At 51.8% G+C, this 138,979-nt stretch overlaps 6 protein-coding genes across 22 annotated transcripts; 4 read left to right on the plus strand and 2 right to left on the minus strand.

The window, feature by feature from the left end:
- Positions 1–2,725: 2,725 nt before the first annotated feature.
- Positions 2,726–39,860, minus strand: LOC108924784 (huntingtin-interacting protein 1-like). 4 transcript variants are annotated; one of them, XM_018736341.2, is made up of 31 exons: positions 39,725–39,860; positions 22,780–22,843; positions 22,540–22,682; positions 21,624–21,680; positions 19,694–19,774; positions 19,395–19,471; positions 19,164–19,225; positions 18,531–18,671; positions 18,085–18,142; positions 17,698–17,773; positions 17,398–17,541; positions 17,176–17,273; positions 16,995–17,067; positions 16,225–16,408; positions 15,617–15,705; positions 14,505–14,621; positions 14,220–14,321; positions 12,833–13,027; positions 12,537–12,684; positions 12,257–12,343; positions 11,891–11,998; positions 11,525–11,661; positions 11,179–11,289; positions 10,935–10,993; positions 9,609–9,702; positions 9,318–9,418; positions 8,073–8,178; positions 6,139–6,262; positions 5,590–5,651; positions 5,226–5,340; positions 2,726–4,664 (listed from the first exon to the last, which is right to left on the minus strand). In XM_018736341.2, the coding sequence occupies exons 1-31, from the start codon at positions 39,839–39,841 to the stop codon at positions 4,654–4,656; spliced, it is 3,141 nt and encodes a 1,046-aa protein (XP_018591857.1). In that variant the 5' UTR covers positions 39,842–39,860; the 3' UTR covers positions 2,726–4,653. The 4 variants fall into 4 exon arrangements, with proteins under 4 accessions (XP_018591857.1, XP_018591860.1, XP_018591859.1 ...); XM_018736344.2 differs by lacking the exon at positions 39,725–39,860 and adding an exon at positions 36,310–36,755; XM_018736343.2 differs by lacking the exon at positions 39,725–39,860 and adding an exon at positions 35,220–35,540.
- On the plus strand, positions 39,051–59,886 carry LOC108924783 (nuclear envelope pore membrane protein POM 121-like). 8 transcript variants are annotated; one of them, XM_029250104.1, is made up of 16 exons: positions 40,185–40,215; positions 40,928–41,616; positions 43,741–43,938; positions 44,121–44,276; positions 47,240–47,452; positions 47,758–47,925; positions 48,538–48,618; positions 49,048–49,222; positions 51,245–51,330; positions 51,700–51,779; positions 51,953–52,077; positions 52,234–52,333; positions 52,748–53,053; positions 53,484–54,866; positions 56,711–56,818; positions 57,926–59,886. In XM_029250104.1, the coding sequence occupies exons 2-16, from the start codon at positions 41,108–41,110 to the stop codon at positions 58,024–58,026; spliced, it is 3,789 nt and encodes a 1,262-aa protein (XP_029105937.1). In that variant the 5' UTR covers positions 40,185–40,215; positions 40,928–41,107; the 3' UTR covers positions 58,027–59,886. The 8 variants fall into 8 exon arrangements, 7 of the variants coding, with proteins under 7 accessions (XP_018591854.2, XP_018591855.2, XP_018591853.2 ...); XR_003797543.1 differs by lacking the exon at positions 40,185–40,215 and adding an exon at positions 57,207–57,455 and having other exon boundaries at positions 40,293–41,616; positions 57,926–58,003; XM_018736338.2 differs by lacking the exons at positions 40,185–40,215; positions 40,928–41,616 and adding an exon at positions 39,051–39,274.
- Positions 59,887–62,124: 2,238 nt separating this feature from the next.
- On the plus strand, positions 62,125–65,740 carry tbl2 (transducin beta like 2). Its single transcript, XM_029250003.1, has 7 exons — positions 62,125–62,661; positions 63,080–63,201; positions 63,323–63,507; positions 63,633–63,784; positions 64,099–64,225; positions 64,658–64,810; positions 65,204–65,740. The coding sequence occupies exons 1-7, from the start codon at positions 62,538–62,540 to the stop codon at positions 65,661–65,663; spliced, it is 1,323 nt and encodes a 440-aa protein (XP_029105836.1). The 5' UTR covers positions 62,125–62,537; the 3' UTR covers positions 65,664–65,740.
- Positions 65,741–66,173: 433 nt separating this feature from the next.
- Positions 66,174–72,823, plus strand: bcl7ba (BAF chromatin remodeling complex subunit BCL7B a). 2 transcript variants are annotated; one of them, XM_018736345.2, is made up of 6 exons: positions 66,174–66,342; positions 68,827–68,902; positions 69,692–69,794; positions 70,987–71,202; positions 71,391–71,470; positions 71,730–72,823. In XM_018736345.2, exons 1-6 carry the CDS (start codon positions 66,251–66,253, stop codon positions 71,814–71,816), a joined length of 654 nt encoding a protein of 217 aa, XP_018591861.1. In that variant the 5' UTR covers positions 66,174–66,250; the 3' UTR covers positions 71,817–72,823. The 2 variants fall into 2 exon arrangements, with proteins under 2 accessions (XP_018591861.1, XP_018591862.1); XM_018736346.2 differs by having other exon boundaries at positions 70,987–71,151.
- A 1,359-nt stretch (positions 72,824–74,182) lies between these two features.
- mks1 (MKS transition zone complex subunit 1) lies at positions 74,183–85,820 on the plus strand. 6 transcript variants are annotated; one of them, XM_018736202.1, is made up of 18 exons: positions 74,183–74,431; positions 78,058–78,179; positions 78,260–78,315; positions 78,472–78,627; positions 79,107–79,207; positions 79,646–79,774; positions 79,859–79,963; positions 80,942–81,050; positions 81,266–81,322; positions 81,818–81,860; positions 81,956–82,018; positions 82,194–82,264; positions 82,357–82,426; positions 83,166–83,273; positions 83,452–83,585; positions 84,092–84,174; positions 84,844–84,941; positions 85,236–85,820. In XM_018736202.1, exons 1-18 carry the CDS (start codon positions 74,355–74,357, stop codon positions 85,337–85,339), a joined length of 1,686 nt encoding a protein of 561 aa, XP_018591718.1. In that variant the 5' UTR covers positions 74,183–74,354; the 3' UTR covers positions 85,340–85,820. The 6 variants fall into 6 exon arrangements, with proteins under 6 accessions (XP_018591718.1, XP_018591719.1, XP_018591716.1 ...); XM_018736203.1 differs by having other exon boundaries at positions 79,110–79,207; XM_018736204.1 differs by lacking the exon at positions 74,183–74,431 and adding exons at positions 77,250–77,284; positions 77,380–77,518 and having other exon boundaries at positions 84,844–85,316.
- A 25,864-nt stretch (positions 85,821–111,684) lies between these two features.
- Positions 111,685–114,259, minus strand: LOC108924746 (frizzled-9-like). The gene has a single exon (XM_029249997.1). It carries the CDS (start codon positions 113,501–113,503, stop codon positions 111,746–111,748), a length of 1,758 nt encoding a protein of 585 aa, XP_029105830.1. The 5' UTR covers positions 113,504–114,259; the 3' UTR covers positions 111,685–111,745.
- Between the last annotated feature and the right edge of the window lie 24,720 nt (positions 114,260–138,979).

Here is a 138,979-nt window from a genome sequence, read left to right on the forward strand (position 1 = left end):
GGGGGGGGCTCCTTCCTCCCGCTTCTCCTCATGAAACGATGGTGGACGTTCAGTGCTCAGTTCGTCTCTTGAGCTACTCGCTCCTTTGCTGCACATCGTCTTTCTTCCTGCGATTCACGAGCACGTTTTACACCGATTTCCCCAAGAACGGCCTGCGGGATCACGTAACGGTGTGTTCGGCTTGCGCCTCGGAAGGCGTCAAATGGGGCGGGGAAACGTTGCGCAGACGCTGGACGCACGGCGACGGATGATACGTCTTGTCCATTGTGACGTTCGCTGGAACAGCAACTGGACGCTTGGACTCGGTGTGGGGTGTGTAAAGGAGCAGGTGTAACAGATACAGTGGTGTGCGTGCGTGCGTGCGTGCGTGCGTGGGGGGGGGGGGCAGTCGCTGCTCTGCTGTCTGTGAAGGAAACGGTGAAGCTACAGCAGCACGCAATCAGTGGAGTGTCTGTCTGTCCATGCGCCTACCCGTCTGTCCAGCCGCGTGAAGGATTTGACCCTCCCGGGAGGGGCACCAGGGACGCTGCGGAGGCGCTCCGGTATGAGCGGAGCGGGGGATGGGCTCCGACCGCAGACGCTACGGCACTAGGAAGGGTGGGGGCGGGTTAGATAATTGCCCTCCCTCCCGGTGCCAGATGGCGCAGGGCTCAATGCAAACCCCAGGCGTACAGCTGGCGGGGCGCGTCCGTGTGCCACCGCGCCTTAACCGCACGTTTCCAGTGGCCGATCGGGGCCCCGGGCGTGACATCGGGGTCCACGTGCGGGATCGCGGCCTCTCGCCCCCAGCTCTGCTCCTCCTCCGGTGGCGCGAGCTGGACCGGCCGCGCGCCGCTTTCCAAAGGAGTGACGTTCCGCTCGACGGGAGGAGGCGCTCTCGGTGCCCCCGGGGCGTTCTAATCCCCGGTGGCGCAGCGCTAAAGGCATTAGGCCCGCGGCGGGGCCATCTGCGCACGACTCATTACGGCTAACGAGAGCGAGCCGGGCGACGGCCCGGCGGATGCGCAGATGGGAGATCCGCGTCGGTGCCGCCGCAGCGCTCGTTCGTGGAGGCTCAGCTGACTCGTCCTGTGACCTTCGACCTGCCGCTAAATGGAGCCGAGACTCGAGGCGGCGGTAGAGGAGCGCGTGGAAGGGCCGCGAGTGACGCGAGTCTCGCGTGCAGTTATTTGTGGCACTAATGCTGCTTTCGTCGTCATTCCCCGTTTTGTGCGGCAGGGTCCTTTTTCACGCTACCCCTTCGGAGAAACGCCTTCAGCAAGGGCACCGTAGCAGGAGGTGGGACTCGAACCCGGGTCCTTCGCTCCAAGCGCTGCGCCCCCCGCAGCCTGACCCACATGAAGAGCGCCGCTACCTAAAGGTTTGGGACGCAGTGCTACTTTTGGGTGATGCGCGGCCATCTTCCTCAGTATCGATGCTCAGCTCAGCGGTGTTCGCGCATCACTCGTCCGACACGACACGCTCGCGACGGACTGGGCCGACCGGGCACTTTGGCGGGAGGCCGGTATTGAGAAGCAAGAGCTGGCAGATATTATAAATGATGGCGGTACTTCACCGTGGGAAAATGCGCCATCCATCTCCAAAGGGTTCCCGTTTCGAAGGATGGTTTTGCCCGCAACGTGCTGCGGGGATTAAGGTTCAATATGCTATTAAATAATAATAAAGGTGCCGACTTGGGAATCGAACGTTCTAGCACTTTCTATGCCAAGATCGAAGGAAGCGATTCGGGATCTTGGCCGAAGGACGTGTACTTGGGGTAGTGAAAGGCGTCTTTGGGGCATAAACACTGTGGAATATTATTACATTTGTGGCCAGTTCAGAAAGGTATCTTGGGAGTCGGCGTGAAGGCAGAGCCACCCCACACCTGCAGGGTTGCAGGTTCCACTGGTGGTCTCCTCAGCGCTCTGCTGCCGAACGCACGTGGCGAAACGCGGAGGAGAGGGGGCGACTCCGAGGGGCAAAAGAAGCATGAGATGCGGTGACTCGACAGCCGCTTCAGATCCAGTGAATTGCGGGAATAAGTTGCAAACTGTCGCCAAGGAAGCAGAACAAGGGGCAGATCGCTGACCGACCGACTGACCGCCGGATGCGAGAACAACGGTCCGTCGTGGGTTAGTACCTCGGCTCTGATGTCCCAGGCCACGTGGCACCAACGCCGCAGCCCAGCAGCAGAGATCGCCCCCTGGTGGCACTTTGACCGCTTTGCTCGTCGGCATCTCTGAAAAGGCGGGAAAGGAAGGGTGTGTGTCGCCTAAACGCGGACGGCGTGTCCCTAAAGGGAGGGCTGCGTTTGCGCCTCCGAGGCCCACGGGCGCCTTTCGGAAGAGCCCTTTTCGCACACTGGGCTCAGCGAGGCCCAGGAGGGTCCAGCCGGCCCGTGACGGGACGCAAACGACGCTGCTTCCGGACCTACGCGCCAGCTGCTCGAACGGTCGTCTTTCGCGGCCGCCTGCGCGCGCACACCGCGAAGCAGCCCTGGAGCTTTCCGGAAGCGTGTCGGCGTCACGTGGATGTTACCTCGATTTTACCGGAGTTGCTGCGCCCAATAAGAGGGGGCGCCGACACGCCTCTACGAATTATACCAATTATCGTGCTTTGCAGGGAAGCGGGACGTCATGTTCCCGACGTCCCTGCACGCTTTGAGCGTAACAGATGTGTGTCCAGAAAACCAAACCACAACAAGGCCATTTTGTTCATAAGTTGATAACTTTAATTAAAAACAAAAGATCATTTTAGTATATGGTACAAAGACTTTTTTTCTTAATTTTGTCATGTTTTATTAATGAAACTTTATTAAAGTGTTCTTCCTTCTTGTCCAAAGTGAGGGATTCAGCAGAAAGGCTGTCTGGGCTGGTGAGACAATCGCACTAATGATGGAAGTTTAATACCTTGCACTATTGCAGAAATGCAGTAAAATACCCAGTGTTACAACTTCACCTATGAACTAAGGCAGTGCTACAGAATGAGGAGAACTAGGGAAGTCTAACTGTAGAATAATAAAAGCATGTTTTTCTCTCTCTCTCACACACACACACCCAAAAAAAATAGAAAAAAAGTTTAAAATAAACATCCAAAAACACCGGCCTACCAGAACACGCATTGCTTTCAGCATCTCAGCTTGGTTATGTCTGAATGACCAGGAGCAGCTCTAGGTTTTTGGACCATCAGACCGGACTGCTGACCACGTCACACCGGTCCGTCATTCCGATTGGACGAAAGACCTCCGAGTCTGGAATGGCCACGAGTGTAACCTGTGAAGGACTCTACCCGCGAAGGCCCCGCCCCTCAAGAGACGAGCGCACCTGGGACCGTTGGGGTCCCGCCTATTTATGCTCGCCTTTTGAACCAGTCACCGGCCCCCAGCCCGGCCAAAAAGCGGTTAAAATTCCTAGAGAAAGGCTGACTCTCTGTGCTACTGTTGCTCACATGGCGGAGGGCAAAGGAGGACATGCTCAGGATCGGCATCGGGATGCGATCCGCTCCTGCGAGCTGCACCCCAGGTGGGCCCTTACAGCGCCACCTCGTGTCTCGACTCGACCCCAGCAAACAGCCCGGCGATCGGCGCTCTGGTTCGCTCGCTTCCCCCTTGGCCACAGGTCCAGCACGTCGCTCCAAAGGCACTGGCTTCTCCCGTCCCTCGTCCGCGCTCCTGTTCCTAGTATGCGGTGGAAGCGGGAGGACAAAACGAAGCCGGAGCTCCTGAGGCTGCATGACCGCGGGGATCGAGCGGTCAGTCTGGACAGGGGAAGATAAACGCTCTACACACAACATGTGAGCTGAAGTCAAGGCTACTTGTGTGGGAGTGCCAGCCGTCGCTCTAACACACTGGCATCTACAAGAGTACGCAAGTAGTAAACAGCTTCGGAGTAGAAGGCTGGACAGGTTAAAGGTCACACACAACACAACACACGGCAGAAACAAACACGGGGGGGCAGTGTAGCTGTCCATCTGCTGTCTGTGATCCCAGCCCCTCCACGTCCATGTTGGACCCCCATCTTGGGAATTTACTTTTGTGAACAGCACACAACTCACTATTAGTGTGCGAAGTTAACAAGGGCACGAGACACAGAAACGAACACTAGGGGGCAGTGTTTGCAGGAAACGGGTGAGACCGCGCCCACAACAGCAGGGGCTGTTGGTCACCCGTGGAGCACCGTGACCAGGTATGCGGTACTACAATACGACTACCGAGTCCAGGGGCGGAGGAGTAGGGCGGGGCTGGCAGTGCGCGACGGGGATGGGGACCACAGTGTTACAGGAACCGTTACAAAGGAAGTGGTGCCCTGTAGTCTGAAGGAGTCCTTCCGGGTCACCAGGAGGAAGAGCTTGGATGGCGTCCGTCGTGGAAAACGGGATGCTCTACACAGCACAAGGGGGAATTAAAAAGCCATGAAGCGGGTGGACCGACAGCAAGGCCGCAGTTCCCCGGCAGTCCAGCGGAGGGGGCCAGAGGGAAACCAGGCCCCGGGACGCTGACGTTGCCCGTTTCCTTGTTGCTTTTAAGCTGCTGGAGGAGGACTTTACAAAAGGAGCACCGTTTTGTTTGGCGTAAGAAAAGCAGAAGTGTGAGAAAGCGTAGATGGAGGAGTGTGTGGAAACGGGGGACTGCGGGTGATGTGGACAGGGACCCGGGGGGCGGGGCTCCTCTGGCCCTCAGCCTGTACCTGGGGAGAGGGGACAGCAGAAAGGTCACACGGTAGTCCAGTATGACACACAGCGCTGCAGCACACACTGCACCTGAGCCCCTAATCTATATAACTGCTTGACTGGAACTCAGACCCGCTGCAGGCCTCCGGGGGCCACCAGTGAACGTGTGTGTGTGTGTGTGTGCGTGTGCGTGCGCAGATTTCACTGTGATTCTGTCCAAGCTGTATGCTGGGAAAGTGATACTGCTACAGACCAAAGACACTACATACACAGACACAGCTACTGCACAAGTGGTTACTGATAATTCTATGAGAAAGGAAAAGTAATACTTTTTCATACAAAATTTCTAAAATATGTTTGTGTGATCACTGTTATTAACAAAAAATATTTTAGGTGGCATATTTTTTCTGGCAACCTTTTTTTGTATGATATAATGGTAAGTCGACCCCCTCAAAATGAGACTTCACCCAACAGGGTAATTTCACAGAACAAATTAACCCTGTTCCCTGATCTGGGGGATGGATATGAAAATGCTATTCGCTGTGAAGTTCTCACTGTTGGACACATATTTCACTCACCCTCCTCCTCATCCCAGCCCTCAGCCACACCGGCCAGCTCATAGTGTTTCTTCCTGAGTTCGCCCAGCCTCTCCCTCTCCTTCTGCAGCCACGTCTCCAGCTCCAGCACGCGAACCTAAGCACGCGCACACACACTTTGAACTACTTTTACTGGCTGAAGCTTTGCAAGGATCCCCTTCTGTACAGGGGTCTCATTTTGGAACTGCTGCAAAGTTGTGCTGGTTTAACAACATTTACTTTCAGGGTAACAGCAGTATGTTCCCAGGGCACCTACATCAGAGGGAACAATTTCCCTTCCCGGGGGAAACGAACCATGTCGCTCTTTCCAACAGGAGGTTCCCCCCGACCGCAGCGAGAGCCTCACCTGTGAGTCCATCTCCTGCCTCTTTATCTGAGTCAGGGTCATGCTGGAGAAGTCCATCGTGTCTGAAAGAGCACGCAACCGTGAGTCAACCTACATGCGGGCAGGAACGCTCGTCAGTTGTCTCTCTCGCTCACAGACACACACGCGCCCGTGGTGCTGTGACTACGTGCCGGAGCCGTAAAGACTGTGTTCAACAGATAAACAGGCACAATCTGTAGAAGGAAATGCCACAGCAAGGGTGGCTCCGCTGTGCCACACACCCCCCCACTCCCCTCGGGAGGGTCTCTTCCTGTGCACACATTCTATTGCCTGCTGGACAGGAAGCTCAATCGTGAACAGGGCCAACCAGCAGCCAGGTTTCCTGTGGCCCACATCCTCATGTGGCCCCGGCCACGGGCAAGGAGACGCGGTGGCTGAGGTCTCCTGCCAGCCCACCCCCGACAGCACAGCACCCACTTTGCCTACGAGGCAGGCAGCACGAGGCCGTTTTCATGGCTGACCCTGGGGAGTATAGAGGCTCCAAGGAGCAGCCACAAGCAAGGTGCTCACCTTTCTCCTCAATCTGGGACTTGCCGGACTTGGTGGAGGCGACGACGCCGGCGGTGGCCTGGGTGACCCCACGGGAAGCCTGCTGCAGGCGGGCCAGGTTGGGGCTGTCCTTGTCGGCCTTCACCTGAGGGAGGGGCGGGAAAGGGTCAGTGCTTGCGCGTTCACGCATGTGTGCAAGATCGCATCTGTCGGGTTGACCCATCTTCGGTATTTCAGTTCCATTTTCACACAAAGACCCAGGAGGTTTACCACAAAGAACACCGAACATGGTCCGTATTTAAACCAGTTGGCTGTGGCAATCAGCTGGAGTGTGCACAGAGAGCATACACTAAGCGACAATCAACTTACGAACACAGCAGTGTCTGTTCATAACTCAAGTTTGTTCATAAATCCAAACTACATCACAATCAAAAAAGCGTGGCACCGAGGGACACCGAAGAAGAGGTACAAGGAGTCTCTGAAGAAATCCCTCGGTGTCTGTTACATTGATCACCCACCGCCAGTGGTCTGCTGTAGCCTCCAACTGCGAGGCCTGGAGACACACCACTCACCAGGCTGTCTCCTCCTTCGAGAACGTAAGCAAGATGGGTCTTGAGGACAAAAGGAGATGGAGGAAGAAACGTGACACTGCAGCACCAAACCCAGAACAGACTTTCCCTTGCAGCCGCTGCGGCCGGACCTGCCTATCCCGCATCGGCCTCGTCAGCCACCAGCGAGCCTGCAGCGGACGTGGGCAGCCCCTTCCTAAATCTGCGTTCATGAAGTCAAGCCATGACATCACAATCACAGCCGAATAATACAGATGTGCCTCAATTTATTCATGGCCAGCCTTCGGTGGTAATGATGCCACATATGAAGCTATAATGGATTAAAATAATGTCTGTAAGAGGAGGAAAACAGAATGAAGAGAAGCTGATGAGCACAGTGGCATCTTAACAGCTGAAAGTAATATGGTCTCTCCAGGCCCTTGAGCTGAAGAGGAAAAGACAGGGAAAATGTGGACGAATGAGGTCCAGAGAGGACATCAGCGACCAGAAGGTACCAAGAAGTTACTCATTCTTTGCCGAAATGCTGAGACCAGGCGATGGGGAGAAGCGCTCCCGCCACAGCACCACGAGGAGCCACGTGGCCCATGAAGCGTGACGCACTCACTTGCATGGACGTTAGAAATAAAAGTGTCCTCGAGTATGAGGAGTGAACTGCTCACACACTGTTCCTCACAGTCGCAGAGTAAACGTTCTCCTTATCTGACATCAACACACACACACACACGGTGCTTCAGCATCTAGAGCTGCTGTGTAGAGTTTGAATCCCACTCGTACTGTAGTAGTCTTCACCACACTACTTTCCTGGAATTGGTGCTGTAAAAATTACCCTGCTGTATCCATGGCTACATCACTGTAAAGTTGATTATCCAACAATGTAGCTCTCCTTTGACGTCACAGTCAGATAAGAGGGAGAATAATAAACAGGTAATTGTATCATGTGGGAATGCGAACCCCTGGCAATGGCCATCGGCGGTCAGAGGCACAGCTAATGCACCGATTCAGCGCCGAGACTGTCTCAGCGCGTGGAGCCTCGATTCCTCCCTCTTTACCTTCCAGGACAGGCTAACTTCAGAGGATGCGCTTTACTGCAGTAAAAATGACGCTGCTGTTTCAAGGGATATGTCATGCTTCATAGCTTAACGCTGTAAATCACAGGAATTACTACGAGTAAACCTCAGCAACCCTTGAAACACAGTATTGCCTCCATTGCCACGAGGTTCATGTCAGCGCGCCCTTCCCAAAGGCGTCCGTTTCCCGCTCCCAGCTCCGTGCAGAAGGGACTTTTGCAGTATTCTTCGCCTCCGTGTTTCCACAAGTCCAGCATGTACTGTGCAGTGGCGCCGCCACAGGGTTCGCGGCACGCGGGCGAGAGGAGGGGTGGCTTACCTTGGACGCGGCCACGAGCTGCGCGGTGCTGGCGGCGATCTCGTGCGAACACACCATGAGCTCCTCGAACTTGCCCTGTCCCTGCACCACCAGGTCGGCAGCGTCCCTGCGGGAAGCCGAAGGGACAGTGAGCGTCTAGACGGGCGCTTCCTCTTCCCCGTTCAGCTGTGCTCCAGTGCTGAGGATGAGCGTCTCTGGAGCTCCTTTCGCTTTGCTTTTTTTACATCTTAGCCTCCAGCATAAAAAGGCAAATGGAGCAAAGAGTGGGGACGGCCAGGAGCCCTTGCTCAGAGAACACGGTAACTTCCGTCGCGAGGGGATCCAGTTACCACAATTATCACAGTCCTTCCTGATCACAAGTGGTGGTGTCACACCGCATTTAAACTTCACTCGTACACCGGTACAGCTGACAACAGCAGCAGCTTCTTGATATTTTCTGCTGCACGCATTCTTCAAGACCCATTCCCTCTCTCAACTGTGCTCTGTGCCGGTGTACGAGAGAGCCTGAAAACCACACTGAACCAGGCCTGAACTGAGCAAAGGCCACTGGGGTCCCATATCAACTTTTTGCACCCTCGGAGAAAGTAAAATGAGCACACAACAGGTGAAACCGGACTGTAGGGGGTGGGTGCGTACGTATGCCACTCTCGACACCTTGTGCCGTGCAGGACGCCGCTAAATGAGGGCTGAGCAAACATTAATAACGTCTTTGCTTTATGGATTAGAAAAAAAATCTGCTGACAAGAAATCTCAAAAATGCACCAATAAAGCTTCTCAGCAAAAATGGCAATACCACTTGGCCTGCGAGAGAATTATTATATATGCACTATATACATATACAAATAGCATTTAAGGCGGAGGAGTGCTGGAGCCCTTCTTCAGTAAGGACTTCAAATGTTGGCACAGGATATGACGGTGTGGTGAGAGAGAGAACAGGATTTTCTTGAACTCAAACTCGAACCTGACTGGAGAGCACCGTCAATGGGAATCCGTAGCGGACAGGAAACCCATTTCCACATCACACGAGAACCATGGAGGGACTGGGACACAAAGCAACGAAATAAGCAGACATTACACTGGCTCTCGCTCCAGGTCCATCTTCCCTGACGAAAGCACAGTCAAGATATCAGGGTGCCAGTGGCCCAACACACAAGTCCAGATAGGTGCACGCGTGCACACACTCACACACAGCCTGCAGGCTGACCTGTTTAAAAAAAACAAAAAAAAAAAAAAAAAACCACTTACACCATCACAGTGGCACCCCAGCCCACTGCCTTAGAGGCCGAGATGAGCCCCTCTGTCCAGCGGGAATTCTTGGCATAGAACTCCTTCATGGATGCAGCCCCCTGCAGGTGAGAATGGGAAATGGACGAGGTCAAAGCCCCACGCGACGCAGCAGCAACTACTGAACAGGTTTGATTCAGCCAGTCATAAGGTCCTTTGCATAAGGCAAACACTCAACAAGCAGCTCAGCTTGAACAAATTGCCCACGAGACAAACACCAAGAGGTCTTCTCATTGGCTCATATCCACCCACCCTCCCGCTCTCCACGATGTCCCGCTGCAGGTCTTTGGAGGACAGCACCAGCTCTTTGATGGCCTCCATGAGCTCTGTACAAGAGGCCAGGATCCTGCAGTGGCACCCCATGGAGGGGTGAGTGAGTGAGTGAGCGAGACAGGGAGGGAGAGAGCGGGAGAGGGAGAAAGAGAGAGCGACATTAGAGTGGACTCTTTTTGGAAAATGGTCCACAGTAATGTGCCATCATGGACAACGAGTCTCACCTTCTGCACGGTCTCTAGTCCCAGCGCTACTGAGCTGTGGACTTTACTTTTTACTCATTAATGTCAACTGTCAACTGTACTGTTATTCCAGGACCTTCTCTCACTACTGTGTTGTATGTGTGCTGCTGTAGCCTCATACCACTTTCTTCAGGATCTATACTTTTTATTTTCTATCCATCCATGTCTTACAAACAAAGCAAGGAAAGGGAAAGAAATATAGAGCACCAGTAAAAAGCTTGAGTACACTGGCTTGAAACTTGCTTTCTTTCACATCTAGCTCATTAGTCTGAGTCCTCTTTCACTTCCCATCTTCTCCAGATAGTTCTGGCACAACTCAGAGGGGTGTTTAGATGAGTATGTTAGTGAAAGATGAAGCACTGCCCAACTAACCATAACCTGGACAGAAGGGTGTGCCTCTAAAATGTGCTTTGATAACTATGCTGGGTGAGATTTCCAAATGCTCACCAACTGTGTGAAAGCAGCCCCCCGGACCATGACACTCCCACCCCGATGCTGGACAGTGTAAACCACACATGCATAAGTGACACGCTTGTCCTGCCGCGCCTTACAAATGCTCCAATATTTGACCCAAACGTTTCACATTTTCCCTCGTCACTCTATAAGATCCTCAGAGTCCTCAAACATCCAGTTTCTGGCCCATCTGAAAATGTGTCAATCTGACTTGAAGCAGGTGTAGTTGTGGTGACTCGTACCGGAGGTCAATGGGTTCATTTTATATGTTCACACTTCACATGAGAAAAGATTCCCTTTACCTGTTACACAGAGCACTTTTTACACAGTGACACAAACCCCAGTTTCAAATGACGACCACATAGTAAAAGCACAACTGTGGGAAAGAAAAATATTGAAAACCATACGGTCCTTGTTTTTTCACTTATACCTCAGCCCGAGAGCAAAATGAAGCCAAAGATGGACTAGTGTGCTGTTTCCCAAAGCACAAACTGCACAGGATGAGACAGCTGCAGTGCTTTTCTTGTGCTCTGTGGTAGACACTCAAAGTGAGCAAGAGGCTGCAGTCACGCAGTGGTTGTCCACCTCTGGTGGGGAGGTACAAACTGACCTTTCGTTCACCTCCATCTTCACGCCCGTGTCCACGGCTCGGGACTTGTTCAGCATTTCCTGTTGAAAGAGGAAGAGGGGGGCACTTCGTATACGTGTACGAGTTCCTGTCGGGGCACTGGAGCGCTCTCACAGCGTGGTGTGAGCCTCCAGGCATCCAGTCAGGTGCCACATTCCACCGGTGTGATCTCTGCTTCCACATACAGACCTCCTGCCACGCTTGGAGCTCACACCGCGTTCCTCACCTCGATTCTGGCAGCGGCCGACTCCACGGCGGCCGAGGTGGCGGCCATCTCCTGCTCGACCAGGTCTCCCAGCTCACCCTGCTGCAGCTCCAAGCCTCGGGGCCTCAGCTCCTGGGCAATGAGAGGGGAAAAGGCGATCAAACCACGCAGCATCAGGTTGAGAGAGACGCTCTCACAAGCGTGACCAAGGGTTTAGCTGGCAGCTCACTCCATTCTTGTAAGTCGCCTTGGACAACGTTCGTTGACATGTACAACAGATTCTCTTCCTTCTTTTCTTTCCAGCGGTACTGCAGCGCACAATTGCAGGGAAGGAGCAGAGAGGACAGCGAGCTGATGAGGCACTCACCTCTGCGGTGCCCCTGACACGGCTCAGCGCGGCCTTCAGTGAGCTGCCGTCAGCTGTACCCATGGTGCTTTGCTCCTTAAGCCGGGTCAGCAGCGCCAAGGCTTCTGAGCCACAGGACTTGACATCCTCTGCCAGAGCTGTCGAGACACATGGCACTACCATCACACACACACACGGCAAAAAAGCACCCACGCACCTAAAATACAACCAAGGCTGTACCCCCGACGAGGGCAGTGTGGGGGCTGCGTGGTGGTGGGATGCTCAGAGGAAGCCCAGGGTTACCGAACCAGTCGCTCATCGGCATGAATCAGAGCTACCGCGCACCAGACAGGGAGGGATGGTTTCCACGGCGCAGGAGCTACTCACTGTCGGCCAGCTCTGCAGCCACCATGTGCGACGTGGCACTTCCCTGGACCACCGTGTCCCCAAGCAGGTGGGCAAACTGGGCCACCGCCCGCAGCATCTCCGACACGTCTGCGGGAGAGAAGGGAAGAGCTCTTAGAGCACAGCTCTTTAACTGCGAACCTACACACTATACACTACGCCAGCAGCAGCAAAGTATGCATCATGAACACAGGGCCTTGGAAACGCTACAGAGTGACGCATCCAACGTCAGAACTTCTCCTCTGTGAACAAAGAGAGCATTTCATACCCCTAGTTAAACGTGGGCCAAGTGTCAGAGTGTGAGTTAACACATGAGCCGAGAGCGCTGCGTGTGGCGACCCTGCACACCTGTGCTGTCGGTCAGGTAACGGTCCCTGGCAGACTGCAGTCTGTCCACGCAGTTGAGGGCCGTGTCAGCTCTGGACACCAGGTAGTCTGCAGAGGATTGGGGGGACAATGTGAGCGTGAGCATTAGCACTCAGCTCTCAGTAAGAAACGCACCTGGACAGAAGAGTGGAGTGTCCTACATGTGCTGCCGAACCCAGGACCAGGACCGAGTTCACCTGCTTTGGCCACGGAGAGGCTGGAAGGACAGGATGTTAGAGGATCGGCACCAGTGAGGACCAACCTGCAGAGCTGGTGCAGCTGATGTGCGCCGGGTCATCCAGCCGTGTCAGCGAGTCCTGTATTATCTGCTCTGCCTCCCCTAGCGCCCCTTGGAGGGCAGCCCAGCGTGCAGCGACCAGTTGACTTTCCAATTCCTGCTCCCGGCTCTCCTACACACACACACACACACACACACACACACACACACACACACACGCGCACACAGGGCCCCCTCGTGACTACGTGCACCGCACCTTGATTTACCACACCGCTGATACCGTTGAACGGATTTAGGTGCGAAGCATGAGCGGGACCGACCTTCTCGTTGAGCTGGTTCTGCAGCGTCTCGGCCACCTTCACCCCACTCGCCCGCTCGCTTGCCAGGCTGCCCTGCACGCGCTCCAGCTCTGCTCCCAGTCCTGTGAGCTCGGCCTCCTTCTGCGCCAGCGTCTCGGCCAGGCTCGACTTCTCCATCTCCAGAGTGGAGACCTGGGAGCTGAGGGCCTTGCTCGACTGGCCCCCAGCGTTGGGAAACACAGGGAGATGCAGAACCCTTCACTCGGAGGAAGCATTGTGAATCGGGGCTACGGGGTGCTCTAGGCTTCCGGAAGGCACCCAAAAAGAAGTCTCGACAGTACATACTTTCTGTTCCTCGGTTGCACAGCACTTCACGATGCACAGACATGTGAGATACAAATTTTCAAACATACCAGTTTTTCCAGATTATTTATCGTCCAGTGTATTTTCTCTTAGTGACCCGTGTTTCCACATCCAGCCACTAGTTGGCAGTAACGCGCCCCCAAACGGAGTAATAACGCGGTCCGATTGACCGAGTCACGTCCACAGCATCTACATCTCGGGTGCCGTGTTTTTGACTGTCTGCGATCAATCACGAGAGAAAAAAACTACTTTCTATGCGACCAGGAGTCTGCAGAGAGGACATGTTTTCATTTGTCATTTTAATTTAGTTTTAATTTTAATGTAGCTCAACGTTAATAATTAGCCTCAACTGCTTCACCGGAAGAGGGGGCGTGGTGGCACGGTGGCGAGTTCTGCTGCTGCCAGCTGTGTGGCAGGTCTGGGGTTTGAGTCCTACTTGGGGTGCCTTGCGATGGCCTAGCATCCCGTCCTGGGTGTGTCCCCTCCTCCCTCGGCCCTGTGCCCTGTGCTCCCGGATGAGGCTCCTGTTCGCCATGTCCCCGCTCGGGACAAGCGGTTGTAGACGTCGTGTGTGTGTGTGTGTGTGTGTGTGTGTGTGTATATAACATCTGTAATGTGGACCATCTGAGTGTGTTGATATTAAGGTAAAATTGGCCAGAAACTGACAAACACAGCAAATGTTTACATGGATTAATAGGAGGTTGTGGAAATTAATGTTTGTGTTATTTAAAGTAAAAGAAATAATAAGGCATACAGAGAGTTTAAAAAAAGCAATATAGCCTCATCTGAGGTTTTTACATCATCCAGGGATGTCTGTATTAATCAGATTTCATTTTATTTTATTTTACTGATCTGCAAACAAAGCATCATGTAAGAAAGAGACTTGCAGTCCCAGTTGTGTTCATGAGTAGAGGAAGCAGTCGAATGAATTCAGTCACTTGCTGACACCATTTCCCGTGAACAACATGCCGAGTGTGTTTGCACCTCAATGTGCCACCAGGTAGCGCTGTAACAGGCGCTCAAGCTGAGTATCGCCGGGCCCCACCTGCTGCGAGGAGGCCACACTCTCCTTTAGCCTCTCCAGCTCCTCCCTGCTTGCTTGCAGCTCCTCCTGCAGGGTCTGAACCTGCTCCTCCTGCTCCTTCTCCTGGGGACGAGGAGCAGAGACGTCCACAACAGGGTCCCCAGAACACACGGGGATAGCGAGAGACAAAGTCGAATTCGGGGTTTCGGTGGCGCCCGCCTGTCACGTGAGCATCGGCGGCAACGACCTGCTGCGGCACAGGCGTGACGAAGGCTCTGAGGAGAGGTCTGCCGGACGTATGCTCACCCGGCGCAGCGCCTCCCCCTGGGCAGCCTTCACCTGCTCCTCCATCTCTTTCCTCACGCACTCCACCTCGTCCTGGGCAGCCCGTGCCACCGTCATCTGCCGGGTCACTTCTGCGTTCTGGAGACACGAGTGCGTGGAGCGCACGCACACACACGCACGCACACACACACACACACACACACACACACACACACACACACATTACCAAAGACTGCGAGCACACGGTACGATTCTGTCATCTCATCTCCCTCAAAGACGGGGACACCAGCTGGGTTCTGCGTCAAATCACAGTAAGATCACAGTTACAGGCAGGAATAAATGAAGGCACAAGGAGGACAATTTCTCTCCCCATCAGAAATAACTCCAGCGGAAGACAAATGTTCATCACCATCTTTCGGGACATAACTGGAAACTGCGAAAGCTACTTGTGTGATGAACGTTGGTTCAGATGGTGGAAAGAAACAAAGTAACAGTACTTAATCACATGTCTGCATCTAAGTGTCTCTTTCTCCTAATGTCATGAACACATTGTATTTTCTATGAGAAAAGCATCTGCTAAATGAATCAATGAATAAATGTATCAATGGAATAAATGTAAGTCTGTTAAAAGTGTAAATATTTATTGACATTTTTTTCCACATCATTCTCACTAAGGAGGGGGTGGATATAGCAGAGCTCCATGCTACAGGACACCGTCCCCGTTACAGACAGGGACACAAAGTGGAGTGTGTCCTTCACCGTGGTACTTAAGCTGAACTGCTCCAGTAAAAGTGGGTACAAGTGTAAATGTGAAAAATTGGAGAGTCAGTGGTGATGGTGTGTCTCACTTCTGCTTTTACACCCTTTTACACTAGTCAGCCTTTGTGGTCTCATTCCCACCCATGTAACAGCAGCACCGACACACAGTGCTGTCTGTGAGCAAGATGAGGATTTGGGACAGTGGTTATTCCTGACCGATGACCCCTAACCAACAATGCACTTGTGGCAAAAGAGAAAAGATGAAAAGGAACAAAGAGTGCAGTGAAACAAAGGGCAGGAAACAGTGCGGCACAGTCCGTCCTGCTGCGTTACTCACGCACACGCACACACACATGCACAAGCAGCCGACGCACCTTCCTCAGAAGGTCCGCGTGGCTCTGCACCAGCGCTGTGTACTTCTCCTTGAGCTTGGTGTAGCGCTGCTCGTTGGCCTGCGCCCTCCCTGCAACACAGCACAGCAGAGCACAGGGAACACAGCGCCATCAGGAGGGCACTCCAGCGGTGCGGGCGGTACGTTCATGTTTACCACGTTCACCACATTTACCCCCCAGTAACCCCTGGACTCTGACAGGTGTGCCCGAGCGACCCTCACCACACAGCACCGCTGTTATTTCACCGCTCTTACTTATCTCACTCTTCTCGCTGTCATATTCATTTACTCGCTGTTACTCAGTCTCGCCCCCATCCCGCTTCCTTTGGAATCAATAAGTGATCAATCAATATGTCAATCATATTGGCTCCACAGATCTGCGAGTGCACTGCTCTCTCTCTCACTCACACACACACACACACACACACACACACACACACACACACACACACACACACACACACACACACACACAACGTAGCCCCGGACGAGTCGTCACAGTGCTTTTAGCTATAGAGGTTAGAGGTGCTCGTGTAAGCGGGCGGGTGGGCAGGTGCATGGGCCGGGGTTCGAGGCCGGGCCGTTTCTCACTCTCGATCTCCGTGAGGCTCCGCTGCTCCTTCTCCGTATCCTCCCTGACCCTGCGCAGGTCCTCCAGCTCGGCGCGGAGGAACTCGCTCTCGCCCAGCGCCTGCTGTTTCAGGTGGCTCTGCTCCTCCAGCTCGGCCTCCAACTCGCTCACACGGCTCCGCAGCGACTGGCACAGCCGGGAACTCTGGGAAGGCGAACGGCAGAGGAGGGGCGCAAGCGTTACTGAGACGAGGCAAAGTCCTCGAGAAGGTCAGCTGCTCGTCGGCAGGGAAACGCAGCCAAGCTGGACCACATCATTCACCAACTGCCACGATACTGCACTCGTGCTGACCGTAAACACGGTAACACAAAGTGAAAGTGTCCAGATGCTCATCGGTGCTGCACATGGTGTTTCGAGATGGACTGGCCTCCCCTCCCATCCCCTCCCGTCCCCCCCTCCCTCCCTCCCTGTGTTTCCAGGACAGGCTGTGGACACAGCGACCTGCACAGGACAGCCAGTTCACAGCAGTGGGAAAGTAAGTGACGGTATTACAGTGAACGTTCAGCTCTAAATACCTTTTGTCACATACCTTTTACACCGTGTAACCCGTGGAACACAGAGCTGTGATGGGCTGGGGCCTCACGGTTTGATTTATGAACAAGAGGAGTTACGAAGAGGCTTACAGTCCCGGCTATGTCGGTACATCAAGGACCCAGCACTCTCTTATCGCTCTAACGCTCTGGCACAGCCCCGCCCCCCTGAGCTCCTTCTCTCCCCCCTTGTGGCTCACCTCCATCTTGAAGGACTCCAGCTCCTCCTTCAGGGCCCGAACCTCCCGCGTGAGCTGCTCAATCTGGGAGTCTCTGGGAACACACAATGCGGCGTCACCCCCGGTGTGCGTGCGTGTGCGACCCCAAAGTAACGTGGCACCGCGACGCATGAAGAAGGCCCAGAAACTGACGGCCACTTACCGCTCATCCTTGTACATGCCATTCTGATTGTTGAAGTTGAACGGGTCTGAGGCAGAGGAGGTGCCGAAGACATCATCGAAGCGGTTCTCAGGGGCGCTCTGCGAACACAACGCAGTCTCAGTGCGTCGAGCAGCGCGAGCGCCACACTCCCTCCACGTGCCCAAGGTCACCACGGCAACGCTGGCGTCTGGTCAGGCGCCTAGTCCAGCGCCTGAGGCTCACCGGCTGCGCGGGGACGTCTGTGTCCACCAGCTCCTCGGTCTCCACAACGTTCTCGCTCTCGGGCGACGAGGCCTCCAGGGGGATCACCACCACTGGGCTGATGTGCTCCGAGAGCGCCGAAGCCCGCAAGAAGTTCGGGGGATTCTGCAGAGCGGGAGCCAAAGTGAATGCCTGACCGGAGCCCAGGGTGCGGAGGGCCACAGACACCACATTCGGAAGGGAGTGCCAGTTTCTTTTTTTTGGGGGAGGGTGGTTAGAGGTGGGACCAAACCAACCAGGGGGTGGAGTATTGGCGCTCACCTCAGGCAGCTGTGGGATCTGAATGAGTCTTTTGAAGTACTGCAAGTTACTAGAGCGGTAGAAGAGATTCTTGAGCCTGGAACAAGAGCACAGAGAGACGGAAAGCTGTGGTTTAACGTCCCCAATTTACGATAAATGAAAATAATGCAACAAAGAAAGAATCGCTTGGAGGGCGCAAGGGCAGCGTCTCCAACCCAACCCACATGCATGCTGGGAGCACCGGGACAGCGCAGCACTGCAAGGCGACGAAGGGCCACAGTGACAGAGCACACAGTCAGCACAGGTATGAAGGGCACAGTAACAGGGAGACCGAGGGACTGAGGGCTGCGAACGTGCAGTTACCACCCGACTCGGATGCCTGTTTCAAGGGTCCCCTGGGACACTCACTTCTTGAACTGCTCCTGGAAGCGGTCCCTGTGGCCCTGGAGGGTGTCTGCTGGAAGGCCTGGGGACACAGAGACAGGAAGTGGGAGCGGCGCACAGGTTTACGACACGACGAGCAGCACAACGGGTCAGCGGAAGTCCGCCGAGAACCCATCTGTCCGCCGCCCTGCCCTCTGTGCTTTGTTAGCCTCTGAATGAAACTGTGTCTTCGTTCATTGTGAAGTAATCATAAATCACACGATGAGCACAACCCGACCATGAGCTCCCAAAAAGCAGGTGTTAAAAAAGTTGAAGTGGTCGAAAATAAATAAAGATCTGTGCAGCTTAATGACCGACTGAAATGAGAGTAACACTGTATGCACTGTCATGTTTATGCACTGCTGTGTAAAACTATGGTAACATCAGTGAGTGCAATGCAGGAATGTGCTCCAGCAGGGGGCGCCACTCACAGGAGTGCAGCTTGAAGAGCAGCTTCACGGTGTAGTCATACAGGTGGCTGCAGTCCAGGATCACCTGGATGAGGGGGGCCAGGCGGCACTGGCCGGCTGCCGTCACCGACACGGAACGTGACATGTCCAGCGAGCTGAACACTGCGGAGGGTGAGCGAGAGCGAGAACACATTGGGGCACAAAGTGAGTGAACCCCAGGTCAGGTGTCACATCCAGCGACCATGGAAAAGTGATGGGGGGTCTGTTCAGGCATAAAGTGTTTAGGATCCACCTGGTTCCAGTAAAGATCCTAGCGACCACAATGTTTGGGCAAAAGGAAAAGCACTTCTCAAAAGCAAAGTAGTACATCTGGGGTATTTAGTGCGTACGGATAGTGCTGTGACCGTGCTCACAGACTTCGTTCTGGAAACATCGACCGACCACCCGACCGACCCAACGGAGACACAACCCAATGCAGCTTTATCTCGCCCTCCTGGCTGCCACTTCCGCTCTTTGTTTCACAGTGATGCTCAGCCGCCTGCCGTACGTCACTCAGGAAGCCCAGGGGGAGAAGGACACACTGCCTCCCAACAGAGCTGTGGCTTGCTGAGCCCCACTGCGACACCCCTCGAGGTAGCGAGAACAGGCCTTCACCTGCCAGGAAGAGGTTGAGCTCACACTCCAGGTAGTCGAACATCTCGACGGTGAGCTGGAAGCTGGTGGACGAGAGAGGAGAGGAGGAGTCATGGTGAGGAGCAGCACAGCGCTCACGCCGTGTATGTTAGCACGCTTCTGCGTAGCACCGTCACCCAGCAGGCAAGGACATGAGGGCAGTCGGACGTCCCCCCCCGAAGTGCCCATCCGCTGGGAGAAAAGGACACTCACAAGTTGTTGACATCATTCTCTCCTGCTTCCTCCAGCTGTCTGTCCGTCATCTGCAGGTTGCCGGGGAAACGAGGATTCTGAGACAAAGTGCAGGGGAGACGTGTTATTTCAGGGCCGGCGCTACTTGTCTGTTCCCACCCAGAAGGTGCAAGATACCACACGATGTGTTGCGGCGGGTGTGGCCTCTACAAAAAGTCAATACGGTAAATGCGGTATCCGGTGAGGATGGGCTCCGAAGCCCACGGGCATGGCGGGTGTGCTCGCAGTGTCAGTGCGAGGGCGCAAACGCGAAGAGACACCTTGATGTGGAACTCCATCTTGGTGATGAGCAGTTTGAGGTAGACGCTGCAGAGCTTGCCGTAACCTTCGCTCAGGTGACCCTGGTGGATATGGAGAGAGGAACATGGCAACGGCATCAGGCACGGCGTCGTGCTCCTCCTGAGGCGATTCGCCAACGGTGCAGCGTGTCTTCCACGCACACACACACACACAACTGGGGCGCAGCTGAGCTCAACAAGCTTTGTGTCCATGTTCCAAAACACGTGTTTCACACTGCACCTCTGTACCGCATTGTACTGCAGTGTACTACTGTGTACCACTACACTTTTTGGATTGAGACGTTCCATGCCAAGTCGGGGATCCAAGATGCCATTCACCAACTTTATAATTACTTGTTAAACACTGGCTTACAAATTGTTATTTTCTAGAATGCCCAGGAGGGGTGGATTACCACTGGCCCGTGGACCCCCAGAGGTTTTCTCTCCCTCAACCTTCAGTTGGGAGTTTTTGTTCCTTTCCCTGGTGGCCAGTAGGTATACTTATAGCTCTATAATAAATTCTTCATTATGGTAGCCATTAGCTGACCGTCTTCTTTGTTTGTATCTATTTTTCTTGCCTTATGTCTGTGTTAAAGCGCTCTGTGTCACTGCGTGAGAAGAGCGCTCTATAAAAAATCAAATAACTTTACCTCCTGTCATAAATGCCCAGTAAGACACAACGCAGGACCTGTCATTCTGCACATAGCATATATGTATGTGCCTGCATATATCAGAGTGTGTGTGCACGTGTACATATGTATTCTTATATACATACATGATCACATGCACATTGCTCACCTAACGGGGTTAATTTGTTCCATGAAATGACCTCATTAGACAAACTCATTTCGAGGGCATCGAAACAACGGAGAAAAACGAAAGACCTTGAGGACGACACACACATCACCTAAAGGTAACAAGAACAATGCCAGCGCAGGAGGTATTTCACTACACCAATGCATTCCCTAACATTCTACACAAAACGATCACTTCTGCTGCGTACTTTTGTGTCTGATCCCACAATCTGATGGAGTGCCCTTCATCGCGGTACTTACCCTGGACTGATGTGGTAAGAACCACGCAGCAGTGTAAACTTGTACATCACTGTAAGTAGTTTAATGCTGTAAGGTGCTTTGGAGAAAAACTTCAGTGAAATGAATAACCTGACTACTGTACTGACTTCCATTCTTCATTTACTCTCTTCACCATAATCAAAGGGTACAACTGGTTCGCACTGGCAGTGTGACAGGAAATAGACTGTCGGTTTTCTTCTAGGAATCGTGTGACCTTGTGTCTCTCCAGTGTGTGTCCAAGCAGCACCATTCGAACCCCACCTGAAGTCGAGGAATCTCCGTTTCCACAGTAACGAACAGGTTAACGGACTGGATTAGGTCAGAAAACGGCTCAGCTGACAGTAAAGAACAGGGATGAAGACATTCAGGGATTGAGACACCAGATCTGTGTGTGTGTGTGTACAGTATACATGTGTTGCGGAAGGTAAGTGACAAACGATGGTGTATCGAGCAAAATGTTGTGAGAGAACAGAGTTAATGGAATGCCCTGACAATGTCCTCAATAATAATCCTCTCCTATACATAAAGGTCTCATTTTTCATCAGTCATTTTTTGTTGTATGATAAGGCAAACTAGTCACACTAAAAAAAAACGCACACGCACACGCTCACGCGCACACACACACACACACACACACACACACACACACACAGTCACCAAGCCAACTTTTCATCCTGGTACAGTCAGCCTCAAACCCACAGCTCCAGTCTCTGCCATCCAGAAACACCGCTGCAATGTGACACACGAGTGCGGTTCCAGCGTGACAGCAGTCGAGTGGAAGAACGCGTCGTCATGCATCTCATAACGCCGGTGCGTGGCGCCCTTGCTATGGAACTCACCCACATCCTGCTCATGTCACTCAGGTCCGCCTTGTTCCTCATTGAGTCCTTAATGACCTGGACACAAAGAGAGACACCCTGAGGTGAGACATGAGCCACGAGGAGCAGCGCTCCACTCCAGCAAAGAGCAGTTTCCAGCCAATCGGCGCATTCCAGCTCCTCCTGAGCAGTAAAACGGCGTCCGCGCTGCCACGCCAACACGCTGCCCTACACACACCTGTTGGCAGGTCAACATGTCACGGGGAGCTTTGGACGAGCGCGTCTCTGCACTACGCTGAGGCCTCGTGCTACGAATGTTGGGGTTGCGAATTGTCAAAGATAAACACTTCTCCTCCCTCTCATCTACGTTTAACTGCGTTTTCCGCATCTACCTTTTCACAAGCCTCCTCCTTTTGCGGAGCGAACGCCACCTGCATTTCCACGTACAGCCACTAGTTGGCAGTAAAACGCACCTAAACAAGGCAGGAGGGCAGGAACGCAGTCGTTTACCGCACTTCAGCGGTGTTTACAGCTCCTGTCTGCTCTTCCTTTGCCCTTAAGAGCAAATGGAGAAATGCTAAGAAATGCTGCACACGATGAAGGGATAAATCCGTGAACAAGTGGCATCAAACGTCGATTTTAAACGTTACTTTTAAGAGAGCGTGGCGTTACTACACACACGAATACAGCACATAGCCCTTTACTGCAGTCCTGTATGAGGTTCGTAGAGAAGCACCCCACTGCTTCACTTGTTCATTCCATTCTCCTCCGTTCTGTTCCCCTTCCACACACACACACACACAGCGAGTTACACCCGTGATGTTGTGCGCTGTGTATGTGGCAGTCCTGTTCAGCAAAAGCAGAGGTGCGCACAGCGGCACGCCTTTGGCGGTGTGTAGTATGTGTCGGCATCTCCGTTGCCAGCTGCTACACTCACGTTGGGGTGTCCGTCGCGCAGCAGCTTGTGGAAAACGTGGCAGAACTTCCAGCAGAGCACGGCGTTGCTGGACAGGGGCAGCCGGTTGGCCGCCGCCCAGAAGGTGTGAGCGCCTCTCTCATGGTGCGTGCCCAGAATGCAGGGTGGGGCCGATCGTCAAGGACAAGATGGGGTGCGAGCGGCGTACACACACACGCACTGATATGCACATGCGCACACACACCGGACACAAAAGGATATTCCTGGCATGCTTCTCCTTCACAGCCACCTCCTGGGTGTTGATGGCCTTGTTGATGCTCACAGTCTGCGCAGAAGGACAAGAAGAGGAGGAGAGCAGTGAAAAACAGAATCCCACTTCACACGCCAAACGTGTGTTTGTCTGTCCACAGGGGAGCTCCGGTGGTGTGTGTGAGCGGTGCCACGAGACGCCGGTGACCGGGAGCTGTGCTGCGCTCTCAAGCATTACCTGGGCGCCGCTCTTCAGTTCAGAGTCGCATGACACCGAGACATCGGAAAGAGGCGCTTCTGCAGAGCAACGTCCAGCTCAAAGCGAACAGAAGGGCATCTCACAGCAGACACAGGGCACTCTCTCTCTCTCTCTCTCCACACACACACACACACACACACACACCAAGGCTGAAGTACAGCTCGTCTATTCCATTTCATACGCCATAGCCGCTCTCATATTCCACTTGGTTCCAAAGTGCTCCACAGCAGTGACACGTGAGCAGGAAGGAAAACGGGGACATGAGAAGCGGCAGGTGATGACGCATGAGCCTACGAAGGTGTCAGGAGCTCAGGAGCGAAACGGGTCTGAAAGAGATGAGCCTTGAGACTCTTTCTGAGTGCTGGAAGGGATTCAGCAGCTCTGAGGGATAGTGGGAGTTCATTTGAGCACATTGGAGCCAAAAGTGAGATGACTTTGGACCCCTTGTCAGTGGGACCACCAGGCAGCTGGAGGTAGAGGAGTGTAGCACAGCGCTGTTACCGCAGTGCAGGGAGGGAGCCGCTTCAGAAGGAAAGTCAGGGACACACACACACGCACACAAAGCTCCTACTGTCGGCCACACAGCTGGACAAATGGGACGTGAAGACACAGGAGACACAAGGCCTGAGTGAGTTGAGGGTGCAGCGCCTGCGCGCACACACACCCACACACACAGAGAGAGACACACAACTGCCAACTCAAGAGGCAGGGCTCAGCCAACGGGCTGTGATCATACACCCAGCAGCTTCATGCCGCCACGCCTGTGTAAAGGCGGAGAGCGCAAAGTGACACACTCGCACGGGACTGCTGCACTCCAGTGTTACTCTGGATCGAGAAGGAGACTCAAGGAAGACGCGGCTACACCCCTTACACGGCCGACCCCGGCGACGCCGCGGGCACAGGGTGCGGGACGCGTTGCAGCTCTCAGCTTTGTGGCCCTATGAAACGCGGCTCTATGTGATCAGGAAGGGATGCAGGGCTCTTTCGCTGCATGGGACGCTGTTGTGTGAGTGCGGTGTGTGCAGGACAGAGCGACGTACAGCGTTCAGGTGTTATTTACTGTTACTTACTCATTGATACAGCTGGGTAATTTTACCGGAGCCCTTTAGAGTAAGTACCTTACTCAAGGCTACTACAGCTGGGGGCAAAAGTCGACCACCCTGTTGAGCACCCACTACACACGAGGCCTGGACTCGAAGCATGCGCTACAATACGCGTGTGCATGTTTCGGTGTGTGACGTCAGGTCGAGGCATCGGGGGGGGAAGCGCGATCGGGAGGCGGGAGCCGAAATAGCCGCTGGATTTGGAACACGGCTATTTTGGAGCGTCCCGCTCAAGCGGCCCACACACAGACAGGGAGAGGGCAGCAGCGCCAGTCGGTCGGGAGCATGGCTCCTCAGACACAGGAGGGCGAGGTACGACACTACAGTACAAACCAAAGTAAACCAAGGGAACCAAGCAGTACAACATAATAAATGGACATCCTGTGTTTTCACGGCAGGCGCAGGAACACCGGGACAGGAGAACAAGAGAACAAGGGAACAGGGTAACACAGCAACAGGGAACAGGAGAAACAGACCCAATTCCTTATTGCTTACTGGAGGTTTTTTTTTTTTTACAGATCCTGATGTGTTTGTCAATCAAAGATCGTCTTTTTTATAAAACATACATTTTACTGACTTTTCACACACTAAACAAGAGCTTTGCTGCTGCATTTACAAATGTATATTCAAGATGAAAATCAAAGAAGTAAGCGAAGGAACACAGGAGTCTGTTCAACACGGATAAAGGAAAAAAAATTAAGCCTTTAACCAAAGGGAGGAAAGGAGCAGTGACACACTGAGCCTGGTAACCACACAAGCTCTTACATTATTAACATGGTATCCATGTCGCCTACGGCACACCCTGCACACGCGGCACACACTCGGAGCCAGAACTGCTGAGCATGACCACGCCGCACACCTGATGCTGCTAGACAGGTCATGCTGGGACCTTGTGGCTACGGTCGCCCGGCCTGCCTCCAGGGAGGGGGGCCTATGGACATGAAGCCATTGCGGTCCAATAAAAGTGACTGTCAGAAGCAGCCCAGACAGCTCAGCAGATGGCCGACCGCTCCTGATGCCTCTCGCAGCCTGCAGAGAGAACCACGAGAATCAGTCCGCGATCTCCTCACACCCGCTGCCGCCTGACAGACTTCAGAAGCACAGAGGCAGTTGCCATGAATCTTGAGCTGCTGAATCCACTTTTTGGACCAGGAGCCCTGCGGTCCTGCACATTTGGCTCTTTGGCAACGACAGTCTGCAGGAGCCCAATGTGGTGGAATGAGGCCCCTCTGTCCCTCAGAACTGCTGAATCCTCAAGACACATCTCTTTCAGTGCCACTTCTCCCGATTTCTTAACAGCTCCACAAACTTGCATAACACCATCTGTCACAATGACCTTTTCTGCAACATCCATCAACAGCGTGTGCGGCGACCAACATACTCTATGCGATATTGGAGCAACCAAACGGGCTCCAACGGCCACACGCCTCTATTTCAAGTGTTTCCTTACTGTGTTGTACAGCGCTTTACGGGAAAGTGCCCACCAGGTTAAATAACTGTTTGCGTCAATGCAGAACACCTCATGCGTATTAAGATGCGCCGACATTTGCGACACACGCAAACAACGAGTAACGTGTCCTCGTGTTGTATGTTCATATGAGCAGCGACAACGTGTTTATCTTCCTGCCAGATGACGGGGGGGCGTCGCCTCTGTGTCATTTCCTCAGAGTGGACACACTGTAACACGTGTGCGCGCAGACCTGTGTTACACAAGACCTGTGGACACACTTTCTGCAAAAACCACTTCCTCATTCTTCAATGCTTGTCAATGCAGACTTTGGTACACTACTGAGAGAAATGTTCTGGAGAGGACAGTCAGCGGAGCCACAGTGGACAGGACCACAAGTGGCCGATGGACACTGGGGGACAGCAAGCCAAAGGCAGCAAATGTGACTGCACTTCTGGACTCCTGCCTGGACCCGCTAATGCTGACAACGTGCAGCGAATGTAGTGACAGAGGCAGCTGTTGACCGCTGGAGTGTGTGGTCAGCAGGCACAGCTTTCGCTCAGGCGTGGACACACTTCCTGTGAGGGGACACCAGCACAAGCTCCCCTGTTATGGCACAGGAAGTGTCCAGTTTGTCAAGACGAGCGCAGCCCTTCCTACAGCACACACTCCCTCACAGAAGATCTTTCGCTGACCTCAAGAATGCAGGGTTCACTTGCTCACGCTGTACGTAGTGACCCCCCCCCCCCCCCCCCCCGCCGTCCCCCCAGAAGGTCGACCTGTGGGCGACAACGAGAACAGTTAACGATTACTCTTCTGAAAATATGAAATAAAATTGCAGTCAGAAAAAGCGAAGGCCTGAAAGCAGCAGCTTCATACTGCGTTCAGCTCCCACAAAGTGAAGTCCATGTCGGGTTTGGCTGGGAGGGGGGGCGGGGGGTTGGGGAGGTGTAACACACCCCTTCTGAGCATCGCTGTGTAAATGGTGACCTCACTCATCTGTAGGGTGGGTGCAAGACGCAAAATAAAGAACCAAAAATATCTGTCCACTTCCTTTAACGAAAACACACACCCTTAAAGCGAAACAAATCCAGCATTGTGTGAACACAGGAATACGAACCCGCCCCCGCCCTCGCCCTCGCCCTCGCCCCCTGCCCCCCCAATCCCCCGAAAGGTCCCCGTGCCCAGAAGGGGCGCTGCACCACAAGGCCTTTTAGGGAACATTTACTCACAGTGGACTTGAGTGGCACTTTCCACCTCAAACCATGTGGTAGCAGACGGGGACAAGGAGCCAATCGGCTTTGTCCCACTGGGTCCACACACACGCGCGCGCATACATGCACACGCATACATACACACACACACACACACACACACACACACACACAAATCAAGGCACTGCATATCTTCAAAAACTGCACACTTGCAGGGCAACAGGTGACGCAGTAGTTAGAGCTGCAGCACTCCACTGAAAGACTTGGGTTCGAATCCCACTTTTGCCATTGTACCCTTGAGCAAAACACCCTGAGCTGATGCTGGCGATAAAAGACAAACAAACAGTCTGCGGTAGGTTAGCGCTGCGAGTCCCTTTGGAGGAGTGATTCCACCAAATGGACCGGAGCACATGTCCACTCGGCCTGCAGAGGAACCTCAGCGACTGAGAAGTAGCTGCTGCAGAAGGTGGAACCAAGTGTAGAGTAAATCCCAAAACACTTTCCCTTTGGGGTCACCAAACCTACTGCGGCCACGTAAAGGCCTCCCGTAGCGCACTGTTCAGTGCCTAGTGTGTGAAAGAATCCAAAACCCGCTGAACGCTGTAAATTTCCCTTCTTAGAAGCCCGACACAAATGGCTAAAGGCACAAACCCGGCGATGACCATAAAAGGGTAAGAGAGCGGCTGTCGGCCCCGGCCATCTCGCTCTACTAGGCCCGCGGCGGTGGCGGCGGCGCGCAAGGGGACCTAATTAAGATGCTTTCGGCGCATTCCGGTGAATAAGCTCCCTCCGGGTCCGAAACACTCGCAGCACTGTTTTTGCGGCGCTTCCTGAACACGGACTCGGCTCAGGAAGCTGGAACGGGAAGCCGGGTGCCCGGCAAAGTCTGTCCGTGTGCACAAATGGCGAGATTTCAGGGCTGTAACCAGGGAAGGACATCACATTCCACTCCTCTGTCCCCACACACACACACACACACACCAGAGAGGGTGGGGCTGATCGCACCCACAGGACTCACAGCAGAACACAAGCATCATAAATAAATAAAAAGACGTGCGATTTGGTCACACAAGCCAGCACCTGCTTTCAGAGCCGCACGATGGGCCGTTGTGCGTGTGCGCGCGCACATGCACGGGGCCCGAGGCGCAGCTGAGACGTGACAGGTGTGACAAAAGAAGATTCAAGAAAGACTCTCGAGACAAGCGCTCCACTGAGGCTCCGAGGCATGCGCCGCTGCGGCCTTCGGAGTGAAACTGTGCACTTGAGCAGCACGCGCCACATGGGCCTTGGGGGGGACTGAGCCGCATCTACTACATTTTACTTTTTACTCGTGTGTTTTTACACTAGATCACACTTGTTGTTCTGCTGTCACCCCTGCGTTCGTACGGTGCCGTCGCATCCTGCGACTTCCTCCAAGGTCCAGCAGGCTCTCCGCGTATCCAGCAATCCGCACATCGTCTGTGCAACCAACAGTACTGCGGGCAGGAAGCAGGAGGTTCACGCAGGGACTTCTATCTATGTATCAATGTATCAAAGACGGGACTTTGCTCAAATGCAGAGCTGCACAAAGTGTACAGCTGACTCAGCGCTAACCGGTCCAGCTGAACCAGAAGAAGACTGGGGTGCAAAGACCCGTCACACAGAACCTCGGTTCATAGGAAAACATGGTACATACTGTACTTTGCGGTACGGCACACACCCTGCGTCCAGGGCAGCGAGGTCGCTCGGCTCGAGGGCGGCAGAGCACAGGTCCTTGTTCCAGCACAACTCGGACGAGCGTGAGGAGCGTCCGCAGCAGGTCACCTCACCTCAGCTCATCCTTCCAGCACATCCACTTCTCATTATTTATCACGCACTTCCTGCAGAGCGTTTGCAAGCGAGGGAAAACAAAAGTGCACGGGCAGCGGAGAGCGTAACTCCGACAAACACACACGCACCCTGGAGACATGGTGTTCCGGAGCCCCTCTCTGACTCTGAGACACCACGTAACCCCTCACCATCGGTAGGAATAAACATTACACTGTTTTTACCTGACACTAACAGCACTGTCAACCGAACCGTTTTCCTTTCTTTCTCATGCATTCTACAAAAAACAACAAGCGAGAAAACGTCTCTGCTCCTCGACACGATCGGAAGCGGTCGGAGAGGAGGAATAGCTCGGACGGAGAGCTGGAGAACCAGCCGAGGTGAAAATGAAACCGCGCTCGATGCAAAACTCGTCACGTAGAAAGGGTGCAAATTTCGAACGACAAAGCAAAGCAGCTGCGTATGTCGCTCTTTGGGCCACTTCCCTTTACACCGTGAGCAGCGTGTTTTAGTGATTCTTTCACATTTATTCTCGCTGCAATTTGTTTTTCTCATCTAAAGTGTCAACAGTGAACGTGTTGAGTTCAGGCCCATAGAAGGCCAGTATAGAAATACGTGTATTTTTTAGAAGTACGTATATACGTATACATACATGTACACATGCGCGTGCACGCGCACACACAGACACACAGACACACACACTCCTTTTTTTGCTCCTCGCATGTTCCCCAACCGGACAGGTGAAAAGATGATGGGGCAGGGAAACGTACCTGTCGTGTGGACAACCAGACGTCCAAAATGAGTGCACCTGAAAAATTAAGAGTTGCGTGTTCCTGCGAGGTGTGTCCTCATTGATCAGCTATTTGCTGTTCTAGTTCACGGGCGGATTGTAACAGGCAGCCTGTTTGTGAGCCTCAGGAACACTTCCGCTAACTCACGTCCACAAGACGTTTCTGCACGCAGGAGGGACACGGGATGTCTGGCCTGGAGCATCCGGCCTGGAGGAGCCGTACTGGGGAGGCTGCGAGTGCCCTCGGTGCACGTGCCCGTCCTCTCCGTCCCCCTCCATCCTTTCCATTCCCCACCGCCATCTTCGTCCCCTCCGTCCTCGCTGTTCCCCACCGCCATCACCGTCCTCTCCGTTCCCCACTGCCGTCTCCGTCCCCCACCGCCCTCTCCATTGTCCTCTCTGTTCCCCACCATTCCCCTCCATCCTCTCCGTCCCCCATCGCCGTCTGCATTGTCCTCTCCATTCCCCTCAGTCCTTTCTGTTCCCCACCGCTGTCTCTGTCCCCACCGTCATCTTCGTCCCCTCCGTCCTCACTGTTCCCCACCGCCATCACCGTCCTCTGTTCCCCACTGCTGTCTCCGTTGTCCTCTCCGTTCCTCACCATTCCCCATTGCCGTCTCCATTGTCCTCTCCATTCCCCACCGTCCTCTCCGTCCCCCATCGCTGTCTGCATTGTTCTCTCCATTCCCCACCATTCCTCTCCGTCCTCTCCATTCCTCACCGCCATCTTTGTCCCCTCCGTCCTCACTGTTCCCCACCGCCATCACCGTCCTCTCCATTCCCCATTGCCGTCTCCGTTGTCCTCTCCGTTCCTCACCATTCCCCTCCATCCTTTCCGTTCCCCACCGCTGTCTCTGTCCCCACCGTCCTCTCCATCCTCCATTGTCATCCCCACTGTCCTCTCTGTTCCCCACCATTCCCCACCGTCCTCTCTGTCGCTCCGTTCCCCTCCGTTGCCCTATCCGTTCCCCGCCATCCCCACTGTTCCCCTTCGTCCCCTCCGTCCCTTCCATTCCCCACTATTCTTCCAGGCGTTCTGTCCTGAGGCCCCGTTTTACTGCAGCTTCAGCCCTTTTACCTTTACTTTTACCACATGATCACGCTCTTCGTACGTTTTTTTTTTCATTATCTTCTAAATACTCCGTCCACAAATTTTCAGCACTCGGTTTTACTGTGTGTTTTACTGTGTCTCTGCAGGCTACCGTCGTAGCGAGCGTCCGTTTTGGCGCGTTTTTCTAACGGTTTCTCGGGGGCAGGACGCTCGCGCTCCGCTCTCGCGGGCAGCCCTACAAACGGCCGGAACCCGTCCGTCTGGTCGCGAGGCGGCAGGAAGTAAGAGGGAGGAAGGAAGGAAGGAAGGAAAAAGGAAAAGAAGGAGGGAGGGAAAGACAGACACACACACACACGCGCGCGCGCGCAAAGCGCAGGACTCCAAAGGAACCGTGTTACACGGCAATTATATACATACACACAGACGAACAGACAGAGCGCGGTCCGAGCCGGATAGATACTATTACTTATAGCTGCTGACAGATACGACGGCGGCCGTAACGTACAGTAAGACTCTAAGAGAGAAGAGCACAAGCAGAGCAGCGTACACACGTCACAGCGCGGACACGGCGCTCACTCACTCACACACACACAGGTACACTGACTGACTGCACAGACTGTGAGCTAGCGAGCGAGCGAGCGCGCGCACGTACATAAACACAGGCACACTGCGCTCCAGAGCTACACACACTACTCTCTCTCTCACTCGCTCGCTCGCTCGCTCACTCACTCACACACACACACACACACACACACAGCGTACCATTTTGGCGAGATCCATGTCTCCCGAGCGCGTGCACGGGTGGGGGGGGGTCGGCGGTGAGACTGAGGCGGCGCAGTGCGGGCAGCTCAGCTCCACATGGGTCCGGACTCGGGGGGGTGGGGGCAGCCTGGATCGGCCACACACACCTCCCCCTGTAGAGGACGGTGGTGTTGCTTGCAGGGGGTTGGGGGGGAGTGTCCCCAACAGCGATCGGCTAATCGATCGATCGATCGATGGATCGGACCGTTCGATGGTTTCCCACCGCTGAGGAGCCGGAGCCCGAGCAGCAGACGAGCCCGTACTCTGCTGCTCCGCACCACGGACTGGGAGAGGGGAGGGGGGAGGGGGGCGGGGAGAGGGAGAGGGAGAGGGAGGGGGGCGGTGGCGGCGACGGCATCGCGCGCCGGAAATCCCGACGCGAGACCCTTCATCGCCATGGCGACCCGCGGCACTCGGACGTGCGAGTAGGACTCCGGCGTCACCCGAAAAGCCGTTCGCGGCGCCTTTCCATCAAATTTACTTTTCCCTCATAGTAAAATGCACAGTATTTACATGATGAAGAGGGTGAACCTCCTCAAGACCAACTGATACTGTTCTGGTGCGTGTGTGTACTATACAAACACGCAAACAACGAACGTACGGAGACAAGAGGCAAATGCAACAGCAGCTAAAAAGAAACAATGTTGCTGTCGGTACGATGACTTCACCGCGCCTTTGACGTAGCTGTGTGTGCGGGTGTCGCCCCCTCTCGGTGCACAGCGCACGTAACACGGGAGGGCCCAGATTTTTTTAAATTTCGCTTTATTTTTGCCTCCGTAAACGCGCAAAGCTGAGGTCTGCTTGTGAATGACCCCTCCCCGAGTGCACGTGTCCTCCGTGGGGCCAGACACACACACACACACACACACACACACACAACCGCTGCTCTCGTCTACTACTGTGTTCCTGCGAGTAACTGCGCTGGATTTTTCGTTATCACCTTCATTGTTATTAGGGGTACTGCCGTTTCGTGCAAGCATGGTACCATATTCCATATGATAATGTTTCTAGTAACGAATGTCAAAACACCATTTAAATCTTTCTACTACACACACACACACACACACACAGAGGCGAATTTACGTTGTCAGGGGTCCTTTTTACCACTATTTCCTACGGGAAAAAACAGTGGGATCCCCGATGGAAATGATGTCACCGAAATTAGTTGAAACACCAAGAGCAGCTGTTCGTATGCATGGTAACAACACCATCATACTGTATCTTATAATACACACACACACACACTTTCTGAACCGCTTGTTCCATACAGGGTCGCGGGGGAACCGGAGCCTACCCGGCAACACAGGGCGTGTGCAAAGCGATTGTGTGTAGTGTGTCTTTTCATGCTCATACTTTGACTCATTATCTGTACTGTACTTGTCCAGTCAGGGACATGAAGCTGTGCACCGACACATCCTGGACACACACTTTGTCACACTTTGGCCTGCGGATGTTTACAGTATGAAGAAAAAGAGCACAAGATCCCTGCTTGTGTCTTTCAATCTGCAAATAAATGAATATGACCTCCTCAGAATACTTACTGTAAAAATTACCACTTTTTAAATGGGGAAATCAGTATCCCCACATAGGATAGGACAGGGTTTGCGTTGGACTCAAGTTAGTAAGGAGGTTATTTACCATGGCACAAAGTACACCGAGGCACAAGGGCCTGTAGCAACAGGCAGGAGAGTATGGAAGAAAGGAAAGAGCAAAATCAAAAGAGGCAGGTTATCTAGATCACACTGAACAAGACTGGGCTTGGAACACACACACACACGGTGTCCTTTTGCACTATTTGTTGATGACTGACTTGAGCCTGGCGTGGTGGAAGCAGTCAGTCCACAGTGGACTTGCAGCTCAACACTGTAAATCACTTTGGGGCAAAGCACCTGGTAACTATGTAACATTCAATGTGCTATTTTGAGCTCTGATACTATATTTACCTTAATCGAGGGGTCTGATTGGCTGAGACTGTCCATGTGACAGGCAGTAGGCAGTGTTTTCACTAGGTGGATGGTCACATTCTCTGATGAATACAAAAACTACAGAGAAATTCAATAGTGTTCAGTGTTAATATGGAACTTCATCGGGTCGAATCAGCATAATCCATGAATTACTTACCAGATGAAAGTCCAGCAACAACTGAAAACATCGTTGTAAGGAAAGTGTTTCGCTGAAATAAACCTTTGCTCGTATTCATTACGTGCACTATGAACGATGTGAAATCGTAACATAAAAGGGGTTTAAAGCTTCAAAACAACAGTGAGTCACATTGTTATTTCGATCATGTGGATTGATCGTTTCATCAACAACTCAGTCAATCATAATTAATGAAAAACCACCCAATGAGGTCAAGCGAAGAGCAGCAACCTGCACGTTCCCGTCAATATTTCAACAAGCGTAATGACTTTTGTGTTAAGGGGTTAAGATGTGTTACAACAAATTTGCTGTAAGCCTGGCCAAATATTTAACATTTATTTTTGATTTACACTGGCGATAACACACCAGGAAGCCTAGATGACTTTGCAGAGCTGTGTGCTCATACTGATACGAATTAGAAATCTGGTGCAGAGATTCTTATTATTGGTTTATTATTATTATTATTATTATTATTATTTTATTATTATTATTATTATTACTACTACTTTACACCTCCCCCCTGCCTGTTTTTTAATCTTTTTGTCTGTTTACGAATTAAAATATTGTATATTACTGGAGCAATTTGGTTTAATTAGGGCCAGCAGGTGGTGTTTTGGTTAGAGCTGCTGCCTCTGGACTCAGATGACCCAGGTTCAAATCCTGCTGTAATACTCTAAATCAAGGTATTTACCCTAAACTGATACAACAAAAATTACCCTGCTATATAAATGTGTAAATCAGTGTAAGAAAGCTGTAATTTGCTTTGGAAAGAAGTCTGAGATAAATTAATATAACATAAACGTACCACAGCAGGGCCCTACTTGTGACTGAAACCAACAGCGTTGAGGATACGACCCTACACTTCCTGCTGCCCTACCTGTGCAGGAAATCTGTCTGTGTTCCAGCTGCTGACTGGAAGTACAGGAAAGTACCAGAAGGCGCCCTCCTCAGCCAACAGAGACATCAGAGCGCCGCTGCACCACGAGCGAGTTTATTTTGGCCAGCGAGCGCTTCACAGCACATCTTCTCATCATCATTAGCAGGAGAGTCCAAAGGCAGGACGCCTGGCATTCAGAGCCGATCGACCCAACACGAGAGGTCCCAGCGTTCCTGCCGCTCTTTCTACTGGACCGCCATAGCAGTGACTCCTTACCTCAAATTTAATGCATTTTACACCGGGTGCTCTGACAAACATGGTAAGGAAGAGTATTTTACTATTACAGTCGATATGTGATGTTCCCTGTACGAACGCAGAATCTGGATCACTGAAGTATTCCACTTTTTTCCCCACCCGGAAGATCAACAGTTGATCCACATTCCATGTCTCCAATGTCTGTGTAATGCTTTGTAAAAATGTTTGAATTATACTGTATCTGGATTAACAAAAGTCCATAAGTGAATGAATAAACACAAAAAAGAAGCTGGGGGGGGGGGGTTCCCCTGACGCCCTCAAACAGCAGCACCGAAGCTCTGAGCGTGTTCAGCTTCGCAAGCCGAGATCCCGGCGGAGACACGGCGCTTCCGGAAATTCTTACGGTACATCATCTGGGCCCCGGGTTGTGGGACGGCAGCGATTAGAACACGCCTGTCTCGGCCTGCCCCATCGCTCTCCTCCTGTCCCTCGGGGGATGCCGGGGCCGCGCCCCCACCCCCGCCGCATTCCACGGCCTCTTGGGTACCGATTAGCGTGCCAGTCGGCGGCCGCGATGGCAGCGAGGGCCCTGCCGCGGACTGGACCCCGCCTCTTTACCCCGGGGCCCCACAGCAGAGACAGTGGCCATGGGGGCTCTTCATGAGAAAGGAAAATACAAACACTTCCTGTCACGGGAGGGGGTCGCTCACGTCAGCCATGAGAGGATGTGCACTCGAGAGCCCCTTCCATCGCAGACCTGCTGATCCGCGTCCTTCTGGCACATTCCGCAGCACACAGCAGCCACTAAATAAAGCAAGAGGGAGGGCGGCAGCTGGGGGCGGGGCCTTTCTCCCGCCTGCAAAACAAACACACGGCGGATATAATAACAGCGCGGCCTGGATGGGGCTCCTGGGAACGGGACGTCGCTCCGCATCCGCCACCCGCGCAGCCTCAGATCCAGAAAGCTCCCGGAAGGTCTGAGCACGCTATCGTCCCCGTTAGAAATTCGGCACGGCACCGTAGCACAGGGGAATTGTGGGATGCGCTCCTGCACTCACAGGCAAAAGGAATCGCTCGAGTACTGTGAATGTCGAGACAAAAACCAAAGAAACGCACTTGTGTTTGCGCCGATCCTGCGCACAAGCGAGTGGGAGCGTGCGCAGGGAGAGCGACTGGACACGGAACACGACTGCGGGCCCTCGGTGGAGCCCGTCCTGGGGGGGTGGGGGTCCAGAACGGAGCGCAGAACCACACTGCGGATACACGGCACCGCACCCGACCGAGCCTCCGGAACATGCTACACGAAAGGACTGCTGCTCTGGCCTGCCCGCGGTACGAACACGTGATTTAGCGTGGCAGACGGGAGCAGCGCCCAACGGTACGCAGCTTGCTTCGGTTACAAACATTGTGAGTTCCAAATTTCAGAGATTCAAACACACACACACACACACACACACACACACACTTTCAGAACCGCTTGTCCCATACGGGGTCGCGGGGAACCGGAGCCAACCCGGTAACACAGGGCGTAAGGCTGGAGGGGGAGGGGACACACCCAGGACGGGACGCCGGTCCGTCGCAAGGCACCGCAAGCGGGACTCGAACCCCAGACCCACCGGAGAACAGGACCTGGTCCAACCCACTGCGCCACCGCACCCCCTAGATTCAAACATTTACCCTTTATTTTAAAAAGCATTTCCTTCATTTTATTTTCAAAAATTCGTGCCTGTTGCTGAACAAAAGCTACCTTTTACAGAAGTGTTTTTATCTTCTATAGTGAAAAGCAAGGTTTTTACAGACCTGTACTCATAAATGACTCGAGGCACATCCCTGCATTACTACGCTTTTCCTGGCTGTGTACATTATAGAGAAAGTAGAAAGCGACGGGATGCCGACAAACACCGGACTCTGCTATCGAACGGGACGTACTGGAGGAGACGTGCTTTTTGTTTTCGCTCACTTTAAACACACTGTAATTGTATCGCTATGGAAACAATTCATTACAAGCGTAGCGTCACCCGGGGCGTACCCTGCCTTGGGCGGTAAACTTGCAGCGAAGGGCAGCACAAGCACTGACTCGGGTGCGGATGTGTTGCAGCACATTTCTTATTCATCGCTGATTTAGCTGAGCTTTTCATTGAAACTAACCTGTAACTAAGTGTATTATTACACCTGTATTATTCACATTTTACTGACTGCAACTTAATGGTGAACATGACTTTGGAGTTATGAACAAATCCAGATACAGGCTTTGGCTCCCAGTTCTGTTTCTAAATTGTAGTTCAACTCAGGTGAAGCAGCTCAGGTGAACCTGCAGCCCCCCGATCCGACGGTTAACTCCGGGACACGGAGACTCCCACACGGCGGAGAAAACGAGAGAAACCCTAAGCAGGGGCACGGAGTTTATAAAGGAATTCATTTGCCCCCCCCCCCATATCTGCAAGGCTGCCTGTACACAGCGCAATGGGCCAAGTTCAACTGGCAAACAAATAAAAGGGGGGACGGAGCGGGGGTGTAGCGTCACGACTCCTGGTAAACAGAGACAGGGCGACGGCGCAGCAGCACCTATTTCTGCGATGCGCTTGTTTTCATCGGCCCACATTCTGCAAAGGGATCGTGACCCAGTGACCGAGCGGCGCAGACATGGGCGATGCATCTGTCTGTGCAGGGTGCTAATCCCAGTAGCCCACATGGGGGGGGGTGGAAAACAGCAGAGATCCTCCCCACGGGAGCTGCGTGGGAGGGGCTGCCGGGACCCGTATTCCCGAGGCGCGGGAGTGGATGCAGCACATACCGCGGTGCCTGCGACCGGCTCACGGTGCGTCATCTATAATTCGGCCCCTCTTTGGAACGCAAACGCAGAGCCGAACCCACCGGGCGTTTCCGGGTGTGACCCCCGGCCCCAGCCACCCGAAAAAGCCACAGTCAGCAAGGCTGTCATTATTGAGCCTCACCCCGCCGTCCCCCTCCCTTTCCTCTTTGACTCGGACGCCCCGCGGGGAGACAGAACTTTCTGGAATGCCTGGCTGTCTCCTCCCTGCCGCCGACACTAAAAGCTGTTGCAGGGAGCATTGTGAGAGAGCGCACAAAGAGCCAGGGGCCACGAGAACAATTAGCCCCCCGGAGAAAGTTCTTCAGCGTCACCTGTTCAATTATTGATGCCACTGCTCTCAGTACCGAGCCAAGTGCCGGACCGCGGAGAGAATCCGCGTGTCTCAACAGGCGTTCCGTTGGCCTCCTCCGGCTGAACGACTGGCTCACGCTCCCAGGGGCCTGGAGGAAGGCGGCGCGTCCCCCCCCGCGTCTCTCCTTCTTACAGATGCCTGGAACAGTGACCGTGATGAATTCCAGTGTTTACTGAAGCCTTGAACAATTTCCTTTCCTGTGTCTCCAAGCTCTGTGAGAAAGTGTGGAGGAGGACAAGAGCCCCACACACACACACACACACACACACACACACACACACACAGACAGACAAGCGCAGAGCAGCGGCGACACTGCATTGATGACTGAGGAAATCCATGTGGATGCAGACACACACGGTGAGGGGTGTTGTATCAAACACTCCCTTCAGTTATCGCTGCTCAACGCTCCACCTGTTTACACACCTGTTTACGCACTCGATGACGGCAACTGCTCACCGAGAAGAGAGCGACCGCTGACTCGCACGCACGTCCGAGCCAAGTACTGCGACGCAGGTCGTTGGGAAACGCAATCACGCTAGATGAATTACTTTGAAAGCTCCACGACATGACTTGCGCAGAGATTTGTGGAATCCAGCTGCCTCAATTTAGGCTCTGCAAAGCGAAGAGTGTACTGTCATTGCCAAGAGGTCAAACACGCAGAAGAGCAGGACCTCGCAATAATGGACACCAGGACACCCGGTCAGACACGATCCACAAAGTAACAACAAGTTGGGACAGAAAGGAAGGAAGAGATGTGGAGAAAGTGGGGCACAAAGTGGGGCCGGACATGATGATGTGAGTGGAAGAGGAGCGGGACCAAACATTATCTGTGTAGCTGCTGGTCACCTTAGTTAGGATATTATTATATACAGTATATTATAATAAATGGGGTGCGGTGGCGCAGTGGGTTGGACCACAGTCCTGCTCTCCGGTGGGTCTGGGGGTTCGAGTCCCGCTTGGGGTGCCTTGCGACGGACTGGCGTCCCGTCCTGGGTGTGTCCCCTCCCCATCCGGCCTTACGCCCTGTGTTACCGGGTTGGCTCCGGTTCCCCGTGACCCCGTATGGGACAAGCGGTTCTGAAAATGTGTGTGTGTATTATAATAAATATATATATATATATATATCTATATACACACTAGTCTCTAGCAGTGCAAAGTCTCAACTGCACTCTCTTAGCTTACAGCTGGATGCCAGCACCGCAGTCCTACAAACGAACTTATTTATTATAAACAAAGTGTACGACACGGACGGACAACGTCACGTGGGGCGGCCGCTGGGCGCTCGAGCCAGCGAAGCCTCGCCGAACGAGGGAGCGCCGCTTGGCCACGCCCACCGGAAGGGCGCTCCGACTCGGGTGGGATGCTGCTCTTCTTCTGCCTTGTGCGCGTCACACACGTCACTTGCACTGCGGGCTCCGGCCACGCAGCTGACCGCCGAGGGACACGAGAAAGCGCCGTCATCTCCACTTGTGCAGCCCCTCTTCTCTTCCCCCCGTCTCTAATGGTCCAGTCCGAACGGAACGGGAACGGCGCCCGGGGAAACGCCGCGCTGCGCGGGACGGGCTCCGGCTCCGGCACTGGTTCGGGCTCGAACGCACGCGCGTCGCACCATGGCATGTTTATGTAACGCGAACGGCACAGATCGAAGGAGAATAATATTGTCAGTGTCAACAGTGCGGGACGGTGTAAGTTACGGAGACTGCGGCGGCGGCGCCGCTCTCTCTCTCTCGCTCGCTGGCAAAAAGCGGTAGGTTAGGGGCTCGAGACTCGCATGGTCTGACTGATCTCCGTCGCGAAACGGAGTTTAAACGAGGAGCGCCGCGCACGGCACGCGCGTGAAGATGCGTGCTCGTGGGATCACTCGGCAAGGCGAAAAATATCCTGTCCTCACATCACACAAAGTAACATAAGTCCCGAGTACTGTAGAGTGTGGGGGGTGTTGTCCAGAAGCACGGGTCCCCGAGCCAGTCCAGTCAGTGTCCACCGCCCTCCGCTCCGCTCCGCACCGCTCCGCACCGCTCCGCACTCACCTGGCTGCGCTCGAAGTTCTCCTTCTCCAGCTCCAGGCTGCTGGCCCCGGGCCGCCGGATGAGCCCCTTGGGGATGGGGTTCGAGACCTGCTGTATAGAGCTCTTCACTCGGTCCATGGTCCACGGCGCAGCGGGCAAAGTGCGCTCCTCCTGTGTCCGGGATCGCCGACCGGCCTCTTCCACGGCGCCGCGCGATATTCAGCTGAATATGAACAGCATGTGCCGCGCGTAATGTGGTGGTGGTGCCGCCTCTCCAGCTCGGGGTCCGATCTGAGCTCCGGACAGCGCAGAAAAGAGTGTCCCGCAAACTCCTCCTACAGCCGCTGCTCGTGCCCGTGCCCGTGCGCGCGCGCCTCGTGTCGCCCTTTGTTCGGCCAGCGGGGCTCGGTCCGAACTGCGCCACATGGAGACGGGCAGCCGACCTGCGGCTTGTACGGCTCCTTCTCTGGCCCCCGCCACAACTGAAACACCAATTTTACAATAATAATACAGTATGTTACTTTATTATTTCATCCACTTTCTTTAAGAATGCATTTTCTTCTTTTCTTACTTCTTTTACTTTATTTTCATTCATCCGGCGATTAGCACATTTATTTTAAGTGTGTGTGTCAAGTGGATTATTCTGTACAATTGACTGCCTTTCGATTTTGCCATATTTTTAAAAGAAAAACTGTAGTTATTAAATATCGCGTTAGAAGGAACCGCACTGTTGGCAGTTGGTGCAAGGAACTGGTAACACTTTATAAATGTATGTAGGTTAGATGTGAGGACTTTGACCGTTAGCACGATGTCCTCCTATGTCATGGTGTCTTGTAAAGATCGCGCCTTTACCGGACTTCCCCAATAATAAAACTGCTCTTCAGAAGTGTGCTTTTTACTTGGTTTTTGGAGTCTATGGAGAACATCATGAATTATATATCGCATTTATGAAAGTTTATGATTTGTTGTACCTTTTTCGGATATGTTTCATGTATGAGGATGTGTGAAGACAATAATAAGAAATTATAGTAGCACTCAATGCTTGATTATAATTCTGCTAAAAAGTTTTCATTGATTTGCATTTTTTCTGTAACAGCTGAGTTTCGGATTACCTTATATATAGTAGAGGACCATTGGGTAACATCTGCAAAAGCTCCAAGTATATTTTTAAGAATAGTTACTGTATTTACATGATTTTATTATAATTTAATTTTAATTTTGCAGTGGACGGAACCTACGAACAGTGTTCTCTTCGTGAGCTACGTACAGACAGATGCCCGCGCTTCTTCTCGTCCTGAGCTACGAACACGCGTAGGCTTCGTGACCCTCGAGAGCCGGAAGTGCGCCGGCGCGGCGCGCACTGCATTATGGGATATTACAGTGAAGTGGCGGCGCGGTGCCGCAATGTCTCCCAGAGAGAAGTGGTGGCTCGCCTTTCTCTCTCTGGTCGCGTTTAGTTTGACGCTCTGCTTCGGTCCGCTCTTTCTCTCCGCGCTGCTTCTTCTCGGTCTCTCCTGCGTCGCCTGCTTTCATTACAAGAGCGAGTGGCACGTTCACCCCGTGCTAGGCCCACATCCTCGGGTTCACTTGAAGGTCCCGCCGGGCCCGAGGGGCTGGCTGCCGGGGAGAGACGCCAACGGATTGCCGAGCCGGGACCGTCTCGGCAGAGTTGCTTCCCGAGACGCGGCGGCGGCGGTGGCGGTGTCGACCGCCAGCGAGAGGCACTTGGGCGTTTGCCACAAAGACGCTGAAAGCAGCGACTCGCCGGCGTTGCTCAGTCCCCGGGACTTTCTGATGGGGAGCTACCTGGCCAAGGCGGACGGTCCGGCGTTGGGCGGGACCCGGGAGCTCCGCGAGCGGCTGAGCCGACCGAACGAGGCGGCGGACACGCCGAGGAGGCGCCTTTCCTTCGGGTCGGTAGCGGCTCCAGTCCCTCCCGACCCGTTCCGTACGCGTTTCGTGTGTGTGTGTGTGTGTGTGTGTGTAACCGCGTGGGCCGGAGCGGAGGGGCTCCGATGATTCCCGCTGGGCTGGAAGATAATTAATTTCCCTCCAAAAACTCAAATGTGGGACGTGCTTTTCTCGTCGTCGTCGTCGTCGTCGTCATCATCGGCAGCAGTTTCATTCTCTCTGTCATCATCATGATCATGTCGTCAGTAATTTTACATACTTCTGACACTTTCTCCAAAGTGACTTACTGTTATTTACCCATTTATACAATTGGGTAATTTTACTGGAGCAGTTCAGGATAAGTACTTTGCTCAAGCCAGGCCCCAGGTACTCCAGCTACAGCGGGAGGTGGAACCTTCAACCTTCGGCCCGGGTACGAAGGCAGGGGCTCTAACCGCTGCGCCACCGACCGGCTGCTAACAGTCACCTCTTAGCGCTTAAGTTAAAATTGATGCCGGCCGTTTAGGGGAGAGCGGGTGGACCCTTTCCCTCGGTGTTGCCATCCACATTTGATTCCCACCTCTTGCTGCAGTACTTAACCTGTTCTGATATGGTAAAAGGGTAAACCGCTATAAGTAGTTTTGCAGAATGCCACAGAAGCACAGCAGGTAGCGCTGCTGTCTGAGAGGGCGTTGGTTCAATCCCCACTCGGTCTGTGTGGAGTTTGCATCTTCTCTGTGTGGCTTTCCTCTGGCCACTCTGGTTTCCTCCCACAGCCCAAAGACATGCTGTTCAGGTTCCCTATAGTGTGTGAGTGACAGGGAGAGAGAGTGTGTGTGTTTTCCACTGATCTATGGATGAGTGCTCCATTGTAAGTAGTGTACCCATAGATCATCTAAGGCGTAACCGTTCACGCATCGTAACTCCAGGAGCATCCCCAGATACAACCTTTATTCAGCTACTACTCTGGCATTGTACTTGCTTATTTGTGTATCTTATAATATTTAAAAAAAAAAAAAAAAAATTGTGGGAGGGTATCAGGATTTGTCTATCCTGTGTTTTATGCACCTGCTGGAACGATGAACCTCGGTGCAACAAGTGGTAGGGAACAAACTAGGTTTGCTTGAGACTTTAATGTCCGCAGCTATGTCTCCTCTTCTTAATGTAATGCATAAATTGTACTTTTGCTGAGATGTACGTCGCTTTGGACAAAAGCGTCTGCTAAATGAATAAATGTAAATGTATCTCGCACTGTAAGTCACCGCAGTGAATAAGGTGTGTGGGCTGATGACACTACATAGAGTTCATTGGAAGTTCCTTTGCGGAAGAGCGTCTGATAATAAATGTAAATGCAAAAAAAGTTAATGTAAACTATTTGCATTTTCACATCATTTTTGTGGTCTTGCTGGATTTTGTGGGAAGTGTTTGTTTTTTTCTTTTTTTTTGTTGGGCAGCTGGTAGCGCAGCGGTTAGAGCTGTTCCTTTTGGACCCAATGGTTGCCAGTTCAACTCATCTACAACTGCAGTACCCTTGAGCAAGGTACTTAACCTGAATTGCTCCAGTAAAATTACGCAGCTGTATAAATGGGTAAATAACTGTTTTTAACGTTGGAAGTTGCTTTGGAGAAACGCATCAGATAAATGGAAATGGACGCTGTAGTTCTGGGCATTTTCAGGGTGTGTTGTGATCTCAGCACCAAGTTTAGAAATATTTTGTCACTTAAAGTCCTGTTTTGTAGTTTTCATCTGACTCAAGCGCAATGATATAATTTGATTTAATAAATGGAATTGGAATGATATTTTCAGACTGAAAATAAATTGGGGGATAGATGTTCACGTGAGGTTACACTGAGACCTGTAGGAAACGGATTTTGCATTTCAGCCTTTATGAAAACACACACACACATTTTCAGAACCGCTCATCCCATACAGGGTCACGGGGAACCGGAGCCTACCCGGGAACACAGGGGCGTAAGGCCAGAGGGGGAGGGGACACACCCAGGACGGGACGCCAGTCCGTCGCAAGGCACCCCAAGCGGGACTTGAACCCCAGACCCACCAGAGAGCAGGACTGTGGTCCAACCCACTGCACCACCGCACCCCCCTTTATGAAAACTTCACAAGGAAATTAACTCTTATTCTTTAAGCAGGGAGACCCTCGGCACGGTGGGGAAGCTCATGGTCAGCCCGCAGCAGACGGGTTCCTCCGTGGTTGGAATTCTGCCCCCCCCGCCTCAGCAGGATGGCTTTCGGAAGAAGAACTTCCTGACTCAGCGCAACTCCCCTGTGCTCCACAGCCCAGTCACCGTGAAGACACCGGCCCTGGATAAAACTCGGCCCCAGGTGTAAGTTCATCAGCCTGCTCTAGAACATCTTGTAATGTCCCATGTGACACTTCCAGCAGTCATTCCTTTGGTTACCTCCTTTAATACCTGTCTGTACGAGGCTTTGCTCCATTTTCCCCAGTTAACTCTGTTTAAAAACTTGTTGCAAGTTTGTGTCGAGCTCCTTTTGTTGTTTTCCACAGTTTCGACCACTTGATCTCTCAGTCTTCAGGACTGGGTCCGCTTGCGGATCACTCCTCCCCAGAGGCAGTGCCGAGTTCACTCAGGATGAGCCGGAAGAGAGAAGTGGACAAAGTTGAGGACAGGAGCTCTGCTGCTGGGCACTTGAGCAAGAGAAGGTAGGAAAAGAGACGAGAGGAGATGGAAAGAGTTAGTGCGTTCTCCCTCTGTGTCGTCACTTAGTGGAGAGGTGCTGTTAATGTTGAGCAGCACTAAAGTAATCCTTCATCTCGTACTCCCTTTACCAGTCCAGCTCGATGGCTCTCTAGGTCTTCTTCTTCACCTCATATCCATGATCCTGGTTAACTGCTTTGGAAGTAGTTGTGCTTATGCTACTTTTACCTCCTCATTGTAAGTGTAGTGAAGTATAAACTAGTTTCTTGTCTTACAAACATTTGAGTTACAAATTTTCAGCTCTTTCCCCCCCCCCCACTTTATTTTTCCATTGTTTTTTCTTTGTTGTCTAAAGTTTCAGCCTGTTGCACAGCAAACGTGACGGGTGTTTCTGTGGCCAGCAGTGAAACGGGCTCAGAATGCGGCTCTAGGGTCACCTTGATTCAGCTCTCTTCCACAGTGTTTATAGATTACCTGGGGTTCATGTAGATGATTAACAAGATGGAAATCGTTGCGCATGGCTATGTGATGAATTGGTCTCCGATCAGCATTAAGTAGGAGTTTGTTTACTAAAAGTATTTTATGTTCTGTCATTTAATGTAGTCCTTAATATTTTAATTAAAATTGACCTCTTAGAATTTTTACAGTGACAATATTCAACACGTTTACAGGGCTTATCTCCCTAAGAAACTAAGGGATGCCTCTATTATTTATTATTAAGCTTTTGTTGATTGTACAGATTAGAGGTTCTTAGCCTCTTCTGGGCCATGTGTCTCTTTAAGGATGTAATGAAAATCCAGGGCTTCCTCCTAGGAGAAAATAAAATTGACAAAGTACTGCACTGATGTTATTTCACTGACATTTGATAGCCTTCACATAAGTAGACAGATAAACTTTATTGATCCTGAAGGAAATTGCACAAGGCTACAGCAGCACTCATACAATAGCGCAGTGGCAGAATTCACAAGTAGCAGACAGTGTGCATAAAAAATAAAAGGGGGCGGCACAGTGAGTAGTGCTGCTGTCTCACAGCACCTGGCTGATGCGAGAGAACGTGGGTTCGATACCCACTCAGTCTGTGTGGAGTTTGCATGTTCTCCTCATGTCTGCATGGGTTTCCTCAGGGTGCTCTGGTTTCCTCCCACAGTCCAAAGACATGCTGTTCATGTTCCCCATAGTGTGTGAGTGACAGAGAGTGTGTGTGTGTGTTCCACTGATGTATGGGTGAGTGACCCAGTGTAAGTAGTGTTTCTAGCAGTGTAAGTCACCGTGGTGAATAAGGTGTGTGGGCTGATAATGCTACATAGAGTTCATTGGAAGTCACTTCGGAGAAAAGCATCTGCTAAGTGAATAAATGTAAAAGCAGCAGCGCTTGGCTGGACCAGTCGCTTGCTGACCAAGTGTGTGCACTTTCGAGACCAAAGTGTGGGGGACAGCTTTAAACTGTTCACGAGTGTAGTAACGTCACCACCAGATGTGATTTGTTCCACTCCTGTGCTGTGCTAGCATCCTTGCTCGAGCCCGTAGTTTGTTCAGCGGTTGGCGGCTGAGCCCTGTTCACAGAAAAACCCCAGTGCTGCTGCAGCTGCACCCCTGGGGTAGAGCATCCAGAGTAGCACCAGTAAAACCATAAACAAGTGCCACAGCTGTTCCACATTTATTGTGAACAGAATACACAGAACATCAGAGCGAAGACTGCTGGTATAGCTGTTGGCAAAACAAAAGACACAAAATACAAAACATCACTGAAGGAAAGCGTGTGACAACATTAACCCTAAATAGCATGTAGGACTGAACACTAAAGGGATCACAAAGTATTGCTGTACCCCACGGCAGCGATGTGGTGCCACACTTGAGGGGGTTTCTTAGACAGTATTAACATTGTTTAATTTTCCTAAGCAGGCCTATGATTCTCAGAAACCCTGAAGGTCATCCGCAGATCCTGGGTTAAGACCCCATGGTGTAGATAAGAACTGAAGGTGGCCAGATGCTGACAAGTGTTGGTCGCTCTCATGTGATGTCCTAGTCAGCGATCGACATCAAATAGGAGGTCAAGGAAATGCCAGATTTCCTATTTACAGCAATTGGAAATGAGTTTCTTTTATTTTTTTTCTATGTATTTGAAGTGTTACACTACCCTTTATTTCTGGGATAGGCTCCAGACCACTTTGACCCTGCGCTGCACAAGCAGTTTTTGATGATTGGAAGTGTCGAGAGTATTTATCATAGCTAATCGGAGGTTATTATTGCACGTTAAACCTTAAATGTAATGACATCTGTATTATGCAATTAACTTTCAGTGGGCGGCAGCACAGTGGCACAGTCTCACAGCGCCTGGGTGGTGCAAGAGGATGTGGGTTTGATCCCTGTTCAGTCTCTGTGGAGTTTGCATGTTCTCCCCATGTCTGCGTGGGTTTCTTCTAGGTGCTCTGGTTTCCTCCCACAGTACAATTAAATGCTGTTCAGTTTCACTCACAGTGTGTGAGTGATGGTCTGTTTCACTGGTGTATGGATGGGTACAGTAAGTAGTGTATCTGGCAGTGTAAGTCGCCCTGGTAAATAAGCTGTGGGCTGATAACACTGGGAGTTGGTTTGGAGAAGAGCATCTGCTAAATAAAGTAATGTAAATGCATTGATTGTGACAAAGTGACTTTGTAGTTTGGTACAACCTTCTGGTCCCAGTTGGGTTTATAAGGTGAGGAGCCAGTGTTTTTTTGGGTCAGTTGTGTGTTGGAAGTCTTGATTGCGTTTATTTCAAATGTTAAGTTTAGACAGACATGGTGTGTTGGACCCGAAACAATCTGTTTTCCAGCCCATATCTGGAGCATATGTGTGTTGATTGAGCTGCGTTGATTTTATCTGATTAAGAAAATGTTCCCTTAAAAGCAGAACAATAGTTGCGTTAATCTTGTACTTTTCAGTTGTTACAAAAATGTTGTGTCCAAAGAAAGTGTTTGTGTGCTTTTAGCAGAGACACCTTTGGCACAGAGGCTCGGTTCACTATCACCCCGCAGCGACGCTACCCCCTTCAGCAGACCGGCTCCTACACGGTTGGAGTTCTGCCCCTGACTCAGCAGGGTGGCTCTCGGAAGAAGAATTTCCTGCCCCAGCGCAACTCCCCTGTGCTCCACAACCCAGTCACTGTGAAGATACCGCGGTTGGATAAAAGTCGGCCCCAGGTGTAAGTTCAACGGCAGTTTGAACTCTGTCTGCTCTGAAACATTTCGTGATGTCTGAGATGACAGTTCCAGGAGTCCTTTCTAGTTGTCAGCTTTTTTAAACCCCTTTTTAGAAGTCGAAATCATTGCTTGTAAGTGACTTTGCTTCCCTTTCCCCGGCAAATTGGATTTATGGTGCCTTAAAGGGTTTCCTGCAGCAGTGCTTTTGTGTTTGTTGCTGAAATGCATCTTCAGCCACCTCCTCAGTTTGCCATAACTTTAAGGAACGGCCATCCGTGTCTTGAGCTGCTTCTGCTGTTCTGCGCAGTTTCGACCGGCACATCTCCCCTTCATCCTCTCAGTCTCCGCGACTGGGCCCCCCCGCCGATCCCTGCTCATTGGAGGCTGTGCTGAGCGTGCTCAAAGAGAGCCGCAAGAGGGAAGTGGACAGGGTCGAGGACAGAGCTTGTGCTACTAGCCAAAAGAGCAAAAGAAGGTAGGAGATGGGGAGAGCTGAACGCGAGTTCTCCCACCGTGCTGTGTCGTAACGCTGAGCAGTAAGTCTGACACTGAATGTGTGTTTTAATACCTTAATGCCTTTCTTTCTTCAACACGTTGCTTTGGTTTGGATTCCAAACTTTGTGTAAAATCTCTTAAAGGGGCACTTAAAGCACCTGTCTTTTGTTGTTGGTTCTTATATTGTTCTTTAAACCATAACTAATGAACACACTTCTTGGAATGAGCTGTCTCCTGGGAAGACCTGATTAACTTTCTAATGAATCACTGTCTTTTACCAATATGCATAGAGGGGGAACTATTAGTATACCATATTTGGTACAATGTAGTGTAGTTTATGTGTGATCGAGGTTGTGCTTGACATTTTTAAAGTATTTTTTTTTGCATACGGCTTATAATGCATATAGGGAAAGCAGGTGAGAGAATAATAGTAGCCTCCTGTTCACTGAGATGTTGTGGGCTAAGTGTGAAGGAGCTTCATCAGTGAGGAAATGCACCTTTTTTTGTGCCATGATTTAACGCGTGTGGACGCATGCGGTGTGGAAGTAGTCTTCCGGCCTTCGCTGTGCAGTGAATGTTCTCTGTCTCCCAGCCGCCACGAAAGCACTGGAAGCTCCAGTTCGGCCGTGGAACTGCTCCTCGCCAACGGGGCCCCCTCCCAGCTGCTGCCCAAGTGAGTGACCGCGGTGCTGCTCGGTACCAGGCATTGTGAGGCCGCACTGTGCCAGCAGCTGCTTGCTCAATGCAGGACTGTAATGTGTTCAGCCGAGTGTGGTCGAGTTTCCTGTTCACGGTCGCAGTTAATTCTCAGCAGAAGTTGTGCTGTTAGGTGCAACTGGCAAAGGAAACTGGCAACTTTATGACTTTGCTCCCTATGTTTGCTTCACAGCGGTAACTAGAGCTTACATTTACATTTATTCATTTAGCAGACGCTTTTGTCCAAAGCGACATACATCTCAGCAAAAGTACAATTTATGCATTACATTAAGAGAAAGAGACATGGCTGCAGACATGAAAGTCTCAAGCAAACCTAGTTTACCTACCATTTGCTGCACCGAGCTGGCAGATAAATGTTGCCCTTTGTCCATATCCTTTTCCTCAGGGCTGGGAACCTGAAACGAGGGCTGAACATGTCTATGGTGGAGGAGTGCTCGTTGAAACGGTCTCGCACCTCTTCCACAAGCTCTGGGGGGTCCAGCCTGACTCCCTGCGGAGTTCTCAGCTCGGCCCGGAACCCAATCCGCAGCTCCTACAGCTCATCGCTGGGTTCTACTCAGGTACGCGGCCTTCCCTTTCCTAAAAGGCGTATCAAGTTGCCTATAGTTAGTCAATAGCTCGATCTGCAGAATTCTATCAGGCGTTTTCCCATCATCACTGAAAACTGCCATTAAGTCCCTCCTGAAAAAGAGAAACCAGGATGCCACCGTGCTTAACTACAGGCCTATTTCAAATCTCCAATTCATGAGTAAAATTGAGGAAGGTAGTCTTTAATCAAATTAGTTACTTCCTCATAGTGAATAAATAAGTCTGAACTGTTTTCAGTCTGGCTTCCATCCACACCACAGCACTGACACTGCTCAAATAAAGGTAATAAATGACATTCACCTAAATGTGGATTTGGGTAAATTAACTAGTGCTCAGCGTGTCTGACACTGTTGACCATAAAATACTGTTAGATAGGTTGGAAAACTGGGATGGCCTGTCAGGAACGGTCCTTAAATGGTTCAAATCACATGTAGATGGCAGGGATTGTTTTGTCACTATAGGCAATTATGAGTCCAAATGTACCACCATGACATATGGAGTCCCTCAAGGGTCAGTTCTGGGGCCTCTCTTATTTAATCTGTATATGCTGCCACTGGGCCAAATTCTTGAAGACAGCAAAGTAGCTTATCATAACTATGCAGATGATCCATTTACATGTATTCATTTAGCAGTTTTCAAAGCGATATACATCTGATAGAAAATACAATGTGTCCATTACATTAGGAGAAAGAGACACTTGGCTGCAGATGTGTGAAAGTACAGTTTGGTTCATATGGTGAAAGAAACTATGTACCTCACGCTAGTAGCTGCATAAAACTCAGAATATCAACGATTCCTGATCACTTTCCTACTGTGTTTTTTTTGGTACCCAAATCTACCAGATCTATTTAGGTCTGTTGGGAAACGATTATAGTCCAATAGATTCACTGTCTCTGTGCCTCCAGAAAATAAATAATTGGATGCAACAGAATTTCCTCCAATTAAACACAGATAAGACTGAAATAATCCGTTTTGGTAACGAAAGAGACTCAAACTAAAAGTTTTCCTGCACTCTAGGGCCCTAAAGACTACAGGACAGGTCAAAAATCTCGGTACAATACTAGATGAGGACCTTAATTTCACTATCTATATGAAAGCCATAACTAAATGTCTTTATCATCTTAAACACATCCAAAATCAGGGGTTGTCTCCCTAAACAGGACCTAGACAAACTCACACATGCATGTGTCTCCAGTAGATTGGACTACTGTAATGCTCTCCTGACTGCTTTTCCCCAAAAGACCATCAGACAACTTGAACTCATTCAAAACGCTGCAGCCAGAACCTTAAGAAATACCAAGAAGGGTAAGAGAGGACATGACTCCAGTTCTTAGATCCCTGCACTGGCTCTCTGTCTCCTACAGAATGGACTTCAAAATCTTACTTATTGTTTATAAATCACTAAATGGTTTAGTCCCAAACTACATCACCGATATGTGTGAAGAGTATAAGCCCGGTACTGTACATCACTTAGATCAGTAGGGACTGGTCAGCTACAGGTGTCCAGACTTCAAACAAAGCTAAGTGAAGTGGCATTTAGTCATTATGCTGCCAGATGCTGAAATCTCTTTCCAGTGAATATTAAAAATGCCCCAAATGTTACTACTTTTAAGTCTTTACTGAAAAGTTTTGTCTACTGCTTGTACATAATTGATTTTTTTTTTTTTACTTTCCTTATATGACTGGTACTTTTAATGTTTCTTCTTAAATGTCTTAATATTTTATACTATATTTTAATTTTGGTATTCGTTCCTAATTTATAATTTTACTTATGTGTACTTTTATTATTATGCACTTCATTTACTGTAAAGCTCTCTGAATGACCATTGATTGAAATGTGATATAGAAATAAAATGACTTGACTTCCTAGCTGTGCTTCCATAATCCTGTGTTTGCCTCTAAATTGATGGACCTGTTTTCTCTGGCAAACACATGAAAACAAAAGTCCCTCGGCACTTTAAACTGTAAAATAATTCCTTTACGTTTGTTCACAGCGCAAGAAGGCCTCCGGTTGCTCTCCGCTTTCGAGCACCGGCTCTTCTCACTCGCAGACCCCAGAAAGAACCTCCAAGAAGCCCAGGTACCAACATGCCCCGTACCCTTCTCCCATGGAAATGGTGTAAAGGACAGTTTTCATTTATTATATGGCCTTATAAAGCCACAGCTGAAATGGGATGACATTCTTCATTTTGGAGTTTAAGGTGCAGCTGATAACTGACATGCCTCCACACGGCTCATCGGATATTTAGATGTCTGTAGACGGAAAAAGGACACACAAAGATTATTTTACCCACATTACCTGTTAAGTCTTCATATGATACCTCATCTGTCTGTGGATGTGTGTTTATGCAGATGTTACTTTTTTTTGATGTTAATCACATCAGTCTTTGGTAGTAAAGCAGCTTACATGGAGTCCTAACTGGTCTTTTTGCTTGTTGTTTGGGCGCAGGGAAGACGAGGTACATTCACCCAGCTCTCTGTCTACACTGAGACCTGACAGCACAAAGATGGATGATACTCCAGCTCCAGGTTTGTGACGAAACTCTTATTGGAATGAGAAGCGGTTGCTCTGCCGGAAGTGAACATGCATTAGAATGTGCACATACTGCCAATAGAAGTACTGTTGACTTTTTCATACGCTGCTGTTATGTCATCCTTAAAGGCTCTAACTCGTGCTCGTATTTTGGGTGCTCTATTTGTAGGGAATGCCGCGCCAGCCCCCAAGGCTCCTGCTCCGGCAACCTCCTCAGAGTCTGGTGGGAGTGAGGGGACGCGCAAGCGTAAGATCCAGCTGGTGTCGAGTCAAAGGGGAGACAGAATCTCTCTGGTAAGTGACCTATGCTCAACAGAGTTTCTCCCTGAAAGTGGCAGGAACAGAGCCACCAGCCTGGAGTGGTTTGCTTTTGGGGTTTCCAAGACCGAAGTAGAACCGGAGCAATTTTGGATGTACGTTAAGGACCTCTTTTTTTGTTTGCGTGTCTAGCCTCCGCCCCCTGAACTGGGCTACACTGTCACAGTGAAGGACTTGGACTTGGAGAAGAAAGCGGCACTCAGTAGGATTCAGAAAGTTCTGCAGGAGCCAGGTCAGTATCCTGGGCAGCTCTGCCTATGGCCTGCCTTTTACCTCATGAGGACTGCTGAGAGTGCCAGACTCCAAGTGGTAAATGTGACATGGCGTCGGGAGAGTAGAGACCACCGAGACGCCATGGCTGCAGGATCGAGTCCCAGAGTCGATAGCGACACATCATGCCTCTGCTTTTCTGAAACGTGACTTAACAATGTTAAGCTACTTATGCTGATTTACCGATTTATACAGCGTGGTGGTTTTTACTGTATAAATACAGAATAAATACACTGCTCAAGGTACTCCAGTAAGAGGTTGGCTGCAAACCTGCTAGAAATTAACTATAAAGATGAAATCAGTAGGAATTTTGCACTAAGCACTGATGCCTTGAGCGAAATGCTTCCAAGGTTCCTCATGAACTTCATCATTGCAGAACCTGTGAAACCCACCCCCACCCCCATGGTCCCCTCATTTGCTGAGCCAGCATCCAGCACGGCGCCGTCTGCTCCCACTGACCCGCTGCTGAGAGCCCCCGTTCCCATCGTGTCCACAGCCGCCCCAGTCTGCAGTGCTGCTCTGCCCCCCGCAGCCAATGTGGGGCCCGCACTAGCTGGCACTGGCAGCCAAGGGCCAACCTCTGTTCAGGCTGGTGTGGCCCCTGGCTCTGGCAGCCCTCTCCTGGAGTGCCTAAAGATGATGAACAGCCCAGGGGCCAGTCCTGCCACCTCCAGCCCTGCAGGTATATACATGTGTGGCTCCAGCCATCCTCCTGCAGGATACGTGTACATTTGTTCATATAGTTGCATACAAACACCAGTTATTATCCATTGTAAGTAGGACTCGGAGACCTGCCTGGTGTAACAGGAGTCTTACTGCAGGGTTTCCCCCAAGTTCCACCGGTGTGGACCTTTTTTCAGATAACACAGATGTTACTCTAAGAAGTGAAACCAATGCAATACCACTATGACCCTGTAAAAGGTACAGATATTACATGAGCATATTAGCTTGTTACAGGTTAGGATAATACCCCAGTGTCCAGGTGCGTTCACTCATATGGCGGAGCTCCTTCAGATACATTTAAAGTAATAAAGTAATGGAGTTTTCTGGAGCAGGTGGTTATGCTTCCGAGTGGTGATTGTTCATTAATAGCAGCGCTCTCATGTGGACAGCCCCCCCACTATCCGCAGTGACGACAAGCTCCACGGCCCCAAGTGCCGCGTCCTCAAGCAGCGGAGCCGTGAAGTTGGAGCCCATCGTAACGACAGCGCAGCCAGCGGTGCAGCCCTCCAGCTCGGTGGCACCCCCCAGCTCTGCGCAGCCCCCCAGCTCACTAGCCAGCTCTGCCTTTGCCCAGGTGCTGGCCCAACCCCTTCAGCCATCAAGCAGCAGCCTTACTGCGGTGGGGAACCTGAAGCTTGGCCTCAGAATCTCCGCACAATCGCCTGCCCCCACGGTAGCCCCTAGCAGCGGCAGCAGCAGTCCTCTTCTCACATCTGCTTTTAAGCCCATTTTTGGGACCGCTGTCAGTGGGACACCATCCTCCTCCACGAGCACCCTGGCCGTCCCTGCCTTCAAGCCCATTTTTGGGGGTGGCACAGATAGCCCCACCTTCGGGCAGCCGGTGTCGTCGGCCCCGGCACCAGCCCCATCGTCTGCTGCGGACTCCTCTGTGAATGGCCCTTCCCTGTTTCGCGGCCTGTCTGGCGCCCCTGCAGCTCCTGCCCCCACTGACCCGGCGCCGGTCAAATCTCTCTTTGGAAACTGGAGCTCGACACCACTCGCCAGCTCAACTCAGCCCACCTCAGCCACCAGCACTGGAGGCATCTTCCAGTTTGGTGGTACGCCAGCTGCTACTGCTACTGCAGCGCTGTCTCTCAGCAGCACCAGCACGACGACGGCCACGACGTTTCAGTTTGGGTCAGTGGCCACCACTGCTGCGGCCACGCAGTCGTCCCTCCCTGGGACCTTCACGTTCGGCCAGTCTGTTGGCTCCTTTAGTGGGTTCAGCACAGCTGCCCCGACCACCGCGGCGACTGTTCCGGCTACAGCTACAGCTGGGCAGACTGCCTTCAGCTTTGGAAAGTCCTCGTTCAACGGCTCAGCCCAGGTGGCCAGTTCTGCTCTGCCGGGTGCAACCAAGCCATTCGATTTTGGCGGGGCCAACAGTGGCTCGACCACCTTCCCATTCGGCACAGCAGCCTCCACAGCGGCACCCACTTTCGGGACTCCCAGCAAGCTGGCGTTTGGTGGCGGCCTACCGGTCTTTGGGTTCGGCAGCCCGACGGTCCCGTCGGCAACGCCAACCTTCGGTTCCATCACTCAGACTCCGACCCCTGCGCCCCACTTTGCTTTCGGAGGGGCGACATCCACCCAGCCCGGTAGCTCTGCGCCCCTTCAGAGCACTGCTGCTCAGCCAGCCACTGGAGGCTTCAACTTTGGAGCATCCCTGTCAGGAGGCCAGTTTGGGGCGCCGTCCTCTGCCAACCCGACAGCGCAGGCATCAGTCTTCACCTTCGGGGCTTCGAACACCCAGGACAACAAACCGGCCTTTGGTGAGTAACGGCAGTAACGACTGATCAGCAGCCCTGGAAAGACACTGCAGCTGATCATCAGTTTACAACGTTGATTATTTCTTGGAAATCTTTTTTTTTTTTGTGATCATTTGGGAAAGGAAACAACAAATGCCTTCATTTGTATTGGGGAAAATTCTGGCTCATTCTTTTCAGGACCCAAGTTCACCCAAACATCAGTCAGATACACCAAGAAATATTATTGCAGTAACGCTGGAGAACAATTATTAAAATTCCAACCTCTGTTGTTTAATAATTAATAACTAATGCATGTAACCGTCTCTCTGCGTACTGTATGTATTTATGTATGTAGCGTATCTATGGGGAAGAAAAGGGATGGAGTATTGGACAAAGTATCACATATAAAAGTTTATTCTTGTTTTATCATTTATTGTGGATGTACTAAACAGCTAGTTGGCTAAATAAATCTGAGAAGAAAGGAGGCAAAGAGTTTAGCTATAGTTTAGTTAACATTTCAAATTAGTCACTTTTTCTTTTTGTCCCTACCCCACAATGCTCAGCACAAGCCAACACCCAAAGAAACGTACAAACTAAAACAGTGTTAATTTCCACAGTGTTCAGCACCAGACAGGTAAACATCGGGCTGCTACATGTCATTTGGAAACGGTTCTGACCGCAAGTCCTGAAATTTTAATGACTCCTGTGCGAACTGAAGTGTTCGTATGTGTGGAAAATACTGGTTGAAAATCAGATTTAAAGGTATAAATGACTAATGTAATGAGTGAAAATTCATCCTTGTAAAGTCTGCAAGTTCAGGAATGGGTGTATTTTATAGATACTTTATTTTATTTATCATGAGGATTACAGCAGTGGCATCAACATGTTTCACTTACTGTCGTGAATCATATGGGTTTATGTCCTTCACCACTGAGCTCTTCTCCAGTTACAGGACTGTCACCCCCACTCCATGGTTATGTCTGAAATAACACTGAGTCATTCTTCCAGCGTGCAGCTTTGGAAATGCAAGTGTAAACATTATCGGCAGTAAGTCTGCAGTGACACCTGCCATGTACCTGGCTGTGTCGCTCTGGGTTCTGCGTTTATCCTCCTTCCACAGCAGCCCCACGCTTTTGCTTTTAAACAAGCCTCTGTTGAATGTGGGGAATGTAGAGTCGTCTCTGGCCTCATCACACATCTGGAGCTGTTCCTCATGTCACCGTCACTCAGGGTGCTCCTGTGTCGCGTCTTGTTGGCAGCGGTGCACCGGGTGGAGTTTACCAGAGTGGATCCACACCCTGCCATTCTTGGCCTGTCCTGGCAATTCTGTCCTGTTGCTGGTTCAATCTTTAGGGTCAAGGAAAGGCTGGAGAGCAATCTTAAGACACTCCTGAGCATAGCAGGCCCAGCTTGTGGTGGGCCGGTGGGCCTTTCTGCACGCTCGCTGAATGGTGCTCCGCTGAAACACGGCCTTCCTGAAATGTCCTGCATTTGTAATGCAAAGTAAACTCTGCACAAGTTGAGGTGGTCAAGTTAAATGCCTGGTAAAGTATTTTGAACGCGGAGCCGCCCACGTTGTCACTGGTAGCGCGTGCCTAGTATGTGAGCGTGGAGAAGCACAGGATCTGCTGCCTTTCTCTGTGCCCTTTTTTCTTTACTGTTTTAGCGATTAACCTTGTAGGTATGTGTCACTTGGCGATGGATTATTCAGACTTCCCAGAGACTGGAGAGCCGTGTGGCAATTTAAGTGCTCGTCTACAGAAAGGAGATATGTCCCCAACTGTGGTGTTCAGGCTTTTTGGTTCTTCAGTCCAGGCCCAGTTGCAGGAAAGCTGAATGACACCTGTCTTCTCCTGTGTCTTCTCCAGGAACGTCGAGCCCTGCTTTCGGCCAGAGTACTCCAGGTGCTCCTGTTTCGTTTGGTATTCCAAGTACACCAACGCCAAACTTCAGTGGCCTCGCACCATCACCCTTCGGTATGCGTAGACATTTCTCAGCAATTTACCCGGTGTCTCTTTTGGCTGACCTTGTGTTTTATGAGGATAAAATGGAAGTTCTTGAAGTGCTCGCTTCTTCTATTCTGTCTTGTTTCCCTCTGTGCTTGTTGACAGGCTGCAGCTGAAAAAGCACAACAAGCTTAAGAATCGGTCTTATTTGTATATTCAAGTCACACATTCAGTCCTCCCTTTCACTTCTCTCTTTTATTTAGCTTCCCTCCTCTTAGTGCTTCTGTGGAGTATGAGTGTCACTTACAGCTGTAGGGGATGAGATGTGCCACGGGCTGGCTCCAGATGTTCGGTGTAGTGCTCGGAGAGCTTCCGAATATTGGTTAATGACCAATGAAAGTGTCACTTGCGTCCACAGCTCGCAGCAGCCGCCACCGCGCATGAAGTAAAGAAAGGAGGAGCAGGAACAAGTGAGCAATAGTCTGCAGTTGTGGATGGCGTTTTGCCACCTCAGAAGTAGGAATCGTCTGGCAAATAGTTGCACTAACTGAGCGAATGCAGTGGTGCTCAGAGGCTTCCATCGAAAGGCTGAGTGATGAAGTCGGTAGCCCTTCTTCCGGACATCTCTCTCCATCTCAGACGCCAAGAGTATAGGGCGAGTCACCCGGTGAGTGACCCTTGACCCCCATCAACAAGTACAGAGTAGACATTAACTAACCTGCTAGCCTGGCCGTAGGGTGCAGACATCCCTGCGTGCTGTGCACGTCCACTTTCTCCACAGTTTTCTGGCTTCACAAAACTGGCACCGCATGAGTTCAGGGTGAAGGTGGGACCATGAATCTCTCTGCACACAAAGTTAGTGAACGTGGAGAATGGTGGGAATGGAACCTGGTGGAGAAGCCTGTGCTGGGAGCCATAAGCCTCCCGTTTTTCCTGTCTCCTCTGTGGCAGTTTCTCCATGATGGGATTACCGCCTCATTCGTTCGCAGGGGAGCGTTGCTGCCGATCTCCAAGAACTTGAGGAGCGCTCTGCCATTGAAGTCCTGCGGTCAGCCTGCGTATGTGGACGGTCGTTCCGACACCGTCAGCACACTGCTCTCACCTTTTTTTCTTCTCTCTCCCATCTCTGTGCTCAAGGGGCCTCAGCCGCTGCCTCCTTCTCCATCGGCTCGGGCTCCAAGCCCTCCGGCGCCCGGCAGAGACTTCAGGCACGGCGACAACACCCCAGGAAGAAGTGACCTGCAGCTGATTTTGGAGCCATCGCCCGATGGGCCGAACCGAGCAGCCGCCACTCCGCTGCCCGTGGCTTGTGGTTAACGGCTCTTAAGCTCACATATGGCGGCAGAATGCGTCTGGCTTTGTCATCTCCTGTCTTCACCATTGTCACTCTGCAGCAGTGCATCACGTTTCCACTTACTCGATCGTGTCTGCAACATTCATGTGCGTGCGAGGGTCAGCAGCGATCGTTTGTGTTTCTCCCCAGCGTCCAAAGCAGGATTCGCCCACCACTTGAGTGAAATGTTGTTGTTCTGCAGCACCACAAGCACACATTGTGGTCACAGCGTGTATCAGTGAGATCTTAATGAGGAGACTGAGTGCTTTATGTGTATTTCTAGAACCTAGTACCTGGTCCAGGGCCTGAAACTTTCAAGGATAACGGAATGCAAAATATATTTTCCACAAATAGTGTTTGCGTTTGTGTGAAGCATTTTTAACGTTGCAGCAGAGGCCCAAGGTATCTCCTTTTACACCTGAAGCCGCTCAGATCGCGTTCGTGTCTACAAGCTCTCCTGGGCCACCATCGCCACGAGCGGCTTTCTTCTAGACTACCTCCAGCTCCATCTGGCTCTGCACCAGGGCTCTCGCACAACGGAACAGCAGCCTGCTGCCTGGTGCTGCTCATTCCCAGCATGCACCTCTCCTCCACCACTGCTTCACTGGGATGCTGTCCTTGGACAACATGGAATAGATAGAGCAGTTTCCTTGTAGTTAAACTACTTTTTCTTCCTTTTTTCGGGTGTGCAGTATGTCTAGTGTGCTGCTGCTGCCGCCGCCCCCTCCCCCCCCCCCGCTCAAGTCCCACCCAGAGAAATATTTCTTATTTTCCATATTTGTCTGTCTCAGAGAGTCTAGTTTGAAGGAAACATGCAGTGAATGGCGGCATATTGGTAGTGCCGGACATGGTCTTAACTGCAGCGGGAAGGGGGGGGGTCCATTTCAGGAAGTGCGAGCTTGGATATAAAAGTGTATTTTATACCTTTACTTTCTTAACACGGTTTTAAATGTGAATGTTGGGTTTCTACAAACTGTACTCAGCAGCTTGTTTGTTCACAAGATTGAGATGATTGTTTATGTTCAGTTTTCCGAGTGGGCAGGGGCGCTCTATAACAGCACATTGTATTAAAGGTGATTAATGTGATTTTACGTGCTAGCTTCCCATAGCTATTGGCAGTGTTTATTCAAGGAAAGTTACATTTACTACTCTGTATAACTTGAAATATTTCAATTACTTTGCACATACTACTTTAAGAGGAATACTTGTATATTTGCCTTAGTTCTGTGACACGAGAAGAGCCTTCAGTTGCTCTTTTTTCCCTTTTTTTGTACTTTTCATATAGACAGATTTTCCAGTGGACTAGTCAGTTGCTGACTGTACAAACAGTATGAATGTAGTATGTGGGAATGATTGGCTAAATACGGGCAACAAATGTTCCAATCAAAACATTATTTTTGTACTAGAGCAGGTTGCCCTTTAAGATTTCCTTCAAGCTTGGCTCACTGGGGCAATGTTTACAAAAGAGGATTTTTGTAATTCGGATTCTCTTTAGTTCTGTTTGGAAGAGTCCGCGAGCGTTGGTCTTGTTTTCTAATGTGAATAAGCACCTGCTCAGCCTGCTGCCTGCGCCATGTGTGTGTTTGCAGTGCATTCATCCTTGAACTCCTCTCCCTTCTGCATATCAGTGCTTCTTTCATGTTTATGTCCTATAGTGTGCTGCGCTCTGTGCCGCCCCGGCTTCCAAGGCTGCTGAAGTGCAGTGCAGATCTCGTGTAGCACACGTCACTGCGGCAGGTGTGTGTGTGTGTGTGTGTGTGTGTGTGTGTGTGTGTGTGTGTGTGTGTGTGTGTTTCTCCACACCACCTTCCGTGGTTACGTTGGCTTATGTTCACATCACACTTGAGAGGTGTCACCTGGCTGTTTTATAGCAGCAGCAGGAAAAAACCCTTTTATGATGCAGTGATGCCCTTGAGAGACCAGTCGAGAGAAGATGCTGGAAATAGACATGAAGCAGACAGCTGTTAATACCAGAAGCTGGATCTTGAAGCATCTCTTGGATTAAATTGAGTTAGATTTGCTGCTATATACGTAAAATACTGTTTCCAGGTTTCACTTTCTAAATGCTGGTATCGAGGGATGGGGAAGTTCCAAGATGTAAACATTTTAAAGTTTGTTGGCTAAATGAGCACTGATGTCCCGTGTCTTGCCCGCTACTGTTTTGTCCTGTTTTTGATAAATTCAGAATGTCACCTGATATATAAAAAGTCCGGAATTTGCCACACAGCACATGAATCTGCTCAAACACATTTCCATTTAATTCACATAACCCTTGGCTGTTTAATTTATTCACAAATTTTTTTTTTTTTTTAAAACACTTCAGCAGTTGTAGACCCAAAGGATCTCTTTGTATTCTTGTCTTTCTGATGCCTTGTGTGTGTTTAGTTGTAAATAAGCAGAAATATGCTTGAAGTGTTCTCGAAGGGACTCCATTTAATCAGTTTTATTACTTAAGCCTTGCATATTTAGAAGTAATTAGGGTACACTTGACTCTTGCTGGAGGGTGTAAATGCTGGCTGGTGTCTTTGGATTTTGAATGTGTCTCATGTAGGGTATGTGTATTTGTGGATGTGGCTGTGTGGGTGTGTGTGCATTTCTATGTAATCTGCTGGTTGTATATTTTCCCTGCAGTGAGTGTTCCTACTAGGCGACAAGAAAGGAGGATGAATGTGCAGACCTGTGCAGTGTAATGTTTCCCCTTCACTGCTAATTAAGAAATGTGGTTTTCAATAAAAATGTGATGACAATGTTTTTCTATTAAGTCTGTGCTCTTTTCATGTATTTTTTTTTTTTGGGTAACACAACGCAACCAGAACTAAAAACCTTCATGCTTTTGATTTTGTACATCCTGTATGTGGAACCACCAAGCTGGCAGATGGAGAGGAGCATAGCAGTCTGGCTGGGGTGTAGCGCGTGATCAGCTCTTGTACATACCTGGGCGCGGTTCCATTGATGCTTTTGTAGGCCGTAACCAGTGTTGAATTTTTCGCGGGCAGCTACAGTAAGTCATTGGGGAAAGATGGGGGGTGGTGGTATATGGGAATACACGTTATTGTACTGTATTGTAAATTGCTTTAAAGTTGTAGCCCATACCTTTACTGGAAAGCACCTTGAAGAAGCTACTTTCAATGGACAGTGTAAAAATGAATATGCCATGTGCGTTTTACTAGCGGGTTGTCAAACGCAGGGTTTGATTATTAGAATGCAAAGAAAGCAATTCCCGTAATTGCTAGACTCCCTCAATGGGCATAACCCCTCTGCTGAGCCATTTGTCACAATTGAATAGTAAATCACACAAGGCTAGCTATAATGGTACTGCCCTGCAACAGATTTTTACCACTTCAAGTTTTAAATCAAGGCTTTGACTTCAGTTTTCAGAACTTAAACATTTTTACTTAACATCTCTTTATTAGAAATCGATTGTCACGATTTCTGAGATACTGATGTGGCACTCGGTGTTATGAAAGCTGCTATTTTCAATTGAAATTTCTGTTCTTATCCCACATTTGAGTCTAGAGCTCAATATGGAAATAATATTGTAAAAGTGAAGTTTACTGGCAAGTCCAAATTGTTACAAGGGCAGAACTCTTCACCGAAGGCCCAGCAGCAGTAGAGCGACGTGTGCGGGTGGGGTGACCAACTGGATGATGAACTTTTACCAAGTGTTACAGCATGAATATTGTTAACATACCAGGTACTGCAGCTGTGACAAAAATTGCTATTTTTGTAGCAATTCAAATAATTTCAGTCAGTCATACTCATTCATTGTGACAGTACACGTCACGTGACTTTGGATACAGGTGTGTGAGAACCATAGCAATATCTCTGTCCCGTCGGAAACTCTGCAGTATCTGTATTTATTACACTAATAATGATTATTAAAAACTAAATTGTTCTTGTTAAATTTCTGACGTTTACGGGACATAAAGGTACGAGCGCCTCGGCGCAGCGCTGAACCACCGGAAGTGTGAAAGTCGGCGGGGGGGTCACGTGACGCGTCTTTCTTCCGGTCCCCACACACACACATACATACACACACTCACTGGGCAGGACGCTTTTCGGCTTGTCGCAAAACATTTTACAGCGGTTCATCATGGACGTACAGTGAGTAAAAGTTCGTACCAGAGCGTTTGTTTCTCCTGCGTCAAGTTTGAGAGCGACGAGTTAAACAAGTGAGGGAAGTTTCGCTCTTCTGACGACTTTTAGCGCTTTGAGCCGCGGAGCTGCTGTGTGTCAGTGAGCAGCCGGGCGCGCGGCTAAGCTAACGTGGCACAGAGCGGAGCGGAGCGGCAGGCCCAGACACCGTCCCTCCCCCGCCACGTTAGCGTACTAGTAGTGTAGTACTGTACCGTACTGTACCGTACCGTACTGTCCCCTCCTCTCCTTCCCCCCCCCGACCCGTTCGCGCTGCACACGATGATGGTGGAGCCGCTGTCCCTCGTCGCCGTTTCCCTGCTCGTCGGGGCGCTCGTCATCCTCGTGGCCGTGGCGCTGTCCGGCGGGCGGAGCGGGGAGCGAGCGGAGGCACCCGGGGGACACGGTGAGTCCGCAACGATCGAACCCCTCAAAGGACAAGCGAAAGTGGCCTGGGCCACCGGTCGGAAGGCCGGGCACGAGTCGAGACGCGCGCCCAGCACGTGGCTGCGGACCCGGGCCGGTGTGGTCGTGGTCGTTGAGCGTCACGTGACATTCCGGGAAAGCGCGTGCACACGTGGCCTCCCTTCCTCCGTGCGTCCGTCCGTGTCTTTGTATCTCGCCGCCCTGCTCCGTCCCCGCCGTGTCCCCACCGTCACTGCTGTTACATCATGTGATGTGTTCGCTCAGGTGTCAGTCGTTCCCCTACCTGTCCTTGTGTGGGGTGTGGGGCTCTTTTCTGTGAGCTGCTGGGGCCCGGGGACTGAGCAAGGGGTCCTGTTCGAAGGGGATCCGCGTCACCTCTCTTTCCGTCGCCCTCCCAGCCGAGGAGAACGGAGCGAAGGCGCCTCCCTCCAAGAAACAGAAGCCGCAGCAGCGCCTTCGCAAGGAAAGGCCACAGCATCAGTGCTCCTTCGCGCACCCGCTCCTCGCATCCTCCTTAAAGGCAAGTCCGAGCGCGTGGCGCGGGGACGACGGACTGCCGGCGCCTCTGCTCGGCGTCGGTGTCATGGGCTTACTTGACATGCACTTTCAGTCCTCTGCTGCCAACTCCTCCCGTGCTCCAGGGCCACACTGGCAACGTGACCTGCCTGGACTTCAGCAGCAACGGGAAGTATCTCGCGTCCTGTGCCGACGACCGGACCGTCAGGATTTGGAGCACCAAGGACTTCCCGGAGCGCGAGCACCGCTGCCTGCGGGCCAACGTGGAGCTGGACCATGCCACTGTCGTCCGCTTCAGCCCTGACTCGCGGTATGTGTGGGAAGACCAGCATCCGTCAACCTTTCGCTGATCTTTCGGACATGCGATGTAGTACGATGCTCTTCGGTGCCGCCGCCCCCCCTCCAAACTAATCTCCTTCTCAACTGTTAATGCAGAGCCTTCATAACCTGGCTGGCCAACGGAGAGACCATTCGCGTGTTCAAGATGAGCAAGAAGGAGGATGGCTCTATGAACTTCAAAGTTGCCGCTGAAGACTTCCGCCAGAGACATAAGGGCAACGTTATCAATATTGGAATCGCAGAGACCGGTGTGTGGATTGGAAAGGGGCGTGGCGTGCGCGTCACTGCCAAGTGGCTCCGTAGTGTGTCGTCATAGGTTTAATGGCAACGTCTTGTAAATAATACACCGCGATCAGCTTCTGGTTCGTCGGGGCGGTCGTTTCAGAGCTGAATAACTGAGACTGCGCACCTTCGGCAGAGTAATTACATAAAGTATTAAAATAAGAATGTAACAATAAATGTTTTACTGCAGGAAGCTGACCCGATACTTTGGAAACGGTACAGTGTTTAGGAGCTGTGTCCTTCATCAGACGGAAACCCTAATGCATCACATTTGCTCTAGGAAAGTTCATCATGACTGCATCCACTGACACCACCATTCTGATCTGGGACCTCAAAGGGGAGGTTCTCGCCTCCATTAATACCAACCAGATGACCAACTCGTATGCTGCCATCTCTCCCTGCGGCAGGTCAGCGAGTGGCCCCCGCCAGCCAGACACACGGAGGCCAGCGACTGTAATGACTGTGCATGAAGCTGGAACTTTTAAACGTTGCAAAAATCCTAATGCTGTCATATTTTGCAATGCGCTCTTTCTTGTAATCGAAATAATGGCTTAACCCCCTACAGGCCAAATACAACTTTCTGTGTTTCATTTCTAACGTAAGAATGTGTTGGCAGAACGTAGAAAAGGCCACCTGGTATTGTAGTGGCTAAGGACCCACGCCTATTACTTGAATTATAACTATAACTTTGGCTGCGTTCAGAGAAAGGTGGCTGCCGATGTGCTGTCGAAGAAGGTCCTCAATAGTTGCTCCAATAACATATTTAGGAGTACAAATGGTAAACAATGAAATGACCAGAGTGTGGTATTCAACGTGTCGCTCCGTGTCCATCTGAGCAGGTTTGTGGCCTCCTGTGGGTTCACCCCTGACGTGAAGGTGTGGGAAGTGTGCTTCGGAAAGAGTGGCGAGTTCAAGGAAGTGGTGCGCGCGTTCGAGCTGAAGGGCCACTCGGCAGGCGTCTGCTCCTTCGCCTTCTCCAACGACTCCCGCAGGTTCGAAGCATATCGCGTTGCTCGGTGTCGGTGTCACCGATGCTGTCTTTGTTGGTCCTACCCAGCTTTTTGCATGCGGCCTATTTAGGATGCACCGAAAGAGTTAGGGTTAACGGAAAACTTCTTCCGGTGATATTTACACTGTAAACTTTAACGTAAACTTCCACATAAAAACTTGTTATATGCAACTTATATTTTATGCACGTGTCACCTCCTTTCTGAAAGAGTGCAGTCATTCATTCTAAACTTTGGCATACAGTTTAAATGTAGTGTTACAAGTTCTCATTAACAGTTTGTACCATCCAGCTGTTACTGTATTATACCGTGATTTACACTTCTGAGAAGCGAATGCCTCACGAACTGTGCTAAATTTGTGCGAATCCACCAATGCAGAATGGTGACGGTGTCCAAAGACAGGACGTGGAAACTGTGGGACACGGATGTGGAGTACAAGAAGCAACAGGACCCCTACTTGCTGCGGACTGTTCCGTGCCACGTGTCCGAAGGCAGCCGAGTCGCCCTGTCCCCAGACGCACGCGCGGTCGCCGTTTCCAGCGGCTGCGGCGTGGCCGTGTTCGGCGCTGCCAGCGGTGAGCTGGAGGAGGAGTTCCGTGACGTGCACGGCGAGGCGGTGACGGACCTGAGGTTCGACGTCGGCAGCCGCTACCTGGTGTGCAGCGGGGACCGCGTCATACGCGTGCTCCATAATGCGCCGGGCTACCGGGCCACCGTCAGGGACATGCAGGCCTTGCTGAAGAAGGCCTCCAACGAGGCCATGCGCCAGAGGTTGCAGCAGCAGATCCAGGAAGCCCAGAGCTCTTTGGAGAACATCTTAGCCAGGCCGAAGGACTGAGCGCCCGGGTCTGTCGCTCTTCCTGCTGATTTTAAGACAATAAATAATGGTGCATTTCTAGTAAAATCGCCTACGTGTTTCATTTTTTTCTCAAGATTCCTCGGAACTGCAAGTGACAGCGGCCAGCTTTTAATTCGGCACCTTCTAGGAGTTCGTGCTGTTTCATTCTTCCTTTCATTCCTCTTTTACAAATGATTTGTGTTTTGCAAGATTTTAAAGGGGAACAGTGGGCTGCCTTGGGAGAGAACGGAAACCCACACAGAGATTATAAGTTATTAAGAGAAAGAAAGTAGCCCGCAAGACACGGCTAAGAATACTGTACATATTTCGCGCTCTTTCCACCTGTCACTACGTTCGTCGCTTCTAATATTTTACATAATGTGGCTGCTGGGCTGCCGCGCGCTGTCAAACGCGAAGCGATCATTTGAGGAAGGAGCCACGTGGGAATGGGGGGCGGGCGTTCCGGCGCGGGGCCACGTGAGGCAGTGGGTGGTGTAGTCTCGCGAGATCCCGAGACCGGACAGCGAGACCGAGTGTCGGTCGGAGTGGCGAGAGGGGAGAAAATAGAAGTAATATCGAGCTTCAAAATGTCTGGACGCTCAGTTCGTGCCGAGACCCGGAGTCGTGCGAAAGATGATATTAAGAAAGTGATGGCGGCCATTGAAAGAGTGCGGAGATGGTAAGTGAGAACAAAAGGCGGAACTGCTTTCCATTGTGCGAGAGAAATATCTCTAAACATTCCCGAAAGAGAAACTTCGGCGACACCAGCGGGGCGTGGCTTGCGCGCTTAGCGACAGGTGAGTGGCATGAAAGGCAGCCAATGGCGTGCGGCGTCGAGCCGCGTCCCAGGAGACGAGTGGCTGGTCAACGGAGGGCCGGACCGAACGGCGCGTTGTGAGAGGCTGGTTGGCGGCCGTGACGCAAAGCACGGGTGTCTGCGGTTCGAGACACACACACACACACACACACAGACAGACAGGCATATGGGTGTGTGTGTGTATACATATACATATATATACATAGATCGATATATACATACTACGTACGAGTTGCGGCGCGATTGGCTGCAGCGCCGTCTAACTACTAGTCTCCGCACGCGACATTCAGCCAGTGTCTGTGTCTCTCGGCGGGCCACAGCACAGGCTACCCGACCGACCGACCCCGGTGTGTGTGTGTGTGTGTGTGTGTGTGTGTGTGTGTGTGTGTGTGTGTGTGTGTGTGAGAGTGTGAGTGAGTGAGCGAGTTCAAGTTGTGCCTCAGCCTTCGAGTGACGGGGGGGGGGTTCGTGCAGCGTCCGGCTACAGGACCGGCGCGTGGCGACACGTGTTGGCGACCGGAAACCGGGCGGGAAACACACACACACACACACACACACACACGCACACACCCTTGGCCCGCTGTGCGCCTCTGCAGTAGAATAAACGTCTGCCATGTCTTTGTCCGCCAAACACTGCAGCGGTGCCGCAGACGGACATTTACTCCTTTCGTGTGTTTGTGTGTGTGTGTGTGTGTGTGTCCGCTGGGAGCCCTTGCTCCTTTTTGGTCCCTTAACCCCGATGAGAAATGTAAATTGCCACGATTTCTCCTGGAAAAAATAAAGGGAGATGTGGAACAAAAATTGTCTCCTAAGTGTGTGAAAATTCCTCTCTCATAGGTGTGTGTGTGTGTGTGTGTGTGTGTAATGTCGGTCGTCCAAATGGACATTTCTACTTGTGTTTCCCCTCAGTCCTCAGCAGCAGTGCGAGCGCAGTGCCCCGTCGGAGGTCCGGAGTGCGAGACGCGGTCCCCAATTGGCCTCGCCCGCCACGTTTTATCATGCGAAGAAATGGCGGGAAGGAGATCGCTGCCTGTGTCTTTCACCGTGAAAAGCACGTGGACTCCGTGCCCTGGAGATTCTGCACGCGGTCGCTCGCCTTCGCTCTTTGATCCCACCTCCTGCCGCGGTGCCCTTGGGTCCCAACGCTGCGTCGATAAAGTACACTGACGGTTGTTATTTATGTGACGCTTTTCTCCAAAGCGACTGACCGTGTTGAGCTACTTCCAGTTATTTGTGCATTTATACAGCTGCGTAATTCAGGGTAAACGAAAGGCACCATGCTGGAGAAAAGTGCCAGCTCAGTGAATTAATACGAGTAATAGTGTGGAACGGGCTGTTTTAGATGTGCTTATACTGTGTTTACCGCAATGGAGGGCAGCGATTGGCTGAAACTGTCAGAATCACCCAGGGAATCAAGTACCTGCCGTGTAAAATGAGCCCGTAATTAGAGAAACGCACTTTTATGCCGCGAGCCGTACTCGTTTCTCGTCGCACGCGTCCTCATCGAAAGGGTCTTTTGCACTTGCGGGTTAGTGTGTAGCGGCAATCGGGTTGGTCGTCGCTCGCGAAACGTCGTTTTCCACAAACTTGAGCTCTGGCCCTCGAACTGAGTGCGTCCCGCTCAGCGAGGGGTTCGCGTTTCCTGGTACCTTTTACTGAAAGTCTCTCCACCAAGTGCTCGTCCCAGTAAAGTGTGTGCTAGGACAGAGTACCCCCCTCCACGCACACGCACGCTGCCAGTTAAACTCCTGCCATCACCGGCTGCACGCTGACACTTAAAACTCATATATATTGTGTAGTTCAGTTACTGTAGATTGTTTCCAAGCGTTAGAAAAGCACTGTAATGGAAAACTGTGCACTTGACTTGTCACCCAGCTGTTATTAACCCTTGTTTAGCTCATCGTTCCTCAACTTGACGGTCGTGTGGCTCTTCTCTCTGGCCGAAAGGAGCTCCGGTTTACTTCGTTGTACACCGTGGACACGTGTCACTCCGAGCCCGTTGTCGCTTCCGGCTGCTCTCGTCGGTCGCTCGTCCAACTGCTTCTAAGGACGGACTTGTCTCTCGGGGGACGTCCAGTCAGCGCGCAGACACGTGGTCGCCGAGTTATGGTTCAGAACAGAAAACGTAAGACGGAACATTCTGTGTGATGAACTTTACGGCATTGAAGGCGTTGAAGGGAAGCGGGACTGAAGCGGCTCTTCGGCCTCACCGCCGTTTGCCCTTTACGTACTACGGTACGCACACTGCAGGCTGCTGGTATTTTCAGAGTGACGTGTATTTAAAGTGAGTCGGTGAAACCGCGTCCCAGCGAGGTTCCGTGCAGAAACTTGTGTTTCTTCCAACAGGGAGAAGAAGTGGGTGACTGTCGGAGACACATCGTTGCGGATATTTAAATGGGTGCCCGTGGTGGACACGAAGGAGGTAGGAAACGTCACCTGTACTACGAGCGTTGTTCTTGCCAACTGCTTCACTGTGATGTCGGAAGAACACGAGCGCGACGACGAAACAAGGTGCCGCGTCGTCTTCCCAGCTCTCGTGACGCTTGTTGGACATTGTTTTCAGCCTCCTGTCCGGTTACCGTTCCTCAGAGGTGTTGCCCATGTTGTTGGCCGCCCGGACTTACACGCTCCATCGCTCCTGTGCATCTTGTCCTATGTGTCAGTGTGTGGGCGGGGTGGAGGCAGGTGGGGCACGTGGCTGCTGTCACAGGACGCCTCCGCAAACCACCATTAACGAAAATTTCCAGTCCCTTGGAGCAGAATTTGCGCTTTGCTGAAACTTTTCCCATTAGTGGTCTTCAGTGTTCACCTGTTCAGCTGTCCTCTTGCCAGCACCAAACGTGACCTTGCAGTTTTGTTACGGTACAAAATAAGGTAAACGTACATTTTGGACGACGCATATACTTCAGAGCGGCGCGATAGCGGAGCAGGACGTGGGTCGTGGGTGGACGTCACCTTCCCGACGTTAGTGACGGTCACTTCTGCCGGCTTCTTGTGCCCCGTGCAGCAAACCCTAACCCCGTTTCTTATTCCCAGGTACCATGAAGCGTTACTGCATTGCCCACCTTGACATGTTACTCTTGTGCTGCTATCACATCATTACAGTGAACTGTACCGTGTTTGTCGACAGTAAAACGGCTTTCCTTTGCTTCACGTGCAAATGTGCAAATGTTCCGTGAACAAGCTCTTGTCCCCCTGCGTGCGCTTGCAGAAAGACAAGAGCAAGATGTCCGGCGGGGCTGTGCGGGAGCTCAAGAGCTTCCCTGCGGACACGGCCTCGGAAGCGGCTCGCTCCGTCCTGCTCGACTTCCAGGGTAAGGAGCTCGTGGCTGTGTCCCGTCGTACCCTGTTGTACCCGTCATACCCGTTACCATTATATCCGTCACTCGTTGTACCTGTCACTTTTCATACTCGTGTGTGTCGTACCCGTCAGGCACTTATCTGTCCTCTTCAGAATCGAGACGAGCCTGACAACTTAAAGGCTCATTTTTGAAGCCCCCCAAGAAAAGGTTTGTCCGCTCACAGGTGTTCCTCACTAAGGTGCCTCGAGGGCTGGAGGTGTACCACGTGAGCTCATTAATATTCATACTGCTCATTATTTAAGCGACAGGGCAGACAGTGAGTGCTGACTAAAGTCATGGCAATTGTTCACTTCCCACTGGTGCACACTAGGTGGTCTAGCCATTAAACACTGTGATTTGTCACCTGGAGGTTACCGGTTCGAGCCCCGCTTCCTCCTCCTGCTGCAGTACCTTTGAAAATAATACTGTAAAATACTGAGCTGTATGAAAGGCTTCGGTGTTTCTAACTCTCCCTTTCGTTCAACGGCTAAGGATCGATGTGTAACGGTTTGAACCGGTGACACTTGCGATGTCGCAGGTGGGACTAGAAATAAGCCGGTCGCGCTCAGGACGTCTGTGTGACGAATCCCTTCGGCGCAAATATTGACGGTAAATGGAGGCGGAGCTAAAAACAAAGCGAAACGCTGAACTCATAGAAACAAAAGGAAGGATAAAGATGCTGTGGGATTCTGTTGGTACAGAACACAAGGCACAGCTGGTGGCGTCCAGCTCAGAGCCGCTGCCTTTGCTCCCAAGGCCACAGGGTTGATTCCCAGCTCCAGCCGTAGTACCCTTGAGCAAAGTACTTTACCCTGAATTGCTCCAGCAAAAGTGAGTATGCTGTACACGTGTGTGAATGAATAACTGTTAGTAGCTGAACGGCGAACGTCGCCGTGGAGAACAGTGTCGCGTACACGAATATGTGTGAGCGTACAGGTGCAGCAGGGAAGAGGAGTGTGTGGGGGTCTCTCCGAATGAGCCGTTTCACCCAAGCCGACAACCTTCGAGTTGCAGTAATGTGTCCGTGAACGCTATGCGACCTGCGCTCCGCACCATCCTGCTCTGTGTCCACATGCGTGTGTTCGCGTGTGATATTCAGCTTTACCGCAGACGCACGCCCTGTTTCCACCGCGTGAGAGTTGCCGTTGCGTGTTTGTCGCTGCAGACGAGAACAGCAACCAGAGCTCGCTGTCGGACACGTACCAGCCCAAGGTGGACAGCAGCAGCAACTCGAGCCCGCAGCCCAGCGAGCCGGTGAGCCCGGCCCACACCTGCGACTTCCGCACTGACGACTCGCAGCCTCCCACCCTGGGCCAGGAGAGCATGGAGGGTGAGGGCAGAAGGTCCCGTCGTCGTCGTCGTCTCGCAACGCTCTGCTTCGGTAGCCTCCCTTCGGCCTCCCTCCCCCTCTGCCCTCGAGTTTCTTCTGAGCTGCTTGCACACACGTGCCCAGCTGTGCGGCCGGCTCGTTTTTACTCGTGCGCCTGCCTTGATCGAAGGGTGCTTGGGGGGAGCAGGGATTCGAACGCCGACACATGAAAATGTGAAGGAAATGTGTTTTTCGCACAGAGCCATCTCTGCAGACGTGCGAAGTTGCGGACGAGCCTCCTACCCTGATAAAAGAGGACCTGCTGCCCCTAAGCGCTCAGGTAAAGGAACCATTTTTCTCGAAGGCTATAAGAAACGGGTGTGTGTGTGTGTGTGTGTGTGTGTGTGGATTTAGGGCTCCTGCCTAGGTCGCTACCTGAAATAAAGCAGCAGAGAGCAGCGATCCAGCGAATGGAGAGGAGCCTGCGGCTCTGAGCCACCCGACACATCTTTACTGGGTGGATGCGCACAAAGTGAAGCGAACCTGTTTTGCGCCGTCACTAAGCGTACACACCGCACTTGTCGTTTGGTTTGTTTCAGGAGGAAGAGGAAAGTTCTGGAGCGCCGCCACTTAAAAGAGTGTGTACCGAGCAGAACTCGGTGCTGCAGGCCACCTCCCTGAGCTAGCGGGGGGGGGGGCTCAGCCGCTCCGCTCGTGGGAGTGCTGTGTGTCCACCCAGGAATGGCTGCGAAGACGACACGTCGAGGACCAGACACGTTTGGCCGGACAGACGTTGTTATTGACCCGACCTGACCCGACCCGACCCGACCTGACTAGCTTGTACTATCTATCTCCTGCAGATGTTGCATTTCTGTGCGTAATTCGCAGACGCTGACATGATCTTCTGGTGGCTGTTCAGTTGGATTCTATACCAAAAAGTGTGTGAGAGAGCGCGAGAGTTGTAGATTGAAAAAAAGAAAAAAGAAAAAACACGTTGCTGACAGGTGCTGTCAGATGGGTAAATGAGTTTGATTATGTGAGCTTGACTTTTCATGTCCTTTAATTGGAGTTACTATGACGTACTACACTGAAGGTAGCGCTTCATGTTGTCGATCCTTTGTGTCCGCAGTATATGCATCAGGGTCTTGATGTTATTGGCAGTTTATATGAACCTAGTACAAAAAAGCCATGCTCGGTGTTGTATTGTCCAACTTTTCTTGGTTAAGCCTTGAACTGAACTTCAGTGTGGAGACATTGTATATGCATGTAAATGATTGACATTACGTTGTTGCAAATGAGGTAAATTATATTTTAATTATTACTGGTACAATGAAAGATACTCATTTCCACACGTTGACTTATCCAGGCAGTACATGGAGGTGCAGCACAAGCAAACAAATTTCGCACGAGAGATGCTTCACAGGCCGCCTTTCTAGGTGCCCTTCATTTGCATATTTGTGCTAAACAAGTTACAGTTTGGTGTTTGATATGCTTTAATTGCGCTTCGTTCTTTGTGTAGCTTGGGCCGCCTAATTCGTCCCACTAATATAAGGACCGTCGAGAGTTGGTTTGCATTCAATATGAGTTGTCCAAAGTGGGTGGGTGCGTGCGTGTGTATCGCCATTCAAAACAACCATTTCATTAGTGGGGTAGTTATTTAATTCTTTGGTGTTTCCCCTCTATGCCAAATTAGCACGCTCTTATTTTTTTTGGGGGGGTGGGGGGGTTGGGTAAATCGCTTGTTAATAGTAAAGTGCTGTGATTTCAGACCCAGAGCAGAGACGCTGAGTGCCGTCGAGAGTCACTGTGCTGCTCCTCATGCCAAACGGTGATGTTTTGAGCTCTGAATGCAGAAGGATTCTGTGAATTCCTGGGCTCTTTCACAGCACTTACTATCCAGATGAGTATTTTTAAAGATCTTTCTTGTACTGACAATCATATTTGCACCCTGGAATGTTGGAGAGAACAGCTTTTGTTGTGTGAATGGATGTGTAACATTTAATCTGTATAATGTGTGCTTAAGCGTTTTGAAGGATGAACAAGCAAACGGGTTATTTCCTGGTTATTGTGATGTTGGTGCCACTCAGTCCCTCCCTTTTGTGCCCTCAGTCTGAATGTGATGGAACATGTTGACTTCTAGAGACCGGGACACATTGTACTTTCCTCTCACGCGTGGCTGCCATGACGTGTGTGTGTGTGTGTGTGTGTGTGTGTGTGTGTGTGTGTGTGTGTGGGTTCTGTACTTGTAGCGCCACAAGATGTTTGAAATCCACAGCTGGGAGTTGCAAAGTGTCTTTAGCGGAGCATGGGCAGCATCCCTCCTGGGCCCTGCTGGTGTCCGTTTAGAGCCTCCTCCTCCTCCCTGTCCCGCTGGTCACAATTCAGCCGACGCATCGCCAGTCGTCGGCTTACAGGGACCTACGTCTCTCAGCTCATTGTTACTGAAAGGAAAGGGGTATGACGGAGGTGCTGTACGCCGGCCCGCCTCGGCCTGGTTGCCGGTGAAGTACTGAAGCCGGACGAGACGACTGGCGTCCAGTGAACTGGAAGCGAGTCGCGCTCGTCGAAGGAATCGACGCAAGAGCCGCGAATGTATTGTACTTTGAAATGTGTGGGAGCGTCATCCTCTTTCCAATCACGTGTTCCTGCTTTGAAACGTGTGAGCGGCGCTGCTCGCGATGCGTACCGTCACGATGCGCAGCTTCTGCGTTCGTTCGGCTCCATCCCTGCAGCGCCGAGTGTCACGCTTCGGTCACTAAATGTTTCACGCGCTTCCTCACGGCCGTATTTCTCACCACGCTGTTGCAACATGTTCTGTTTGGTCTCTGGAATCAAGTGTGTCTGTCCTGTACCCACAACAGGAGGGCCTTCGGGCAACTATTTGTACAAACTATTTTGTCGGATGCTGAAAAGTATTTTACTGTAACTGAGCACAACAAAGACTTTTATAAAGTAATATGCATTTCGAGTGACTTTGTGACCGTGCCTTTGTCACGACGCGCAGCACTGCACCGTGCGGGTCGGGTGGGGGGGGGACTGCGGAGCTTTTGTTGCCAAGCAGCGGGACGCTCGGTTTGGGGAAGGAAGTGCTTTACGGCACAGTCGCAAAGAAGGTGCCGTAAAGTGGGCGGAGCGGCCGCACTACGCCTGCGGTGAGTCGGTGAAGCGCAGTTACCTTAACCGCGCAGCGGCGCCGCCTCGTGCCGCCCGATGACACGGACAAGATGGCGGAGCGCTGGCGCGCGGACTGCCCCGAGGCCGTGTACCGCTCGCGAGACGCGCTCGCGAACCTGCGCCTCAGGTAAACGTGCAAAAAAGTGAAAAAGAAAAGAAAATGTAAGAAATTAGGTGGAGAAGCCGCTCAAAGGTCAAGTTATTTTGTTTGAAAATCACCTGTTAAGTTGTGAACCGCCAGTGAGTAGTGCACAGCACAGCGCGAGACAGAGACTGCAGCTTCAGTTTTTTCAAATACTATCAGATGTGCCTGTGTGTGTCGTGTTTACAGGACTCAGATCAGGAGAAGGAAAATACTAGTAAATTTAGTAAAATGAGATGAGCGAGAGCTTAAATTTATTGAATTCTTGTGTTTCATTGATTCCGGCTTTAGTTATCATAAACTTTATCAGACACTTTACTTTTTCTCCGAAGCGACTACAGCTCACAGAAATACAACGAGTCACTCAGTACATCACTCACTCTCACTCACTCACTCACTCACTCACTCACACGATGAGGCGAAACTTCACAGGATGATTTGTGAACCGTTACGTAGCGCAGGCTGTGGGTTCGGGTTCGGGTTCGGGTATCGGACCGCGGAGAGATGACCACACGCCGGGTGTCAAGTCTGTCACCTTAGACTAAGTTTCTGTGTGTCCGCTCTAGTACTTGTACATTGTTCATTCACATACTGCTTTTCTCCAAAAAGTAGCGTTAATGCAGAGTTACTAACCCCTTACAGCTGCCGGGTCATTTGTACTGGAGTAATTAAGGTAAGTACCTTGTTCAGGGTACTACACAGGCTGCAGGGGGATTCGAACCTGCGCCCGTTGGGTCCAAAAGCAGCACGTGTGACACTCCACTGCCTGCTGACTCACTGTCGCTGTTCTGCTCTGCCTCCGGTGTACATTTACTAAGAGTTATTAATTTATCAGACACTTTTTGTCCACAGCGACGAACATCTCATCGAAAACACAATGTGTTCATTACATTAGGCTAGCAGGAAGACGCATTTAGATACAGACGTGCAGTTTGTTCCTACCGTATGAACCGATAACCGATGTTCATCACACGAGTAGCTGTGTAAAACTCAACATGAACGCTTCCTGATCACCTTCTTACTGGTTTTTTTTTTTTTTTTTTTTTTTTTTTTTTTTTTTTTTTTTTTTGGGAGATACACAAACATTTCAAGTTCAGGTTGTTTGTATTGTCATTCTTCTATATACCTCGTATACAGTGGAACAAAATGTAATTTCTCCGGAGACCATGGGGTGCAACACAAACCAGGAGTACAGGACAGTAAATAAATACACAGGACAGGACAGGACAGACAGGACATGGGCACCGACATGGGCTGTGAAGTGTAGGCAGTGTGTGTAGCGTATGGAGTGATGCTGGGTTCGCGGTTTGGCTGTGCCAGGTGATGTTGGAAGACAGCAGGGTGTTGAGTAATCTGACTGCGTCAGGGAAGAAACTGTTACGGAGTCTGCTGGTGGTGGCACGGATGCTCCTGTTCCTTCTGCCAAATGGCAAAGAGTCTGTCAGGGGGTCGTCCACGATGCTGGTGGTTTTGCGGATGCAGCGGTTTTTGTGTGAGGTCGATGGTGGGTAGAGGGGCTCCGATGATCTTTTTATATCCTCGATCATTTACATATCTTACGGGAGTAGCTACATAAAGGATTGATCCAGGCGTGATCTTAAAATTATAGCGCATGAACATTTACACCTTACATGAACTTAAGAGATGATGGGCGGAGTGAGTCTGGGAGAGGTGAGTTTTCAGACCCTTTTTCAATGTGGACAGAAACTCAACAATTATCAGTGATAAGGGGAGCCAGAACCAAGAATCTCCATGCTTTACCTTTTGTGCATGGGACCACCAAGTGGGCAGATGTGGAAGAGCATAGCAGTCTGCTTGGGGTGTAGCGAATGATCAAATTTTGTAGATGTCTGAGAGCAGTTCTGTCGATGCATTTGTAGGCTATAACCAGTGTCTTAAATTTGATCGAGGCAGCTATAGGAAGCCAGTGCAGAGAAATGAGTAGAGGAGATGCGCGAAAACACTTTGGCAAGTCAAATTTATTTAGCAGACACTTTTCTCCAAAGCGACTTCCAATGAACTCTATGTAGTGTTACCAGCCCACACACTTTATTCACCACGGTGACTTACACTGCTAGATACACTACTTACAATGGGTCACTCATCCATACATCAGTGGAACATACTCTCTCTGTCACTCACACGCTATGGTGGAACCTGAATAGCATGTCTTAGGGAGGAAACCAGAGCACCCGGAGGAAACCCACACAAACGCAAGGAGAACATCCAGACTCCACACAGACTTGAGTGGGGATCGAACCCACGTCCTCTCGCACCACCCAGGTGCTGTGGCACCGTGCCAAACACACTTTATAAAGTGGTATTCTGTATCAGCCGTAGAGGTTTGACGGATGTTGTGCAGGATGTATCCACAGGTCTGAGTTGTGGCTTCTATGTGCTGAGAAAAAGATAGACTTGAGTCAGTTGTCACTCCCAGACTCTTAGCTGAGAAGGGGGGCAAAATGAGTGAGTTGTCCAGTTTGATCGATAGATCGTGACAGGAGGACAGGCCAGCTGGGAGGTGAAGGATCTCTGTTTTAGAGAGGTTGAGTTGTAGGTGATGATCAGATATCCATGCAGAGATGTCCGACAGGTAGGCTGGCAGCAATGCATGTGGAAATATTTGATGCTTCAGGTGGAAAGGAGGGGAAGAGCTGACTATCATCAGCGTAGCAGTGGTATTTGAATCCATGGGAGGTGATGACCGGACCTACGGAGGAGGTGTAGATGGAAAAGAGAAGAGGACCCAGTACCGAGCCCTGCGGGACACCGGTTGAGAGAGGCAGAGAAGAACGAGAGCTCCGCCAGACCACTTGATAGGATCTGTCAGATATGTAGGTAGGACTCAAACCATCTTAGTGCTGTTCCTTTGATCCTAAGCTGGCTAATAGAGAAGAGTAGAATTTGGTGATCGACAATGTCGAATTCTGCAGACAGATTGAGGGTATGAGTACTGAGGAGAGGGACGCCGTTATAGCCGACCGAAGAGCATCAGACGCCGCTAGAAGCGCCATCTCCGTGAAGCGACCAACTTTGCAACCAGACTGATATCCATCGAGGAGATGGTTCCGGGTGAGGAATTCAGATGGTTGATCACAGGCTGCCCGCTCTAGGGTTTTAGACAGGAAGGAGAGGAGGGAGACTGGCCTGTAGTTTTGGACTGAGTTAGGATCCAGAGAGGGTTTCTTTACCAGATGTGAAATGAGAGCAGTGTACTTGTTACACTGCCTCCGGCGTACTTGTTAGGGCCCCACGCTGATGCAGTGCTTCATCATCAGTAGGAACAGGACAGAACAGCACTACAGTGGACAGAAAGGTGTCCAGCTTTTACCAAGAATCTGGGGAAATGTCCTCACACTTTTGACAAGCTAGGTGCATCGTGAAAATTAGTTCCTGTTTCCTTCACAGAAGTAGTCCCCCAGCATTGTTGTTCTTTTTGGAAGTGCTTATATTCAACCTTTGAATTGACTGACCGTTTCATAGTCCTGCATTCCAAACTCCCACAAATGCAGAAAGCTGGTGGAAAATTGGCTCGGAAGGGTACAGTATGGTTTGTCAGAGTACATCACCGAAGGCCTATGTGACACATGCGTCTCCTGCCGGGGTCGCAGGGTGCGGATCCAGCGGGTCACATCCAGCATGCTGTTCCCAGACCAGCTGGAGGAGCGAGTGGCAGGAGAGCCGGACAAGGGACTCATTGAGCTGGACACCTTGCGCAGACACACTCCGTCAGGTAGATCTTTGTCACACTCGGGTCACACCAGGCTCGTCTCGGCCTCACAGCAGCACTTTCACTGTAAAACTGCATTCCAGCTGTGGATGACCAGGAGGAGCAGGTGGTGGCGTGGCAGGAGAAGCTCTTCAGTCAGGTACGGCACATACGTGACGGCACACACATGCGTGCACAGAGTGAACAACAATTGTTCCTTCTCATGGACTCTGGCGCCTGATAGAAGAACCACACAGAGCAGCTCATGGTGACACGGACCAGTCTCCCCTGAATCCCACTTTTCACCTTTGTTCAGTTTGAGGTGGATCTGTTCCGGACAGAATCGACATGTCAGAGCCCACTGGACCGGCAGTACCACCGGGACATTGTGGCTTTGGAACGGGCTGGAGGAAGACGCAACCAGCGCATCTTCACCTACACAGACTACGACCGCTGCACCAGTCTGGAGGAGGTTGTCTCTTTATCACTTTATTGTTAAATGACTCATTGCTCTTTATGGATTTTCACCAGATCACTTAAGTTTTTATCCACCTGTCTATCTATCCATCCATCCTTCTGTCTGTCTGTCTGTTAGTGCATGTTCAGACATCAGTGCAGCTCACATGTCTGCTGCCCGGTGCCCAACAAACACTTCCGGTAGAATAATAATAATTCAACCTGACGTCGTATATTACCCATTTAAACAGCAGGGTAATTTTTTACTGGAGCAATTTAGGGAAAGTACTTTGTTCAAGGGTACTACAACTGGAGGTGCGATTTGAACCTATGACCTTTGAGTCCAAAGGTAGCAACTCTAACCACTGCGATACCAGCTGTCCCGCATTCTGCCAAGTACTGTTTCCATAGCAGGATAGTGTCATTCACCTTAGTCCTTTCATTGTGTTTGTCTTTGCAGCACTGTGCTCTATTGTGTGTGTGTTTGTGTGACAGCAGCACACTCAGGTCTTGACGACCTCGAACAAGTCGAGTCCCACCTTTCTGGCAGAGAGGATGGCCAATGTCAGACAGCGAAGACATGAGAGGCGTCACATGTGAGTTACGCCTGTACATTGCGGAGTGTATTAATCAGTACAAAACTGTTTTTTCCAAAGAATGTGCCTTTCCTTTGCTGGCGAAATAATGTAAAAAATGAGACACAAGTGTGACTTGCACAGGACGCTCACACACTCCTTTCTGTGCAGTGCAATGGATTTACTGCCAGCACAGGTTCCGCTCTACAGCGGACAGCAATTTTGTCAGAAAATAGATGCATGCAGGAAATGCAATTAGATAATGTAATAATGTGGAAATCATGTTTGTATGTTGGACAAGTGTGTAACTGGAATTGTCGCAGTAACTCGAGGAGCCAGAGAAGAGCGTTGCTCTTGCTCGCCGTGTTTCTAAAGTTACCCAGAAAGCTGGGCTGCTAAACTGGGTGAAACGGCCACTTGCTCCTGATGCTTGGTGTCCCTCTCCCTGGTGCTGCAAAGAGAAGGCCATGCATCCAAGTCTCGGCTGGTCACCTGGGAGCCCACGGAGGACTTTGTGAAGAACAGCCATGTGGTCAACACGCCTGTGCAGACCATGTACATCATGGCTGACCTGGGACCTCATGGGAAGTGAGTAGCAGTGCCAGCACACTGAGCCTGTGTGGAGGTTCCCCGCAAAAGTGGGACCATGTGACCCGTGGCTTTGTTTTCCAGACTGGGCCAGAAAGAGAACGAGTATGTCCTCTGCACCGTGAGGGCAGACAGCAACGGAGTGATCACCATCAAGCCAGACTTCAACTACAGCAAAGAGCCGTACAGGTGAGCGAGCTGTCGGCACGCTGTCATGTGCCAATAATAACGTGGGACCGTAAGTCAGTGTTTCTGTAGGGCTCTTCTCGCACAGTGACACAGGGTGCTGAACAAAAGTGTAAGACAAAGAAACAAATAAGACAGTTGACTATTTACTAGAGTAATATAGTACCCATGCAGTTATTAAAGCTGTAAGTATGCCTACTAACCCCCAAAGGGTTTTTCCTCCCTCGACTCTCAGTTGAGAGTTTTTTGCTCCTTTTTTGCTAAAGCTATAAGTATGTTTACTGGCCATGGAGGAAAGGAGCAAAAAACTCTCAACTGAGAGTCGAGGGAGGAAAAACCCTTTGGGGGTTAGTAGGCATACTTATAGCTTTAATAACTGTTGGTGCCAGTGGCTTCCCCACTAGTCAGCATGTGGTCACTTTGGGTTTCCGCTATTATCTATAGAGTCAGTTAAAGAGTATCAATAATACATTGACATTTACCTGGTGCTTTTCTCCAAAGCGACTTACAGTGTTCAAGTTACAGCTATTGCAAACTTACATTTATTTACTCAGTTATACAGCTGGGTGATTCTACTGGAGCAATTTAGGGTAAGTACCTTGCTCAAAGGTACTACAGCCAGAAGTGGAGATCGAACCGGGGACTTTTGGGTCCCAAGGTAGCAGCTCTATCCACTACACTACCAGCTGCCCACATAATATGTGCATTTATTCACTGGCTGTCTTCACTAAACGTGATGGTTATAATTACAATACATATTGAAAAAAGGCTGTAAGATGTTTATTTTACCGTTTATGCTAGAAAATGTGTAACATGAGGACCCAGTGTATGTGTACAACACAGTGGCGTCCACAAGTCAGACACAGGGCCCAAAAGTATCATATAAGGGTGCTATAAATGACAATAAGCCTTCGACAATGAGGGCACAGGGGTGGGGTGTGTGTGTCGGAGTTTGGACGGTGACCAGGCGGCGCTTTCCAGGGTGCTCACGAATGGAGAGAAGCGGGAGGTGTGGCTCCTCAGCCTGGAGAACGCATCGGCCGCCATCAGCCAGGAGGAGCGCGAGCGGGAGCAGCGCGTGTACCGAGACGTGAGTGCCCACACGCTGCCTAAATGCTCCCCACGAGTTAAAGCCACGGGCCACATTTGGTACATTGGCGAAGGGGAGCACCATTTCCCCTGCAACATGTCAGCACCGGGGTTTTGTAGCATGACTCTGACCAGCGCAGCCTGAGAGTGGCAGCACACCTGTGAAGGTGTTCCCGCAGAATTTACTGAACCTGTCCTACGCGTTCTTGTCCGCAGCTCTACGTCCGGCACAGAGACTACCTGAGCAGTCTGGTTGGCCAAGACTTTGAAATGGTGCGTATCGTGTGCCGTTCGCCTTCTCTCCACGTCTGCGTTAGCAAGCGCAGTCACCGTGAGCCCTGTCACTTTCCTGGAAAGTGGTCTCCGTACGGGGCCTCGACCGTCCCGCTCACCGTTTACCGTATTCACCCCAGTTGGTGCGGCATAACGGTACTCTGCAGTGTTCTTGTTCTCCGCAGTCAGTGTGTGATCATTACATGTCACAGCTTTATTGTTTTTTTTAATTAATACAATTTTTTTAAATGTGGAATGTAAAGGCATTCTGTGCTTCTGGTGTTCACCTTCCTCAATGGACAGCGTGCCAACGTTCCCTGCAGCCGCAGCAGGGTTTAAAGCTCACCAGCAGTGTCTCCCTCTCAGGCTGCTCCATTCCTCCGGTCGCGTGCTGTTGACTAACACACATCATCTCTTCTGATTCGTCTTCATTGGCTGGATCGCAATGGAACTGGATTTCCGCTCATTCGCACCGTCTCTTTGCGGACCTCGTAGCCACCGCCGGGAATCCTTCGCTTGCTGGTGAACGGGGAGGTTGGTGAGTACAGCTGCTCAGTGCCATGTTCTCACTGCACTCGATGCGTGGAGATGATCAGATCCTTGGTGATGAGCGCCCTCTCTCCATGTCCGCAGTGTCGGCCAAGGGCTACGAGTACGACGACCTCTACGTGCACTTCTTCGTGGAGCTGCCTGACGGTAAGGGGCCGCAGCGCGGTGTCGCTCACGCACTGTTTTCACAAGTCCACCTCAAGTTGCTCGTTCCTTATCGCGTTTGATTTTTCAGTCGGTTACTGAGAGAAGGAGCCCAAGTTCACCACGCTGCCTCTGTTCTCACGCTTTTCCCGGTGTCCCGGCTGCCTGTCCTCTGCAGACTGGTCTGCTTCTCCCCCACAGTCTCTCTCAGGAGTGACGCAGACGTGCCGCACGCGCACTTTGGGCAAGGTACGAGTCTGGTCTGATTGATGCTTCCGCCGGACTCCCCTCTGTTCCAGGACATGTCTGAATCCTGTTTCTCCCTCCCGGTGTGTTTGCAGGACAGCGTGGCCTTCTTCTGCCACCCGTTCAGCTTCGAGGCCTTCTTCAGGAAAGAGGATGAGACAGAAGGTGAGGAGATGACACTCGTTCTTCTCGCGAAACTCGATCGGCTTTGCTGTCATCACGATGGAAAATTCCAGCAGCATCTGCGTTCGCACCGTTTCTCGTTGTGGTGGGTCACAATTTTCCCTGAGCCGAAGGAGACTGGGGAGGTGTAGCATCAGAGCGTATGGGCCAACATGCTGCATCGTACCGTACGCCACACTGATGCCCCACACACCACTGCGTAAACTGCATTATTAGCCGGATCTAAGTGAGTTTGCAGTTTCGTGTCTTCGAAAATTGATTGCTCACATGTCAGTAACACAAGGTACCGGTGTACGTCAGGGCATACATGTTAGTGGCGTGTAGTTGTAACCTGGGTGACACACTACCACCAAGAGCTCTGGGAAACAGAAAAACACTGCAGTGTCTGAGCAAAATAGCAGCTGCATCACTCTTCTTCTCATTCAGGCTGCAGGAACATTGTATTTTACTCTCATTGTTTCCTGTATTAATTAGTGATCACGTGCATTCATTCATTTAGCAGACACTTTTCTCCAATGTGACATACACCTGAGAGAAAAATACAAAGAGTTCACAACGAGTTTTGTGTGTTCAAATGGTCACATGCAGGTACTGTATGTCTTCTCCAGCAGTGATGAGAACAGGAGATGTTTCACTGGGAAGTGCAGTTTGGGTGTGTGAGCCCTCCTCACCATAGTGTGAAGTGCGTGTAGCGATGAGCTGTGCTCTCGCTGTTTCGCAGAGTCGCTGCCCCGCTGGCCGGTGCTCTACTTTGAGGTTCTCTCTCTGGACCTGTGGCAGCGTTACAGGACCGAGGGCTACGGTTGCCTGGTGATTCCAGCCAGTCCCGGTGAGCGACCTGTGGGCTCCGACCCTCTGCGGGGGAGCAGCCCCTTTGCGCCACATCGTGAGGCCGAATGAAATTAGTACCCGAGCCGAGGAAGTAGTCTGCTTGTTTGGCAGAGCGTCTTTGTTTGAAATCAGGGTCTGTCAGCGTGGGTCTGATTGCTGCCCCGTTGTCCACTCAGGGTCACACACGCTGACCTGCTCCACGTGGAGGCCCCTGCAGGGTGGCACGGTGGCAGAGCTGCGGCGCTTCTTCATCGGCGGGTCCCCTGAGCTTGAGGACATGAGCTACGTCAGGGTGCCGAGCACCTTCAAGGTTTGCGCTCTTACTGTTATGATTATTATTAATGACCAGTATTTAGCAGACTCCTTTGGCCAAGGCTATATTTGCACACTAAGCTACATACAGTGATTTACCCATTTATACAGCAGGTTAATTTTACTATATCAGTTCAGGGTAAGTACCTTGATTAAGGGTGCTACAGTGGGAGCTGGGATTCAGGCCCTTTGCAGATAGCAGTGATAGCCCTGACCGCTATGCCACCTGCTGGCCCTCAGTGTCTCTGCCATTCCTCACTTACTGCTCACAGGGTTTACAGAAAGTGTTGATAGCCAATCACTGGCAAATTTCCATGAAAAAAAAGGAACACGGGAAGTTAATACTGAGTTGCACCTTTCTCCAAATTAAAGTGTAATTTAGTGTAGTATGATTAAAGGGATTTGCCAATAGCATTGTTATCACACGTCTGCAATTCCGATGTTGAGTAAATACTGCTAAACACAACAGTGCTAAGCACACCCTCCTCTGTGCTGCTCACACAGGGTGACCGTCTCAGTCGCTTCGGCTTCCGAACAGTGACCACAGGAAGTGTGACTTTCACCCTCCACTGTATGCAACATGCCAGGTGGGTGGATCCTGCAACATGACTTTTAATAACAAATAAATCGCTTTATCTTGAACATGGAGGAGCTTCTAACCAGCAGCAGGAGAGGGAAGTGAGACCATTTCCTTAAATGAGTATTACTTATTTGTCAAACTTATTATCATCATTATGACTGCTGCCAAAAGGGGAATTTTACACAGCTAGATATAATTTTGTAGCAGCTGAGGTGGAATAATTGTGTTCTAGGGGCACTCTTTAGGGCACAGGTGGTTTATAACCATTATGCATCTTGTTTTGAACAAACTCAAGTTATGAACACAGTGGGAATTGGAAGTATGTTCATAACTCAATTTGTCTGTAACTCAAAATTGATTTTTTTTTTCTTTTCTTTTTTTTTTAACCATGTCACAATCAGTAAAATCTAAAGAACACATACGTCCGTCCAGTTCCTAACAGATTAGGTTTCTTTATAAAAAAAAAAAAAAAAACTGACATTTATAACAAATGATAAAATCAGTTTTTATCCCACCTCCTGCTGCAGTGCCCTGATTGGCATATTATTCTTGAACTGATACTGAGAGAATTACCCTGCTGTATAAATGGGTAAATCAGTGCGAGTAGTTTTGGGAAAAAGTGCCCGCATAATCGGTAAGTGTAGATGAAGGCGGACATGTTCCCGTTTTGTTGAAGGGCCTTTGTGGACGCGGGAGTGTTGAATAAGAGGAGACAGAGTGTCCTGGACCAGCTGGGCGGCTTCAGCCAGCAGAGCTCTGTCCACGGTGTGCTAGGTGATGTCCCGCTGTCCGTCTTGCTCTGCACACACAGCGCTCCCATACGTGCTTTCCAGTGCCCGACACGCTCTGTGCTTCCTACTTTTGCCTTTTTGTGTAAAGCTTGTATTTCGTAACCGGCCTCGTGTTTCGCTGAATGCAAAAGGGACATTACAGCGGTGAAGGTCATGGCTGCGATGCATTCTCTCACCCCTAGTGCCGCCTCTGCCCGTTCACCAGGATGTTTTACCACACCCAGCGCTGCTGTGCACCTAGTTCCTTCATTGCTGTTGTCCTTCTGCTTCTGTGCAGAGGCTTTCGAGAGGGCACGCCGCCGCATGCGGGAGGCCAGAGAGAGTCTTCCCGAGGAGCTCATGGACACGAGCGCACGGCTCCACACCGAGCCCATGGTATGAACTCGCACGGCTGCCTCCTGCACCATACGTCTCGTAGGATCTCTGGCTCATCCCAAAGGACAGGAGGGTGTGTTCAAACGCAGCGGATAATTTCATAGCCTTATGTGTGTCCGTGTTCATTTCGTGAAATGCTCGCACGCTTTCTTGAACCAGATCTTCGGTGCTTCAGGTAGGCCGCTTGGATGCGTTCAGTGTGTTTAGTGTTTGTTTATAATAGCAATTTTTAAATAAGGATCTTTGTGTTATTACTTGAACTGATTTTGCAATAAATTTCTAGTGAAATTATGACTTTCCATTGGTTCCTCTATTTTCTGTTTTTAGTGATTTCTGTCATCTTGACATCTTTGGAAGCCTTTTTCATTAATCTGACAAAAAACATGAAGTCTACGTGTGTGTGTGTGTGTGTGTGTATGTGTGTGTTTCTAACTATTTTTACCGTGAGGCACAGTCTCTGGGTGTAGGTTACAAAAAGAACAAACCAACCAACCAATCAATTTCAATAACCGCTTGTCCCGAGCAAAGTCGCGTCGAGCTGGAGCCTATCCCAGAGACATCGGGCGCAAGGCACATCCTGTACGGGACGCCATTCCATCGCAAGGCAATGGCTATGCCTTGGAGTAGTGCACCAGTGAAGGAGCGTATATTCCAGAATCATACCTTTTTGTTGTGGCAAAGCTGGTAGTGCAGAGGTTAGAACTGCTACCTTTGGACCCAGAGGTCACAGGTTTGAGTCTTGCTTCCAGCTATAGTACCCTTGAGCAAGGTACTACCCCTAAGTTACTCCAGTAAAATTACCCAGCTCTATAAGTGGGTCAGTAGTTAGTAGCTCAACATTGTAAGTCACCTTGGAGAAAAGCATCAGCTAAATGAATAAAGGGTAAAGTTTATTTTTACATTTACACTTATTCATTTAGCTGACGCTGGCATCTGCGACAATGAGTGTTCCCTAGGGTGGAGAGAACCTCTGGTCAGACAGTGGGGTTGGCCCCTAGGAAGGAGGACCATGGAGTTCCAAACACTCATTTACTCGGCAGTCAATTTCTTGATTCCTAAGAGGTTCAGTAGTTGAGATTGTTACTTTGACAGCCCCAACACACACACACACACACACACACACAGAGAGCGACTAGTTGGCCACCAGACCAGGTGGTGACGTGAAGATGGGTGTGAAGGAGGCGGCTGTGGGTCACTTGGGCTCGTCCACCACTAGGGGGCGACCAAGAAGCGCTGGACTGGGCAGAGCAGTGTCCTCTGTGGGGTCTCTTTTCACTGTCTTCTGTCTCGTCTCTTCTTCTGTGTTGTATGTGTTGCCTGAAGCGAATGGCATGTTGTGACAAGTCTCGATATTGTCACCCCCATCTCATCATTTCTTGTTCATTTGAAGTGAGCTTCTCACACACACACACGCACACACACACACACACACACACACACACACACACACACACACACACACACACACAAACACCCAAGCGAAGCTGCAGGCTTGGTGCCCTGTTGGTGAACCGCAGTATTTGCTGTAAGGACGAGACACTGCTGACCACAGTGCGCCACCCAGCTCTGTTCTCCAGCGCCAAGCGGAGGCCTGTCATGGGTCGCTTCTCGTCCCTGGGCCGCCGGGCACTACCGCCGCCTCCGGTGCTCTCCCACCCAGGAGAGGACGACGAGCTGATCTTGCGTGACAACCTAACAAGGCTTTCCAGCTGTTCTGCCTGCTCCTTGCGCTCTACTGTGTCCCCGAGGGGGAATGGCTATGTCCCGGGTGCCACCTGGCCGTGTCCCTTCGCCGCTCTCGCACCAGGTACCCACCCCGGCCCAGTGGCCCAGCGGCTCAGCTACCCTTCTACCAGAACTTGGCGGCTCTGCAAACGCTCAAGTAACCGAAGTCGGAAAGTCATTGTGCTGTATTGTTCGGTACCCAGACGAGTCGGTAGCCAGTAGGTGCCTAGCGGTGAAATGAGCTGATGGCCAGCGGTCAGCTCATAAATGCTTAACGATGCACTTGATGCAGGAACGAGGAAAGCGGAGAGCAAGAGGACTGCGAGGACTGTGAGGAAGGGTCCGCAGAAGAGCAAGACGATGGAGGAGGAGGAAGACTTTGCTTGCACTGGATACTTACTTACAATAATAGTCATTTAAACATGTCTCTATAATTAATGTAAGAAGTGTAAAGTATAAATAATATAAAAAGTTTGGTGGGAATATTTATTGAAAAAAGAAAAGAAAAAGAAACTAATCGAATTGGCTACTTAGTCCTGAAGGGAGATGGTGAGGTTTCTGACTTGGGCTGTCACACACACTCACACACACTCGCACACACTCACACACTCGCCCGCGCACACTCGTACACACAGCCCTTCCCCTGGCCACCTGGAGCGCACTGGCCGGAGCGCTGACTGCCCCCTAGTGGCGCACCAGTGCGGTGCAGTGGCTGCTGGGAAACCTGAGCCGGGCCCCGAGCCCGAGCCCAGCTGCCCCGCACCCGACGCCAGAGTCTCCCAGGCGCAGGACCCGCCCCTCGTCACTGCAGCTGGCCAGCGATGATGTAATTGTCGGTGTGCGGAGCGGGAATCCCACGAATGAGCGCCTGACAACAACAGAGAGCTCAGCATAGCTGTGGCGTTGAAGGATGGGAATGATCGCTATGCCTTCTGCACTTCTCATCTGCGCCTCCCTTCTCCTCCTCGCAGCAGCGGCATCTCTCTTAGAGCAGCTTTCGGAGTCGGCCCAGGGTTCGAGGGCAGGCAGAGCGTCTCGCGGACGACGGTGCGAGAAAGTGCGCCGACGGGCCGCTGGAAACGAGCTGTGTAACGCCCCCAAGCGGGGCCCCGCGACAGGGCTGCGTAAAGTACCCTTGTGTGGTGATAAGTGGGGTAATAACGCGGTGCGAGATGCACAGCAGGCTCCGCGGTGCGTCAGGGGGGTGCGAAGGGGTGTCCCAGCTGCCCACCCCGTGTCCTCGCTCCGTGTGCAGCGAGACCAAGGAGAACCGACGCAGCCGGGCGCTCGTCCGCAGCAAGGGCCCCCCAGCGACACGGCGAGACCCCCGCGCTCGCTCAAGAAGTCGAGTGAAATAGTCCGTTTGACTTGAAGTCACTGTAGTAAAGCAAGAGGACGGGCCTTCGGGACCTCAGGACCCCCCCCCCCCACACACACACACACACACACACACACACACACACACACGGTCCAGGTGTAGCACGTCCAGCCTTCAGCAGCACGATCCCACGGGTCACTCGTCTTTGTTAGAGCGCCGCAGTACGGTGGGTGTCTGTGCTCTGTGGGCGTCACCATGCCGGCTATTTGCCCGAGCGGTCGTCACCCCCGCGGGCTCCGGCCGTGTCCCACAAGGGAACACGCTAAGCGAGAGCACGTGGTGTTGCCTCCTATTTTCGGCCTCAGCGTTGACACATGAACAGACATGACTACTTTGTTTACGTGTCCGTGGCAGTGTGAGACGGAGCCGGTGGGACGCCGTGTAGCTAATGGTGTGTGTGCGCGTGTGTGTGCGCGTGTGTGTGCGTGTGTGTGTGCGCGCGCGTGTGCGCGCGCGCGCCCGCCCAAGAGATCCCGGGTCCTGCGAAGAGGCTGAGGACTACCTGGACATCATCTCCCAGCCCGTGGACCTGCGCACGATGGAGCGCAAGCTCTCGGAGGGACGGTACCGCCACGCCGCCGACTTCCTGGACGACACGAAGCCCGTGTTCATCACGTCGTGCTCTCCTGCGCCGCCAAGACGGAGCACGGCTTCGCCGAGCTGCCGCGCCGGTGGTCTTTGGGCCTCGGCTACCTGCGGCGCCGCGCAGAGGACCGCGAAGGGGCGGGGCACGGGAGTGGGCGGAGCTTGCAGAGCAGGGAAGGTCTTCGCACCCATGAGGAGGAGCTTGTCGGGAAGGCGGGGGGGGGTCAGCGTGCGCCCGCAGCAACTATTGCGTGTGAACAGCGTCGAGGACGATGACACAGGCGCCGCGCCGCTCCGCTCAAGGCTGCACAAGGCTCATCTTCGTCTCTCAGCTCCACGTCTCCAACCGCTTCCGTTGCGGCGCTTTGCTCTCACCGTTGGAAAAACATTTGGGAGCTCGGAGCGGTCGGGGGGGGAACGCAGCTCGGCAGTGTGACACATGGGCCGCGGCCAGAGTCTCGCACCCACGTCTTTGTTTTTTCGGACCGGAGGGTTTGACAGCTGTGCGCGTGGGGTGGATGGGGGGGCTGTGCTGGCGCTCTGTTTTGGACTTGCCGTCCCATCTGGTGTGTCCCCCCCACTCCCATCCCCCATCTGTGTGTCCAGCTGTGATTGGTGGACGCTTGGAGCTCCAGCCACCGCTGCCCTTACGCAACGTTTTAATGAGTAAAACAAAAGGAGCAGGAGCATCTTGTGGGAAGAGTGAGTGTGTGTGTGTCGCTAGGACACGCGCCGGTTGGAAGGGCTCTGCTGTCTCCTACCTGTCAGTTCCTCGTGTCGCAGCGGCGCTGGCACCGAGAGCCACAAGTCCCCCGTGCTCGGCAAGGGGCCCTGGGTCCCGGGTTCGAGCGGCCCCACCCGACACGAACGCGTACCGTTCGTTTCCGCAGCTCCGCGCGCACGGTTTCAGGGGAAAGGAGCGCGGTGCGTTCGCGTCCGGCCACTAGGTGTTGCTCTCGCCGTTCGCTCGCGCACCTCTAGTTCGGCCGGAGAGCTGAGCTCCACCCTCCTTCTGCAGGTGGGCCTGATGGAGGAGGCGCGGCGTCCTGCCCCGAGTACCGCGTCGTACAGCGTTTCGCACGCGTTTTGCTTTTGACTTTCGGCTCTCTGAAATCGGAGGTGCGATACGGGACGTGTCGCTGCGCTCCGGAGCCACGGCCTGGCCTGGCGCCGTCTTTACGGGGAAGGACCGACCGTGCCAGGTGCCAAGTGCCGCGTGCCCTCCTTTACCGCGTTTTGACGGCTCTGGCTGGGAGCAGCACCGCCGACGCGGCGCGCGCACGCTAACGAGTAATCAATAAATGAGCAATAATAATGACGAAGAGCGGGAGCGCGACGGGCGCCCTGTGCCGGACGCAGGTGAGTCCCACCCGACGCTCTGGACCGTGCTACCAGGTGCCCCCTCCCTCCCTCAATGCCATCAGCTGGCCGAAGTGGCTGCGCCCCACCTCTCAGCAGCTGGTAATTTCACCCGTGCGTGCGTGCGTTCCCAGGGCTCTTCGGCAGAACTCGTCCTCGAGGCCCCGTCCCATTTTGCGATTCGAAGGAAAAGAACCGTCTTTGATCTTAAAATAAACCGCGTTTGTCATTTTTTCTTGAAGCCTTTGTTTGCTGTATAAAAGCACGCAGGAGGAGAACTGAGCTTCTTTCATTAGCGACACGCAGGTGGCCCTGCGGGGGGGCACCGCCTTCGCACGCAGCTGACGCACGCGACCTCGTGACGGGGGGCTGTCGGGAGGAGTCCGTGCGGACGGAGCCCCGGCGGCGATGACGGCCGTTAGCGGAAACCGTGTGGCGGAGAGGCGAGAGGCGAGCGCTGCGCTGTCGAGTGGGAAGCTCCACCTCTGTGACAGAAGCCAATGGCGCATTTCTCCGCTGAGCGCCAGACGATCGAAAAAGGGAGACGGGGGGACGGGATGGCACTGTGGGCACAAACGTCTGGCAGCGCACTGAGTCACAACACCAGTGAGTGTCACAGCACAAGCAGAGAAGCTGAACTGCGCACAAAGTCACATTTAAGTGTGTGTGTGGGTCAGTGCCACCGTGGGCCCCAAGGCCACCCTTAATCCCTGGCTTGTGCAGCATTGCTGTCCCTTATATATCACACAAGCCCTAGGGAGACATAATCCTATTTTTTGAAAACACAGTGTAAGCGCACGCACGCACGCACGCACGCACACACACACACACACACACAGCCTGTTCCCCCACCCATCGTTCCGGCCTCCCAACTCATTCACACCCCCAACCCCCCGGCGCACTGCTCCAAATCACCTCCGGCTAGTCCTGTTGGAAACGTGCGGAAACCTCACCGGCAGCCAAGCGCACGTACGTCCAGGTATGTCCTTCCCCGGAGACGATAACGACCGACGCTGCGGAACCCGTGACCGGACGCACGTGCTGCGTGAACGGGACTCGGACTTCGGTTCGCCGCACGGCCCTCCGTCTTCGGGACGCCGCTCTGCGCTCGTTCCTCCGTCGCGAACGACTCGTTTCGCTCCCCGAAGGCGGTATGTTGCACGAGCCCTCGAACGCGAGGTCCCGTCGCAGCCGTCTCTCTTCGCCGGTATTTCTGCGGCGCTCGAGAGCACGGCTCTGTCCACGGGACACGTCTCGCTCGCGCCCCCGGCGCCGCGCCGAGCAGCTGTCCCTCGGCACGCGGCGGCTCCTCGGCCGCGTACGACAGCTGCGGAGGCCGAACGAGGGCGCCTGTGACGGATGGCACCGTGAGGAATGCGGACCCCTCCCAGGCACCCCACCCGTCACCTCCGTCACTTTCTCCGCTCGTAGCCGTCGTCCTCGTCGTCCTCCCCGCGGGCCGGCCGCACGCCGCACGGCAAACGGCTCGGGTGGCCTGAGCTCATGTGTCCATGCGCTGCGAACACATCGCTTGCAGTGAGATCATCGCTGGACACAGGTTGTCCACACAGTGTGGGGACAGAGGCCACCAGCCGTCTCTATCTTTAGGGGACGGAAGAGAAGGTGGGCACCGGACTGAGGCACACGTGGTGCAGCCTTTGAGGTACCCGTGCGAACGTGCGGTGGCCTAGAGAGGCGTTAGAGTGCCGACGGGATGGGGTCGGGGGGGGAATCGGGGGACAGGAACACTGACGTTGACGAGCTCTTGTCCACGTGTTCCGCGGCAGACCTCCAGCGCGCCTTTCTCACGTGGCCCAGGTCACGGCCGAGCGACAAGTGTGTTTCGCGCTGCGATTCCCAGGACGTTTACCCCGGAGACGGGGCGCCGTCCTTGGACGCGACAGACGAGCTGCAGTTTATATCCCTGCAGCCTCAACACGGTAAAGAACATACAGATGGAAAGTAAAGCGCATTCGGCACTCACGTACGTACGAGAAATAGCCGTTACAGCAGTGTACGAAAACGCGGTCCATCCTTGGGACAGTAGACTGACCGTATGGGGGACAGATGGACGAGTAAAAAGAGTTGATACCAGACCCCGGTGGCCTTTCCTTTGTGTTACTGCAGCCAGTGGAGGGATTTCAATGAACCGGTTCAGTCTCGATCCAGCCCCAGTTCAATCTTGGTCCAGTCTCGGTCCAGTCCCGGTCCAGTCTCAGTTCAGTCCCAGTTCAATCTTGGTCCAGTCTCGGTCCAGTCCCGGTCCAGTCTCAGTTCAGTCCCAGTTCAATCTTGGTCCAGTCTCGGTCCAGTCCCGGTCCAGTCCCGGTCCAGTCTCAGTTCAGTCCCAGTTCAATCTTGGTCCAGTCTCGGTCCAGTCCCGGTCCAGTCCTGGTCCAGTCTCAGTTCAGTCCCAGTTCAATCTTGGTCCAGTCTCTGTCCAGTCCCGGTCCAGTCCCGGTCCAGTCTCAGTTCACTCCCAGTTCAATCTTGGTCCAGTCCCGGTCCAGTCCCAGTCCAGTCTCAGTTCAGTCCCAGTTCAGTCTGGATCCAGCCCCAGTTCAATCTTGGTCCAGTCCCAGTCCAGTCCTGGTCCAGTCTCAGTTCAGTCCCAGTTCAATCTTGGTCCAGTCTCAGTTCAGTCCCAGTTCAATCTTGGTCCAGTCCCGGTCCAGTCCTGGTCCAGTCCCAGTTCAATCTTGGTCCAGTCTCGGTCCAGTCCTGGTCCAGTCTCAGTTCAGTCCCAGTTCAATCTTGGTCCGGTCCAGTCCTGGTCCAGTCTCAGTTCAGTCCCAGTTCAATCTTGGTCCAGTCCCGGTCCAGTCCCAGTCCAGTCCCAGTCCAGTCTCAGTTCAGTCCCAGTTCAGTCCCAGTCCAGTCTCAGTTCAGTCCCAGTTCAGTCTGGATCCAGCCCCAGTTCAATCTTCGTCCAGTCTCAGTTCAGTCCCAGTTCAATCTTGGTCCAGTCCCGGTCCAGTCCTGGTCCAGTCTCAGTTCAGTCCCAGTTCAATCTTGGTCCAGTCTCGGTCCAGTCCCGGTCCAGTCTCAGTTCAGTCCCAGTTCAATCTTGGTCCAGTCTCGGTCCAGTCCCGGTCCAGTCCTGGTCCAGTCTGAGTTCAGTCCCAGTTCAATCTTGGTCCAGTCTCGGTCCAGTCCCGGTCCAGTCCTGGTCCAGTCTCAGTTCAGTCCCAGTTCAATCTTGGTCCAGTCATGGTCCAGTCCTGATCCAGTCTCAGTTCAGTCCCAGTTCAGTCTGGATCCAGCCCCAGTTCAATCTTGGTCCAGTCCCAGTCCAGTCCTGGTCCAGTCTCAGTTCAGTCCCAGTTCAATCTTGGTCCAGTCCCAGTCCAGTCCTGGTCCAGTCTCAGTTCAGTCCCAGTTCAGTCTGGATCCAGCCCCAGTTCAATCTTGGTCCAGTCCCGGTCCAGTCCTGGTCCAGTCCCAGTTCAATCTTGGTCCAGTCTCAGTTCAGTCCCAGTTCAATCTTGGTCCAGTCTCGGTCCAGTCCCGGTCCAGTCCTGGTCCAGTCTCAGTTCAGTCCCAGTTTTAATCTTGGTCCAGTCCCGGTCCAGTCCCAGTCCAGTCCCAGTCCGGTCTCAGTTCAGTCCCAGTTCAGTCTGGATCCAGCCCCAGTTCAATCTTGGTCCAGTCCCAGTCCAGTCCTGGTCCAGTCTCAGTTCAGTCCCAGTTCAGTCTGGATCCAGCCCCAGTTCAATCTTGGTCCAGTCCCAGTCCAGTCCTGGTCCAGTCTCAGTTCAGTCCCAGTTCAATCTTGGTCCAGTCCCGGTCCAGTCCTGGTCCAGTCCCAGTTCAATCTTGGTCCAGTCTCAGTTCAGTCCCAGTTCAATCTTGGTCCAGTCCCGGTCCAGTCCTGGTCCAGTCCCAGTTCAATCTTGGTCCAGTCCCGGTCCAGTCCTGGTCCAGTCCCAGTTCAATCTTGGTCCAGTCTCAGTTCAGTCCCAGTTCAATCTTGGTCCAGTCCCGGTCCAGTCCTGGTCCAGTCCCAGTTCAATCTTGGTCCAGTCCCGGTCCAGTCCCGGTCCAGTCCTGGTCCAGTCTCAGTTCAGTCCCAGTTCAATCTTGGTCCAGTCCCGGTCCAGTCCCAGTCCAGTCCCAGTTCAGTCTGGATCCAGCCCCAGTTCAATCTTGGTCCAGTCCCAGTCCAGTCCCGGTCCAGTCTCAGTTCAGTCCCAGTTCAATCTTGGTCCAGTCTCGGTCCAGTCCTGGTCCAGTCTCAGTTCAGTCCTAGTTCAATCTTGGTCCAGTCCCGGTCCAGTCCCGGTCCAGTCCCAGTTCAGTCCCAGTTCAATCTTGGTCCAGTCTCGGTCCAGTCCCGGTCCAGTCCTGGTCCAGTCTCAGTTCAGTCCCAGTTCAATCTTGGTCCAGTCCCGGTCCAGTCCCGGTCCAGTCCTGGTCCAGTCTCAGTTCAGTCCCAGTTCAATCTTGGTCCAGTCTCGGTCCAGTCCCGGTCCAGTCTCAGTTCAGTCCCAGTTCAATCTTGGTCCAGTCTCGGTCCAGTCCTGGTCCAGTCTCAGTTCAGTCCTAGTTCAATCTTGGTCCATTCTCGGTCCAGTCCTGGTCCAGTCTCAGTTCAGTCCCAGTTCAATCTTGGTCCAGTCTCGGTCCAGTCTCGGTCCAGTCCTGGTCCAGTCTCAGTTCAGTCCCAGTTCAATCTTGGTCCAGTCTCGGTCCAGTCCCGGTCCAGTCTCAGTTCAGTCCCAGTTCAATCTTGGTCCAGTCTCGGTCCAGTCCCGGTCCAGTCCTGGTCCAGTCTGAGTTCAGTCCCAGTTCAATCTTGGTCCAGTCTCGGTCCAGTCCCGGTCCAGTCCTGGTCCAGTCTCAGTTCAGTCCCAGTTCAGTCTGGATCCAGCCCCAGTTCAGTCTTGGTCCAGTCCCGGTCCAGTCCTGGTCCAGTCCCAGTTCAATCTTGGTCCAGTCTCAGTTCAGTCCCAGTTCAATCTTGGTCCAGTCTCGGTCCAGTCCCGGTCCAGTCCTGGTCCAGTCTCAGTTCAGTCCCAGTTTTAATCTTGGTCCAGTCCCGGTCCAGTCCCAGTCCAGTCTCAGTTCAGTCCCAGTTCAGTCTGGATCCAGCCCCAGTTCAATCTTGGTCCAGTCCCAGTCCAGTCCTGGTCCAGTCTCAGTTCAGTCCCAGTTCAGTCTGGATCCAGCCCCAGTTCAATCTTGGTCCAGTCCCAGTCCAGTCCTGGTCCAGTCTCAGTTCAGTCCCAGTTCAATCTTGGTCCAGTCCCAGTCCAGTCCTGGTCCAGTCCCAGTTCAATCTTGGTCCAGTCCCAGTTCAATCTTGGTCCAGTCTCAGTTCAGTCCCAGTTCAATCTTGGTCCAGTCCCGGTCCAGTCCTGGTCCAGTCCCAGTTCAATCTTGGTCCAGTCCCGGTCCAGTCCTGGTCCAGTCCCAGTTCAATCTTGGTCCAGTCTCAGTTCAGTCCCAGTTCAATCTTGGTCCAGTCCCGGTCCAGTCCTGGTCCAGTCCCAGTTCAATCTTGGTCCAGTCCCGGTCCAGTCCCGGTCCAGTCCTGGTCCAGTCTCAGTTCAGTCCCAGTTCAATCTTGGTCCAGTCCCGGTCCAGTCCCAGTCCAGTCCCAGTTCAGTCTGGATCCAGCCCCAGTTCAATCTTGGTCCAGTCCCAGTCCAGTCCCGGTCCAGTCTCAGTTCAGTCCCAGTTCAATCTTGGTCCAGTCTCGGTCCAGTCCTGGTCCAGTCTCAGTTCAGTCCTAGTTCAATCTTGGTCCAGTCCCGGTCCAGTCCCAGTTCAGTCCCAGTTCAATCTTGGTCCAGTTTCGGTCCAGTCCTGGTCCAGTCTCAGTTCAGTCCCAGTTCAATCTTGGTCCAGTCTCGGTCCAGTCCCGGTCCAGTCCTGGTCCAGTCTCAGTTCAGTCCCAGTTCAATCTTGGTCCAGTCCCGGTCCAGTCCCGGTCCAGTCCTGGTCCAGTCTCAGTTCAGTCCCAGTTCAATCTTGGTCCAGTCTCGGTCCAGTCCCGGTCCAGTCTCAGTTCAGTCCCAGTTCAATCTTGGTCCAGTCTCGGTCCAGTCCTGGTCCAGTCTCAGTTCAGTCCCAGTTCAGTCCCAGTTCAATCTTGGTCCAGTCTCGGTCCAGTCCTGGTCCAGTCTCAGTTCAGTCCTAGTTCAATCTTGGTCCAGTCTCGGTCCAGTCCTGGTCCAGTCTCAGTTCAGTCCCAGTTCAATCTTGGTCCAGTCTCGGTCCAGTCTCGGTCCAGTCCTGGTCCAGTCTCAGTTCAGTCCCAGTTCAATCTTGGTCCAGTCTCGGTCCAGTCTCGGTCCAGTCCTGGTCCAGTCTCAGTTCAGTCCTAGTTCAATCTTGGTCCAGTCCCGGTCCAGTCTCGGTCCAGTGGCGGCCGGAGCCTGAGGAGGTCGACACGATGCTGAACGCCGGCGTCCCGGAGCTCCACGTACAGCAGCGGGGAGGACGCGCGGGACGGGACGGTGCGGGACGGGAGGAAGGGCCGCCGAGCCGAAGACAGGCGGCCCTCGGCGGACCGCTAAGGGACGGAGACGCCCGTCTCGCACCTCGCCGTCCGCCGCTGCCGCTCCGACAGGAAGCGATAGTAGTCCTCTTCTTGGTGACCAGGAAGGACTAAGCGCTTCTTCCGGAACCGTTTCCGGAAAGACTGGACTCGCGACCGCCCGTCCTGCGCTTGAGGCCCTTCTCCCTCGCGTTCCGTCGCCATTTTACCTTTTACCGTATTAAATGAGGGGCTCCGGTCTGGCCTCTTTCGGAGCGTCTCGCGCAGCTCCGGTGACACTCGTCCAAGTGCTCCGTCCCGCGGGACCTTCGGTGCAGCCGAGAGCCCGACGCACATCTGTCACTCTTATTAAGCCGTAGTAGAGCTCCCCTGTGTAGCCGCCTCTGTGATGATCATTTGGCTCTTTCACCGTATTTCACCACGTTCCTGGGAGCACCGCAGGAGCTCTTCTCGCCGCGCAAGACGACACGTTTTTGCTGAGCGACGTCTTCCTTGAGCCGTCCGCTCCACTGGGGAAGCAAGCATGTAGACCGCTGTTATCGAAGTGTTTACCGTACCCCTTAATCCAAAACGAGGTACAATTTTGCCTCCTGTGCTGCTGATGTAACGCGAAGAAGCTGCGGAGAACATCTCGAGTCGGAGCCTCGCCGATGGCCGGAGGGACAAGAGCAGACTGACCGCGTCCAGCTCTCTTGGACGCCTTTCCGCCTCAAATTTGGCACGTTATGCGGACACGCACACACACGCACACACACACACGCACACACACACACACACACACACACACACACACGCACAGAGGATCCACCAGCTGGCCTGGGAATGTGTGAGAATACCTCGAGGGAGACTGGAATGTGGTGCTCAGGGAAGCGCTCTAGTGCTCCGTCTTACTCGGCAGGCCATATGTGCTCCTTAAGAGCGGCACCACATGCACAGGGTTACCCCCCCACTGCTCGCACGCACACACACAACGAATGCTCTTTATGTCCTCTGTCTCTGTTCCTGCAGACGACAGACAGGCTGACAGCTTCCCGATGGCTGTGTTGCCGATGGCTGCGAGCGTCATTCCATTCACACGAAAATCAGTGTAAACACTTGCGGTCGTACGAGGTTGTGCTTGTACAGAAGTGTACACGCAGTAACAAACACGTTTATGACAAAACATTGCAATGACTGAATCTCCACGAGGGAGAGGGGGGGCGTCGGTCCCTTGAAGCCCCCAGAACAAAACCCGTCGATGAGCAGAGGGACCCTTGTATCATTACGCTTTTATTCATTGTGACTCGGTGGTAAAAGCTACTCCGGAGTTAAGAACAAATGGGCTTACAAACACATTTCTGGTCCCGGTTGTGTGTGTAATTTGACGGTCGCGTGCGTTTGGCCACCTGCCGTTTCGCGAGTCGAGCAAGGATGCGGGATCGACCGAGGCGAGGAGAAGCCAAAGCGATGGGGTGAAGGACACCGGTCATACCGAGAGCCGGGGACACGATAAGGAGGAGCAGAGGCTGATGGGAGAGGGTGACCGAGGGCCGGAATGCGGAGGCACACGGGGTGGGAGAGCGTCTGAGAGGAGACGGAAGAGAGCAGAGAAGACAGAGACGAGACAGTGCAGTCAGGGAGGAAGTAGGAGGACAGCATGGCGGGGCGGGAGGGGAAATGGCCCCCCAGTGCCGGGTGGCACGGTGCGGTCAGTCCTTTGGCGAAAGGTACGAGACTCCGGACGCTGAGGGCACCGAGAGGGTCGAGCCGCACCGTGAGGGCGGCGCAAATTGAAACGGTCAGTAAGAATGTGGTCGAGTGAACGAGCGGTTCCCCCAAAGAGCGGACCGCGCCGTGTGCGCAGGGAACCGTTGCCGAACATGTCGCCACCAGCGGTCCTGCACACAAAGCGGAGCAGAGACACCGGAGCTGAGCTCATCCTCACGCTGCGCAAGGGATGTGGCTCCACGCCTCGCGGCCCCTCCGTCAATGGGCCCTGGAGGGGGTGGGGGTGGGGGGGTGTGCGAAAGCCCCAAGAACCATTGGCTCGCCACCAACACGATGCACGCGGCGGCAGCCGACGCCAAACGGTCTTGTTGCCGAACTGGAAGAGAGGCGCTTCCGTGCCAGCGCGGTACGGCGGCGCTGCGGTGCCTCCTGCGGCCGAGAGAAAAGCCGGTCCCCCCCCAGCGGCTCCTTCACGAGGCCTCGCCGCCCGCTGACACCTGTGGCCGGCGCCGCGGTCCCGGCGCCAGACACTTTATTGCCCGCCGGTCGCGCTCCTAATAGCCTCTGGATGCAGGTGACTCGCCCACGGAGTCCGCAGCGGGCTCCCGCCACCCTGCCTGCTTCCTCTCCACGCCCCCACATGGTAACGTTGTCAGGGACAGCTCGGGTTCGAGGCTGAGCGCGTGTGTGTGTGTGTGTGTGTGTGTGTGTGTGTGTGTGTGTGTGTGTGTGTGTGTGTGTGTGTGTGTGTGTGTGTGTGTGAGAGCCCTCCTGTGTCCAGTGTTTCCACTCTGCAAGTAGAGACCTCGCATCCCAGCCTCGTGTCCCTGCCCGCTCGCCCAGCGACCTCCCTTTTATCACATTTCCCACAATTCCCTCACCTGGCACAGACTCTAGTTCCTAAGGACGGCGGGGGGTGTCCAGCACGGAGCAAACGTGCTGCTTGTGGAGTGTGGGGCGGCCCGTGGCATTCTGGGAACTCAGCACTGCGGCCCATTACTGAGCCGGGGGGGGGGGGGCTGTGCTGCTAAAAGATCCGCAGATGAAACAGTGGAGGCCCCACACAGTGTGTGTGTGTGTGTGTGTGTGTGTGTGTGTGTGTGTGTGCGTGTGTGTAACAGCGTTTGTCCACCCCTCTATCCGTCTGCTGCTCAGCTCTCTTACCTCATCCAGGGTGGGGCGGAGCAGTTTTTCCTCCACGACCGCTGGGTTCCATCAGCGAATCACTACAATTCGGTAAATATATTTCCCACATATTGTGCCGGATGTAAAAAGATGCGAGAGGCGAAGCGGCAGTGATGGCGGACGGTACAAGTGCCACGTGACGCCGAAATATTCACGTGGAAACGGCGAACTGGGGCCAGCGGCTCCTCGCTCTCGCGCCAGCGGTCGTCGACCGGAGAAGCGTTCGCGTATCGGGGCCACGTTCCCGATGGGTTAGAAACGCGCCATCGTGTGAATTTATTTACAGAACGACGGTCGGCGACGCGGGCGGAGCCCCTGCGTCCGAACAGAGGCCACGCGCTCGCGCCACCGTGGTCCGCTGCCACCGCCCCGCCGCTCGCTCCCGCAGGGGCTCCGCCCGCACAAGGCCGAGCCAAGTGCGCGTTACCGCATCCCGAGGACACGATGCATCGAGAACGGCGGCGGAGTCGCCGGAACCCGCCGGAAAAGGCCAGATCCCAAAGCCCCACGCGCGGGATTCGTGCGGCCGCGCACCCGGAAGGTTGCCGGTTTGAGCCCCGGGAACGGCCCTGCCGCGGTACGGGGCGAAGGGTCCGAACGGCAAACCTTTGGCTCAAGTGCTGCGCGTCGCCCAGCGCCGAGGGTTAGGAATGAAATTTGACTAGGGAGCCGGTGACTAGGGAAGTACCGATAACTTCAGCAACTTGCACTGAACAAGGTACAAAACACGGTATGAAAGGCGACGCGCTTCGGAAGAGCGCCGCGTCGGCTCGAGGGGTGATCGCCGTGATGGTGCCGAGAAGGGCGCGGATTTACCGTGGGAAAGGCCGCTGCCGCTGCTCCCGTCGGGGAGCTTGGTTGAGCGACCGCCGTGTGGTGCCCATCAGCGAGCGTCCGGCGAGGGACGAAGGGTCAGTGCCGCGACGCACCCCCAATATGACAGAGCGACGGGGGGCAGCTGTCCTGAAGCACGCAGGCCGACTGTGAAATGGCGTGCGCGTGTGCACGCACGCTCCGCTTAGCAAAGGAAAACGAGGTGCCGCTGCGGTGCCGTGTCCATCCCTGCCCAGCACCTCATGACTCGGCGCTTCTCTAAACAAGCGGAGCGAGGAGCCGCGTGTAGCGCTCGCGAAACCACATCCTGCTGGCGCCAGTCGAGCCGGACCTGACACCGGCGAGGAAGCTGGTCAGAGCCCACCCGCCCAACCCCCCGAGCAGAGCAGGCGCACGAAGCGCACGCGGGGCAGGGAACGGGAGAAAACGCAAGGATGCGATGTCGCGGCAGCGTTGCGATCGGCCCTGCGGACACCGGCGTGCGGGAGACGACAGCAGGGCATCATGGGAAAAGCGGAGGACAAGTTGTGCTGCTGAATGAGCAGCGAGCCCCCCCGCTGCGATCCGTACGCGCGGGACCGTCGTCCTTCCTTCGGGACCGTCACTCCGCCGCACTTTCGGAGTCGTCGGACCCGGAACCGCTCCAACCCTCGGCCACCGAGACCCTTCCGCCGGTGGACGTGGGGTGAGGGAGGGAAAAGAGCACTTTGCAGGAGGACTTCCTCGTGCTCTGCGGGACCGCTGGGAGTGTGGAGAAGACCCCCGGGGAGCCTGACTCGTTACTTCGGGGATGTGGGTGTGCGTTGTATGTGGGGGTCGGGGGGAACGCTGGACAAATTACACACGGCTGCAAGAGAAAAACAAGCAGAGACGAGGGAAGCGTTTGCACCATCAGCACCTTTCTTTACTTCCTCCCCCATCTGCCAGCATCTGGGAGCTGCCAGTATGGTGTGGATTGCGGTAAAAGACCGCCGGGGGGGGGGGGTCGCTCCCATACCAGCGGGATCCCATTTAGGAAAAAAACTCATAAACATTTGTAATAATGCGGAGAGATGACAGATGATAAAGTACATTGTGGTACCACAGCAGTGAGACACGGATGTGCAACCGGAAGGTTAGAGACGAAGCTTAAATCTGGTGAATGAATCTGCAGGAAATCATAGATGGAAATCATTATTTACCGAGCAGAATTTAAAAACCCCCACATGATTTTTAAACAGGATGAGTCAACAGAGCAGCCAGTTACTCCCACGTGCTGCGTTTCAAAGGTACCGGTGTTTCCCAGTCTATCCGCCCAAGCGGGTTTCCTTCCCCGTCGCGTCTCAACACTTGCGCCGAACGCAAGAGCGACCCGCGGCCGGCAGCAAAAGACGCTCGGAAGCCAAGCGCGGGACCGCGTTCTTCCCGCCCGCTGCCGGGGTGTCCGCGGCCCCGGAAAGCCGGTGCTCAAGAGGCGCGTGACGGAAGATGACGAATGTTCCGGTGAAAAGCGAAGATGAAAAGTCTTACGAAATATTCTCATGTAGAATCGCTGTGTGGAAGATTCCGACCTTGATGTAACCAAGGAAGCCCCTTAAATCTTTTTACTGCGCTTTTCTCGATTGTGTAGAGGGTGAGTAAAACTGAAGGTAACCTGTAGTTGATGAACAAAACGGCCACTAATCATTTTCTAAAGTATGCACCGTGATGCACCGTGATGCACCGTGATGCACCGAGTCGCACCGGTCGCCCTGCAGCGTAGCGGTGTCACGCCCTGGGCGAACCCCCGCCTCGCGCCCTAGGCTTCCGGGACACGGGGGACCGGCGCGACACGGCGCCGGACACGCGGTCGTGGACAACGGACGGGTCGAACGAGCGCCACGGAGCACTTCGTAAGATACTGTAACGTCCAGAGAGGTTTTCGCAGAACGTAAGCTCTCGGTAAGCAGAAGGACGTTTGTTTTGTTGAGCGCAGATGTACCGCGGCCTGGTGGTAAAAGTAACTTCGGAGTTACAAACGAAGCGAGTTACGAACAACCTGGAGACGTGCGGAGGCGGCGAACGCCGGAGCAGAGCGCTACACGCAGCGCTTCACGCAGCCTTTTTCACGCTTCTGCCCTCGGCGCCGGGGGGCTTCCGTCCCAGACGCCTCCTCTCATTTTCTTTAAAGGCTTCTTCCCGAAAACAGCTCGGAGAACGTCTCGCCAAAGCGGTCGTCCAGCCCCGCTGGACCCGGCGGCCCGGTTAACTGCCGTAGCGGCATGTGGCCCAGGGGGGGCAATGAGGCGGGCTGCGTGAGCAATAGTAATGAGCTGCACATGTCCCACCTGGAGTGTTTACGCGCAGGCCGGAATGTCTGGACGCTCTAATGGGCGCTGCGCCGACACGGTCGCCGTGGGGCGTCCTGTTTATTGGACGCCTTTCGCCGTAAACAGAACCGGGCGCAGGAAGGCGAGGTCGCGGGAAGCGCGAGGAGCAAAGGTGCGTCTCGTTTTTGAGCGGCCCCCGGACGGCTAGAAGACGACTTACGAACGCTCACTTTGACCCTGGTCAGACGTCCTGCCAAAGGCCTCGCCGTCCCCCCCGTCTTTGTGTAAGAGAGGACGCGTCCGCTTGGGGTGAACGGGGGAGCCTATCGGGACGAACGGGCCGCTGCCGGGGGGCCCCGCAACAAGGCGCCCTGTGTTCGCGCTCTGGGCTGTAATTAAAGTGGGGGTGGGGGTCCCCTGTGCTGTCCGGCTGTTAGCGCAGCGCCCGTCAAGGTTTCTCCGGCACCTGCACATCACCGGCACAAAGGCGCCGCTGTCCCCCGTCCCTTGACACCGAACAGCCTTTGTTTGCCGAGCCGAAACCCGTCCCGCCCGAAAGAGACACGGAAGCGACGCTCGTCCCCCGTCGTCTGGGCTCCTGACGTTCAGGGTCTCACTTGTCTGGACCAAGACTACTCAGAGCCCCGATCGGGAGTCGGTCCACGGTGCGGTTCGTGTTCTCTGGCGCCATAAACTGAGAAAACGGAACGAACGGGAAAACGAGCTGTTCTCACCTCTGTTCCGGATGCAGAGACCGGAAGGAGAAAAACTGAATGTCGAGGAACCTTCTCACGTACAGGCTCATTACTGCAAAAAGCTTTGCTGACATGCGTGTGCTTCAGAAATGCTTCGTGGAGCTGATGGAATAAAAAAAGAGTGTAAAAAAGGAAAACAAGTGTGTAAAATTGTAACGTGTTCCTCTACTTTTTCTCTCTGACACCAGGCATCATTTAGGGTGATTATTGTACCGCAGAAACCCTAACCCTAACTATAACCCTAACACTCTAAGCCTAACCCTAAAACGGGGTGGGGGCTTTGAAGGAACTGGAATTTTTCTCCATGTAAAATGTATCCTCTGTGATCTAGTCCCAATTTGTTCCTGAAAACAAACCAAATATCAAACGAATGATGAGAATACATGTACCGAGTGTTGGGTGACGAAGCGCCACGGAGGGCCATCGCGGCAAAAAAGCATTGTGGGAATCGAGCTCCAGATGCCAAAGGAGAGAACGCGGCCCTTCGGTACCGTGCGCGCTCAGCCCTGGTAAAGACGGGTCCGGGAGAGCGGACGAGCCTCGGAGGAGCGCCGAGCCGCAGGGGCTCCAGGCAGCAGAAGTAAAGTCAAAGTGCGGTAGAACCTTCATTCGGGGACTCCGACACGCGTCGTGAACACGCCAAGGTGTTCTCTATTGACGAACGCAGAGGAAAAAAACTCATAAAAATGGGTGAGGTACGGCAACGTGACCCTGCCCCCCCTTGCGCGGCGCGCTTGCGCTCGCGCTACCGTATGCGCTCCCCGTGCTGCGCTTACGTTCCGCTCGGTTTGCGTTTGTGTTCAACGCGAGCGTCCAGCCGTAACCCTGCGCCGCGGCGTCGCACGAAGGAGGAGCACGTTCCCTCTTTGTAACCCGAAGCCAAACGCTGAGCCCGCACACCGTTTTGCATGAAACGTGACATTTTTTATGTGGTTTTTTAGGAGTAGTTTCTCAGATTTTGGGGACACAAAAACATGGAGTGTCATCTTTGAGCGGGAAAAGATGTTTATTGGAAGTAGTTGAGGATTGTGGGTAAAATGTGAAATGGTTGTTCAACCGCTGTGGGGACTCACGGGGAATATAAGGGGGCGAGTGACTGTTGGGCAGTAGGGCAGAAGGAAAGCCTAAGAAGCACTAAGCAGACTGTGAAGGGATGAAGGGATGAAGGGATGAAGGGATGAAGGGATGAAGGGATGAAGGGATGAAGGGATGAAGGGATGACCTTTATTGCCAAGTATGTTTACACATACAAGGAATTCGTCTTGGTGACAGAAACTTCCACAGCACAGACAGCGAAGGGCCTTATCTCCAGCTGTAAGTGTCGGAACATCTCGCTCTGTGCCCGGGTTCCGATAAAAGTTCACAACAAATGCTGTCTTTACATCCTCCTTTGCTCCATCCAACCCAGAGCACAGTGTGCTACAATATGTCAGCAAAGAGGAGGGAAAGATGCTATTTCGAAGTGGAGCAGCAGGTGGCATAGTGGTTAAAGCTGTGGACCCGGGTTCGACTCCCTCCTCCTGCTGTAGGGCCCTCGATACCCATAAGTACTCGATGCAGTCCTGGTGCAGTAAAAATTGCCCAGCTATATAAATGTATCAGCTAAACACTGCAGGTGAAGCAGTTTTCAATCTGAGATGTACGTCGCTTTGGAGAAAAGCGTCTGCTAAATGAATAACTGTAAATGTAAAAGGTGTAGGTGTAGAGAAGTGTCAGGTAAATGAATTAATAATAATAATAATAATAATAACAACAATAAAGTAACGGTTGTTATTAAAAGGCACGCCTATATGACTTTGCTTCGTCGTGCCCATGTGTCCCTGCAGTTCCGCGACACCGAGTTGAACGCCGAACCTCTGGAAGAAGCTACGGAAGCGGTTACACAAGTAAGACGCCGCGCTCCTGCCAGCAACTTTGACCGCTCGGCCCTGAGCAGAGGCAGAAGGTGACGCTAATGACAGAGTGCCGCACGTCCCTTGCCACGCCGCAGCATCCGATGAACAAACTACAGGGGGTGACAAACGGCATTTCGGTGCAGCCAGACACGCGGGGGCGAGAAGCACGGGGTTTCACGCGAGCTTTGCTGGAAGCGCCACCCCCAGAGGGAAGCCTTTGATAGTCGAGCATAGATGTGCAGTTTATGGGGCGCGAGTGGTGGCGGCAGCAGCATGACGAGGGGCGGCGGCATTTGGCCTCCATTGAGCTCCCGCAGGAGGCGAGGCCCCCCCGCACACGCACACACACACACAAACACACACACACACACAAGGGTCCCACCCAACACCAACTCCGTGCCGAGGACTCGGCGCCGGGCGCCTGACGGCACGGCCGTCTTTCTCGCGCTGCTCCCACTTTCGCGGTTCTTTGAAAGCAGGTCATCGGCACCGCATCGCTTAGCGTTTTTTGCCTCCCCCTCCTCGCCGTCGTCTGTAGATCCCCCCCGGAGGGGCTTTGTTATCTCGGTGCGGAACGGGGGGCTGCCTAGCAACCGAACCAAAATGGCACCATGAAAGGGGCGAACTCCCAAACATGTGACCTACATAATGCGCCGCCTTTGATCGCACAGTCTGTTTAAGTGACGAGGGGCTGATGCAAGTTTGTCGCTCCCTTTGCATGTTTACTCTCTACTGAGACACATTTGGCGAAAGCAAACCGCGAAAAAGAATCGCGAAGTTGCGTATCGATCGGTCCTTAACTTCTGCCGCTCTCACGTACCACATACGGTACATTCATCTAAGTGGTTGACAGCTGCTACCAAAGACACCTTGGATTCCCCCCGTCAACGCACGCTTCGATACAATTTATTGCTACGTGCAGAGAGCAGGGGGTCGGTGGCTGAAGCCGCCGCGTTGCGCTCGGAGGACCTAGGTTCAAATCCCACCTCGTACCGTTGTACCCTGGTCGGGGCACTAACCCTGAATTGACAGAGTGAAAATGAGACAAAATTAAAGGGAAAAGGATTTTAAGCGAACGGCTCAACTCCGTAAGTGGCTGTGCAGAAAACAAATAGGGGCAGCCGGTAGCGCAGGGATCAGAGCTGCCGCTTCTGGAGCCGAAGGTCGCGGGTTTAAGCCTCGCCGCTGGCTGCGGTGCCCTTGAGCAAAAGGCCGTAACGCTGCAAAATCGCTTCGGGAAAATTACCCAGCTGTATACATGGGTAAATAATTGTAGGCAGATTAACTGGAGAAAAGCATCAGCTGAACGAATAAATGTGAAGACAGAACGTTTTGCACGTTCACAAGGTGACAAATGATGCAAAACACACTCCCCGCATTCAGCACACAGTAACGGCTACATGCAATAATTAGAGTAGAGACAAAGTAAAGAAAGGAGAAGTGGCCAAATTTGGCCAACGGAACACGTCTACGATGGTCTCATTAAAGGTGACCTTTACGATGAGGGAGCGGGCAGCCGGCGAGCGAGGAGAGGAAAACAAATGCAAAGCGAGGAGGAAATGGAAAAAGCAAACATCTACGGGAGGACGGACTCCGCAGCGACCCTGGGCCGTGCGCGCGTGTGCGAGCGTGTGCGAGCGTGCTCTCTCACAGACGGCCACGTGGTGCTGCCAACACGCTCAGCTTTGTTCTTCGGAACATCTTCGCCGCATCTCCTGCGCCGACACACGACAGACAGACGGGTGACAGAAGGTATAAATAAAAATATGACTCGGGGCAACATGGGAAGGGAGAGCGACACAAGGCGACATTCGAGCGAGGAGCAGGAGTCGCACGAGTCACAGGTTGTGGGCGGCAAAGTTAAAAGTGCCACCGCAAACTTTTCTCCAAAGCGTCGCTCTATTCCGCTCTATTCCCTTCTCAAAGAAGCGACTCGAGAGCCTTCAAAGTCCTTCTGCGAAAGACGCCGAAGAAAAGCGATGCACGTTAGAGATGGATGGCGCCACGTGAGCGCGTGTTTCCCAGAGCGCTGCCGTGCGACACACGCACACGCACACGCACGCACGCGCGCGAAGCCACAAGTTTGCCGGCCGTCACCGGGAGGGACGCCGCGGACGACTGTGGTGGGAAAGCCTCGCTGGGCTCGCACTCTTTCAATGGCCTTTCTCCAACGGCCTCATTTCCACATCAAAACGGAGGGAAAGGGATAGTGCCCGGGGGCGGCTGTAATGAGCAGCGCTCCTTTTCTTCCTGCCTTCTAGCTCTTTCTGCCTCTTTCAAGGTGGGACGGGGGGGGGGACGGGGGGGAACTCATGTTATAACGATCCCCTTTAATCAAACGTATGGGCCGGACGGAGCCCTTTTCTCCCAGCCGGCGGACAATCGCACCGTTACTTACCTCGTCACCTCGGCGCTCCGCACGCAGCCAAACGAACGCGCCGGCCACCAAAAACACGCGGCTTACCCGAGTAACTTACCGGCGTTCGTCATGCAAACGGGCGAAGCGGAAGGGTGCGTGGCTCACAGAGACACGTCGCGCGGGGAGCGTTCGCATGGCGTCTTTAGGAGCGGGTCCGACCGCACCGCACGCACCTGCTCTGGCGGGAGTCGTAGGTCACGTCTCGCCGGGCGCACGCGTGAAGGTCCAAATCGCCTCTTGCCCTGCGTCCGCCAAGCGCGTCGCCGCGAACTCTGCACCCGGCTGTACTCTGGTACACCGCGGCACCTGAGCGAGCGCAAGGAACACACACCGGACGTGACAGAACTTCCAGGTACAGGCGATGTGAAGTACAGCACGTTACTGCGGTAGGCGCGCCGTAATGCATTTGGAGGGAAATGCGGTAAATGACGCGCATCGATTGACAGGCACGCGTACGAACGTATGCGGGTAAGAGGAGCACGTACGCCGGCCGGGGACGCTTCGTGCCACGCCACACCACCCTCCGGGTATTACGCCGTGTTTGTGCGTGTGTCGCTTTTTTGCTGACGTTTCCTTCCGCAAACCCGGACGCGTCGCGGTTCAAGTGAGGCAGCAGCTCTGACCGCTACGCCCTCTATCCGGCGACGGGGCGACCGGGGCAGCCGTGCTTGGACCGCGAGGTGAACGGGAGTATTATGGGCCATTTAAGGGTTCGCAGAAAACCGGAAGGCGCGAGACGGAGCGGCCGAAACGGTCCGACGCGCGGAACCGGCGGCTCTTGCTCCTTTCCCGCCTTTCGCAGCCACCCTGCCAGGCGCTTCGGTGCCGCTGTCCGAACGAGGCTTGTTGTACGGTGTCGTCCGCACAGCCGCCACGTTGGATTCATAGTTATTACGGTGGAGTGGAGCGGCAACCTTAGACCTGAGTGAAGAGAAGGAGAAAAGCGCCAGCGTCATTGCGAACGTAACTTTACCATCACGCCGTACCCCACGAATCAAATATAAAGTGGTGTGAAAATAAACAGGATCACCTGCTGACGTGTCACACCCAACTGTGAGCCACTTGCTGGGCGGAGCGTGAAAACCGCCAAACGCTGCGCTGCTTTCCTAGAGACGGTTCAGGACGGCCTTCCCCGTCCACAGGGACCGCCTTGCCGTCTCGGTCGTTCGTTCAACGCTTTTCTTCAAAGCCGCTTACAATTTATACAGCTGGGTCATTTTCAGCAGAGCGATCGTAGGGTAAGCGACCGCGCTCAATGGTACGACAGCCAGAGGGAGGGATCGAACCCGTGACCTTTGGGTCCAAAGGCAGAAACTGCAAGCGCTACAGCAACAGCTGTCCCTGCAGCTTGTCCTCCTTACACCGTTACACTCTTATCCCCTCCCCCCTCGGCCCTGCGCCCCGTGTTTCCGCGCGAGGGTCCGGCTCGCTGCTCGGGACGAGCGGTCGCTCACCTGGCTCCGGATAAAACTACCGCAACGTAGAGGCACCTGTTTGAAATGAGAAACGCAGCTCTTGAAACGACAGGATTTTATATGAGCGCAAAAATTGGGAAAAAAGCGCCACCAAAGAGCGAGCGAACGGGTATGGAGGGTGGTCCCCCCTCCCCGGGACACGAATAATGAAAATGATAATAAAGGTGAGAATTAAGAAAGAACTAAATTTGCTGCATAAAATGATCAGCGTATGTGTGAGGGCTGGGCTGTTCCTTGAAATAAATGCAGATTTGACAAAGATCAAACAGGTTATTAAAAATACACATTTTGGGACGGTCCACCCACTGCGCACGTGCACACACGCAGAGCGACTGACCAGGTGTATCCGCTGTCAGCGACGTAGAGCGTAACCGTAGAGACTCCGGGACAAGGACCGGAAAACGGGAAGCGTAACGGCGATGTCACAAATGTTGCTACATTATAAAGTGTTATAATAAGGCGTGAGCCGTAAAAGTGCGCCAGAACTATTCGCCTTGACCAAAGTGCCAGGGTGTGGAGTGTGGAGGTGTGTGTTGCGAGCGCCTGTGGCTAACAAAAGTGCTGTAATAGCGGAGGGAGGGAAAAAAGGAAGAGGAGAGGAGAGGAAAAGGAATATTACAGTGAACTGAAACACTTAGTATCGCGCTCAGAACACGAGGTAGAGCAGAGCGACTTCTCAGTACAGCAGTGTCCATCCCCGCCACGGAGGGACACGGGTTCGAGGCCCGGCGTGCGTGTGTGTGTGTGAGAGAGAGAGAGAGCGAGAGAGAGAGAGTGAGAGTGACGGACACGCAAAACTGGCCCCAACTCCTCCGTGGGCCGTTTCTCACAAACAAACCTTGAACTCTGCGGCTCAAGTGAGTCTCGCGCTCACCCTGCCGCCCCCCTACCGGAGAGGAATAAAGGCGAAGTGCGGACCCCACCGCCCCCCTTTTGTGGCATGCGTGCGTGCGTGCGTCGCCATGGCCTCGCGCGCTTTCCTTCGGGCCTGGGTGAAACCGTTAATCTATCCTGTCCGTCCGTCCGTCCATCCATCCACCCACCCACTCACTCACTCACTAATCTCCCAGTGTGAAGTAACACTCAGCGCAGCAAACGAGCCCCATCCTCTCCCCACACACACTGCACGCTCTCTCGGCTCTTTCAAGACCCCCCCCCCGTACTTTTGTTTTGTGCACAAAGATAAGTAATTAACTGGCCCAAAGAAGGGAACTTTGCGCGCGCGCACACACACACAGAGCGCAGCTGGACTGAGCCGCACAGCGACACACGCGCACACGCAATCTTCAGCTCACGTGACCAACACGAGGCGCTCGAGTGGAAACACAGGCTGCACGTGCGAGCGCGCAAACGCACCGAGGTCCAGCTGTCCGGCCGTCCGGCCGAAGCGCGCTGCGCACGCGACGCGGTTGAGGTCACGGACGGACGGACGGACGGACGCAGCGAAAGGCGCATCGAACGAAGCCGGTCCGCGCGCGCCGGAAGCACAACAATAATTTAACAATCGATGCAGCTATGTATGGTCCATAAAAGCTGCGGACCGCTTGACGCTTCGAAGAAAGGAGACACCGGACCGGAGCGGACTGGTTGAAAGCCACGACGCGCGCGAACAGGGAATTATATTTTCGAAGCACAGCTCGGCCTGGCTTTCGTGGAACTTTCTCACTTTATTATGATCTCTCACACACACAGGACAGGGCAGGGCAGGGCAGGCGTGTCAAAAATAATCACATGATCTATTTGGGTTTGACACGCGAAACATCCCAAGCGCACAGAGCAGCGAGTGGCAGAAAATACATGATCATGAAGCCGCCGCCGGGCACCGCTCAAAATACTCCGTGTATTAATTAATTATAAACGCCTTTTATTATTCCATAACAACAGTCAGGGTAACATGATGAAGGCACTTTACTTTACCTGCTCAGTCCCCAATCATGTACAGCATGACATGATGAGCCTCGCTGGAGTTCAGGCTTCCGTTGCCATGGCATTGTGTGTGCTGCTTATGTACGAAAGAAAGGTGGAGACGTGAATTCGACAGCATGAAGGACTGAAGGCAATTAAATACTCGGTACAATAAATAAAATATCTCTTTACAGCACTGGTGACCGGACAGGAGAACGGAGTCATTTCGCCACATCCGTGCAAGTCCTCCGGCTTTCGCTACTTCCTCGTCTTTGTACGCGCCGGTGCGCCGGAAACCGTCCGCGTCGATCCGACTGCCGCCGTTCGCCACGGCCGGGGAGGGGGGGGGTCCGCGCAAGCGTCTCTCTCCCCGAGGCCGCGAGCGGAGCCGAGCTTAGCTTCACACGTGGGCGGGGCTGTCCGAGTAGGGGTCCGTTTTGGCCGCGTGCAGGACCGCGGCCGGCGCTTTGTAGTGGCAGTGCGTACCGCTGCAGCCGACACCGTTGCAGGGCTTCCTGCTAGTCCTGACCGCCAGCTTCCTGTGGCACAGGCCCTGCCAGGTCTGCAGCGTCTTGGAGCTCCACACCCACACCCCGCTGGTGATGCCCACCACGAGGGACATGAATATCTTGAGCATGAAGACGGCGACGGTCGGCACCGAGCGCTCCAGGGAGCAGTCCTCGTTCCGGCGGCCGGGGGACGGGACGCACTTGGTCCCGAGCGCCCGGAACTTCCAGTACTCCATGTTGAGTCGTTCGTAGAAGTAGCAAACGATGACGCAGGTGGCCGGCACCGTGTACAAGATGGAGAAGACGCCGATCTTCACCATGAGCTTCTCCAGCTTCTCCGTGTTGGTGCCGCCCGTCTTCATAATTCTGCGGATGTGGAAGAGCGCCACGAAGCCGGTCAAGATGAAAGACGTGCCGACGACGAGGTAGCAGGAAAGGGGGACGAGGACGAAGCCGGTGAGCGCGCCCACGTCCATGCTGCCCACGTAGCAGAGGCCCGTCAGCTCGTCCCCGGCGACCTTCCTCATGGTCAGGATCACGATGGTCTTCATTGCGGGGATGCCCCAGGCGGCCATGTGGAAGTAGCTGCTGTGAGCCTCGATGGCCTCGTGGCCCCACTTCTTTCCAGCCGCCAGGAACCAGGTGAGCGTGAGGACTACCCACCAGATGGAGCTGGCCATGCCGAAGTAGTAGAGGACAAGGAAGACGATGGTGCATCCTGTGCTCTCCAGGCCTTCCTGGATGATGTACGGCTCGCCGTTCTCCCGGTCGCAGGCGATGTTCTCCGCGCCGGCCACCGAACGGATGACGAAGGCGACGGAGTAGACGTTGTAGCACATGGACAGGAAGATGATGGGCCTCTCGGGGTACTGGAATCGGTGCGGGTCCAGGAGGAAGGTCAGAACCGTGAACGCGGTGGAAATAAAGCACAGAGTGGACCACACTGCCATCCAGATGAAGGCGAAGTCCTTGTCCTGTCTGGACCAGAAGACGTCCACAGCAGACGAGCAGCGGGGAGCACAAGACCGGCTCTTCTCCACATACTGGAACTTCTCCGGGTTCTCGCAGGAGCCCGGGCCGCCGGCCGACTGGCCGCTGCCGGGGGCCGGCTGCCGCGGCCTGGGGGGCACCGGCAACATGCCCTCGCCCTTCTTGGTCTCCGTTTTGGTGTCGTTCTCCGGCGCCTCCATGCAGAGCGCGTGGGGGTCGTTCTTGGTCGGCAGCCGGGAGCAGTCGAGCGAGTCGGGCCAGCTGAAGCTGAACTTCTCCATGATGGGGGAGCACTTCTGCCGGGCCTGCTCGCACATGGGCCGGCAGGCCGGGATGGAGGCGGACACTTTGTCGGTGCACATGGGCGCGTACAAGGAGCACAGGAAGAAACGGAGGTGCGCGTCGCAGCCGTAAGCCACCAAGGGGGCGAACTCGTTCAGCTTGATGCCGGCCTCCGCCTGGCTCCCGTGGTTCATGTAGTTGGGCATGCTGGTCAGGTTGTATCCGATTCCCCGGCACATGGGGATGGCGATGGGCTCGCACTTAGCCCGTCGGCCGCGCTCCGCGTCGTAGGCTCCGATCTCGTGGCTGAAGGCGGCGATCGCCAGCTGACACCAAAGGCAAAGCACAATCTTTAGTTGCAGCGCTTCTGCACCCATGTTGCAAAGGCAAAGCAAGAATGAACTGAACTGGTAAAAAGATTAGGGGAAACGAAACGGGCTCTTCTTCCAGCGCCCCAATGAACACCGTTTTTCCACTTCAATAAAACCCAACAGTGATCATCGGCTGCTTCCAGCGCACAGAAAGGCGGCGTCCATAATAAACGCTCCTCTCTCAATTATATTCCCGAGTCAAAAGGCTCTTTCCTTCAGTAAAATTCACTGCTCCGGAAAGAAAGGATTTTTGCAAGTACCGTAGGTGGGGAAAAAAGAAATAAAGAAAGAAAGAAAGAAAGAAAGAAAGAAAGAAAAAAGGACACAAAAATACGCACATCCCCGTTTCAACACAAATGCTGCAGGCAGCCTTAAACGGGAGCGACGTAAAAACGGTGTAAACAAAGTGCGAAGCTGGAGCGCGCAGGGGGGCTCACTGGAGAGCGCGCGCACCGGCCGCTCCGCTCCTCTCCTCTCCGAGTCCGAGTCCTTCCTCTCTTTACCGTTATACTTATAGTAAGTTATCTGCCCGCGGAGCCGCTTCTGCTTCTTCTGCCGGTACCGCCGACAACGGGAGGAGGAGGAGGAGGAGGAGGAGGAGGCGGCGGCGGCGCGCCGTTACACGCGACTGCTGGCACGCGCTCGCGGGACTCCTCTCAGCCTCTCGTCGCCGCCGTCCATCGCCGGGGACACTGAACTTTCCGCACTCCCTTCTCGGACTCCTCTCGGCCATGGGCGGGCACTCGCTGACGTCATCGGCTAGCCTCGCCCCCCCCGCTCATCGAAAGGGGCGGTCCTGAAGACGCGCGCCCGCGCTCCCCGCTCCGAAAGCGCCGTCCGGAGCGGCTTTCCCGCGCGACCGCCGCTTCTGTGCCGTTTGAAGACTTGAATGAAAAAAAATCCCCGACGGACGGATTCCCTGCAGCGCGCGCTCCACAGCGTAGTGTGGTGTAATGTGGTGTAATGTAGTGTAGGGCAGTGTAGTACGGGGGGGGGGGCACGCTGGCACAGCCAACTGCTTTCTCACAGCGCCCGGCTGGTGCGAGAGGACATAGGGTCGAACCCTGCTCGGTCCGCCTGGAGTTCGCATGTTCTCCCCCTCTCTGTGGGCGGGTGCTCTGGTTTCCTCCCACAGTCCAAAGACATGCTGTTCAGTTTCCCCCATAGTGTGTCAGTGAGAGTGTGTTCCAGTGATGTATGGATGAGTGACCCACTGTTTCTAGTGCTGTAAATCACTGTGGCGAGTAAGGCGTGTGGGCTCATAACACTACATATTTCAGTGGAAGTCACTTTGGAGAAAAGTGTCTGCTAAATGAATAAATCTAAATGTGGAGCAGTGTAGTGTGCACTGAAATGTGTACCAGAACACAGTAAAGGAGTGAAAGGATGCTGCACATCTATCGGGGGTAACGAACTGACAAAAACAGTCCATCCCCTTTTTTATTTTTTTTCCTTTTTCTTTTTTTAAACTTCTTGCCACCGGTTTAAGCACGGATAAAAAAGACTCCGCTTTAGCCCTGTAGCGCAACAGTTAGCCGCGCTTGGTCCAACTCTCCATTTCACCCTTTTCTGCAAGGACACACAAGTTTCAGCGAGATGAAGGACGCTGCTTGTGCTCCCGGGTTCCTGAAGAGCCCGGAACGCCTTCATTGTGATGCAAACGCACGGCCATTGTGAGGGGCGAACAAAAGGGCCGACGCGAGGAGATAGAGATCTCGGCTCGTACAAAGAGCCCATTTCCACGCCAGCTCATCAAAGGTGGCCGGCAGCTGGAGAACGCAGCTCGGCGTGGCGCGGGAGCCCCGCGAGGAGCCCCGCGAGGAGCCGCGGCGCGGACGCTTCTCTCGCACGCAGCCTTCGCTCTTCGGGCCTCATGAATATTTTGCCCTGAGCAATGGGCCGGTGGACTCGTGGGCCTGTCGTGCGGAATTACCTCCTACGGTCCTCTCGGTGCTCTCCGTGTGATCGTGGCTTTTTTTTTTTTTTTTCTCCCCCCTCCCAGTACCAGCACCCATAAATAAAACAGTGTACTTGCAGTTGCAGTAGAACTCCGCGAAGGAGCCAAAGAGCACGTTAAACACTTCAGCGCGGTGTTACAACATGCGGGTTTCAGGGTCTTATTGTGGGAGACGCCGAACGGGACGCGATCTTTCCGGGGCCGTATTCCGGAGCGGACGCGTGGGCGAATCCTCCGTCGGAAGGGCCGGGCTTGACGCAGCGGCCGAGAAAGAGCGGAAGAAGAGGGGAAGGACGCGCTTGTACCCATCTAGTGGCGCGAACAAGAAGAGCAAGCGAGATGGACACATGCTGACGCAGTGCGTAAGAAACCATCTCCGCTGCACAACATTGAGAAAAACTGTCTGCAGACAAAGGGCATGAAAGCAATGCGGTGCAAACCTCACCTTGAATAAACCACGCAAACACACACACACACACACACACACACACACAACTGAGCACTGAAATTGAGAAGGTTCTCTGAAGGAAGAAAAGCAGCATGCCATTGATTTTGCACAGAGCACTTCTTGCTCTTTTGGTTAGCGTGTTCTGCAGGAACATCCCATTCCTCGTTTAGCGGCCCGTAAAATATCCCACATGGCGGCTCGAAATAGCGCACGCAACATTGTTTTCGTGAAACAAAGAGTCCACCTCCGAGATGCTTTCTTTTGAATTATTCTCCAAATGTAACCGTAGTTTGAGCAAGATGGCCACTTTGACGTCTTTTTTTTCCAGGCGAGAATGCGGAAATAAACGAGCTTTTTAGAAAGCGTGTGCAGAAACTGGAGGATGTGCTACTTGCAGTAAAACACAAATGCCACGTAAACCCGTTCGCATTAAAATCCCTCCGTAACCTTGGACCATTTTCGGTCCATTTCGCAGTTAAAGCCCTCGAACGGACTGCGGCGCGGAGCCGAGTTCACGCGCTCCAGGCTCGGCGCGACCAAACGCTGCTCTGCCGCTTCAACTGGCCGACACAGGGACAAGGAAGAACTGGCACACTTTATAATCTGACATTTGTTTAAAAAAAAAAAAAAAGTGGGTGAAAAATGAACTCTTGTGAAAGCATCAAGTCCACTCAGACCATCACTGCGGGTTTAGTGAAATCTTCCCTCTCCGAGAGTAGCGTATATTACGGCACGTCATACGTTGTTGTTCTCTCTGCTTTGAGAGCTCATGTAGCTGTGCTATAACGTTTAACACAAGCTGCATAGCGACAGCGACGACAAAAAAAAAAAAAAAAAAAAATTAAACGGCAGCACATTTCTGAATTTTGTTGTCTGCTGAGGAGGCCTGATTGAGGAAAGAAGCCGAAACCCATCGGGATGGGCTTTCCGCACTCGTGCGCCGCTTCGCGAGACCCCCGACCTTCCTTTCTCTCACGCACAGACGCACGCAGATGAACACGCACTCGGTCCAAAGAAAAGTGCACAAAGGCGGGGCGGGCAGAGCATATTAATGGACGCTCGGAAAGAGCGGCTGCTGCGCAGTGAGGGAGAACGAGGCGCCGGCTCTCGCGGCCCTCCGTTTTCCACGTGAACACCCCTTGCTCATCTCTGCTTGTCCGCACACCGCCCCCCCCCGTCCCGTCCCGCGGTTCCGAGGATGCCTCGGCCTCGGACGAGAGCCCGCTTCCCGGCTCCGCCCCGTATTCTCATGCAAAGAAGGGCTGCGCCGCGGAAGGAGCGCTGACCCGCTCGCCACGCTCCCGGACGCCGCAGGAGAGCTTCGCCCGCTTTCCAGCGGGTCAATTTCCCACCCGTCTAAATGAAACGGGAGCCCCTCTCTTGTGCGTTCCTGTTTCGGCTAAGAGCGATTTAAGCGGCACCCTTTCACGCGGGCTGCTCTCCTCGGGGCCTCTTCTTTGTAGCCGCTCGGCGAAGGATCCGAATGAAGCGAACGATCGGTCGGGGTCGCGACGCGGGGATCGGGACGGCCGAGAGCTCCTCCGCGAGGCGTGACGGTCGCCACCAACCCTCAGGCTTTTTCGCGGAGGCGAGCGCGGGAAAATGGAGCCAATCCAAGAGAGAAGCGATAAAGGGCGACTACCTTCAACCGTACGAAGGTACCGCCGACGGCCGGCGGTCTGCGACACTGTCGGACAGGAAGGTGCCCTCGGCTGCCCTTCTTCACATGGCCGAGAGCATCTCGCAGGCCTCTTCGGGCCTTTTTAAAAGAGAAGGTGCGCCGCTGTAACGGCAGCCTAAGCTATACCCAGTCGCTGATGACTGTCGGGATCTGTGCCACGGAGCAGCCTGAGCTCATCCCCGAGCCACGCCGGGACAGCGGTGTCCATCGACGCGTCGGGACCAGAGCTTTGGCATCACGAGTGCATTAAGGAGCCCGAGTTGTGCTCCGAGGGACAATTTAACATTTGGTCCTGTATCCAGATACACTTTGCGCTCAGACCCCTTGTCCGTCTCCAGTAACGCGTGGGCGGCCCGGTGGCACAGCGAGTAGCGCTGCTGCCTCGCCGTGCCCGGATGGTGTGGGGAAAACGTGGGTTCGATCCCCGCTCGGTCTGTGTGGAGTTTGTATGTTCTCCCCATGTCTGTGTGGGTCTCCTCCCACAGTGCAAAGACATGCTGTTCAGGTTCCCCCGTATTGTGTGAGTGACACACAGAGAGAGTGTGTTCCATTTATGTATGGATGAGTGACCCAGTGTAAGTAGTGTATCTAGCAGTGTAAGTCACCGTGGTGAATAATGTGTGTGGGCTGATAGTAACACTACATAGCATCCATTGTAAGTCGCTGTGTAGAAAAGCATCTGCTAAGTGAATAAATGTAAACGTAACAGAAGTCACTGATGCTGCACACGGTCTGGCCTGAATACAGTCGCTCACTTGTGCCGTTGTGTAAGACAACGAGAACGTCTGCCACCGATGGTTTTCATCACAAATTATCGGGATGTTTGTGGTTGTGCATGAAAACAAAACAATTCCTAATGACATTTCAGCAACCGCAAAGTAGTTTAGCAAGACCACAACGAGATATTACATAAACCCCCACTACAACTAGTGCTTAATTGCTTCTCTAACATAACGATTATTCCTCTTTCAGGACGCCCCACGTACATTTGAACGACAGCGAAAAGCTCCTCGCTGATATTCCATACTCATAGGCCTGGGGGCGTTTTCACATTTTTGCCATCAGTTCAGCAGTCAGGCCTTTCATTTGAGCAATATAGAAACCCCCAAAAATCCCCGTTTCCAGCTTTCTTTGAACTTACCACCAAGGCAGATGTGGAAAAACATACATAATCGTGCAAACGACAAGAAACGAGCAAGGAAACTATAGAGAGTCAAGGCAGCTAGTAAAAAGTGGGGAAAGTGGGTTATTTTGTGTTTTCCGTTAGAGAAGTTAACATCGTTGAAGGCTTCAGCCAAACGGACTCATTTAGCGACACTGACATATTAATGACATTTTTTATCAGCCGTGCCACCCGTTACGGCGAACGCACGGAAGCGTCAGGGTTAGAAACGATGGCAGAGAAAATGTTTTCTCTTTATGAACCGTTCGTACGCACCGGCTCGCGTTTCCGCAGGCAAACCGCGGCCACGGAGACGACTCCTCATCTCCGCTGTCGCTCCGTTCCGTCCCGCGGCCGTCCGCGCGAAGAAAAGTCACAGGCCTGCAAGAGGAGGGGCGGCTTTAAGATCCTCCGGTGACATAAAGAAGAGAAAGTATCCAGCACATTCTGGACAGAAATGACTGTCTTACTGGAGAAAAGGTCCACCGGGAATTCTCCACGCAGCCATACAGGCAGAGAACAAGCGTCTTTATTAGCGGTGTCACCGAAAGGAGGCGCAACTCAAGATTTAACCGGAAAGGAAGACGTCACCGTCAACGTCCCCGAGACACGGCCGAAAATGCACGTTTTAGGGATGTCTGTAGGAAAGCGAGCGAAGCATTAGATGTAGGACCGCTCACTTCCTTTGGGGAGACCCTTCGGCCGCTACTCGCCGCCGACGGCATCGCCGGAAGCACGGGCGACGCGCGAAACTCTGGAACCGTTCGGAACGAATTCGCAGCATTTTTCATTAAATATTTTAACAACGCAGTTTTTCCAGAACTCTTCTGTAGCCACCATAGCCATTTAACCAAATTCTGCTCTTCCAAGGCGGTGAAGACCTTACTAGGACTGGAACGTGACGCTAATTTTACGTTCGACAACTTGTCGAAACCGAAAGCGCTTTTTAAAGGCCATTTGGTCAAAACAAGCTTTTTCACGAAAACAATATTACATGACTAGGGTATCTAGGAGTGGAATAAACGCAAGGATGTAAAGCGCTGTACAGCTCCATAAAAGACGTGCGCGGAGCCGGAGCTGGAGACGGCGAAAGAAAAACGGAAAGCGCCGTGACGCGCGATGAGGACGAGGAACGGATCCGTTTGTCCTTAAAACCTTCTCCGTGTTTCCGACCTGGAGCGGATGCAGCGCCGCGCCGCGCCGCTCTTTTACGGCCCTGACAAGGGGCAGAAAGAGGGGATTTAATGAATGTGCCCGTTTCCACTTTTAGCCCGAGGGATTTAAAAGAGTCCTTAATGAAGTCTGATGACTTGTGGACGGCAGCCCTCCAAGGAGGAGGACTCTGGCAGCGGCGCGCCAGCGAGCCCATTCCAAACTATGTGCAGAATGCACGATGCCAAGGAAAGCACGTATTTTTAGGAATCTGAATAGAAGCGGGAATCGGTTGTGCTTATATATGTGGAAGCTACGAAAAGTTCCCTCCTGTTACCGTATTAAGTAGCGATGGGAAAAATGTTGCAGTAGAAATGTACGTAAAGAAATAAAACAAAAACCCGGACCAGGCTGCGCTTCACGGGCCCTCTACAAAGAGGACATCTCGCCCCGCCAAAAGGGGATTATGGGTGATGATGGCTAATGGGTAACAGCTCAATTCACAAGAAGTTCAGACTTCCTGTGTGTTTATGTGCGATGGACTTTTTTTTGGGGAAAAAACTTTTACTTCTAAAGTAGGAGAAAACAGCAGCATGGAAAGTAACACAACTTTATGGCTGACGAGCAACAGGGGAAAACTGTGTGTGTGTGTGTGGCCACAGTTTGGGGAAGAAAGCCTGCAGCCACAGCAGAGATGCTGAGGCGTGTGTACAGAGCTCGCATTTCTGCGCAGCACTGCGGACGGAGGACAGTGCGGACATTCGGCAGCACAGGAGACGCTCCTAAGTAAGAGCTCCCGGTGCCGCCCTGTCTCTTTAAACCTCTTAGCCGCGCTGGGAGAACTGCACATAGCTCACACGTCGCACCAATTAACAGCAAAATACTCTGGATTCGTACCCTCCTGCTAGCCGTCACCGCCTTTCGCACGACCTCTTCGATCTCTTCACGCAAGCTGTCCTCGCGCACGCGGCAGTTATTTATATTACGGGCGTGGAACGCTATAGGGAGCAGCCGATGACTCCGCTTGACGCTCGTCAACGAACGCAGCACGAATCTACCGCACACTTGCGTATGCGCAAGAAACGGAGGCAGGCCACGATTCAGAACTGGTACAAATGAGATGATTTAACCACATGGATTTAAGTTATTATTGTCATATTACAGCACAGCTATTTTTATGGATATTTTTGCATCCCAGACACACAATGTCGTTTATAGCTTTATATTTTTATCTACACCTTCTGTAGCTGCGCTCACAAAGCCAACTATTTAAAGCACACCGCCCGGGGTAGAGCAGCGCCGTCGTCCCCGGGCTCGGCACGCGAGCTGCGCGCCGCACGGCGTCCTCCTTACGGCAGAGCGTCAGAAACGGATCCCTCACGGCGACGAGAACAGAAACTGTGTTAAATGCTGAAAATAGACAGCCTTCTGCCCTCTCGCCCATAAACACATACACACACGCGCGCAGGCAGCCCATTTTCCATATGTAAACGTTATATATACTGTCGCACTACGGAGTGCGGCACAGCTCCGGCACGTTCCGCTCGCAGCGAGGCCGGATGCCAGACGCAAAAGAGGTGACGATGCCTAGAAGTCGTGACAAAACGAGGTCACGCTGACGTGCAGCAACAGGACGGCTGCCGCCGGGGGTGCGGTGGTGGAGGGGGGGGCTTTGCGGGCACGAGTGGCGGGATGACAGAAGTAGCCTGGCAGTCGATATCTTCTGCTGCAGATTAAAATACATTGTTCCCGACTTGGATTACAAGCAGGCAAGCAGAGCAAACAAGTCCTATTAATATAGTGTGGATGGACTGGGGGAGTCGTGCGGCATCTCTCTGGAAGGGGCCGAGGGGCCCGGGGGCCCACAGGGGGCAGGTCGCAGCGAGGCAGATGGCCACCGGCCACTAGATACGACTCCGCTAATGCGCCGCGCAGGGTTGCTGACCCCGGCATCTTCGAACCCTTTCGCGCAGACTGCAAGGTGCTCCGGCGGCTCTGCGCACACCTGTTCCCCAAACTAAAAAAAAAAGACAACAACCACATCCCTCTGCATGGCCGACTACCCCATCCAGTACTCTCAAGTCAACTTGCTTTTTTATTTCAATAATGGGTCATTTAAAGAACAACAGGAGATGATTTATTGGTCCTTTATGTCTAAAAGACCTACCGTACATGTCCTCCAAAGGGATCGCAGCAGCAGGAGGTAGCATTGTGGTTATGGTTCTTGCCTCATAATCTCAAGGTTTAGGATTTGAATCCCACCTCCCCCAGTACCCTCCTTGGTCTTAGCCTAATTGACACACTACAAGTTACCCTGTTGTACAAATTGGCAAATTGCTCAAATGTTACATCTGTAAGTTGCATCAGAAAAATAAAGGCTCATTACAATATAATTTATTGAAAAATTCGAAACTCCTACAGTTCTACAGAAGCCAAGGTCCACAAACATTGTAATTCTTGATCTAAACTTAGAAGCACACTTAGTTTTTTAGAGCACGGCAAAGATGTTGTTTTTTCTTTTTAACTCCTACTTATAAGTTGTGGTGCCAGATGTTATAATGTATTATGTAGGCATTACAAGGCCCCACGTGTAGCAAATATAACTGTGGACAGCTGCTAGTATAGTCGTCAGAGCTGCTGCCTTTGGACCCAAAGGTCACAGGTTTGAATGCCACCTCCAGCTGTACAAATGGATTAAAAAATGGTAGTAAGTCACTTTGGAGAAGAGCGTCAGCTAAATGAATGTAAATGCTCACAAATATGATCATGCTGAATAGCAAAGGAAGGAAGAAGGGCCAAGCTAAGAGCATTTCCACTGGACTGGATCGCACTGCTCAAATTCTCCATACGCTCGCTTAAGCAGCTTTGTCCCCTTTTTCCCCTCAAAGGGTTCGAGACTGTCCAGACTGGGAGCAAGCTGTAAAAGAGCACGTGACACCTGCTCATACACACCGGTACTGGCTCAGGGCTTCCTGAAGAATCCGTTTTCGTGTTCTATGAACGGCTGAGAACACTTTGCAGGGCCTTGCTCTAGGCCACATTAGCGAATGTGAAATCTCTTACAACACAGTGCTGTCCTAAAGACTCAAGAATGACGCACTTCTAATTGTCCCCCTGAGTCTAAGCAGAAATCAAAAGGGCAAAGTGCTCCTCCGCTTCAGAATATCTGCCATCAGCAACGATAATAGCAAGCTTGCCGTGTCTTATTTTCTGCTTAAAATCCAGTTTTACAAAATAACAGCAGTTAACACTTGAGTGAGGCTCTACGGTTTCTTCCGTTTAGCATCACTGTTTGTAATTTTTGAAAGACGAGTAATAGTAATCTGCTATGACTACTTTAACAGCTGTATTTGACTCGGATGTCAAATGAGCTCTGTCCCTCAGAGCTGCTGAATCCCTTTCAAGAAGGGTCTCAAACCTATTTCTTCCAGACCCACTTCTCCCCTATTCTCCTAACAGCTCCATAAACTTACATCACACCATCTGCCAGTCCTCTGTATTCACCATCAATTCTATAGGCAGCTAGTCATGTGATGGTCCCCTGTTTTGGACAAACGGATTGAAAAACCATGCCTCTGCATCTAAAGTTTTTCATCTGTAGCTGATGCACCTTTGTTCACCCCAAGTAGTATCTTGCTCTGTGTCAGCAGTATTGACCGACACAAGCTCACAGGCTCTGAGGGAGTGCGAGAGCCACAGCGCTGCCCATTTCACTGGCCTGTCAGCTCTCGCCCACCATCCATACGCGTGTTCCCCCTGGAGTCACGCTACGTGGACCTAGGCTGCCTGCATCGGCTCCTGTCCACTTACTTGAAGCAAAGTGCTTGAGAAGCAGTTGCTCGAAAGCACAGTTGTATCTTTATAAGCCTGGGAGAACAAGGCGGCCTTCAGACGGCACGGAATTTACTTAGTGTCTCCTTTCACAAAAAGGTGCAGCGGAGAAAAGAGAGCGACGAGGGGTCTGAGACCCCCTTTACAAGGACCATATGTAGGGCTATGAGGAGAAGGCTGGGCAGCACCAGAGAGACCTGACAACAGGCCTGTGGAGGAACAATGAGCAAACACACGAACACACACAAACAACAGTTCTTTGCGTTGTTAACCTACATGGTGTTTCATAAACAATAATTTGTGCTCTTCCACGGCGATGATGTACTAGGGGAATCACTAGGGGAATGAGACCCTTGCAAAGCCAACGGCGAAAAAGAGGAGCTGTGTAAGAACTAGAAGCGGTGCAGGGAGTGGCAAAGAGCAGATGCACAGAACAGTTTTCCAGAAACAGTATGAATCTGGATGGCTAGGGAGCATGCTCAGTATTGGTAAAAACATGGTAAAATTGTAAACGGTAGCTGCTCTTTTCCAGCTGCATCAGTTCAGCTGCCCGTGCTGAAGGTCAATCCAAGAGACTCTTACTCTCTGCATCAACCTGTGAATACAGCAATCACTTTCTCACAAGTTTCACATTAACCAGAAGCATTGCTTAATTCTCCTTAAATTACATTCCAACCACTGGCTGGAATAACACAGAGCAAAGGCCACTGGCATTCTTAGCTCATCAGCTTTTTTTTTTCTACACCCTCCATGGAAGAAACAAGGGCACATAATAGGTTTTTAAAAAAAAAAAAAAAAAAGTCACTTTACTGAATATTTCTATTAAAAAAAACGGGCGTTTTTTCCATAAATCATCATAGTGTTTTTTTGTTACATGGGTTATAAAACACTACAGCTGACAGTGGTGAAAAAATAGCAAGGTGACGAGGCCCATCTCTTTCTCGTACGGACCTGAACGTGAAGAACTTCATGTGAGCGAAGTCTGCTTACCTGAGGACAAGGACACCTACGCTACTTCGAGCTGCACCAGAATATGCCAGTGCTCTGCGAAGACTGCCGCCTCCGGAATGTGAAGCGGCGGCACGGTGACCCCGACTAGAGCCGAGGTCGAGCTGCCCGTTTTGGGGAGCTGGACATGTCCGCGCTCGCCCGGCCACTCTGTGTACATAATACATGGTGCGTGTTGATGTCGTTTCCCACCCGCATGGCCTCCGCTCAAAGATCCCTTTGATTTGGCCTCGGCGCCATCCCCAGCCCTCCGAGTGTTTTCTTTGGAGCAGGAAGCCCATAAGGAGCTCCAGGCTCTCAGTTCACTGTCACTCAGAGAGGCCTTTTTCACTTTGCCCGGTGCAAGACGTCCCTCCTTCTCACCTTCCTTCGCTGCGCACGCTCCAATCTGGCACCCCCGCCCTCCCGTTTCCCTCCACTGGCATGCTAGCATAAACACGAGGCCTTTGCCTGCATAAAGCCCCAATTCTTCTCCTTCGTGTCATGTTCAAAAAAGGGGGGAAAAAAAAAATTAGGAAAAAGAAAAACATATATGGTAATTTTTGGCAGTGCTCTCTCAGTCCAGACACTGTTGTTCCTTGTTCTCAAAAATGGCCGGTTTGCCTTCCTGAAAAATCTGATGTCAAATAAAGTCCCAATTGTTAAATAATCTTAATAAGTTAGAGGGAAAGATACAGTTTCAACTCCTGTTACGTCCCAAAATGAAACACGTACTTTGGAAAAGCTTTCTACAGCTTTCTTCTGCTGCTCAAACATCTCAGGTCTTGCTCAAATGGGTCCGGGCAACGAGACCGGGGGCCACGAAAAGAGGCAGGACAGCACGGTGTCTCCGAGGAAAGCACCGCTGACCGATGTGGAGGATGCAGGAGCAGGACGACACTTAACACTTAATCGTCAATGCAGACAACAAACATGTCCCTCCTACACATAGGCATCTACATAGAAAGGAGAGCACAATGAAAGTGTTACAGTCACAATTTTACTCTAGTTATTTCTGAAGAGTACATGTCCTCATGAATACTCTGGGAACATTTAACTTAAGATTTACAGTATATAATTATAGTTAAAACAATGTTGTCCTCAGCAAGTGAATATTGCACTGGGAAGCGTTACGAGAGCCTCGTGTGGGTAGGCAGCACACGCAGCAAAGGGTGTTTCGCGTGCTCACGTTTGCGGTTCTGCAGGAAAGGACCCAGGAACCTGTCGGCGAGCGTCGCTTCTTAGCGCGCTCCGAGGTTCGACAGCATGTTCCACACATACGGCGCTTGCTGCTCCTCTGAACACATGATGGCTTCCCAGACTCTACAAAAGGCACATTCAGTGTTTCCACCCAACAATGCAATTTCTGAAACTTATTTACACCTGCTGGTACCAGACTGTGTTTCCTACTTTGGATTAATCCCAGTCAGTGTCTCACACTGCATCTCAGTGCCTAGACACCTGGTGGCGGTGGGTGCCTTCCAGAATAAACCTGCCACACGCTTTGCTCCTATTAGCATGTGAATTCAACAGTTAAAAAAAAAAAAAAAAAAAAAAAAAAAAAAAAAGGGGGGGAAAAAAATCTTGGGGGGAAAAAAAACCACAAAGACGACCAGGTGTGTGATCTTTGTCGCTCCTCAAGGAACCACCAAGCTCTTTTATATCAGACAGAGAGAGGCCGCTGCCCTTCATTCGGCAGGTTGCTGAGCCGCTGGACAGCCCGACAGGCCTCCTGTGTCCAGGGTGATCTCGTCAAGCGGCCAGCTGACGGTATGGGCAGAGCTCTGCCAGGCAGAGGGGGAGAGATCAACAGCGATAGCAGCCTGCTATCTGACGGCAGTGCAGATGTCTGGCAGTCCCACTGCTGATAGAGACCTCCCGAGAGAACCCAGAGCGTGGAGCTGACAGCAACGAGCGCAGCGGCTGTCACACTCCTATGGGAGCACCGACCCGAATCGGGCTCAGCTGCGGGATATGAACTCACCGAGTGGCTTCTTACTTCAGTGGGTATTCATCTGGGTGAAGCAGGTAAAAAAAGAGGGGAAGGAAAAGGGATTTCAAAGACTGGAAAATGTCACTAGAAAAGGGTGTGAAATAGAACACTTTTCCACCCTGTGTTGTGTGCTTTGTACACGAGAACAAATTGCTCTTGGCCAAACCACATAAGACAAAATACAAGGAAGTATGCCCTGACCAAAACTGTACCAAATTCAACAATTTACACAGCTCGAGGGAGTAAACTATTATTTTTATGTTAGAATTCATACCAGTGTTACATTAGTGTTATGAACCTGTATTCAGCTGATGCCTATTTTCCTGGGTGACATACTGTGTGAGATACACTACTGTACACTACACTATACTCCCAAGTCATCCCATGATTTATACAGCAGAAAAATTTAACACACACACACACACACCAACACACACAGAGCACTTTAGAGTCATCAGTTGACCAGAAACACGTGTGTCTGGACTGTAGAAGGAAACCAGAGCACCACAGAGGAAGCCTGCAGAACTTGCAAATTATACACAGGATTTGAACCTATGTCTGAAAATACAGCCCACAAACTGAACAGACATGAATTTGACAGTGAACAAAAAAAAAAAAGGAAAAAAAAGGCATTTACGTTGGTTTTACATGCAAAGAAGTACTCCCTATGCAAACATTAAACATCTGTGTTAGTATTAGATGCCATACAAACGTTCAGTACCTGTGTTGCTGAGGGAAAAGCAACAATTGCTGTTTCAGCCATAATTGTCATAAATACAGGCTGCAATGGTGCTATGGAGAAAAGCAGAACACCACCGAGGGGCAAAAACAAGACCCAAGACAGATACAACATTGTTATTTCCAACTAAGTAAACAAGAACATTATACATTTTTATACTTCCACAAGGACGCTGCAATAAGTGTCTCCATCGCCTAATTTAGTGTAATCAGCCCTGAGCCGATGGCAAGCCAGCGTAAACTGTGATCTCGGCCGTCTCTAGGGTCCAACCTCAGAACACAGGAATGAATGTGGAGTGAGTGTGCACTGTTACGCATTTGCTATATTTGTCGACCTGGGGACCGTGCAGAAAAAATTTTAATTCAGTTGTTTATTTCAGACGAATTCCAGGAAGACACCAAACCGTTGATTGCTGTAAAAAGTAAAGAGTAACGCAGATATACCCAAGGCAGAGATATTTAGCAACGCTAACAAATTCAGAGAGGGGAAAAAAGGCACAGATTAGTTCCCCTCTAACAATTAGGGATGTGGCCATATGTTTGGCAACTGCATTTCCACAGTTCCCCGGCTCCAGAAAGTACTAGATGGTCTGTCCCTCCCATTAGATGCCACATGATACGAACAACACGTCGAGCACATCTGCTGAAGGGCAACTTGGGCGACCCATCAGAAATGAGTAAGAGAAACCTACACACGAGCTTAGGTGATGGAGACTTCTAGCAATGTTACATTAAGGGGGTCATCTGGGGAGCTCTGCCGCAGCAGCAGCAAGAGCAAGAGCAGCACCTTCTGGGCCAGAGTTTGGTGGATGTTTCCACTGGAGATTAGTGACATAATGAAGAGCATTTATTCAATCAACTCATATTTTAGCCATCTGTTTCAGACCAGACAGCTAGTAGTAAGTGAGCATGAAACCACAATATCAATATACCGTTGTACACACCATATGCAAAAGACACACACTGGCAGACACTGGGTCCTTGTGTGACAAATGTTCAGGTTACTCATTTTCAAAGACATTAATACTTTTATCCATTCATTTCAAATTGCACTTTCTTCACTTGTCTAATGGAATTTGTTGACTGAAAGCCACCTCTGTTCCATGCCCAGGCATTAGGTGGCAGTGAAATGCACATAAATGGAGTAGAAGTGTGGGTCTGGATTAAATCAGCTACCTTCTACAGTGTTAACAACTCATGTCTGGTATTTCGGATTTTGGTGATCAATAGCAAGATGACAACATTACACGTGTTCATTATGGGGGGGCAAAATTGGTCAACAAGCATAAAACAGGAGAATTAAGCAACTTGGAAGTAGTGAGACGCTGACAAATGTTGGAAATGCTGTTTCAAGTTAATAAAAGTGTAAATGTAAAATAAATGCTGGACTGGTGTCCTGCCCAGGTCCCTGCCTGATACCCTCCATTTCCAAGATTGGCTCTCGAACACAGCAATTCTGCAGAGAACTTGAGAATAGGATGATTGGTCAAATGGGAGTAAATAAATAAATCTTCCATAAATCTTCTACAATCCATTACAGCTTTGAGTGAGATTTTTACAGAATTTACCCCATGAATAAATCAAGGGATTAATTTATTATTAAGCCTTTGTTGATTGTGACAGTGATTAAATTTACAAACAAATCACATGATGAACGGAATTCCTGTGTCTCTAAATTGAGGAGGTGGTGTATACACATGTATTTGACTGGACTGCTTCGTAGCCACAAGTCCTTGACCTGTAAAAAATTCCATCTAAACTGGCTATATGGAGAGGTCCATATTCTGAATGGGGGGGGGGGGGGGGTCTGTTTCTGCTGACGTGTACATAGGGAAGGGCCCACCACACTTCTCATTGTACTTAAATAAATACAATTTCATGAGGAACGGATGGGTCCTCAGCTACCATCCAACAGAAAAACTGAGAAGCTGCACAATGATCTGTGATAAAATAAAGGCGACAACAGCAAGAGACCTGTGCCTTCAGAGTCTGGTCCTCGCCTGTTCTGCGCTCTTCCTTTCTGTCCCCTCTCCCTTTCCTTTACCACAGTACGTTCCATCCATAGCACACAAGGGGTGCCAGGCCGTCCATAACTTAGCATGTGATGGCCCCAACCACACTCCCCCATGCCGCCGGCCTGCACTCGTGCCAGGACAAACAGCTCACTGGAGAGTGGGCGACGTTATTTATATCAACACAGAGGCTCTGTGCCCCGCGAGGTACCACCCCCTCACTGCCACCACTGGACAGCCCCGTTCCCAGAACCTATCAGCCTCCTGAAATATTAAGGCCAGTATTAATACACAGAATAAAAAAGTGTCTTTCTTTTGAACAAATACACAGAAACAGCTTTAAAAAAAATGGAAAGGTTAAACTGTCAAATCTGTTAGTAATTACACAGTGGCCCAGACACCAAGGCTTTATGCCTTATATACAATGGGGAAAAGTCAGACAAAAACACTACTGTTTTCAGTGGTCCCCTCCCCTCCCCTCCCCTTCATGAACATATACTTAACCTCCAAAAGAGACAAACCCCCATCTTCTCATGAGAAGGGAAGGAACTGGATTTCCAAGATAAGGTGATAAGTAATCAGAGTGTGACAAAGCCACTGTTGTATCTGGAAGAGAGGGAAACAAACCCATGCACCTAAGTTTCCCCTTCTTCACCTTGTCCTTTTTATAACTAGCCGCTGTGAAGCCAAGCGCTTTGAGCATGTTAAAAGCTCAAGGAAAGTGAAAAGGGGGAGGGAAGCCACTTCTGAATGGAAAGGACATAAAAACCTTCCAGTTCAATTGTTCTGCCTGTTATGTTCTCATGGAGATGGAGGGCAGGGCTGTTGATGCCTCCTCATGAGCTGCTTCCATTAGCACTCTTCACTGTGCTCTTGGCCTGACTTGGTCACTTGGAGGTTGGGCCCAAGGGTGGGCTTCCTGCTGCTGCTTTGGGAGGACCCTAGCTGGTGGACGCCAAGGCTCGGCCATGTGCGGACAGACTCCAGCCCCCACCCACAAGAGGGAACGCACTTCAGAGGCCATGCGTCTGTCAACGCCGCCCTCAGTTTTGACGGAGCGCAGCAGGGAGCTCTAGCATTTACTCCTGGTCATCACATTCCCTAGCAGAGGCTAATATTAGGTGTTTGCTGGAGCAATTTCATTTATTTGCACTACCAAAAATGACTCATTATGAATTCAGCATCTCAACAGCATCAGCATGATTAGAATCTACCAAACTTCAATTTTAATTTCTTTGTTGACAATGTTATCAACAACAGAACTACAGTTTTCCAATTTATACACATTAGTGGAGCAATGCAGCTGTCCCTGCTCAGCGGTATAAATGCAAGGTCCCCTTTTAGCACCTGAACCAGCAACCATCAGACAAGTCTATTCCACTCGGTGAGCTGCTGCCCGGTCCAATGGAAGCAATAAAGTTAAACTGGGGTATGAAGTGCCTCACTGGGATTTGAACCCAATCCATCTGCTTTATTGCAAAGGGGCAGACTAAGCTATTAGGTGGACTGTTTGTATCTCTGTACCAAAGCAGTGAGTGTGATTTGTGCTAAAGGAAATCGGGCACTTCTAGACTGGTGGAATTCAGATCATGACGGTATCAGTGCTGGTGGGTGGCTCCCCTGACCACAGACCCAGGTTTTTATCTTATCAGCCCAGCCCATTTCACAGAGATCCCATCAAACCTCATTGTGCCTCTCCACATAGATGTCCTCAAGTACAGGCAGGCAGCTGACCTCTGTGTATGACTATCGCCTCGTCTCATCTGGGAGCGCTATCAACTGACTTGCACGAAGGTCTGTGTATTAAAAACAACATGGAATCAACTTTGCAGGAAAGGAATTCAGCGTTATGTGTTGCCTAACAGACACATCCAAAGTGAATTATAATTTAAGTGAAACACTATGCTGGATATTTTACTAAAGTTGAAACGTGCGAGCGATGGGGCCCCTCTCAAGGCTAGCCGGAGCGAAAGCTTCGATCGTAGCGCGTTCACACCCTTTGCCATAATGCTGTGTGGAGGACATTTTCTGTTCAGAATGAAAGACACATCTTTGAAGCTCAAATTTCTCAAAACTGAAGCGCTGTGGACTGAAGAGTGGGGGTGTCTAGAAGCTATATTTACCATGTTGCCAGTTAAGGCAGGATGATTAGATGTGACCATCAGTCAAATTCATGATAGGCGAGCGAGAACCAAAGCATCAGCAGAAAGCCAAGTCTGTTGGTGGACTTTCAACCCAGGTCCACATTTGGAGTTGTATCTTACTCCAGGAACATAAAACCAATGCGTACAAAGTTCTCATAATCAATAGACAGAAAGATACACTTTTTTTACATTTATTCATTCAGCTTTTCTCCAAAGAGAGAAGGACCGTTGCACCAAAAACTCTACACTGCACTACAGGATGCCAAGCAGCCGGACTGCTCTGTGTATTGCTTTTGATATGGAAATAAGGTGAAGGTGTGCCCCTTAAATGAACAGCAAGCAGCTGCATACGAACCCTGTTCTGCACTGACGTGGTGTGTTTGCTACGTTTCCGAGCTTGAGGGTGCCTTCAGAGTCCACACAGCAGCCGATGACGACCAGGCAACGGACTACTATGGGTCAAACCCTGGTCCTTATAAACATGGGTCATGTCCGAAAGACTGGAACGCAAGAGGCAGTAGGGTACATGAAATCTGTAATAACTTATATGCACCACAATAAAGCTTGCATGGCTTTATATTTCAGACGTACACAAGGGAATGGCTTTATATGAACGTTGGCATACATGTAGGACCCTAAAACTTTCAGTGCCCATCTGTTTTTTTGGGATTGGATGGCATAAAAAGCAGTTGCACTATGAATGTATAAAGCTACATCTAAGACATCAAAAAAAAAAAAAAAAAAAAAAACAGTTCAAATTACAATTAAACATTTCTGCCATCTTCATTCTGAAAACATGTTGAGGCAAGACTATCATATTTTCACAATGTACTGATTTGTGAAGCCTGTTGACACAGTATTTCCTGAACCTTAATACTGTCTGTCTGAAAAGCAACATACAAATAAAGAAAGGCGTAAGTTTCACAGCTAATCTGTCCAAATCAACCGGTATCCCATCAAGCCTTGATTCAATCAAGGCTCATTCATCGCAAACACTAAAATACGTCCATATCAAACCACTGTTTTCAGTCACTGCTTACATTACATTCACTGTTGTGGGGCTTTTTATTTATCTGCTATACTGGAGAACTTATTTCTTCCCTACATCACATTCATAAAGGCAGCATTGTGCCTCAGGAGGTTCATTCTCTTCTCTCCGTTTGACGATTCAAGACACAGGGTAACTCTCTATCATGGGCATCAGCTGTGTTTCAAACCTCGCTTCTCCCAACCATAACTTAATGTCCTAAATGTCCCATCTGTGCATCACACAAGGCCAACTTTGAGCACCTTAGCAACCATCCTGTATAGCCAGAAAAAGCCTGCAGGCATGGTTGCAGGCAAAAGATGTTGCCACGGTACTGCATTTTCAACCAAACAGTATTACAACAAACATTATGAACAGTGTATCAGTACATTAGGTCTCATTAAGGCACCACAAATGTAGCATAAAAATAACAGTGCTGCATTAACACTATTTTATGTCGCATTTCACTGCAAAACTTATGTAGCATGCATGAAAACTTCTACCCACAAGTGGAGTCTAGCTCTGTTTTATATATATATATATACACACACACACACACACACACACACATTTTTTTTGAATTTTCAGCATTATTGAATACTTTGGTTATGTGGAGGGCCATTAAATTGTTTAATTCAACACTCTTCAGTTAGCACAAGATTAAACGTGTCACTCTGGCATTTAATCAGTCTGGAATCACTGGAAAAGAAAAAAAAAAAAAAAAAGCTAGTTCTTTTCAAATTAATACAATGCAATTTATTTTTGGTAAATGTATCCCGCAAACATCACACACTCCAAATCCATTTAACTTCTCATTAAATCTTCAGATGAGGGTGCTAAATTTATGCACAAAAATAACCAAAAAAAAAACTGATGCAATACATCCATCCAAAAATATATACATATATGTATATATGTGTGTGTTTGAGCTGTATTCTGTTAAGGCTAAAAGGTCAAACATTGCTTCTGGAACAAGAAAAATGCCATTTTCCCCTCTATTTGGATGGGGAGGGAACAATCAGGACATTGATACAGTGGCCCAAGAAATAGTCTTTATTTTTTAATCAAGGATAATTACATAAAAAGAAAAACAGGAATTAGTTAAAGCTAGCCTCCAGGGCTGAGTAAGACAAGCATCTCCTTCAGTTTGCTGAACAGCTCTGGAGGACCCTGAGGCTGTCTGGGTCTCTCCTTGTTTCGGGGGGCCCTAGCTCTTGGCTCATAAAGGCCACATTGAGTGGTGCTGGCATGGCCAGGAGCCCCCTATTCACAGTGTCAGCATGGGACCCATCAAACACGAGCAAAGCCATGTGCTCAGGGCCGTATGAAAGGCACCCGGACCTCGTGATCTTGCACCATGATGAGCAGCCGGTGACACAAGTCATCAGATGGATGCAAATATACCCACAACACAGAAGCTTCAGCCTGGCAACAGACACTTCAACAAACTACAGGACATGAGCTGTCAGTAGAGGTTTTCCTTTCTATAATGAGTGCTCCTTTTACAAGAACTTACAGGACTGTGACGCTTGTGATAAAATTCACATACTGGGCTATCATCTCACACTTATAAGAAAAGACATTTCAAATTTAAAAATGATTACTTCACACCTTAGTGATGGCAAGAACCACACAGGGCAAGGAACCCCCCTTGCAGGGTAAGGCTTCTCCTGCACATCTATTGTCTGGCTCTTTATTATCTGCTAAAATTTAAATGGCAAAGGAAAGATTAAATCTTCAATTCTGTTGAAAAGAAACATCATTACAAATGACTGATTATTCAGTTATTGAGAATGATACTTTACAAACTGTTCAGTGGAAAGGGTTAATGAGCATTATGACTCATCACAGTAACTATGAGAATTGCTGTGTTAGATAATTCTCTAATAAGCTTTATCTTTTCTTTCCATTCCATTGTCAACAACCGCTTGTCCCAAGTAGGGTCGTGGCAAACCGGAGCCTTACCCAGCAACACAGGGCGCAAGGCCGAAGTGAGAGGGGGCACATCCAGGATGGGACGCCAGTGCACCGCAAGGTACCTCAAACAGGGCTTGAACCCAGGACCTGCCACGCAGCAGGCACCAGCAGAACCCGCTGTGCCACCACACCCTCCAAAACTTTATCTTATATACCTCTCCTCTCTTAGCTTGGGATCAAAGGAACAGCACTAAGATGGTTTGAGTCCTACCTACATATCTGACAGATCCTATCAAGTGGTCTAGCGGAGCTCTCGTTCTTCTCTGCCTCTCTCAACCGGTGTCCCGCAGGGCTCGGTACTGGGTCCTCTTCTCTTTTCCTTCTACACCTCCTCCCTCAGCCCGGTCATCACCTCCCGTGGATTCAAATACCACTGCTATGCTGATGATACCCAGCTCTTCCTCTCCTTTCCACCTGGAACATCAGAAATTTCCACACGCATTGCTGCCTGCCTACTGGACATCTCTGCCTAGATGTCTGATCACCACCTCCAACTCAACCTCTCCAAAACAGAGATCCTTCACCTCCCAGCTGGCACATCCTCCTGTCATGAGAATCTGGAAGTGATGATTGACTCAAGTCTGTCTTTCCCTCAGCACATTGAAGCCACAACCCGGTCCTGCAGATACGTCCTGTATAACATTCGCAGGATCCCTCCTTACCTTACAATTGACTCTGCCCAACTACTTGTCCAGGCCATGGTGACATCCCGTCTGGTCTACTGCAACTCTCCTGTGTGGCCTTCCTGCTACTGCCATCAAACCTCTACAGCTGATACAAAACACTGCTGCTGTACAAGTTGTGTTTGACTTGCCCAAACGTTCCTATGTATCTCCTCTGCTCGTTTCTCTGCACTGGCTTCCTATAGCTGCCCGGATCAAATTTAAGACCCTGGTTATTGTCTACAAATGCATCAACAGAACTGATCGCAGATATCTATGAGACTTGATCATTTGCTACACCCCAACCAGACTGCTACGCTCTTCCACAACTGCCCGCTTGGGGGTCTCACGCACAAGGGATAAAGCACAGGGGTTCTCGGTTCTGGCTCCGTTGTGGTGGAACGACCTCCCCCTCTCACTCAGAACTGCCGAATCTCTGTCCACATTTAAAAAGGGTCTTAAAACTCATCTCTTCCGGACTCACTTCGTCCATCATCTCCTAAGTTCATGTAAAGTAAAAAAAAAAAGTTTACAATGATGCTTGGATCAATCCTTTACAGAGCCACTCTTGCAATGTAACATTTTTTTTTTTTTTTGAGATACATATAAACAAACTACTAGGAAGGTAATTACAAATCGGTGAAATTCTGGTAAAGTTTTATGCAGCTACTTGTGTGATGAACGTCAATGCATGTGGTGAAGGAAAATTACTTAAGAGTCACGTTTGCAGCTATGTCTCTTTCTCCTAATGTAATGCACAAATTTTATTTTCTATGAGATGCATGTCACTTTGGAGAAAAGCATCTGCTACATGAATAAATAGCACATTTAAAAGCAGCTTCTCAAAGTGATTTATAATAAGATAGATATGTTACACTAAATTTACAATAAAAATAAATTAAAAACAGCAAGAGCAACAGACCCCATCCATTATTAACAGCGGTCTGCAACAAGGTCATAGTAATCCAGAGCTTATCCTGAAAGCATAAGTCATTAGGCAGGGTACATCCTGGACAGTCCATTGCCACCACACACTCATTCACTCACAAGTACACAAAATTATGAATTATGGGCAATTTAGAGTCACCAGTTCAACCAAAACACATCTTTAGGATGGCAAGAGGAAACCAGAAGATGGGCAGAAAATGCAAACTCAAACTTATCTGCACAGAGTGAGCTAGGATCTGAGAGGAACTGTCCCCCAAGAACAGAATTGAGGGAGGGGAAAAAAATACTAAACACAGAAAATAATAGTACAGTAAATGTGCAGGGAAAGAAGAAAATGTATAAATAATTTTGAACACATGGCTCTTAAGCCTGGATTTAATGGTTTCCACAGTGGTTCTGATAGACTGGACTTGGTTTCCAATTATATTTCATAATAGGCAACAACATGCAGGAATTTTGCATTTTTGGTAGAAATAATCAGAAAACTTTTGCAGCTCAAGAACGCAATATTTACATTTTACACTATATTTACATTTATTCATTTAGCTTAAGCTTTTCTCCAAAGTGACTTACAACTTTAACCTACCTAAAATTATCTTGTACCTATATGCACCTGGGTAATTTAATGATGTAATTTAGGGTAAGTGCCTTGCTCAAGGACATTGCAGCAATCCACGAGATTCAAAGGCAAAGAAAAAAAAAGAAAAAACCTAAAAATTATGCTTATGACGAAAAAGAACCTGAGCTGAAAAATTTAGCACAACTAACCAGAACAGTTGGTCTAAAATAATGGGTTATAAGCATTTATCACTTGTCCTCATTATCTTTATCATTTCCTTTCTGGGTGCCATCAAAATGATCAACTCGTCACAGCAGAGTACAGACCAGAATCTACATTACAGTGCAATTCCTTACAAAGTGTGAAATGTTAACACTTCCTACATCACAAGGAAATGCTCTAGCAGTCCATGAGACTACTTTCATATAGGTCAGATGAGAAGGTCAACATTTCATTTTCTCAATCTGCAGTTGACATGCAATCTGCACTAAGGAGAAATGTTTTTTGAAGAGGGGCTGGACGCTTTACTGCAAAATAAAAGCACGCACGCACACACAGAGCCAAGGACTGAAATGTGTCTTCGGAAGGCTGAGGGATGGTGAGCCAAAGGATGTCAAAGGACAGAACAAAGCCACACTGTCTACAGAACGGCAATCCCTCCCCCAGTCCCCATTGAACCACCATACCCAACAGGTGAGAGCCGTTTGGGTTAATTTAGACTCCATTAATCTTGTCGGTGCCAGGCAGTACTGCTCCATTGCCCATGTGCAGGTGAAGCCTGGCTTTGCCAAGGCAAACTGAGGTGCTGGAAATGAGTGGCATGAAAGGGTTCCTTTCAGAAAGCTCCAGGTCTGTGGGATGAAGGTGGCTTTGGGGATACAGGCTTTCTCAGCCTTCATAAACGTTTCACCCCACATGCCTCTGAAGTCTTGGACAAAAAGATGCATGGTAAACAGTTCTTTTCACATTCTGAAAATCCATCTAGAACTGCCAAAAATAAAAATCTGCCAGTATGCACCTAATGTAAATTTGGGGATCCTGAAGCATCTCAGAATGCAGTTCCCAGTTTTCCAGTTTACAGAAGTCAGGTCTTTAAGAGTTTCTCGAAGTTTGCTGCTTCAGGGTATTGTGGCCTCTTTGTCATGTGTGCCCAGATTTTAGTGTTTGTTTGAATGCAATGATTAAGTTGGAATGCCATACAGCATGAGAGCAGGCTGGTAACGTTAGCCATGGCTGTCACAGAGAGGTAAACACGGCCACAGCAGGTCTGCCAGCAGCCCCAATTGGAGGTGGGAGTGTTGGTGAACTGAACAGCTCCCCTGAAGCTACTCATCATTAATTAATACAAACGTATATAGCACTTTCAATCATAAAATGCTGCAGCTGCCACACAGCACAGCTCCATTATTTCATATTCTGTTTTCTTACATGCTTTGCTAAAGCTATTTACCATACATTTTTTGTTCAGTCTAGGGATGCCAAGTAGAGACTCAACATGAGTTCCAGCCAGAATAAAACACATGTTCAGTACTATTTGTGGCCCTAAGAGGATTACCCTGGGTCCTCAACTTAGAAACACACTTGAGACCAGAAGTGTGCTTGTAGTTCAATTTGTTTGTAACCCAAGTCACAATCAAAAGCTGAATATATGTATACTTCCACTCACTTTCTAACAGATTAGATTCTGTAAAAATATCATACAAAGCTGTAGTAAATTTAAAAAAATATTACTGTAGCTCCTCCACCCAAATGGAATTAGTAACCACTTGTCCATTGCAGGTGTCTAGAAGAATGATAAAAATTATAGGGTGCAATGCAGGGCATATCCTGAACATGATTCCCCTAAACACAGTATAACACTTAATTTTAATGTAATTTGTTGTTAATAAACTTTGAATGACTGAAAATAAAAGTACCTTCTCTGCACAATTCTCACTCAATGCTGAATATTGACCGATTTATTCTATAAACCATGCAACATTTGTCATCTTGTTATGGATCACCAGCAGTCAAAGGACAGACACGAGCTGTTAACGGTGAGGAAGTGAAGCTCAAAGCAGTCCTGTATTTGTCTCAATGTGGTTTTCAGCCACACAGAGTTCTACAAGAGATAGAAATTTATGAAATGAGAAAATGCAATCATCAGTAAACTGGAAATGTTTCAGAGGGGCGCAGTGGCGCAGCAGGTTTGGCCGGGTCCTGCT

Source organism: Scleropages formosus, chromosome 3, assembly GCF_900964775.1.
Source record: "Scleropages formosus chromosome 3, fSclFor1.1, whole genome shotgun sequence".
NCBI lineage: Eukaryota > Metazoa > Chordata > Actinopteri > Osteoglossiformes > Osteoglossidae > Scleropages > Scleropages formosus.

Excerpts from the sequence above, each read along its gene's own strand:
- LOC108924784 (XM_018736341.2), bottom strand. The coding sequence starts at position 39,841 with ATGGACCGAGTGAAGAGCTCTATACAGCAGGTCTCGAACCCCATCCCC. Across the intron at positions 14,622-15,616 it reads ACGCGGACCTTCTGAGGAAG|AACGCAGAAGTGACCCGGCA; the intron begins GTGCGTCGGCTG and ends TCGTGTCTCCAG. Across the intron at positions 8,179-9,317 it reads TGGGGTGCCACTGTGATGGT|GGACGCTGCCGACCTGGTGG; the intron begins GTAAGTGGTTTT and ends GGCTTCCCGCAG.
- LOC108924783 (XM_029250104.1), top strand. The coding sequence starts at position 41,108 with ATGTCTCCCAGAGAGAAGTGGTGGCTCGCCTTTCTCTCTCTGGTCGCG. Across the intron at positions 43,939-44,120 it reads GATAAAACTCGGCCCCAGGT|TTTCGACCACTTGATCTCTC; the intron begins GTAAGTTCATCA and ends TGTTTTCCACAG. Across the intron at positions 54,867-56,710 it reads GGACAACAAACCGGCCTTTG|GAACGTCGAGCCCTGCTTTC; the intron begins GTGAGTAACGGC and ends TGTCTTCTCCAG.
- tbl2 (XM_029250003.1), top strand. The coding sequence starts at position 62,538 with ATGATGGTGGAGCCGCTGTCCCTCGTCGCCGTTTCCCTGCTCGTCGGG. Across the intron at positions 63,202-63,322 it reads TCCTCGCATCCTCCTTAAAG|GGCCACACTGGCAACGTGAC; the intron begins GCAAGTCCGAGC and ends CCCGTGCTCCAG. Across the intron at positions 63,508-63,632 it reads CGCTTCAGCCCTGACTCGCG|AGCCTTCATAACCTGGCTGG; the intron begins GTATGTGTGGGA and ends CTGTTAATGCAG.
- bcl7ba (XM_018736345.2), top strand. The coding sequence starts at position 66,251 with ATGTCTGGACGCTCAGTTCGTGCCGAGACCCGGAGTCGTGCGAAAGAT. Across the intron at positions 66,343-68,826 it reads ATTGAAAGAGTGCGGAGATG|GGAGAAGAAGTGGGTGACTG; the intron begins GTAAGTGAGAAC and ends TTCTTCCAACAG. Across the intron at positions 71,471-71,729 it reads TGCTGCCCCTAAGCGCTCAG|GAGGAAGAGGAAAGTTCTGG; the intron begins GTAAAGGAACCA and ends GGTTTGTTTCAG.
- mks1 (XM_018736200.1), top strand. The coding sequence starts at position 74,355 with ATGGCGGAGCGCTGGCGCGCGGACTGCCCCGAGGCCGTGTACCGCTCG. Across the intron at positions 78,628-79,106 it reads GCTGCACCAGTCTGGAGGAG|CAGCACACTCAGGTCTTGAC; the intron begins GTTGTCTCTTTA and ends TTTGTGTGACAG. Across the intron at positions 83,274-83,451 it reads GGTGATTCCAGCCAGTCCCG|GGTCACACACGCTGACCTGC; the intron begins GTGAGCGACCTG and ends TTGTCCACTCAG.
- LOC108924746 (XM_029249997.1), bottom strand. The coding sequence starts at position 113,503 with ATGGGTGCAGAAGCGCTGCAACTAAAGATTGTGCTTTGCCTTTGGTGT.